Source organism: Sinohyriopsis cumingii, chromosome 2 (genome assembly GCF_028554795.1).
Source record: "Sinohyriopsis cumingii isolate HCF-2022 chromosome 2, ASM2855479v2, whole genome shotgun sequence".
In the NCBI taxonomy this organism is placed as follows: domain Eukaryota; kingdom Metazoa; phylum Mollusca; class Bivalvia; order Unionida; family Unionidae; genus Sinohyriopsis; species Sinohyriopsis cumingii.
This window is the reverse complement of record NC_142962.1, coordinates 21,165,474-21,298,655: the sequence shown is the minus strand read 5'-3', so window position 1 is coordinate 21,298,655 and position 133,182 is coordinate 21,165,474. Positions and strand designations below refer to the sequence as shown.

The following is a 133,182-nucleotide window of genomic DNA, read 5'->3' as shown; positions in this document are numbered from 1 at the left end:
AGTCGACTTGCTTCATAACTTGGAACAAAAGAATGCTCTTATATAGTACCCGTCTATTTAGTCCAGGTTGACTTCATGTTCATGAAGTGTGTAATCGACTTTTGACAAAAACCAGAAGAAAAAAAGAAGGGATGGTTAGGACATTTGGAAAAAGTAAGGAAAAAGATGGGCCGCTGAAAAGACTATATTGCCATGATTGTGCTGGTGTGCTGTCAAACTCTATGCGTACATACAAACACCTATTTTTTCCGCAAACCGAACTGTCATCGAGTTTGTTTTGCCATAGACATAGAGGGATTCAAATCCTTCCGAATTAAAATTGTATTGCAAGCACCTTGTGGGGGTGTAGTGGTTGTCTAGGGGTGGGGTTCTTCTTATAGACTTTAACGAATTATGAGAAGTTCCCCTGGTCCTTATTCAGAAGGTTAATTCTGGACACTATATTATTTATTGACTAAATATATTTATGGCTACGAGCCCCCAGTCAGCAATGCCGACAGTTAAATTAAAAGAAATACAAAGATGAAATTTAAACAATAACAATTTAATAAATGAAATTTAAAAGAATTTAAAGTAATCAATGTCTCTCTTTCACCCAATGATCCCTTTGATCATCATTTGAGTTCACAGTGTGAGGAGATTTTTCCCTTCTTGAGTGCTACTCATCTAAATCTCTTCGTTCCCTTGTCTTTCTCTCCTTTCGTGATCTCCACTTCCGCTTCCTCTTCTATAATCCTTGTTCCTTGCCGTTATCTTGACTTCCGGTTCCTCTTCTAGTATCCGGAACCCTTGACGATATTCCTTGAGGTCACCCGAAATTCACTCGGTATCTCTCACCGTCACCCGAAATTCTCTGAACTTCTCTCGTCCCCCGAAATTCTCTGAAATTCTTTCGTCCCCCGAAAGCTTCCTGATCGAAGCTATTTCATGAATTTCCTAAATTCCGCCAATTTTTACGAATGGCTAACGGAGTGTGTGTCACTGCGACTCTTAAACACCAACTGACGAATTTCAGGCTTGTACAAGTCTTATTCCAGCTTCTCGAATCAAGTCCCACCTACAACGCATCCCGATTGGATGGCGACGGACTCTGGTCATTTGATCGAACTGTCAATCATAAAAATGTCAGTCTGTGTGTCCCCATGTACTGTCCAGCCTACCATTGTCGGCTTCCGGCTCTTTGAAGTTGTCTACGTCACGTGTTCCCATGTACAAAGATTCCCGCCAGATTTCCACTCAAGAGCTCAAACAAAGACTGGGTTACGTAAGAGGATTAGCCAACTTAGGCACTTGGAAAAACAAAGCTTACCTGGCTCCACTTACAGACTTATAAATACATGTATAATACAAGGGGTTGGGGTAAAACATCACATCCCCCCACGCTTGAGAATAAAATCAGGATTTTATTCACTCAAACTAAAAAAGCAAAAGTGTTACACGATATAAGGAACAAAATCAGCAAAATGAACTAAATGCTAAACTGAGTATGAACACGAAAATATAACAAATGATCTATATCATTTCGGCGCTTCTACTCATGAAATCTGCGCCTACGTTTTCAGATCCTTTCACGTATCTGATCTGCATCTGGTACTGCTGTAAAAACAGCGACCATCGCATCAATCGACCATTGGACAACTTTGCCTGCGCCAGATAGGCGAGTGGTTGGTGGTCGGTCTCCAATATGAACTTACGTCCATATAGGTATCGCTCGAACCGTGATATGCCGAACACGATTCCAAGACATTCCCTCTCCGATACTGAGTAATTCTTCTCGGCAGCAGACAACTTCCGGCTGCCGTATGCGACAGGAAAAAGCGTCTTGTCATGCTCCTGGAGCAGTACTGCTCCCAGTCCCGTGTCGCATGCATCGGTGCGCAGAACGAATTCTTTATCCAAGTCCGGTAGACGAACAACTGCGTCGGATGTAAGTCTATCCTTTAGCGTTTGGAATGCGTGCTCACACGCATCTGTCCAAACGAACTTACTCGGGGTCCGTTTCTTGGTTAGGTCAGACAACGGGCCCGCAATCGCGCTGAAATTAGCGACATACCTCCGGTAATATCCGGCCAGTCCCAGGAATGACCTCACTTCCGTTTTCGTGGTGGGGCGTGCGGCGTTTCTCAACTGCTCCACCTTCGACTTCTCTGGAGACAGCGTGCCTTGGCTCAGGGTATGTCCTAAATAGTCTAATGTCCTGAAACCAAGGTGACATTTGGAAGGGCGGGCTGTCAAGCCCTCCTGACGTAGCCGCTCCAAAACGTCAGCTAACAGAGCGAGGTGTTCACCCCATGTCTCTGTAGCTAACAAGAGGTCATCCATGAAGTTGTGGACACCCCTATCGCGCAAGGGCTCCAACAACTTCCGCATCATTCTGGTAAAGACGCTGGGCGCGTTTTGTACCCCGAACGGCATCACCAACCATTGGTATGTCCCGTCGGGAGTAGCAAAAGCAAGCTTCGGTCGGTCTTCTTTCCTTACCGGAATTTGCCAATACCCCTTGGACAAATCCAGTTTGGAAAAATATTTCGCTTTCGAGACCGAAGCGAAGATATGTTCGGGGTCAGGTAGCATTTCAACTTGAAATTCTGTCACCTGATTCAGCTTCCGGTAGTCGACGCAGAACCGATGGGTGCCGTCCTTCTTCTGCACTAAGACTACTGGTGAGCTGTACGGAGAGTCGGCAGGTTCGATTACTCCCAGAGCAATCATCTGCTCGATTTCTTCCCTTACAACTTGTCGTTTCGCGTGGGGCAAGGGGTAGGGTTTACGCTGAACTGGTCGGTCGTCCACCATCTTTAACCCGAACTCGACAAGCGTCGTCCTCCCGGGTTTTTCGGTTAGCACGTCGGAATATCCGGCCAGCAAGGTCTCTATCTCGTTCCGCTGCCCTTCAGTTAACATGGGGTCACACTCCACGTCCGACGGAGTCTCGGCCCTCGTTAATGGACAGCTCGGGACAGTGTTAGCACCTTCCGTATCGCCTTCGATATCCTCGGTGACTATCGCTGCGACAACAAAATCGCTGGCGGTCTCCCTTTCCCGGTACCTCTTGAGCAAATTGGCATGGTACAATTTCTCTTTCGTCGGTAGCTGTATCCGGTAGGTTTGACCTCCGACCTTCTTGGTGACGACGTATGGACCCCTCCAGGAAACTTGCAACTTGTTGTGTTCCTGGGGCAACAACAACAACACTTTGTCCCCTACCTCAAACTGACGTGGTTTTGCGCGCTTATTGTAATTTTTCGCCTGTTGCGCCTTAGCTCGTTTGAGGTTTTCTTGCGCGAGAGAACAAACCTCTTCCAGTTTGTTGCGCAAGTCCGCGACGTATTGGTAGGTAGTGCGTACTTCCTCTACAGCGTGGTCGTCTGTCCACAGCTGTCTCAGTACGGCGATTGGGCCGCGTACGGTTCTCCCGTACAAGAGTTCAAAGGGAGAGAACCCCAAACTCGCTTGCGGTACTTCCCGGTATGCAAAAAGCATGGCCGGAATATACCGGTCCCAATCCCTGGGGCGGCCTTCGCACAATTTCTTGAGCGTGTTTTTCAAGGTCCCATTAAACCGTTCGACCAATCCGTTACATTGGGGGTGATACGGTGTAGTCGTGAGGTGTTTAATCGACATGAGGCGATTCACCTCCGCCATCACACGACTCATAAATTGTGTTCCTTGATCGGTCAAGATCTCGTCGGGCACTCCGACTCTTGACCAGATCGCAAACAGAGCTTCCGCGACGGTTTCCGTGTCAATGTTACGCAACGCAACGGCCTCCGGATAGCGTGTAGCATAATCGACAACCGTTAAAATATATCGATTTCCGTGCGCAGACGCGGGTTTTATCGGTCCGATTAAATCCATGGCAACACGTCTAAATGGTTCATCGATAAGGGGCGTACTCCCCAAAGGGATGGGTCGCTGATCCGTTTTCGGTGCCATTCTCTGGCATTTGTCACAGGAGAGACAGAACCGTTTTACGTCTCCCTGGACCCCTGGCCAGTAAAACTCTTTTACAAGACGGTCACGCGTCTTAGCAATTCCCATGTGTCCACCCATGAGACTCTCGTGTGCAAGTTTCAGTACTTCGCAACGCTTTTCCTTTGGCACGACGACTTGCTTGAAGTGTTCGTTGTGTTTCCTGGCGTGGCGATACAAGATTCCCTTCTTGAAGACAAACTTCACCGCGCCGTTCGGAGTTTCCCTTTCTGTTCCCGCTTCTGCGTGTTTGTGCAACTGCGCCAGAGTTGCGTCCTCCTGTTGCAGCTTCCTTAACTCCGCTGGAATAACATTACTAACCGGTGTCGATGTAACTTGGATTGGCTTTTGTTTCGGCTGTCGACTCATGGCCCTGGTTTCAACAGCACTCACTGGCATAGGTGTGCAGGTTTCGGGGTTCGGCTGGGGTAACACGTAACGGCAACCCAATATGACGTCATGTGATAGCCCCTCCAAGCAAGCAGCTTCAATTTTCCCCTTCACGTATGGTGAATCGAGGTCAATGACAGCTACTGGTAATGAGTCACGCGCGCAGTTCGCGTACTGAACTTCTATTACCTCCCCTGTATAGTCCTCCGGCTTGACATATTTCTTGTCGACAAGCGCGGGGACGCTGCACCCAGTGTCATACAAGATGGTGGCGCCTTCACCATTGACAGTTGCGGCCGCAAGGTTGGCTGGGTTGCGACTCGCTTCCGGCACACCTTCCTTCTTAGCTACGACATTCACCTGGGTCTGCCTGCCCTTGGGACAGTCCCTGGCAAAATGCCCCAGGCGCTTGCAATTAAAACATGTCGGCGGCCCTCGCCGACTTGCAAGTCCTGGTTTCGTGGGTGAGGCCTGTCCAGGTCGATAGGCGGCAGCCCTACCTGTAGGTGCCCCTCCGACCTTCCCGTCGCCCTGACGGTTACGGACAGCCGGCTCAACCTCCCCCATACGACGCGACTCAGAGGGTCGGGGTCGGTCAGTAACCCCGGAACCTCCACTCTTCGAGTGCGCCTGCTCGTATCGCTCCGCCATGTTAGCGATCTCTTCGAGCGTCCGGTGTTCTCTTTCTGCTAAGAAAACTGTCAACTCGCGACGGTAAGTACCCAGGACATGTTCCTTGAGTATTACCTCGCGTAGCCCTTCGTACGTGCGTTCGACTTCGGCCATTTTCATCCACTTCTCAAATAAACCTCGAACACGGTTGTGGAATTGAGAGTGGGTCTCTGTTACCTTTTTCACCGAGTCCCGGAAAAGTTTCCGGTAAGTCTCGGCGGTCAGCCGATAATGGCAGAGAAGCGCCTTCTTGAGGGCAGTGTAGTCATCAGCCTCTTCTGCAGTTAAGCCGTGGTAGACTTCCCGAGCTGCACCTTGCAAAAATGCTGAGACATTAATGGCCCAGTGCTGTTCAGGGACCTGATGAGCGCGTGCGAGTTTCTCAAACTGGACGAGAAAATCGTCAATAGCCTCCTCCCTATCATTGAAGCGTGACATGTTGATCTGGACTATCCGGTGGTCGATGGAAAGTCGGCCGGTTGTTCCAGAGCTTGTACTGGCGTCGTCCCGTCCGTTGGTCCTAGCTTCAACTCTGACCTTTTCCATCTCCAGAGTGTGAGCGAGTCTGGCTAGCTCCAGCTCTTTCTGGGCGTCTCGGTCCGCTGCTATCTTGGCTAACTCTTGGTCCGCTGCTATCTTGGCTAACTCTTGGTCCGCTGCTATCTTGGCTAACTCTTGGTCCGCTGCTATCTTGGCTAGTTCTCTCTGGGCTTCTCTTTCCGCTGCTTTTTCGGCCTTCCATTCCTTGATCCTTTCTTCTATAAAGGTTGCCAGGCGATCTCCCTCGTATCCAAGATCTTCCGACCCCATGGCGCGGTATTCCTTTATCATTTGTCGTTCGGTAGCCATTATACTAATGTAAAGTGATACCTTGTCTCAAAATTCAAACAATATACAGATATTTGTAATACCAGTTTAAATACTTACCTGTCGACAACAACTAGTTTCGTTCAGGTAAGATATTTGTTCGATATCTGCTTCACACGTACTGCTATGAATGGAAGATCTACAAAGCCTGCACATATGACAATAAAAATACAAGATGAGAAAATCACAAAATTTCAAATACAAAGAATGGAAAATATCTCACACTGTTCACTAATACTTCTACCAATAACTTTAAGTCCCAAAATAATATATATGTCTAATTCATATCCCGGACGAAGCGCCCACTGTGTGGGTGTGTGGTGGTTGTCTAGGGGTGGGGTTCTTCTTATAGACTTTAACGAATTATGAGAAGTTCCCCTGGTCCTTATTCAGAAGGTTAATTCTGGACACTATATTATTTATTGACTAAATATATTTATGGCTACGAGCCCCCAGTCAGCAATGCCGACAGTTAAATTAAAAGAAATACAAAGATGAAATTTAAACAATAACAATTTAATAAATGAAATTTAAAAGAATTTAAAGTAATCAATGTCTCTCTTTCACCCAATGATCCCTTTGATCATCATTTGAGTTCACAGTGTGAGGAGATTTTTCCCTTCTTGAGTGCTACTCATCTAAATCTCTTCGTTCCCTTGTCTTTCTCTCCTTTCGTGATCTCCACTTCCGCTTCCTCTTCTATAATCCTTGTTCCTTGCCGTTATCTTGACTTCCGGTTCCTCTTCTAGTATCCGGAACCCTTGACGATATTCCTTGAGGTCACCCGAAATTCACTCGGTATCTCTCACCGTCACCCGAAATTCTCTGAACTTCTCTCGTCCCCCGAAATTCTCTGAAATTCTTTCGTCCCCCGAAAGCTTCCTGATCGAAGCTATTTCATGAATTTCCTAAATTCCGCCAATTTTTACGAATGGCTAACGGAGTGTGTGTCACTGCGACTCTTAAACACCAACTGACGAATTTCAGGCTTGTACAAGTCTTATTCCAGCTTCTCGAATCAAGTCCCACCTACAACGCATCCCGATTGGATGGCGACGGACTCTGGTCATTTGATCGAACTGTCAATCATAAAAATGTCAGTCTGTGTGTCCCCATGTACTGTCCAGCCTACCATTGTCGGCTTCCGGCTCTTTGAAGTTGTCTACGTCACGTGTTCCCATGTACAAAGATTCCCGCCAGATTTCCACTCAAGAGCTCAAACAAAGACTGGGTTACGTAAGAGGATTAGCCAACTTAGGCACTTGGAAAAACAAAGCTTACCTGGCTCCACTTACAGACTTATAAATACATGTATAATACAAGGGGTTGGGGTAAAACATCACACACCTTGACATAATAAAGTTAGAATTACTGGTACACCGCGAAGCTTTGGATTAAAAATTTAAGGATATGAAAATTTATGTTCTTTTCGCTGTTTTAGGGTGTGTGGGTGGGTTGGGGTTGAGAACAAAATTTAATGATAAAATACCTATCTGCCACTACTGCGAAGCTAACCTTTTCGGAACCTACATTACCCCGTATGGGTATAATAAAAATTCCATCCTCCCATTAGATGGGAAGTTCTAAAAAGTTGCAAACAAGTAGAACACAGACCTAGTCTGTTCCCTACGTCCGAGCCCTTGCATATTAATCATTCTTTCTCTCCAACGGCTCCGGTGGCCTAGTGGTTAGAGCGTCCGCCTCAGATGCCGGAGGTCGTGGGTTCGATCCCAGGTCGAATCATACCAAAGACTTACAAAACTGGTACTAACAGCTGCCTCGCTTAGCGCTCAGATGTAAGAGGTTAGTGTTAGGACTGGTCGGCCTGGTGTCAGAATAATGTGACTGGGTGGGATATCATGCTACATGTCTTCGGCATGATGTGCCAGTGCTAGACATCACTATAAATTGTCACACTGCAGACATCGTAGAGCGTTATGACTGAATTTTTTTTAAAAGCTATGTTAAAAATCCAAATCACACACACACACACACTTTCTCTCCAACACGTTACTTGTAGGATATCGAGGCCAGGTGGGAGTAGTTATGATTCAAGCATGAAAGTAGAGAATCTAGGAGCTGTTGTGCAGAAGATAGCCCCTGTGCTGCAGTAGAATGTCTCGCCTCTGAGACAATGTCTCGGGCTGGTCTACCAGCAGGTCGAGAAGATCGTTGAATCACGATCATGGGAGATTTCAAAATGAGCTGAGCAGTGAAGGTCTCGATTTGTTTTGTTTTTTAAAAATGACGGGGGAGGGGGGAATTCTGGAATCATCCATAAAGGTGGGAAGGCATAAGCGAACAGACGATCACACTTTAGGTCGAAAGCGTCCACTGCCCAAGCCCTCCGGTCTGGGGCCGGGAAATAAGTCCACCAAGTCTTCCCCCAAATACTCTTGACGGGAATGGGGGCGAGTCAAGCGTGAAGGTGGAAAATATATGGGCTGTTGTGCAGAAAAGGACCCCCGTGTGGTGAAAGAACATCGTTCCTCTTATAGTACAAGTCACATGGGTCATGTATGCGCATTTACTCATTTTAAATTAAATATAAATTGTTCTTTTAAAATTTCACTGATTTTCATTTTTTTAAATACAAAAATCTATTCAATCCTGATTATTGAAATGATCTGCATCTAAACTGCCACCAAGAACTTTCCAGACGAAATTTATCTATCGCTATAGACTTTTACAATGGTGGCTATGTACTAAACTTGGGTCAAAATAAGAGCGCGTCGAGTGGAATCGTCACACTCGAGATTAGGACGACTTTGTTTTGTCAATATGCGTGACATCACAGCGCGCGACATTCAATTAGGATTGATTTGGATTACACCGTTAGGTTCATTTCGTCCAAAAATGTCTAAGTACTTTAACACTGATTTTACCGTATCGGGGCGTCTAAATAATGACCTTCCAGAGGAATATGGATGTCTACGAATCCAAATGAAGCGAATACTTGCCACTTAAAGGTATGAAGAATCAAATTCAAAAAAGTGACACTCATTACTGAAATAATTGGTGTTAAATGCCTACATGACCTATGTGACTTGTACTTTAGGCTATGTTCTGGGCTGGTCTACGAACAGGTCGACGAGGTCTTTGAACTATGATTGTTCGAGTCGCCTAGGGGCAATCAATGTGAGCAGAGCAGTGGAGACAACGATGTTGTGGAGCACTTGTGGAATTATTACGAATGGTGACAATGCGTAAGCGAACATACAATCCTACTTCAGGCTGCAAGTCGTCCACTTGCCAGGTCCGTAGATCTGGAGAAACTTAATAGGGGCGCTTGTTATTTAGCATTGTCGCAAACCAACTCGGAAGGCAATCCCTTCAAAGTTTGCCGAACGAAGGAGGTTCCATGTGTGTTGTCTGAGGCAAGCAATGACCGAAGTGTTGTCTGAGACCATCAAAAAGCGATTGCTTACTTGGCAATCATATCCCAATGGTTTATGTGTAGTGTAAATTTTTCCTGGACAACGAACCATGAACTTTGAAGAACAAGACATTGCGGCTCCAATTGAGTGCCCCACTCCAAATTTGACGCGTCCACGAACAGACAAGAGTGGGGTTCGGACACGTGCATGCGGACGCCGGTTAGTAACCGGTTGTGATTACTTAATGGAGGAAAAATTAGGATGTGAAGGTACGCATCCTTTTTTTTTTTTTGGGGGGGGCCCCAGGATATCTGGAAGTATAAGGCCATAGACTGGTCGTTTAACACCCTCTCTAATTTACCCTTCAGTAGAAAGTAGTACATCTTTTATGAGATCTGACTGTTGGAACAAACTGCATGGTAGTTTTTGTATGAAGAGGGCGTTCTCATAACTGAAGCTGGTATAACAGAGCATCCACCCATCGTCCGTTATGCTGGACAAGGCGTCTCAAAAAAAGGCATGTCGAGCACCTATGGGAACTGTTGAGAAAGGGATGCATCACAAGAGGGCAAGCTAGTCAAGTGGGATGTCCCCCCCCCCCACAGGATCGATAGAAGGGCCTGCAAGCTCCATACATTGACCTTTCCGCCGACCAACGGGCGAAGGGACGGTTTAGATTGGGGTTGCTGCATCTTTTAATAAACTCTATCGGCAACCTCAGAAGCACGATCATCATGAACATACTTTCTTACAGTTTTTGACGGACTAAGATATGCGAGGGGCCAGTGTTTTTGGTCCTTCTGGTCATGAGTTACCACAGAGAGAATGATCCCTCTGAAGAGGGTCTAAGCCATCAGAAAAGCAGCCCAAAAAAGGTTCTTACAGTGCACCAGTAAGACACTGTACGTATCCGGAGCAACATCCCATTGCATGTGACAGAGATTCATCATTTAAAAGACTGAAGGATGCTGCCAAGAAAAGATTGGCACGCGAGGCTATGGAGACAAGGAGCCTAGCCTGAAATTCCAATGCTTCCAGCGTCTTAACTGGGAGGCAGGAGGGGGATAAACCCTTAACTCTGCATATCAAACTCTTTGCTCTTTCAAAAGCTTCAAGAAAGCTCGTGTGCTCATTCAAGTAAGCTCCCTAACAATAGCTGAATTGGGGGAGAAAAAGGAGATCTGGATGCGATTATATCCAAATGGGAGAGAACTCACTTGTCCTCTGAGCATGAGGGCTTTGGACAAAAATCTCTGGGTACAAGACAACTTTTTCTCCACTGTCAGTGTCAACGGATGGGAATAGGAAAGCAAGGACATGCTTTCTCAGCTTGTTTTATGTCAAACATATTACAGTTCTCTAAGAGTGACAGTGTTTTCATCCTGCTCTTGCTAATGGGAGGCAGATATTTGTGACCCCATGGGAAGAAGACTGCCTCCTTCCTTCCATTTATGTCTCTACTTTACATGTAGATAATGTCAGGCTGAAACCTGCAACAACCCTGCGATGAGACCAAGACTTTGACGTGAATGGTGGCATAACTGAGAAGGACAATTCACTTCTCTGATACAGATGTCCCCACATTCCATAGTGGTTAAGAAGTATTATAGGGAAGGGGAACGTTGGTTCAGTCCTCTTCCCTAGTCTTACACATGTATACTTACTCCCAGTACTCAATGGGTTTCATCAGAAGCCTGGCAAGACAGTCGACCTCGACTCAATCCCTGTCCCATACTGAAGGGGCTCTAATGACCTGTGCCCAGTCAAGTGACTCTGATCTGCAATGCAGGAGGACCCCTCCTTAGACCTTTATTTAACTGGATCATAGCTTTCTCCTTCCAGGACATGTTGAGCCTCCCATTGCCATCGCTAAACTATGGGCTGCAAGAGGATGCTGTTCCTCCTCTTACGTGTGTGTCTTGACTTGTTCTCTTCCTTCACTTTGCTGTGGGCTTGGAGAGGGCAGTGCTCTACTTCACGGGAGGGTGCAACCTGCTACCCACCTTAGTATTTCCTCTCTTGGAAAGGACTCTGCACCAAACCTTAACAGTCATGAATTGGGCTGAAACTGCTGCCTAGTGTACGTCTCCATAAAAGACTGACCCCATATGCTCCCTGGATCAAAGTGTGACCTTCACCACTGAAGAGATGGTCTTCTGATGAGACCCAAAGGACTTGAAGGAAACAACAAATGCCAGAAGAATTGTAAGATAGAATACTGCAACCAAATATGCAAGAAACTGACAGTATAACACTCCAGGCTATATGGAAAATCATATTAAGATGCCAGATAAGTGTTCTCGGCATTTTTTTTTTTTTTTTTTGTCTAGCACTGGGACATCATGCTGCAGACATGTATCATTATGTCCCAACCAGTCACATTATTCTGACACCAGGCTGACTGGTTCAGAAACATAAACCTATTAGTGTAATGCAAGCAGATATTTGCCATGTGAGTTATAACAAGGTTTTTTAAGCAGCAAGTGAATTTGAACTTCTATACAAAAACAAACAGAAACAGGATAAGTAGTACATTGCTATTTATAGAAAATGATCACACAAACATAAAACTTGAAAAACTATAAAACTAACACTGATAAACTTATGGTTTGCCAATTCAAGGTATAAATGAATGAAAATGTATTAAGCTAGTCTTTTAACTTACGTTCAATGATGCAGGTCGCCATTACTCGATTTCAATAAATGACTAATAAATGTTAATAACAATAGCCCAATAATAATTAAAATTAATAATATGCATGCTTTAGGACTAAAGTTAGACGTCAATGTATGCTGGCTGCAGCTAATACTGAAAGCCTAGATGAGGTAGGTTGTATTTAAGCAACAGTAACATTTCTCCTTCTCGCCAAGCAACGATCCACAACAATCAAAAAAAAAAAATCTGGTCTGCGTCACTAAACAGCTGCTCGCTCAGAATGCTTGAAGCTGGTGGAGACAAATAGCATCTAGCTAATTTGGCCAAGTAGGGAACTGAAACCTGTGAGCATTCCACCAGCCGTATATGTCTTCATCTTGTGGCAACAGAGGGCTGTCCAGATACAATTCAAGAATCATGTCAACGGCGTCATTCATGTGGGTTGTTTCTTGACAGTACGGACAGGTTCATCATAGGCCACAGAAAACAAATCCCAGAGACCCGACTTTATGGTCCAGTGGAATTTGTTCCAGTTTCAGTTTCTCTTTTTTCGGTCGGGGGTTCCTCCTCCTTGTCAGCTGACGCAACTATGATGCATTTTGCTCTAAGCCATTCTTTGGATCTGATCACAAGTAATTCTTTGCTGAATAGACGATGTTTGAATCGTGGATCTAAGATGGTGGTCAAGACAAGCCTCTTGTTGCTAAGCAACGTCAGCAAAGCGTGTGTTCAATGATGTCAACATATCACGGCACATTGTCTGAATACCTCAACTCGCTTTATGCCCTCGAGCCAGCAACATTCAGAGCATTTTCAGCATAGGAAGAATGACGGATACTGATGTTTGGCTTCCTTGGTAATGTCTGCGAATGGGCCTAACGTGTCCACAATATTGTTAATCAAGACATGCTGTTGGGCTGTTAGCCTAGGCAGGTCATAGAGAGTAGTCTAAGCCCCCAAGACTTGTTTTTTGTATATATATATCGAAACCAACATATTGTATGCAGAAGACATCCTGGACGAGTTTCTTATGGGCAACGCCAAATTTTTCCTCCTGCTCCTTGAGCTGCTGTTGTGCCAGAATAGAGTGCCAGAACTTGCCGACTATGGATCAAGAGATTGCCTAAACATCTTTGACAGCTCACTGTGACAGAATGCCACCACTGACAACGAGCTTCAGCGTGTGCAAAACAGCTGATGATGTTAAGTTCATCCAGACGCATTGCTTTAACCATGTTTACACCTCCGTCACGCAGAAGAATATGGATACGAGTTTTGGAAATGTTGTATTCCTCGCATAATTTGTCCAGTTTGCTTGCTAAATATTCTCCTGTGTGTGATTCATCGAGAGGCGTTGCTGCTAAAATCACCCGTTTCTGCTGAAAGTCTTCCGTCAGCCAGTGTGCTTTAAGACTCAACAAGACTACGCCAATGGGCGGGTCTGACCACGCATCAGAGGTCAAACTAAGATTGGGCAGAAACTATAAAAAAATTCAGTCACATTGCTACGATGTCTGCAGTGTGGCAGTTTATAGTGATGTCAAGCACTGGCACATCATGCCGCAGACATGTAGCATGATGTCCCACCCAATCACATTATCCTGACACCAAGCTGACCAATCCTAACACTAACCTTTTAATGCTGAGCGCCTAGTGAGGCAGCTGTAAGTACGATTTCTGTAAGTCTTTGGCAAGACTCGGCCAGGGATCGAACCCACGACCTCCTGCATCAAGGCAGACATTCTAACCACTAGGCCACTGGAGCAGTCAAAGTGGGCTGTATCGATGTGATTGTTGAATGTTATATGACTGAAAAATGATAGGAGAGGAATTTCGCTAAACTTAAAAACAATTTGCACCGAACCATCATTATGGGACAACCCATGGCAGATAGACTTGTTAAAGTGAGTGTTATGCATAAATAATTTATCCATTTCTTTTGTTTCTATACACTTGTATTAACTACTTATCCACATGGATTTAGCCAACTTGCTACACAAATTTTAACTGCAGATCCAAGCAAGTAGCATTTTTCATAGTTTTCTTTAATTTATGGCATGTAATATATAGATTGTTCTTTTTATGCTCAGATTACACTTTCTGCCACTTATATTAGTAACAAATTATGCTTATACCTCTCTTGGGGGCTTGGCATGTGCATAGGTATCAACTTGTACATTTTTTTTTTTCCTTTTTGTCAGTGTACGGCCATACAACCGTTTTTTCGTAAAAGAAATTAAAATTTAATTCTTTTCTTCTGCTTTTTTTGTTTTGTGTGCATCCAGGACTCTTGGCATAATTTTTTTTATAGAGAATTCAGTGAGTCTATGGTGGCCCAAAACAACCAATTGAATCATACTCAAAACCACGCTTTTCCTTTCATAATGAAATGAGTTTCATTCATGGTTGAACTCCAATGTGTGAAGATCTTGTTGTTTAACACTTGGAGATTAGACGCTCACTCGGATTTCTAATAGTGACTAACTACCTGTGTAGTAGGTGTGTTTTCTTATTTTATACATTATTATTTATACTTATTACTATCAAATCCATAAAGTTTGCATCAATTTTCATACTTTAAATAGTGTGGCAATCAAGCCCATGTAACTGTAATTTGTCAGACTTTTCTGTGTGGAGATAAAGCCAAATTATTAAAGGTTTTAACAATATACTAATTTCAAAAAAATACTCTACTGATTTTAGCACCGGCATTTTATCGTGCTGTTATAGTTTTGAGTTAAGTTTGTTAGGTAATGCAAACAGGAAGATGCATTGCCATAATGACGGATGTAGTACAGATACCGAGTTACTCAAAAATATGTAAAACTGCCAATTTATATCAAGTTTGTGACCAAAATGGGCACACCATATAGCAAATTCATAACTTTTCAAACACCAGATTCGCAATTTTACAATCAACTGCTTATGAGGTATAAACTTTCTGACTGCTACTTTGTCAATTTATTTCTAGATTTCAATTTTTGGAAAGCTCCTTGCGTAATATCTTTGGGTTTATGGGGGAAAATATAAATTTGTAACATATTTGTAATCGGGAGATCTTCCTCTATCATATGTCAAATCTATAAAAAAGTATTAAAAAATGTATTTCTCTCATCTAGTTGAAATATTCCATCCATCAAATGGCTGAGCCTAACTCAAAGAAATGCAAGCTTGAAGACACTGACTAAGGTTGTGGTAATTTCCAGGCTGATTAGATTAAAGTCTTCCCTGGCATTGTAGATGTATCCAAGTTAGGATCTCAACATGCTTTTTGTAAAATATGCAGTAAAGACATTAAAGCAGTGGTGTCAAGCATATATGATCTGGAGGAACACTTCAGGACAAAACTGCATGAAACAAATTTTGAAATGAAGAAGGGAGCATCCATCAAAAGCTTCTTTGCTTAGCCAAAGCAGGAAGATGATAGTGTTATAAGTAAAAAGAATGAAATAAAGTTTCAGAAATGTTAATAATTATGTACATGTAAATATGTGTCATAATAATTTGTGTATAGCATTTGTTGTTTTAAAACTTGATCTTACATAATGTATGAATACGTTTTTTCATGTACGGTTTTTTGTTGGTCTTTGTAAGGTTTTTATTGGTCTGGCATACAGGTTTTCATCTCAAAGGGTTGACACCTATGCATGTTTGAAGCTACAACAGTTCTGGTTCACATTTAATACAATTTCCCTTGGATCAGGTACCCGGTAGAAATTTTAAAAAATTTTGACATCTAGCACTTACATAGCTAGCTGAGCCAGCCTGAATAAATTGGGAAATTGTTCTTGATGGTTATTATGTAAAATTTTCCAATGCTTACAGCTTGAATAAATTGAGAAATTGTTCTTGATGGTTATTATGTACAATTTTCCAATGCTTACAGCTTGAATAAATTGGGAAATTGTTCTTGATGGTTATTATGTACAATTTTCCAATGCTTACAGCTTGAATAAATTGAGAAATTGTTCTTGATGGTTATTATGTACAATTTTCCAATGCGTACAGGTATTTATATTTTGGATACATCTGCTCCAAAATAAGATCTTTCATTAAAGTAAACTCTATAATTAGCGTTTTACTGATAATTATGCCATATTTCTTGGCAGTTCCATCATACTGTATTAGGGTTTGAAGTCCACCAATGTCATGGTCCGCTTGTTCAGACAGAGGTAATCTGATCAAATAAACATCTTTATTTAATTTTATTCTTATTTATTCAGTTATCTTAACCCTTAGCGTAGGGCTAAATAGTTTTGTAGTACACGATCCTGCAGGGTTTAATTCTACTTTTAAATTGCTTATAATTACGCTGGTATTTGGCCAGTTTACAGTTAAATACAAAGGAAAGGAGGGTTTGGGGATAACTGGCATGCCACCTATTTTGGTCCATCCAGCATGTACATCAGATTTGTCTTCAATGTCATTTTCGAGTTCAAAATCACTGACTGATAACTCCATTAACACTCTCCCAACTCCAATAATCTGATATACTTCACAACCTTAAAAATTACTGTAATAGTCATGTATTCAAGGTCATGACTAATTATATAATGCATATAAACTTCACTGTTTTATGAAAGTTAACTACAAACAGAGGTGGTATGGGAACTGAAATTTACCTGGAACAAATGTAAATGTTTCAAAGGATGAGTATTCAAAATATATACAGTATGGGTTTTACAGATTCACCGACAGGGCAAATATAACTAGATGTATATACATGGTCCCCCTCATGAACAGCCCCCCCTACCGACCAGCGGCCACCCACTCTTTATGGCCAGAATCACTTGGCACAGATGAGTTTATGTTCAGAAGTACCCATCAAGAGAGGCCACTCCTCTAAATTGACCAGCAAACAACATATTAGTGCAAAAATGTAAAATTTACCCCTCACAAGCAGCTACATTTTATTTTAATGTGTCCAGAACCAATATTTAATTACGGTAAGATAAGTAACTCGATTATCTTTTCCCGATGTCTATTTCTGGATGTCAGGTTTTCGTTACTGAAAGAAGTGTTGGCTAAAGTACATGTACCACTTAAGATATTATATCATGAATGCCGACATTTACAGGAAATGGGGTCAGCACTGTTTTGATAGATCTTTGGTTTTTACACAGCTGATTTCTTCTTTTCTAAATTAACGATTGTGACTGGACGTAATTGTCAAGATCATAACATGCTCAGACAGAAATGAGGTCAGCAATGTTTCAACTACGACTGGTCTTAATTGTCAAGATCAGAACATGGTCAGATAGGCTAAATATACATTTTGTGGATTAACACACAGAGAAATTAATCTTGAACAAAACAGGATACCAGACTAAGACCAAAAAGTCATGTGACAGTACATGTATCACTTCCTTTAGAACAAGGCATTTCGTTTACAAAAGTTCTGTCTGCAAAATTAAACTGCAGTTCTGCACAATTGGCAACATAGGAATATGTATGTGGGTGTAAATTTGGATTTTTAAAGTAGCTTTAACAATTTTTCAGTCATATCGCTATGATGTCTGCAGTGTGGCAGTTTACAGTGATATCTAGCATTGGGGCATCATGCCGCAGACATGTAGCACGATGTCCCACCCAGTCACATTATCCTGACATCAGGCCGACCAGTCCTAACACTGACCTCCTAATGCTGAGTGCCCAGCGAGGAAGCTGTTAGTACCATTTGTGTAAATCTTTGGTATGACTCGGCTGGGGATTGAACTCATGACCTCCCGCATCCGAGGCTGACGCTCTTACCACTAGGCCACCAGAGTGGTCAACATAGGAATAAAACGATGAAAAACTTTAACATATCATCATGTAAACTAAGAAATAATACTTTAAAAGAAAAAGTATAAGTTATTTGACTTGACAATGGAGAGAGTTCACCTGTCAAAAAATTTTGTTTGGTGGCTCAGATAAACAAAATCGTGAAAGATAAGGAGAATATTCTGTAGCAGTGGGAAAAGGTATAAATGGAAAGAGAATTATTTTAAATATGAAACAACGCATGTACCAAAATTTAAATAGCATTTTTGAATGGTTTTGTAATGCAGCTGCCAACAATAACCCACTCACATTTCACACCTAAGAATATGAACTATTAATTAATGTTACCTTGAAATAAGTCTGTTTTTAAGACAACAAGAACATTTTAATAATTAATGCTACTTTTAAATGAAGATATTAACTGCTTTAAGTTACAAGTAGCTTTCCTACTATATACACAGACACATCTCACAAATACAGTCCCCCTCAGGAAAGACCACTCATCTTATAAGGCCAATTTCCCCATGTAGAAGGGGTGGTCGTATAAGAGGGGGACCAATGTACAGATAAGCAGATTTAGGTTATTATACATCATGCTTGAAAGTTTATTACATACAATTTTGAAACATCTTATAAATACATATGAAACATCTTTATACACACAATGTACACATATACCTTTGAATGAAACTATTTCAATTTTCCCTGATGAAATAATTATTTTGGAGTAAAGATACATTTATAAATGGAACAAACATATATAAATAATGTTCTATAACCTGATTCTGACAAACAAAAAATAAACACTGTACCATAAAATGAGTCTGACAAAACACAAATACACAATGTTCTATAACCTGGCTCTGACAATTCAAAGACAAATACACAATGTTCTATAACCTGGCTCTGACAAAGTAAACACAAATATACAATGTTCTATAACCTGGCTCTGACAATTCAAACACAAATATACAATGTTCTATAACCTGGATCTGACAATTCAAACACAAATATACAATGTTCTATAACCTGGATCTGACAATTAAAACACAAATATACAATGTTCTATAACCTGGATCTGACAATTCAAACACAAATATACAACGTTCTATAACCTGGCTCTGACAAAACAAACACAAATATACAATGTTCTATAACCTGGCTCTGACACAAAACACAAAATAAACGATAGTTCTAAAGACCCAACACAAATAAATGAAACTCCATAACCTGGCTCTGACAAAACAAACACAAAATAAACGATAGTTCTAAAGACCCAACACAAATAAATGAAGCTCTATAACCTGGCTCTAACAAAACAAACACAAAATAAACGATAGTTCTAAAAACCCAACACAAATGAAGCTCTATAATCTGGCTCTGACAGTGCAAACACAAATACACAATGTTCTATAACCTGGATCTGACAATGCAAACACAAATACACAATGTTCTATAACCTGGCTCTAACAATTCAAACACAATACACAATGTTCTATAACCTGGCTATGACAATGCAAACACAAATACACAGTGTTGTAAAACCTGGATCTGACAATGCAAACACAAATACACATTGTTCTATAACCTGGATCTGACAATGTAAACACAAATACACAATGTTCTATAACCTGGATCTGACAAAAGAAATACAGTGTTGTATAACCTGGTTCTGAGAAGACAAAACACAAAAAGACAATGTTCTGAAAAAGAAAAAAAAAAAAAATCATGCATATTTTAAGTATGAAATATAGAGATTTATGGTAACACAGACATGCAAAACTACCATAAATATAAATGAACTAATTATGCAATAAGGCAGATAATCTAACTTTGAGAATAAATTACACACTGCATGTAGAATTTGTATTCTTTTGCAATTGGTTAAATAATACATCTTGCTGACAATCATTCTTGATCAAGATTTATATCTATATCAAAGCTTGTAAGAGTTCTTGGATTTCTAAATGGACTAAAAGTGATTAAATATGCTACTTTGTGAGAATGATTTCTGTGCCTCCAGTTTGGTGCGCTTAACTGCTGGCTGTCTGTTGATCTGAGATGGCTTCTTCTGTGCAGGTGGGGCTGGTTTCTGAAACATAAGAGGTCTTAAAGATAGATATCAATCAGTCTACAGATTTACATCTACAATTTACATGCAAAAGCCTTCATAATGTGATGATGATGATAATACAAAAATACTTTTAAGCCAGTGATGTCTGTAAAAGTAACTTAATTATGGTGCATTAATATATACTACCTACATGCATCAACAAGAAAGTTTTAGATGAACAGGGCCATAAGGGACCATCCATTTAGTACTAATGCAAAAATCTGGCAAAGTCTGACCCCTCCCCCATCCCTGTACACATGCATACTTTTTTACACCCCACCCCCTGAATTCTATGGAATGGCCTCTATTTAATCCATGCAGAAACAATAAAGGATTAATGATATTTACATGTTTAATAAAACCAATAGTCCATCGATGTTAAATGGCTGCATCAAAGAAATGAGCTGCGTAACTTTAAAATGTTTGTCTAGTGTCTGCTAAAATTCAAACGTCGAACAGGTTACGTATTAGACAAATTATTTCACACACACCCTGTTTCCTATGCATACATACATTATCAGTAGATCCCCCTCCTACACAAACATATGCATTTGGGCTAACCCCCCCTCCATGCATACATACTAAATGGATGGCCCCTAATGCCACCATTGCATAGCATCAGATTACCTTAAAACTCATCAAGGGAGGGAATCTTCAACAAATACATTTTCCTGATTTGGTAAAACAGTATGTGTAAATTAAAAATCACTTCCCTACTAAAATGAAGTCTTACAGAATTTCCAAAATTTACTGCTTAAATCTACTATGGGCTGTCCCAGTAAAACATCCTTGGCAGCCAAGGAAGGCACTTTCATTTCATTGTGGAGTAGTCACCCATGGATGCAATTCAGAATTTTGTATTATGAACTGAGTAATCAGAGCACCCTGGCATACATTTTTTAAAAAAAACAATTGCCTTCCTTGGGTGCCATGCATGCCTAATCAAAACTGGTAAAAGTAAGATTGTTTAAAAGTACCAAACTGCATTACCTCCCTTTATTTAGGTTCTATTTTTCTGTTATATGTGACATCAATCCAAAATGAGCAAGCCATCTATTACTACAGAGGTTAAGGGTCAAAACAGCAATTTCAAATAATGACTGTTGTACTGTGTGCATCACATAGTCACTACATGTTCTTAGAAACGGAAAAAGGCCAATTTCTTTCTTTCTTTTTTTTATTTCTAAAGGCAAGGCTTGGACATGTATGTCAAACCCATGATTAAAATCTTGCTCCAAAAATCTTTGATCTTTGACCCAATGTCAAAAGGTTGAGCAAGAATGTTGCATAATGAACTGTGTTAGCTTTATCAAAATTCATCCCATGTAAAAAGAAAATCCACAGGAAATGGAAGCCAATAGTGTCTGAACAAAATCCAGAGGAAACAGGTAAATAGTGAATGAACAAAAGGTATGGGCAATAGTGTTTGAACAAAATTCATGGGAAATAGATGTAAATAGTGTTTGAACAAAATCCACAGGAACAGAGGCAAACAGAGTTTGAACAAAATCCATAGGAAATAGTGTTTGAACAAAATTCATGGGAAATAGATGTAAATAGTGTTTGAACAAAATCCATAGGAACAGAGGCAAACAGAGTTTGAACAAAATCCATGGGAAATAGCGTTTGAACAAAATCCATGGGAAATAGCGTTTGAACAAAATCCATGGGAAACAGCGTTTGAACAAAATCCATGGGAAATAGTGTGATGAAATCCATAGGAACTAGAGGCAAATGGGGTATGAACAAAATCCAGGTAAACTAGAGGCAGATAGTGTATAAATCCGTCAAGGGGTTAAGGAAATAGTTCTCCATGTACCTATCAAATTTTAGCATCCTCTGGGGGACCTACTTGAAAATTTAAATGACCGTTTCAAATTTTAGGTCACCAAGTCCCAATAACTAGGTTGCCTTAGACATTGAAACCAACAATCCATTTAGTGGGGAAGTACTGGTAGAAGATTATAAAAACTGTTTGAGTTAAAGCAAATTAAAGTGTAATTATTAAAAATGTTATTTATAATAGTATTTCTACACCTATCTCACAGAACTGTCAATAATAATATTAATAATAATAATAATAATAATAATAAATAATAATAATAATAATAATAATGAAGACTTATGACTGCTTAATCACATATACACACACACACAAAACTACAATGAGCACATGACACTGGGATTACAAAGAAAGTATTATGAAAATATATATGGGTAAAGAAACGTTGCAAGGTCTTAAGTCTGTTAGTGCAGCTTCAGCCTCAAGTGAGCCATTAAAAGACTCTGCCTGCATTTCTCTAAACCAGCTCTCCAAATATTGCACGACTTCTCTTATGTCTATTCAGTTTATATCATGTACCACGATCAGAGCACACCTCCCCACTGCTCTGTACCCTACACTGGATATCCATTCAATCCAGAATCAAACATAAAATTTGTTCTCTGTGCTAAGTTTCACTGACGGACTCCAGTCCAACATACCTATCCAACCTCACCCATGTGTACACACCAGCAAGATACTTACGCTCCTCTTCTGAAATCGTATACTCATTATTCCCACTATGAAAAGAAAGTCATATGGACAATGTTCTTTTGCATACCAGGGCCCAGCAACGTGGAATGAATTGCCCACTGAACTTAGACACAAAGACATAGTGATCCCATTCAAGAGTGCTCTTAAAACTCACTTATTCTGACTGCAAGAACAAACTTAAAGACCTAATAATGTTCCCTACCATAAATATTTACAGCATGTTTTTATGTTTTCTAATTTCATGGTGTTTGTTTTCTGTAATCATATCATTATTATGTTGCTTATGTTATAGGTGTTGTCTAATGTTGTAAAGTGCTTAGAGCTTCTAAAGATTAGGTGCCATACAAAGTCCTCATCATTATTATTATTATTATATTTGAGACTATTAGTACATCAGGACATTTGTCTGGAACACTATTCTTTAGGACTTGTGACAGGACATTTAAAATTACTGGAGATTTCATTCACATTACTGTCTTTTTAATTTTCAATTTGTATTCTAGATAAACAAACTGTTGACTTTTACTTAAATTGTTGGTTTCACTTCCTTTCTGTTATATATTTTAAGACCAACAGTCATAACACCTCAAATTCACTTATAAACTGCCATAACCTATCATTTTTCTTCTGATGAACAAAACTTTAGCCACAACTGGTTGATAGTTGGACTCACATTCTACTGATATCAATATATTTGTTATTTTTTTCTCCATGTCTACACTGTTCCAAATCTGTGCCATTAACTATGGTTGATATCAATGGTCATGTATTAGACTGGTCATTTTAAATAGGCTACAAACCAGGCAAGTCACACTATAAAGATGGCAACTTCTTGTAAAAATTGGCAGAACTCATCTGCGGAATAAAATATATATATGTCTGTAAATATAATTAAAATTAGAAAATGCTGATATAAAACTTTACTTGCCATGTTATGATTGTCTGAGGTTGACCAATTTTTACATGCCTAGATAAATTGTAAGATGCAAATGGAACCACTGTAGTCACAATTTGGAGTTTTGACAAATCAAAAAATTACAACCTAAGACAAAGTTTCTACCACTGTGAACTTGATCCCAAGGCAAAAGGAGCGAATGTGAATGACACCAAATGAAATCGCCTTAGCTTCATAATTATTCATGCCAAGAATGAAAATCCATTGAGGTGCTTATGCTTTATAACTGGATTCTCTCCAAATAGGGTCAAGTGAACATGTCAAGGAAAGAATCGTCTCAGCTTAATAATTATTCATCCCAAGAATGAAAATCCATCGAGGTGCTTGTGTTTTATAACTGGATTCTCTCCAAATAGGGGCAAGTGAACATGTCAAGGAAAGAATCGTCTCAGCTTAATAATTATTCATCCCAAGAATGAAAATCCATTTAAGGGTTTAGAAACAAACAAAATATTTTAACAAAAATCTTGACATAAATTTTATATAACTGTGATCTTGACCACAAGTTCAGTGGCAAGCAAGCACGTTGTAGAATGATTTGCCTAAGTTTTATAATGATTTAAACCACACATGATGTGAATCTATCTGGAAATAAATGCAAATCAAAATCACAATCCTGAACCTAACACCCAATAAAATGTTGCTGCCATCTCTGTTGATAGGGATATAACTGTAAGGAGGCTTGTTCCGGTATTATGATTCAAGAAATTGTTAAAGCTATGTTAAAAATCCAAATCACACACATACACTGCTACAATAGGTCAAACTAAACCTTTTGGGATGAACGGTCTCTGATGCAAGAGCTAGAGAAATCATCCAAGATAGTGCTTGAGTTATCATCCTTTCCTACTCGCTCTTCTGTTCAGTTTCTTTTGCTTCAGGTACCACAACAAAAGATTGTATAGGTATCAATACAAAGCCTGTACAGGGTATCACTACAAAGCCTACACAGGTACCACTACAGAGCCTACACAGGTACCACAACAAAAGCCTGTATAGGTGCCAATACAAAGCCTGTACAGGGTATCGCTACAATGCCTAGGGTACCACTACAAAGCCTACACAGGTACCACAACAAAAGCCTGTATAGGTACCAATACAAAGCCTGTACAGGGAGGGTATCACTACAAAGCCTACACAGGTACCATTCCAAAGCCTGTGCAGGTACCACAACAAAAGCCTGTACAGGGAGGGTATCACTACAAAGCCTACACAGGTACCACTGCAAAGCCTGTGCAGGTACCACAACAAAAGCCTGTATAGGTACCAATACAAAGCCTGTACAGGGTATCACTACAATGCCTGAACAGAGGGTATCACTACAAAGCCTACACAGGTACCACTACAAAGCCTGTGCAGGTACCACAACAAAAGCCTGTATAGGTACCAATACAAAGCCTGTACAGGTACTACTACAAAGTCTGTACAGATGCCAGTACAAAGCCTGTACAGGGTCCTGTGGAGGTTCTTTGAATGAAATCTCTTCTTGACAATGAAAGCAGGAACCATCCCTTGTGAAACTGAGCCTTTGTGACAACAGTTCAGATAATCTGGATGTTGCCTGCTGTAGTGACAATTAGAAGGTTTTGTACGAGAGGTGAGACAAGGGTCCTCTTGACAAGTAAAGAAGTTTTCAGTCAAGACAAGTCAAAGTTTGCCAAGTCTGAGAAGTTTTGATCGAAAAGCTCCCTTCCATTTAAACATGTACAAGACTGTGCAATAGTGATAGGGGTTAACTTCACTCAAAAGAAAAAGTTAGCTACTTGTGTTACAGTGGACCTTAAGATAAGGACATGTTCCTTCTTACACCACCAGGAAAAAAGTTTCCACCTCTCTTCATATGCTTTCAAAGTGGTGGGCCTTCTTGCAAAAATGATTATGTCCATCACTTGTTCTGAGGATTCTCCACTCTGGTGCACAGGGTTTGGGTGGAACATCTGAATGCAGTTGCTAGAACAGGCAGGAGAATAAAAGATTTGTCTAGGAATCTCCGCTAATCTGACTAGATTTCTGATCCATGATGTGTCCTCAGGGGCAGGACCAAACGACACTTTGAATCCCTAGTTTCCTGCAAGATTCTGAATTCATATGGGATGGAAGAAAGACGCATGCTTCAAGATCATTCCAGTTCATGGGCAGAGCATCGACTGCCCAGGCTTTCTGATTTGTGACTGGAACCTTTGTGTTCGACCTGGTTGCAAAAAGGTCCATGAGTGGTTGATCCCAGTGGGCAGAGATTCAAGTGAATATCAAGGGATGAATGAATCATTTGGTTTGAATCAGCTGATTTTATAGAGAAAGAGAGGTGCTAGAAAATGCTAAGTCTGTCGGGGGTGAGCTGGACTTGGATGTGGAATCATCAATGATGGCATGACCTGATAAAATCCCAAACCAGGAAGTACAGGTCTGGGGACTTGGTTCTTCTTTGCCCAGACAATGTCCCCAGAGGCATTCACAATGGCTTTCATCTCCATTGCCAATTTCTCATGACAGCTAGAGGTGGGAACCCCAGCCTGCTATGCTGGTATTGGTGTAGACTGAAATTTCTTACAGTTGAACATGCAAGGGTATGCACACTGTAAGCTAAATGAGGTTATTCAATTCTCTGAGATGGGATTTTGTGTATCCTGAAACTGGGATGTCATGGTCCAGCAGCCAAAAAAGCTACTATCTCCCTGACAAAAGGAGAGTCACCAGTAAAGATTTCATGAACAGACAGTCCAGGAGACCCAAGAGGTTAAATAAGATTTGTTTAAAGAACTATGGATACCATTCAGATGGTCCCCAAGTGATACTTATTTTCTCATGTTTTGTCTGCAGCCCTTGGAAAATGCTCTCTCTTTTTGGAGATGGGATTGACCTGGTTTTCCAATAAGACTTGCCCTTGGGGTGATGCTCTACAGTTTCGCATTTTGCATAGGGTTAGAATTTTAAAGAAAAAGAATTTCCCCGGCTTTCCTCACTGGTCATACTGGCTATTTAAAAAAGACCTTGTATATCTTAGGTATAATTCAAAGAACCTTTAATTCCCTTTATTTTGGTGTATGATTGATGGGTGTAATATGGGTTATAGAGTATACAGCTTGGCCTTACTCCAGATGTGCACCTTTCAAAAAAGTGCTAGCTCCACTTGGTCATTTTCACTTCCTGAACTTCAGAGGTAATTTGTATAAAAAAAAAGAGTGATTAACCTTTTGTTTACATTTTCAATATTTGATAAGTCATTCATTGCACTTTCAGAAGCTGGTATTGTCTAGTCTGGCAAAATTCATTTTCCGTATTTTAATAGCTGCTATTGAAAGTGTACTTTAGACTAATTCAGGCTGATTTTTTAGCACAAGGGAGCAGACATTTTAGTTAGCAGTGTGCTTAGATCATGTACAATTTCCAAAAGTACAATATCCAAAGAAATATCATCCACATTACATTAATGTAGCATAGAGGTATGCCAACATTCTCTCTACTGTGCATGTTTTAAATGCAAACAACTTCACCTTACATACGTCACTCTCTCAAAAGTACATAATAACCCTCAAGATCAGATCTGAAGAAATTGGTTGTGATCTGAGAGTGGCTTGATGAAAATGGGATGTAGAGATGATAGCACTCTTTCCACAGATGCAGATTTACTGATGCTGCCATAGAAATGGCAAGTCAATGCCATGCTGCTCTGTTAAGTAATGCCCCTTCCACAAAACTGACTTCAGGACTGAACAGCAAGGTTTTTTGACAGAAGAATCCAGGCTGTGCACCAACTTCTTAAAGGTAGCCATAGATACTAAGTCGAGACTGGATCATACACAATTACATTACAAAATAATTTTTTGGCATCAAGGAAGGACTTAGACATTCCCAGGCCTAACATATTTCTGCTGACAGCAGGGGCCTCAGGGAGAAAAACAGGTTATGAGACTTGTTGAAAGACCTACTAAATTTCATGGTAGTCATTTTTGAGAAAATGTTTGTGAAGGCTTTTGTCTTGAAGCTACCTCTCAAAATAATGAGTAAATCAGCAACACTCCCATACCAAGGAAGTTGTCTGAACACTGGCTGGTTTTTCATGGCTAACAGATTGATGAATAAAAAAAGTCGAAAAACCTCATCAACCAGAAATGCTCCCAGGATTTTTAAAGGAGGGATTTCCCTCATTGTCTCAAAAATCAGGGGGGAGTAGAAAAAAAATTTGAGAGGGTGGAAATAGCCATACTTCATTATTTACATAATACTTCAATATCCATCTCTCAATCACTCTCTGGCATATCCCTTAATACTTTCCCAGCTCCTATAATCTGATATACTTTAAAAATATATTGCCTTCATCACCATGATCAGCCAGCATTTGCTGAACTAAATCGAATCTATAGATAAACAATGCTGGGAATTGGCCATTTTGGGTCTTCTCGATAGCTCATATTATAAACATGCATTTGTAAAACTCCCTTAATGCAAGGTTCAAACTTTGACACAATGCTTATTACAGGGCCCGATGTCCCTATCAAATTTAGATTAACAACCATTCATGTAAACTCAAAGAAACCAGATATGTCAACAGTTACGACAAAATACACATTGTGACAAGCACTTCAATAGTTTTACCATTTCTACAAGTACTTTTATAGTGAATGGCTGAATAAAGTTGTATACTGCATAGAGTACATTTTCATTTACGAGACTTGAAATTAATTTGCAGGAGTTCATGTGCATCACCGCTTTCCAAGTGCACAAATTCATAAAAAAATTTGCATGAATCATGCGAACGTGCACCCTGGGAGCATCTCTGCATCAAATGATGCTTGGAAGGCTGAGTCTCTCTGGACTGAAGTGCACCTACAAATCAGTCTGGTTCTCTGACCAACTCCACTAAATCTATCATAAAATGGATACAGATCATTTCTGGATAACTAGATTTGACTGCAATGATCATAGTTTCATACTTTCTGCTACTGTTCTGTCAGTCTGTAATTGAAGTGTCTTCACAGCAAGATTTAAGAGTCAAATCATGAGTTGGCACTGCTAAGTTTACTGTCTCAATGTGACACAATATTTGTTACTGTGACTTATTTTTCAATTTTTATCTATTTTGTGGTTTTTACCAATGATGAAGTTAAAGACCAACCAGTATTTCTATTGTGGAACCAATTTGAACTTCCTCCAAAATCCACTAATTTAAGTACCAACAAAAATGTCATTTTTCAATGTTGTGTGATTAAAATCAATACTGTTAATTCACTTTCTTTTCATGGGTAACAATTTTCATGCATTTCATTGTTGCTACAGACTACAAATTTGATGATCTAAATAACAATTATGCTCTTATAGACAAAATAGAACCACTTCTGAAATCCAAAAATGTAAGTAATGACAAAAATGTCATTACTGCCCAACCATAAAATAAATAAACGAATAAACAGTATTATAATAATATGATCTAGTCATACCTTGGTTTTCTGTTCCTCTTTATCTGAAGAAATGACCTGGAAGACAAAGTTTCTGGAGTTTTTGGGTCCAGCCAAAGGGTTGCTTGCTGGTTTAGTCATTTCTGCTATTTTGGCAAGAGACTGCTTGCTACGGCTCAGGAAAGATCCCTTCCTCTGATTCTGAAGATAAATCAGATTGCTATGTATGTATTTCAATTGAGTATTGTGCCATTCATGAATGTAGCTATAAATGTCAAATCTGATACTGATATGGCTGGAGAGAAAACTAATTTGATTTTAATTTGAGGACAATGTCAATTATTTTTACTCATTAATAAATCTGATAATATCTTTGAAGCGCAGATACTTTCATTTAAAGGCTCTCTGTCTATTTGCATGCAATGATGCAGGATTTGCAAGTTTTTGCAAAGTGAATCTCCAATGTTAGAAAATAAAACAATTAAAACCATCCAAATATAGTGAATTGACCCCCTTCCTCTCAGCTACAATGAGCTTCCTTCTGGATATAAATTTGGCTTCTCAGCATATTTTCTTCATTTATCGAATATGAAATGAACAGCGTCCATGATAACTTTTGTATCTACCTGGGCATTTCTCATCTAAAATTAAAATGGAGTGAAATAAAAAACAATTACTACAATAATGAGGTATTTTACAATTTAAAATAATAATTATTTCAAATTGAAAATTACCCAATGATTGTAACTTTATGTTCTCAAGCAAAATCAATTTCGTTTTGCTTGAGAAACATGTTTTATTTTTTAAAATGATTAAGTCTGACTTAACAAATTCATCAATTAATCTGAAAGAATACTTCTCACAGCTGATATTGATGAAGGACAGCTGATATTGATGAAGGACTATCCTTTGGCTAGAAATCCTAAGGATTCTTGAATTTTTCAATAGAATTTCAGGATTCACAGATTTTCTTCATTCTTTTTCCTGATATATTTAGCATTTGATATTATCTTAACTTTTGATGTTCTGCAAGAAATGAGCAAGCAAGCATCCTGTCAACTGCAACAATAAAAGTTTACCATACCTGTTTTCATGTCATGCATGTATCTTTACAGTTTATTCTATCATTAAAGTAAGTGGCACCAGACAATAAAACTAGACTGGATGTTTAAATCAGCTATTTGTTTACACAAATATAAGCATAGAAACATCAATCTTTTCAGTGAAAAGAAAATGCTTGTGTATAATATATGTGGTACACATACTAGAAGAAAAATCGGGGTATTTAATTCAGTGTTTGAGCTAAGTGAAATATGCAGATATGCTGCTTATCAGGGACACTGAATGAATGAATGACATTCACATCAGACTCAATTTATATAATTGTGTTTACAAGTTTCAAGACAATGCCACTATACTGCCATTCATCAGTATTTGGATGCATTTAAGGTAAATGCCCATTCATCAGTATTTGGATGCATTTAAGGTAAATGCCCATTCATCAGTATTTGGACGCATTTAAGGCAAATGTCCATTCATCAGTGTTTGGATGCATTTAAGGTAAATGCCCATTCATCAGTATTTGGATGCATTTAAGGTAACTGCCCATAAATTCTGAGTTTTTAAATAACAGATTATAAACACTTAAGGGGGCCCCGAGTGGTCTAAAGCGCTCTCCATTATCGATCACTGCCATCTCACCTCTGTCTGCACCGGTTCGAGTCTCGGATTCAGCCAATGTGGGTATGTGAGAAAGCTTGCCAGTAGCTTCTTGTGGGTTGGTGGTTCTTTCCAGGGTTTTCCTGGGTTCTTCCTCCACCACTAATATTGTCCACCATGTATAGACAAGCGTGTGCTGAAAAATGGCGTTAAACCCCACAACAACATAAACACTTAAAACAGTATCCTATCGCTTAGTTTGCTTTTTACACATTTAATTTTACTATATTCACTAAATGAAAATGTTTATCAGATCAATGATGAACAACTTCAGACATATACTCTTAATGATTGCTGATCACCAGTTGATCTCAATTTTCTGTGAGAGGATCCTGACTCCAAAGATACTTCTGTGAATTGAGGGATAAAGAAAAATGTTTCTAAGCATGCAGAAATGTTTTCGATGAAAAATACTGAAAATATCTAAAGCTGATTAAATGGTCAGCTGAACCTTCAAATTTAAACTGATTCTCAATGCTAGCATGCATTATCTATTCTCAATGCCAGCATGCATTATCTAAGGGTAAACTGATTCTCAATACTAGCATGCATTATCTAAGGGTAAACTGATTCTCAATGCTAGCATGCATTATCTGTTCTCAATGCCAGCATGCATATCTATTCTCAATGCTAGCATGCATTATCTAAGGGTAAACTGATTCTCAATGCTAGCATGCATTATCTATTCTCAATGCTAGCATGCATTATCTAAGAGTAAACTGATTCTCAATGCCAGCATGCATTATCTAAGGGTAAACTGATTCTCAATGCCAGCATGCATTATCTAAGGGTAAACTGATTCTCAATGCAGCATGCATTATCTAAGGGTAAACTGATTCTCAATGCCAGCATGCATTATCTAAGGGTAAACTGATTCTCAATGCCAGCATGCATTATCTAAGGGTAAACTGATTCTCAATGCAGCATGCATTATCTAAGGGTAAACTGATTCTCAATGCCAGCATGCATTATCTAAGGGTAAACTGATTCTCAATGCCAGCATGCATTATCTAAGGGTAAACTGATTCTCAATGCTAGCATGCATTATCTAAGGGTAAACTGATTCTCAATGCAGCATGCATTATCTAAGGGTAAACTGATTCTCAATGCCAGCATGCATTATCTAAGGGTAAACTGATTCTCAATGCTAGCATGCATTATCTAAGGGTAAACTGATTCTCAATGCTAGCATGCATTATCTAAGGGTAAACTGATTCTCAATGCAGCATGCATTATCTAAGGGTAAACTGATTCTCAATGCCAGCATGCATTATCTAAGGGTAAACTGATTCTCAATGCCAGCATGCATTATCTAAGGGAAAACTGATTCTCAATGCTAGCATGCATTATCTAAGGGTAAACTGATTCTCAATGCAGCATGCATTATCTAAGGGTAAACTGATTCTCAATGCCAGCATGCATTATCTAAGGGTAAACTGATTCTCAATGCCAGCATGCATTATCTAAGGGTAAACTGATTCTCAATGCTAGCATGCATTATCTAAGGGTAAACTGATTCTCAATGCCAGCATGCATTATCTAAGGGTAAACTGATTCTCAATGCTAGCATGCATTATCTATTCTCAATGCTAGCATGCATTATCTATTCTCAATGCTAGCATGCATTATCTAAGAGTAAACTGATTCTCAATGCTAGCATGCATTATCTATTCTCAATGCAGCATGCATTATCTAAGGGTAAACTGATTCTCAATGCAGCATGCATATCTATTCTCAATGCTAGCATGCATTATCTAAGGGTAAACTGATTCTCAATGCCAGCATGCATTATCTAAGGGTAAACTGATTCTCAATGCTAGCATGCATTATCTAAGGGTAAACTGATTCTCAATGCAGCATGCATTATCTATTCTCAATGCTAGCATGCATTATCTAAGGGTAAACTGATTCTTAATGCCAGCATGCATTATCTAAGGGTAAACTGATTCTCAATGCCAGCATGCATTATCTAAGAGTAAACTGATTCTCAATGCTAGCATGCATTATCTAAGGGTAAACTGATTCTCAATGCAGCATGCATTATCTATTCTCAATGCTAGCATGCATTACACTGGTCAACAGTGAAATCATTACTGACTTGAAAAGGCCCTAATCTGTAGTATTTTGGTGTGCCGAACACGAATATAACCGTGAAAAATTTGTATTGGCTCTCGTTTTGAAGATATTCATATACCTCATTTTCTATGTTTCACTGTGTAAATTTCTCCAGTAGGACTGCAGCAACATCCGGAATAATGATGTAACATTGCATAATACCATCATGCTCACATCATCCACAGTTGATTGCATCATTTTCTGATGCAATGCAATACTAATGCCATGCGGCTGCTGAAGTAAGTTGACGTCAGCAGTGTACTATACATGTGTAGGCCTATTATACTAATGCCAGGCGGCTGCTGAAGCTGACGTAAGCAGTGTACTATATAAAGCCCAATCAGATAGGTTCAGCATTTAAAATATTTTAGACGTTGTGCGAGACAGTTCAAGCTACTGTTACATAAAACTTATTATTTTATCCATTTACGTACAATAAAGAACAGTAATGCCTCGAAAGTGTGTTAATACCGCGGACAATTTTTGCTATATTTGTGGGGAAGTGACATTTGCCAACCAGAAGAAAAGTATCAATTCTCAAGTGAAGAAGGCATATCATCTTTACTTCGGATGCAAGGTTGGTGACCAAGACAAGCCTTGGGCTCCGCATATATGCTGTGCTACATGTACAACACAGCTTTCACAGTGGTTGAATTGCAAAAGGTCATCAATGCCGTTTGCAGTCCCAATGGTGTGGAGAGAGCCAAGCAACCACCTAAATGACTGTTACTTCTGCTTGGTTCCTCCTCTTTCCGGGCGGAATAACGAAGCGAAAGAAGTCGAGAATAGTCTACCCAAACATTCCGTCTGCATTGAGACCAGTTCCACATGGTGAGGGACTTCCTATTCCAGAACCTCCAGCAGAATATTCTCTTGATTCATCTGACGAAGACAAAGGTGAGTCGACCTGTTCTTCTCCTGGTCCATCAGCATGCAGTGATCCAGATTTTCACTGTGGTGCATCATCAACCCCACACAGAATAACACAGGAAGAACTAAATGACCTGATTCGTGATTTGGACTTATCAAAGAACAAGGCAGAATTGCTTATATCAAGACTCCAACAATGGAATCTTCTAGAAGAAGATGTCACAATTACTGCATATCGAAAGCGCCACCAGCAATTGGAGCCTTTCTTCAGAAAGGAAAGTAATCTGATATTCTGTTCCGATATTGAGGGCCTCATGAATGCTTTAAAAATCACTCATGACCCACAAGAATGGAGACTATTTGTGGACTCTTCGAAACTGAGTCTCAAGGCTGTGCTTTTGCACAATGGAAACATTCTTCCATCTATTCCAGTAGCGTATGCTGTCCACATGAAAGAGACATACGATAACTTAAGGCAGCTACTGAATTCCATTGAGTATAACAAGTACAGCTGGCACCTCTGTGGTGATTTGAAGGTAGTTGCCCTTTTAATGGGACTGCAGCAAGGATATACAAAATACATGTGTTTCTTATGCGAGTGGGATAGCCGAGAAAGGGAAATGCACTACATGAGGAAGGAATGGACTCACAGGCAGAATGTAGCCATTGGAGAGAAGAATATCCAACACCCAGCTCTGGTTGAGGCTCAGAAAATCTTGCTACCACCCCTTCACATCAAACTAGGTTTGATGAAGAACTTCGTGAAAGCCATTGACCGGACTTTGCCAGCATTCCGATACCTGCATGAAAAATTCCCTCGACTCAGCGAAGCAAAGATTAAAGAGGGAGTTTTTGTGGGTCCTCAGATTCGAGAGCTTTTCAAAGATGACCGGTTCAACAACTTGCTGGAAGGTGACGCGAAACAAGCATGGAATGCTTTTCGCCTAGTTTCTACAAACTTCCTCGGAAATGTTAGGGCAGAAAACTATAAGGAACTAGTAGAAGACATCTTGATGAAGTATAAGAAACTTGGCTGCAATATGTCTCTAAAGATTCACTTCCTTCATTCCCATTTGGATTTCTTTCCTAGCAACTGTGGTATTGTTAGTGATGAACACGGCGAACGTTTTCATCAAGATATCGCAACAATGGAACAAAGATACCAGGGAAAATGGTCCACTACAATGCTGGCTGACTACTGCTGGACACTCCTCAGAGATGCTCCTGAACAGCTGTACAAGAGACAGGCGAAGAAATCTAAGATGTAGTCAATGACTTGATTTTTTATAGGTAGGCTATTACAGTTGACCTTTTACTATTGGAATGCATTTCGTTATGTAAACATTAATTTCTTGCAGATTACAAAAAAACTAGAGCCAATTTTGCAATTTGACTGTCATATTCGTGTTCAGCACATAAAAATTGATAAGAATTGACTAATTTTATTTCAGTAACATGACTTTTGTAAAAATTTGTTGTCCAGTGTAATGCATGCTGGCATTGAGAATCAGTTTACTCTTAGATAATGCATGCTGCATTGAGAATCAGTTTACCCTTAGATAATGCATGCTGGCATTGAGAATCAGTTTACCCTTAGATAATGCATGCTGCATTGAGAATCAGTTTACTCTTAGATAATGCATGCTAGCATTGAGAATAGATAATGCATGCTAGCATTGAGAATCAGTTTACCCTTAGATAATGCATGCTGGCATTGAGAATCAGTTTACCCTAGATAATGCATGCTGCATTGAGAATCAGTTTACTCTTAGATAATGCATGCTGGCATTGAGAATCAGTTTACCCTTAGATAATGCATGCTAGCATTGAGAATAGATAATGCATGCTGCATTGAGAATCAGTTTACCCTTAGATAATGCATGCTGGCATTGAGAATCAGTTTACCCTTAGATAACACTGGACAACAAATTTTTACAAAAGTCATGTTACTGAAATAAAATTAGTCAATTCTTATCAATTTTTATGTGCTGAACGCGAATATGACAGTCAAATTGCAAAATTGGCTCTAGTTTTTTTGTAATCTGCAAGAAATTAATGTTTACATAACGAAATGCATTCCAATAGTAAAAGGTCAACTGTAATAGCCTACCTATAAAAAATCAAGTCATTGACTACATCTTAGATTTCTTCGCCTGTCTCTTGTACAGCTGTTCGGGAGCATCTCTGAGGAGTGTCCAGCAGTAGTCAGCCAGCATTGTAGTGGACCATTTTCCCTGGTATCTTTGTTCCATTGTTGCGATATCTTGATGAAAACGTTCGCCGTGTTCATCACTAACAATACCACAGTTGCTAGGAAAGAAATCCAAATGGGAATGAAGGAAGTGAATCTTTAGAGACATATTGCAGCCAAGTTTCTTATACTTCATCAAGATGTCTTCTACTAGTTCCTTATAGTTTTCTGCCCTAACATTTCCGAGGAAGTTTGTAGAAACTAGGCGAAAAGCATTCCATGCTTGTTTCGCGTCACCTTCCAGCAAGTTGTTGAACCGGTCATCTTTGAAAAGCTCTCGAATCTGAGGACCCACAAAAACTCCCTCTTTAATCTTTGCTTCGCTGAGTCGAGGGAATTTTTCATGCAGGTATCGGAATGCTGGCAAAGTCCGGTCAATGGCTTTCACGAAGTTCTTCATCAAACCTAGTTTGATGTGAAGGGGTGGTAGCAAGATTTTCTGAGCCTCAACCAGAGCTGGGTGTTGGATATTCTTCTCTCCAATGGCTACATTCTGCCTGTGAGTCCATTCCTTCCTCATGTAGTGCATTTCCCTTGCTCGGCTATCCCACTCGCATAAGAAACACATGTATTTTGTATATCCTTGCTGCAGTCCCATTAAAAGGGCAACTACCTTCAAATCACCACAGAGGTGCCAGCTGTACTTGTTATACTCAATGGAATTCAGTAGCTGCCTTAAGTTATCGTATGTCTCTTTCATGTGGACAGCATACGCTACTGGAATAGATGGAAGAATGTTTCCATTGTGCAAAAGCACAGCCTTGAGACTCAGTTTCGAAGAGTCCACAAATAGTCTCCATTCTTGTGGGTCATGAGTGATTTTTAAAGCATTCATGAGGCCCTCAATATCGGAACAGAATATCAGATTACTTTCCTTTCTGAAGAAAGGCTCCAATTGCTGGTGGCGCTTTCGATATGCAGTAATTGTGACATCTTCTTCTAGAAGATTCCATTGTTGGAGTCTTGATATAAGCAATTCTGCCTTGTTCTTTGATAAGTCCAAATCACGAATCAGGTCATTTAGTTCTTCCTGTGTTATTCTGTGTGGGGTTGATGATGCACCACAGTGAAAATCTGGATCACTGCATGCTGATGGACCAGGAGAAGAACAGGTCGACTCACCTTTGTCTTCGTCAGATGAATCAAGAGAATATTCTGCTGGAGGTTCTGGAATAGGAAGTCCCTCACCATGTGGAACTGGTCTCAATGCAGACGGAATGTTTGGGTAGACTATTCTCGACTTCTTTCGCTTCGTTATTCCGCCGGAAAGAGGAGGAACCAAGCAGAAGTAACAGTCATTTAGGTGGTTGCTTGGCTCTCTCCACACCATTGGGACTGCAAACGGCATTGATGACCTTTTGCAATTCAACCACTGTGAAAGCTGTGTTGTACATGTAGCACAGCATATATGCGGAGCCCAAGGCTTGTCTTGGTCACCAACCTTGCATCCGAAGTAAAGATGATATGCCTTCTTCACTTGAGAATTGATACTTTTCTTCTGGTTGGCAAATGTCACTTCCCCACAAATATAGCAAAAATTGTCCGCGGTATTAACACACTTTCGAGGCATTACTGTTCTTTATTGTACGTAAATGGATAAAATAATAAGTTTTATGTAACAGTAGCTTGAACTGTCTCGCACAACGTCTAAAATATTTTAAATGCTGAACCTATCTGATTGGGCTTTTTATAGTACACTGCTTACGTCAGCTTCAGCAGCCGCCTGGCATTAGTATAATAGGCCTACACATGTATAGTACACTGCTGACGTCAACTTACTTCAGCAGCCGCATGGCATTAGTATTGCATTGCATCAGAAAATGATGCAATCAACTGTGGATGATGTGAGCATGATGGTATTATGCAATGTTACATCATTATTCCGGATGTTGCTGCAGTCCTACTGGAGAAATTTACACAGTGAAACATAGAAAATGAGGTATATGAATATCTTCAAAACGAGAGCCAATACAAATTTTTCACGGTTATATTCGTGTTCGGCACACCAAAATACTACAGATTAGGGCCTTTTCAAGTCAGTAATGATTTCACTGTTGACCAGTGTTATCTAAGGGTAAACTGATTCTCAATGCTAGCATGCATTATCTAAGGGTAAACTGATTCTCAATGCCTGCATGCATATCTATTCTCAATGCTAGCATGCATTATCTAAGGGTAAACTGATTCTCAATGCCAGCATGCATTATCTAAGGGTAAACTGATTCTCAATGCCAGCATGCATTATCTAAGGGTAAACTGATTCTCAATGCTAGCATGCATTATCTAAGGGTAAACTGATTCTCAATGCCAGCATGCATTATCTAAGGGTAAACTGATTCTCAATGCCAGCATGCATTATCTAAGGGTAAACTGATTCTCAATGCCAGCATGCATTATCTAAGGGTAAACTGATTCTCAATGCTAGCATGCATTATCGAAGGGTAAACTGATTCTCAATGCAGCATGCATTATCTAAGGGTAAACTGATTCTCAATGCCAGCATGCATTATCTAAGGGTAAACTGATTCTCAATGCTAGCATGCATTATCTAAGGGTAAACTGATTCTCAATGCTTGCATGCATTATCTGTTCTCAATGCCAGCATGCATATCTATTCTCAATGCTAGCATGCATTATCTAAGGGTAAACTGATTCTCAATGCTAGCATGCATTATCTAAGGGTAAACTGATTCTCAATGCTAGCATGCATTATCTAAGGGTAAACTGATTCTCAATGCCAGCATGCATTATCTAAGGGTAAACTGATTCTCAATGCTAGCATGCATTATCTAAGGGTAAACTGATTCTCAATGCAGCATGCATATCTATTCTCAATGCTAGCATGCATTATCTAAGGGTAAACTGATTCTCAATGCCAGCATGCATAATCTAAGGGTAAACTGATTCTCAATGCCAGCATGCATATCTATTCTCAATGCTAGCATGCATTATCTAAGGGTAAACTGATTCTCAATGCTAGCATGCATTATCTAAGGGTAAACTGATTCTCAATGCAGCATGCATTATCTAAGGGTAAACTGATTCTCAATGCCAGCATGCATTATCTAAGGGTAAACTGATTCTCAATGCCAGCATGCATTATCTAAGGGTAAACTGATTCTCAATGCTGGCATGCATTATCTAAGGGTAAACTGATTCTCAATGCAGCATGCATTATCTAAGGGTAAACTGATTCTCAATGCCAGCATGCATTATCTAAGGGTAAACTGATTCTCAATGCCAGCATGCATTATCTAAGGGTAAACTGATTCTCAATGCCAGCATGCATTATCTAAGGGTAAACTGATTCTCAATGCTAGCATGCATTATCTATTCTCAATGCTAGCATGCATTATCTATTCTCAATGCTAGCATGCATTATCTAAGAGTAAACTGATTCTCAATGCTAGCATGCATTATCTATTCTCAATGCAGCATGCATTATCTAAGGTAAACTGATTCTCAATGCAGCATGCATATCTATTCTCAATGCTAGCATGCATTATCTAAGGGTAAACTGATTCTCAATGCCAGCATGCATTATCTAAGGGTAAACTGATTCTCAATGCTAGCATGCATTATCTAAGGGTAAACTGATTCTCAATGCAGCATGCATTATCTATTCTCAATGCTAGCATGCATTATCTAAGGGTAAACTGATTCTCAATGCCAGCATGCATTATCTAAGGGTAAACTGATTCTCAATGCCAACATGCATTATCTAAGAGTAAACTGATTCTCAATGCTAGCATGCATTATCTAAGGGTAAACTGATTCTCAATGCCAGCATGCATTATCTAAGGGTAAACTGATTCTCAATGCCAGCATGCATTATCTAAGGGTAAACTGATTCTCAATGCAGCATGCATTATCTAAGGGTAAACTGATTCTCAATGCCAGCATGCATTATCTAAGGGTAAACTGATTCTCAATGCTAGCATGCATTATCTAAGGGTAAACTGATTCTCAATGCCTGCATGCATATCTATTCTCAATGTTAGCATGCATCATCTACGGGTAAACTGATTCTCAATGCCAGCATGCATTATCTAAGGGTAAACTGATTCTCAATGCCAGCATGCATTATCTAAGGGTAAACTGATTCTCAATGCTAGCATGCATTATCTAAGGGTAAACTGATTCTCAATGCCAGCATGCATTATCTAAGGGTAAACTGATTCTCAATGCCAGCATGCATTATCTAAGGGTAAACTGATTCTCAATGCCAGCATGCATTATCTAAGGGTAAACTGATTCTCAATGCCAGCATGCATTATCTAAGGGTAAGCTGATTCTCAATGCAGCATGCATTATCTAAGGGTAAACTGATTCTCAATGCCAGCATGCATTATCTAAGGGTAAACTGATTCTCAATGCTAGCATGCATTATCTAAGGGTAAACTGATTCTCAATGCTTGCATGCATTATCTGTTCTCAATGCCAGCATGCATATCTATTCTCAATGCTAGCATGCATTATCTAAGGGTAAACTGATTCTCAATGCTAGCATGCATTATCTAAGGGTAAACTGATTCTCAATGCTAGCATGCATTATCTAAGGGTAAACTGATTCTCAATGCAAGCATGCATTATCTAAGGGTAAACTGATTCTCAATGCCAGCATGCATTATCTAAGGGTAAACTGATTCTCAATGCTAGCATGCATTATCTAAGGGTAAACTGATTCTCAATGCCAGCATGCATATCTATTCTCAATGCTAGCATGCATTATCTAAGGGTAAACTGATTCTCAATGCCAGCATGCATTATCTAAGGGTAAACTGATTCTCAATGCTAGCATGCATTATCTAAGGGTAAACTGATTCTCAATGCTAGCATGCATTATCTAAGGGTAAACTGATTCTCAATGCAGCATGCATTATCTAAGGGTAAACTGATTCTCAATGCCAGCATGCATTATCTAAGGGTAAACTGATTCTCAATGCCAGCATGCATTATCTAAGGGAAAACTGATTCTCAATGCTAGCATGCATTATCTAAGGGTAAACTGATTCTCAATGCAGCATGCATTATCTAAGGGTAAACTGATTCTCAATGCCAGCATGCATTATCTAAGGGTAAACTGATTCTCAATGCCAGCATGCATTATCTAAGGGTAAACTGATTCTCAATGCTAGCATGCATTATCTAAGGGTAAACTGATTCTCAATGCAGCATGCATTATCTAAGGGTAAACTGATTCTCAATGCCAGCATGCATTATCTAAGGGTAAACTGATTCTCAATGCTAGCATGCATTATCTATTCTCAATGCTAGCATGCATTATCTATTCTCAATGCTAGCATGCATTATCTAAGAGTAAACTGATTCTCAATGCTAGCATGCATTATCTATTCTCAATGCAGCATGCATTATCTAAGGGTAAACTGATTCTCAATGCAGCATGCATATCTATTCTCAATGCTAGCATGCATTATCTAAGGGTAAACTGATTCTCAATGCCAGCATGCATTATCTAAGGGTAAACTGATTCTCAATGCTAGCATGCATTATCTAAGGGTAAACTGATTCTCAATGCAGCATGCATTATCTATTCTCAATGCTAGCATGCATTATCTAAGGGTAAACTGATTCTTAATGCCAGCATGCATTATCTAAGGGTAAACTGATTCTCAATGCCAGCATGCATTATCTAAGAGTAAACTGATTCTCAATGCTAGCATGCATTATCTAAGGGTAAACTGATTCTCAATGCAGCATGCATTATCTATTCTCAATGCTAGCATGCATTATAATATCTAAGGGTAAACTGATTCTCAATGCCAGCATGCATTATCTAAGGGTAAACTGATTCTCAATGCAGCATGCATTATCTATTCTCAATGCTAGCATGCATTATCTAAGGGTAAACTGATTCTCAATGCCAGCATGCATTATCTAAGAGTAAACTGATTCTCAATGCAGCATGCATTATCTAGGGTAAACTGATTCTCAATGCCAGCATGCATTATCTAAGGGTAAACTGATTCTCAATGCTAGCATGCATTATCTATTCTCAATGCTAGCATGCATTATCTAAGAGTAAACTGATTCTCAATGCAGCATGCATTATCTAAGGGTAAACTGATTCTCAATGCCAGCATGCATTATCTAAGGGTAAACTGATTCTCAATGCAGCATGCATTATCTAAGGGTAAACTGATTCTCAATGCCAGCATGCATTATCTAAGGGTAAACTGATTCTCAATGCTAGCATGCATTATCTAAGGGTAAACTGATTCTCAATGCCTGCATGCATATCTATTCTCAATGCTAGCATGCATTATCTAAGGGTAAACTGATTCTCAATGCCAGCATGCATTATCTAAGGGTAAACTGATTCTCAATGCCAGCATGCATTATCTAAGGGTAAACTGATTCTCAATGCTAGCATGCATTATCTAAGGGTAAACTGATTCTCAATGCCAGCATGCATTATCTAAGGGTAAACTGATTCTCAATGCCAGCATGCATTATCTAAGGGTAAACTGATTCTCAATGCCAGCATGCATTATCTAAGGGTAAACTGATTCTCAATGCCAGCATGCATTATCTAAGGGTAAACTGATTCTCAATGCTAGCATGCATTATCGAAGGGTAAACTGATTCTCAATGCAGCATGCATTATCTAAGGGTAAACTGATTCTCAATGCTAGCATGCATTATCTAAGGGTAAACTGATTCTCAATGCTTGCATGCATTATCTGTTCTCAATGCCAGCATGCATATCTATTCTCAATGCTAGCATGCATTATCTAAGGGTAAACTGATTCTCAATGCTAGCATGCATTATCTAAGGGTAAACTGATTCTCAATGCTAGCATGCATTATCTAAGGGTAAACTGATTCTCAATGCCAGCATGCATTATCTAAGGGTAAACTGATTCTCAATGCTAGCATGCATTATCTAAGGGTAAACTGATTCTCAATGCCAGCATGCATATCTATTCTCAATGCTAGCATGCATTATCTAAGGGTAAACTGATTCTCAATGCCAGCATGCATAATCTAAGGGTAAACTGATTCTCAATGCCAGCATGCATTATCTAAGGGTAAACTGATTCTCAATGCTAGCATGCATTATCTAAGGGTAAACTGATTCTCAATGCAGCATGCATTATCTAAGGGTAAACTGATTCTCAATGCCAGCATGCATTATCTAAGGGTAAACTGATTCTCAATGCCAGCATGCATTATCTAAGGGTAAACTGATTCTCAATGCTAGCATGCATTATCTAAGGGTAAACTGATTCTCAATGCAGCATGCATTATCTAAGGGTAAACTGATTCTCAATGCCAGCATGCATTATCTAAGGGTAAACTGATTCTCAATGCCAGCATGCATTATCTAAGGGTAAACTGATTCTCAATGCTAGCATGCATTATCTATTCTCAATGCTAGCATGCATTATCTATTCTCAATGCTAGCATGCATTATCTAAGAGTAAACTGATTCTCAATGCTAGCATGCATTATCTATTCTCAATGCAGCATGCATTATCTAAGGTAAACTGATTCTCAATGCAGCATGCATATCTATTCTCAATGCTAGCATGCATTATCTAAGGGTAAACTGATTCTCAATGCCAGCATGCATTATCTAAGGGTAAACTGATTCTCAATGCTAGCATGCATTATCTAAGGGTAAACTGATTCTCAATGCAGCATGCATTATCTATTCTCAATGCTAGCATGCATTATCTAAGGGTAAACTGATTCTCAATGCCAGCATGCATTATCTAAGGGTAAACTGATTCTCAATGCCAGCATGCATTATCTAAGAGTAAACTGATTCTCAATGCTAGCATGCATTATCTAAGGGTAAACTGATTCTCAATGCAGCATGCATTATCTATTCTCAATGCTAGCATGCATTATCTAAGGGTAAACTGATTCTCAATGCAGCATGCATTATCTAAGGGTAAACTGATTCTCAATGCCAGCATGCATTATCTAAGGGTAAACCGATTCTCAATGCTAGCATGCATTATCTATTCTCAATGCTAGCATGCATTATCTAAGGGTAAACTGATTCTCAATGCAGCATGCATTATCTAAGGGTAAACTGATTCTCAATGCCAGCATGCATTATCTAAGGGTAAACTAATTCTCAATGCAGCATGCATTATCTAAGGGGAAACTGATTCTCAATGCAGCATGCATTATCTAAGGGTAAACTGATTCTCAATGCCAGCATGCATTATCTAAGGGTAAACTGATTCTCAATGCTAGCATGCATTATCTATTCTCAATGCTAGCATGCATTATCTATTCTCAATGCTAGCATGCATTATCTAAGGGTAAACTGATTCTCAATGCAGCATGCATTATCTAAGGGTGAACTGATTCTCAATGCTAGCATGCATTATCTAAGGGCAAATATGGGCAACTGTTATAAAGAACCTACCTCCAGCTTAAGTAGTGATGTGGGTGTTCCTGGAGGCTTCCTGTCTGAGGAGGCAGATTGTAGCTTGGGGTCAGCCTTTCCAATTGAACCATCTACTGATCCTAGGGAAATAAAAAGTTGAGGAGAACAGTAACTGTTTACTGTAAAACTGGAAACAAATCAATGAGATAACACAGGGCATTTAGACAAATGGCCGAATTCTCCTTTTTGAATATTTGCCGACTCTGAATTTCAATGTACGATGAAAAATGTCCAGGCAAGGCAGTCAATAATTTAGAATATATATAATGTCTATTATTTGTCTACTAACAGAAACATACACAATAAATGAACTGTTTGTTTTAATGGCACTTTTGACACATTAATAGCTATATCATGCTGAGGAAATGGGAAACGAGTGCCTTTCCCAAAGACACATTAATAGCTATATCATGCTGAGGAAATGGGAAACGAGTGTCTTTCCCAAAGACACATTAATAGCTATATCATGCTGAGGAAATGGGAAACGAGTGACTTTCCCAAAGACACATTAATAGCTATATCATGCTGAGGAAATGGGAAATGAGTGCCTTTCCCAAAGACACATTAATAGCTATATCATGCTGAGGAAATGGGGAACGAGTGCCTTTCCCAAAGACACATTAATAGCTATATCATGCTGAGGAAATGGGAAACGAGTGACTTTCCCAAAGACACATTAATAGCTATATCATGCTGAAGAAACGGGAAATGAGTGCCTTTCCCAAAGACATATTAATAGCTATATCATGCTGAGGAAATGGGAAATGAGTGCCTTTCCCAAAGACACATTAATAGCTATATGATGCCGAGGATATGGGGAACGAGTGACTTTCCCAAAGACACATTAATAGCTATATCATGCTGAGGAAATGGGGAACGCGAGACTTTCCCAAAGACACATTAATAGCTATATGATGCTGAGGGAATGGGGAACGAGTGCCTTTCCCAAAGACACATTAATAGCTATATCATGCTGAGGAAATGGGAAATGAGCGCCTTTCCCAAAGACACAATAATAGCTATATCATGCTGAGGAAATGGGGAGTGAGTGCCTTTCCCAAAGACACACAGAAGCAGCCAACCTGGGCTGGGCTGGGTGGGTAGTGAACCTGAAACCCTGGGATTACAGGTTTGATGCTCAACCAATTTAGCTACCATGTCCCCCCAACATCAGTTTTTTTTAATCCATTGGGTGACTTCACAGGTATAGACAATTTTTTTAAACTCTATCAAAAACAGTACTTAAAGATAAACGATTTATACACACCTTTTTTCTTCAAAAAAACTTGCCCCAACTTCAAAAAAGGGTTATTTTCATCCTTATCTTGCTCTTTCTCCTGGAAAATATAATCATAGTAAGATCTGCTTTTCCTCTTTCCAACTTTTGTAACTTCAAATATGAAAACGTTTGTCCGATTACAAGTAACACGTTTTCTATTCTGATTTAAGGTACATCAAATAACCATTGCAAAGAAACATCCACATGTATTTAAACAGAATGCAAAAATAGAAATATATACTGTAATTCTGTGCTTCATATATTGTTGATGGAACAGAAATATGGCAGATAAAGTAACACAATTACATCCACTTCCACTGGGCAGAACTTAGGTCGAATGTATTGAAGATCAGTAGATGAGAAGAACACATTTAACTATTTATTGATTATAGTGGTTGTGCTGTTGGATACTATGAGTGTGATTGAAGAACAACAGGGCAAGCTTGGAAGACCCATGTTCACTGGGTGAGACCATAATATCCAACTATATAAACTATAAATTATTTATTACATACCTCTATTTTTTAAACAATAACTTATAAATTGTTTTGAGAAAAAAAATCAAATACAAGTAAGTTTTAAAAGAAGTTTTGTTTTATTTTTTGTTTGGTGTGACTGAATCACATATATTGATCATTTCATGTGATGTGATGTATTCATACAAGGATATACAATAAACCTGTGTTACATCATGTTACATGAAGATATACAAAACAAACTATTGTTATATCAGTTTACATGCAGGAACATAATAAACCTACTGTTATATCATGTTACATCCAGAAAAACACAATAAACCTGCTGTTATATCATGTTACATACTAGAATACACAATAAACCTGCTGTTATATCATGTTACATACTAGAATACACAATAAACCTGCTGTTATATCATGTTACATACTAGAATACACAATAAACCTGCTGTTATATCATGTTACATACTAGAATACACAATAAACCTGCTGTTATATGTTATATACTGGGATACACAAAAAGCCTACTGTAATATGTTACATATTGGGATAGACAATAAACCCACTGTTGTATCATGCTACATGCAGGGATACACATGCTGTTTTATCAAGTTACATAGCAACAAACATATTAGATCCTATGAGTGCTTAACAGTAACCAATACATGCACAACAATGTCTAATAACTTGAAAATGGACACTACATGCATTATATTCTCAGCAGTATATAACATCATACATGCATTCTATTCTCAGGGGTATATAACATTATACATGCATTATACTCTCAGGGGTATATATCAGTATACATGCATTATACTCTCAGGGGTATATAACATTATACATACATTATACTCTCAGCAGTATATAACATCATACATGCATTCTATTCTCAGGGGTATATAACATTATACATGCATTATACTCTCAGGGGTATATATCAGTATACATGCATTATACTCTCAGGGGTATATAACATTATACATACATTATATTCTCAGGGGTATATAACAGTATACATACATTATATTCTCAGGGGTATATAACATTATACATGCATTATACTCTCAGGGGTGTATAACAGTATACATACATTATATTCTCAGGGGTATATAACATTATACATGCATTATATTCTCAGGGGTATATAACAGTATACATACATTATATTCTCAGGGGTATATAACAGTATACATGCATTATACTCTCAGGGGTGTATAACATTATACATGCATTATACTCTCAGGGGTATATAACAGTATACATACATTATATTCTCAGGGGTATATAACAGTATACATACATTATACTCTCAGGGGTATATAACAGTATACATACATTATATTCTCAGGGGTATATAACAGTATACATACATTATATTCTCAGGGGTGTATAACATTATACATGCATTATACTCTCAGGGGTATATATCAGTATACATGCATTATACCCTCAGGGGTATATAACAGTATACATACATTATACTCTCAGGGGTATATAACAGTATACATGCAATATACTCTCAGGGGTGTATAACATTATACATGCATTATACTCTCAGGGGTATATATCAGTATACATGCATTATACTCTCAGGGGTATATAACAGTATACATGCATTATACTCTCAGGGGTGTATAACAGTATACATGCATTATACTCTCAGGGGTGTATAACAGTATACATGCATTATACTCTCAGGGGTATATATCAGTATACATGCATTATACTCTCAGGGGTATATAACAGTATACATACATTATACTCTCAGGGGTATATATCAGTATACATGCATTATACTCTCAGGGGTATATAACAGTATACATACATTATATTCTCAGGGGTATATAACAGTATACATGCAACATACTCTCAGGTGTGTATAACATTATACATGCATTATACTCTCAGGGGTGTATAACATTATACATGCATTATACTCTCAGGGGTATATATCAGTATACATGCATTATACTCTCAGGGGTATATAACAGTATACATACATTATATTCTCAGGGGTATATAACAGTATACATACATTATATTCTCAGGGGTATATAACAGTATACATGCAATATACTCTCAGGGGTGTATAACCATATACATGCATTATACTCTCGGGAGTATATAATATACATGCATTATACTCTCAGGGGTATACAACATCATACATGCATTCTATTCTCAGGGGTATATAGCATTATACATGCATTCTATTCTCAGGGGTATACAGCATTATACATGCATTCTGTTCAAAGGGGGTATATAGCAGTATACATGCATTCTATTCTCAGGGGTATATAGCAGTATACATTCATTCTATTCTCAAGGGTATACAGCAGTATACATGCATTCTATTCTCAGGGGTACACAGCATTATACATGCATTCTATTCTCAGGGGTATACAGCAGTATACATGCATTCTATTCAAAGGGGGTATATAGCAGTATACATGCATTCTATTCTCTGGGGTATACAGCAGTATACATGCATTCTATTCTCAGGGGTATACAGCAGTATACATGCATTCTATTCTCAGGGGTACACAGCATTATACATGCATTCTATTCTCAGGGGTATACAGCAGTATACTCTAGATAGACTCCTGTATGTCTTTAAAATGTTTTATCAAAAAATGTCAATGCTGCTGCCACTGAAAGAGTAATGCCTATACTATTGAGGCAATGACACCACACACTTCTGTATATACTATTGAGGCAATGACACCACACACTCCTGTATATACTATCGTGGTAATGACACCAGACACTCATTTACATACTGGCGAGGCAATGACACCACACACATGTATATACTGGCAAGGTAATGATACCACACACTCATGTATGTACTGGCAAGGCAATGACACCAAACACTCATTTATATACTGGCGAGGCAATAACACTACAATCTTGTAATAGAAATATTGATTGAAATATTTACTAATGTCTCGTTTAAATTAAATAAATTAAAGTGAAATGCTCTGTATGTATATAATTTATAGATATTTTATGTACTGTGCAAAATGTCAGAATGCAAGACACTGGCCTGTCTGAAAAGACAGCTGTGCACTGATGACCACCAAAATGTCATAATGCAAGACAATGGCCTGTCTGAAAAGACAGTTGTGCATTGAAAATCCACCAAAATATTAGAATGCAAGACATTGGAATGTCTGAAAAGACAGTTGTGCATTGATGACCACCAAAATATTAGAATGCAAGACATTGGAATGTCTGAAAAGAAGCCACATATTGATGACCAGAACAGAGAGAGAGAGAGAGAGAGAGAGAGAGAGAGAGAATGAGAGAAACTTTTATCCATACCTGTTGTTCAAGAAGAAATTTTTCTCTCTCAAATCTTTCCTTCCTCCACTTGAATTCATTTTCATTGTCTTCCTCAACATTTTCCCCGTCTGATTCCCCACCAAACATATCCTGTTGTGTGTCATCATCTGCAGGGATAAAGGAAGCATTTAACACTCAAAGCTGAATGTCAAGTTGTGACTTCAACTCTACAGAAACATCTGCTGTTGTGCCATTTAACCAAAATTGCTTCAACCAGCTGAGAATGGGTTACTGTCTGTACTGGTGTCAACCAGTAGTTAACTTGTGACAGCCTCAGAGATGCTCCCAGGATTTTGTCATAAGAGGGATTTTCCGCCCTGTCCCAAAAATAAGGGGGAGTATAACAAAATTGAGGGGGAGGTGGAAACGACCATACTTATTATTTACATAACATTTCAATATCCATCTGTCTTTCTTCCTGGTAAAACCCCTATTTAAATCTTAAAACGTTTTGCCTCTAATTGTATCAATATTAGTATATTCATAGTTTCTCAGCTTAACCGGTTTCATATCTGTGTATGAATATTGTTCTGTACTGAGAACACTCTTTTACAGCTAACAGGGATTTTTCACTAACATAAGCTCTGCAAAAGTCTTGAATTAGCACTCTACTGATTACTATGCTAGATTTACTATTATGTAATGCTGTGTGTGTGATATAGATTTTTAAAGTAGCTTTAACAATTTTTCAGTCATATCACTACGATGTCTGCAGTTTGACAGTTTATAGTGATGTCTAGCACTGGGGCATCATGCCGCAGACATGTAGCATAATGTCCCACCCAGTCACATTATCCTGACAGCAGGCCGATCATTCCTAAAATTAATCTCTTAATGCTGAGCGCCAAGCGAGGCAGCTGTTAGTACCAGTTTTGTAAGTCTTTGGTATGACTCGGCCGGGGTTCGAATCCTCAACCTTCCGCATCCGAGGCAGACGCTCTAACCACTAAGCTACAGAAGTGGTCTCTAATGTTAGACAAATAATTATCTTCATGATGAGATGTATGATGTTCAAAAATACAAAATTAATAATTTTAAAAATAATGCTTGTTCAAACAGATGTATTTTAATCAAATAAATATCTTTCCTTTTTAATTTTATTATTGGATTCTTGTTTAATAGATTTATTGTAACCTTTGTATTAGGTCTATACAGCTTTGTAGCACATGATCCCACTGGGTTAAATTATAACTAGAAAAGAAACAAAAAGTGCACTCTACTTTGAAATTGTTTGGATTTTAATTTGGCTTTTTTGTCTGCCTTTTCTACATTTAATCTTGAGATAAGGGGTTGACAGTCATGCTGTCTGTTTTGGTCCATCCATCATGCACATCTGATTTGAATTTAATGCCATTTTTTGGTTCAAAATTACTCCTTAAAAATCCTCTAATCTGATATACTTCCCGACTATAAAAATAAATTGAATTCATTACTATGACCAGCCAGCATTTGCCGAACTAAATCGTCATCTATAGAATGCTGGGAATTGGACATTTTGGGTCTTCTCAATAGCCCATATTATAAACACGCATTTGTAAAACTTCATTTATGCATTGTTGAAACTTCAACACAATGCTTGTTAGGGGACCCAATATGCCAATCAATTTAGATTAAGAACCATTCGTGTTAAGCCAAAGAAGCCAGATATATCAACAATGATGATAAAATACATGTTGCAACAAGCATTTCAATATTTTGTACCATTTATACAAATACTCTGAGGGTGAATGGCTGAATAAAGTTGTATACTAAGCAGAGTACATTTTCATATGCATGGCTTGATATTAATTTGCAGGAGTTCTTGCATATCACTGCTTTCCAAGTGTACAAATTCGTATAAATTTTGCATCAATCACACACCCTGGTAGCACCTCTGCAGCCTGGCATACCAGTGTGTGTGTGTGTGTGTGTGTTGACACTCAATCACAAGAGTTCATTTAGGAACCTCTACTTACCTTTGAAAGATTTTAATATTTTATACTGAAAATGTTCATCCTTTCCAAAAGAAGTCAGAAATACTTATATGTACAGAATTATAATTTCTGCAGTATTGCTAATTAATTCAGACATACCTTTCATGGTACAGTGATAGAATCTATGGCACAGTGCTAGTATTTACAAAGCATAGATTTGTGGGGTTTAATGCAGTATTTCAGCACACGAGAAGCTATACATGGTGGAGAGTATATCTGGTGGAGGAATGACCACTGACCCATGGAATGCTACTGGCCAATTTTCTCACATGCCCATGATGGTCAAGCCTAGACTCAAACTTAAGCAGACAGATGAAATGTATAAAGTAAACAGTAACGGCAAGTACCTTAAACAACTCAGTCACTTGGAATCCCTCACAGACAAAGAAAATGCTTGTCATGAAAGACTAAGTACCCTGGAAGAGGGGTGTACATGGGTATAAAACAACAATTCTTAATACAGCCCAATGGGCTATATAATACTGAATTTCCTCAAAAGTCTAAGATATTCTTGGGTGGTATATCATACAGTTTCTCCATGGTGTTCAAATCAAAATAAAAGGGTTGTGAAATAGAAGAGAGGTGATTCTTTATATGGTCATTACTTCTAATTACAGCTAGCAGTGACCATGACGCATATGACGAAAACTACACATCTACTATGAATAATAATGATTAGTTATCTATAGAAAAAACATGGTATTTAAGGGATTGCTTTTCTGATTAGCACAGATGTTATTAAAAATAAACTATTAGGCACCATATGCATACTAATGCCTATAGACACCATTACCAGTGATGCCGCAATTGATGATTCTGATCAAGATGATTCCCCATGAAGAAACCAAGTTTGTAATTTTAACTATTATAGTGACTGTTGCTCCAATGTGGGCCAAAGGCTTTTAATCTCGTCAGGTAAGTCTTGTTTGTACAGTATAAAAATTATGATAGCTTCAGAAGCAAATGTGACAGCAACAGCTTTGAAAAATTTAAAAAGGCAAGTCTCTCTCAAAGAGCCTGATGCTCCTCTTTCTGAAAAACCAAAATAAGCCAGAAATTTATGAAAGACCATAATTCCCTTTTATGTGCTGAGAACTGAAACCATCTTGCATATTCTATAGCAAAAAGATTTTAAAATCAGTCTCTGTTGTATCCATAGTGGATGCAAGATCGGAACAATTTTCATTTAGGACGAACTAAACACAGAATTTTTGTGAAAACCCCTTGTTGATATAACCATCATTTCTTAAGAATTAGTGGCAAGATCAGATTAGCAGCATTTTCATTTAGGTCCAACAACATAAGACGCCTTTCAGTGAATTCCCAATGCAGATGTGACCATTCACAGGATGTATTGAAATTATTTTCAATGGCTGCAATGGCAGCCATACTGGATGTTGGAGCAGCACCATTTTCATTTTATGACCCACTAAAGCTTTGGATGAATGTGCATGTAAAGTTTTCCTGCCATTATTCCAAGTAGTTTAGGAGGTGTAGCAATAACAAAAACTTGTGCTAACAGGCAAACAGATGAAAAACTCTTCTGGTCTATGACCAGTAGAGCTTTACAAAAAATAAAAAAAAAAAAAAAAAAAAAAAAAAAAAAAAAAAAAAAAACCACTCTAGAGTCCTTGAGAACATACTTTTTTTCAATTTTTGTTGTTTTAGGACTTAAGTCATCATAAAACGACTAACCTAAATGCAATGCAATGTAGTCTGACATTATCAAGGTGTACTTTATCATGTTACTCTCTTAAACCAATGTGTTTACTTTTGTGGAGATAAATCCCTTACGGTATAGTTTTAAAGAATGCTAGTGCAGTGATAGAAAACCTACAATATACACCAATGCAGAGGTTAAGTGGTCTCTCACAGGATATAATTCCTGTAAGTTTACACTGGGAGATTTAAGTATACTCTAGGTGTACCTTCTGTAGCATAATGGTACCTGGCATCTCTCACAGGATATAATTCCTGTAAGTTTACACTGGGAGATTTAAGTATACTCTAGGTGTACCTTCTGTAGCATAATGGTACCTGGCATCTCTCACAGGATATAATTCCTGTAAGTTTACACTGGGAGATTTAAGTATACTCTAAGTGGTCTCTCACAGGATGTAATTCCTGTAAGTTTACACTGGGAGATTTAAGTATACTCTAAGTGTACCTTCTGTAGCATAATGGTACCTGGCACCAGAAACAGTCCAATCTTTCTCTTCTTCAATTTTTATCAGGGAGGTATACCTCAGTGTACCAACATAATCTCTTCAGTTAGCTGCATGAGTAAAAGCAATTAACATTTCATGCTGATTTATCTTGGCAAGTTATGAGCCAAAACTGATGCAGTTTGTTTAGTTCATGTATACATACCCATATTACTCCATCTAAATCTCCTCAGTCTACCTCCCCCTTCAGAGTAGAGGTCTCCATCTGGGAGGTACATTTCCTGGAACTTCATTAGCTCACGCTTATCTTCATCAATTAACTGCTTCCTTAAAAATAAATGCAATATTTCTCATAAAGAACACATTCTATTATATATACACAGATAGACTGACTTCACATACAGCATTTTTCATCAAGAACACATTTGTATTATATACATACACTGGCCTTGCATACAGCATTTTTCATCATGAACACATTTGTATTATATACATACACTGGCCTTGCATACAACATTTCTCATCAATAACACATTTGTATTATATACATACACTGGCCTTGCATACAGCATTTTTCATCATGAACACATTTGTATTATATACATACACTGGCCTTGCATACAGCATTTTTCATCATGAACACATTTGTATTATATACATACACTGGCCTTGCATACAACATTTTTCATCATGAACACATTTGTATTATATACATACACTGGCCTTGCATACAACATTTCTCATCATGAACACATTTGTATTATATACATACACTGGCCTTGCATACATTTTTCATCATGAACACATTTGTATTATATACATACACTGGCCTTGCATACAGCATTTTTCATCATGAACACATCTGTATTATATACATACACTGGCCTTGCATACAACATTTCTCATCATGAACACATTTGTATTATATACATACACTGGCCTTGCATACAGCATTTTTCATCATGAACACATTTGTATTATATACATACACTGGCCTTGCATACATTTTTCATCATGAACACATTTGTATTATATACATACACTGGCCTTGCATACATTTTTCATCATGAACACATTTGTATTATATACATACACTGGCCTTGCATACAGCATTTTTCATCATGAACACATCTGTATTATATACATACACTGGCCTTGCATACAACATTTCTCATCATGAACACATTTGTATTATATACATACACTGGCCTTGCATACAGCATTTTTCATCATGAACACATTTGTATTATATACATACACTGGCCTTGCATACATTTTTCATCATGAACACATTTGTATTATATACATACACTGGCCTTGCATACATTTTTCATCATGAACACATTTGTATTATATACATACACTGGCCTTGCATACATTTTTCATCATGAACACATTTGTATTATATACATACACTGGCCTTGCATACAACATTTTTCATCATGAACACATTTGTATTATATACATACACTGGCCTTGCATACAACATTTTTCATCATGAACACATTTGTATTATATACATACACTGGCCTTGCATACAACATTTCTCATCATGAACACATTTGTATTATATACATACACTGGCCTTGCATACAACATTTTTCATCATGAACACATTTGTATTATACACATACACTGGCCTTGCATACAACATTTTTCATCATGAACACATTTGTATTATATACATACACTGGCCTTGCATACAACATTTTTCATCATGAACACATTTGTATTATATACATACACTGGCCTTGCATACAACATTTCTCATCATGAACACATTTGTATTATATACATACACTGGCCTTGCATACAACATTTCTCATCAATAACACATTTCCATTATATATATATATATATATATATATATATATATATATATATAGAGAGAGAGAGAGAGAGAGAGACCTTGCATACAACATTTCACATCAAGAGCACATTTCTATTATATATACATAGACTGGCCTTGCATACAACATTTTCCAATCAAGAACACATTTCTATCATATATACATCGATCGATTAGCCTTGCATATTTTTTCATGCATGGTTTTTCACAACAAGAAGGCCAGGCCATGTATGAACTACATTTACGGCATTGTTGCAAAATGTGACCATGACCTCAGGGTCAAAAGGTTTAGCAATCATGTCACAAAATAATCTTTCAAATTTATAATTCATCCCGAGTATGAATAAAATCCATCAAGTGGTTAAATGAGGAAAGAAAAAATCCCAACCAAAACCGTAACACAAATGTTTAATTTTTTTGTGTTGCAACTTTCACCACAAGATTCCAAGTGCATCCATGTTCAGCGAATTATGCCAGGTTCATAATGATTAATTCCAAGCAGCATGTAAAACTGCTACCAGCTCCCTGGCCCAATGCCAGCTAGTTTCATAAACTGCTGCCAGCCCCCTGGCCCAATGCCAGCTAATTTCATAAACTGACGCATAATAAATAGCCAGTCCATCTGGCCAGTTGGATATTTGGTCTAAATTTAATCTTTAAATTGTATATTTTATCATTAATTATAACTATGGAGGGACAAAAATGAATTGTTACTAATGATCACTCATGAATCTAGACTCTTTGAGCATAGAAATCTGATCTGCTGAGTGAGATAAAAGAAACAACTTGGTGATAACCTGTGTAGCAACTAGGTAAACACTCATCTGTATCCATGTAATGTAATGCCCAAAAACAGTTGAGGAAAAAAAGATCTCTTCTAGTTAAAACACTAATTAAAACAATGCTATAGAAATTGATGGATGTCTGAATCCTCTTGGATTTTCAGGGATCCCCTCAAAAATAAGATCTGTTGAAAACCATACAGATCAATATAACAATGTAACTAACTGTAGTTATGTAATACTTGCCTGTCACTATTATTACACTTTACCTAACATTCTGCATTAAAGACCTCATCCATGCAGGATGCACCAACTCCACATTCTAAAGCCTTCTAAGTGCACATGCATCGACTGAGTCTGATCTATGTCATCAGCCCTTGGTCTATAGAGCACCCTCATTCTTTTCCAGACGATCATTGAGTCTGAGTATACCTCCTGCAAACTATCTGAGGGCAGAGTAGCACCATCCCACAAGCAAACACATTAATAAACCATGTGGAGGTCACACTAAGCCCTAATATGATGAATCTTTGTGTCTCCCCTTCGGGGGAAGGACAAGATCTCCTTGAATCTGAGGTGAGACAAAGAGCAAATCACACAAACCTATTAAGTTTAGCTGCCAATCGAACTCTTCTAGCACTGAGGTTCCCTCAGTTCCTTCTCTCAAATCTCGATTGACAATGACTATAAGCAACAGGTCATTGTTGACTGGCCATTTATCACCAGATACGGGTACTGGGTATAGGTATGCAAAACATGCCGAATCTAGGTCTAGTGCTAGGGATACAAAAAATCATGGAACTTTTACAGACCAAGACTTTGTGGTTGGCTTCGTCTGTTTCTCCCTTCTGGGAACTTTGAATTCTGTGTTGGAACTGGTATCCCTAGGGAGACTTCATTTACATCCTTTTCAGTTTCTCCTGTTGAGGTTGTTTGAAACCCCGCAATGATCCCCTCTCAGTTCAAATTTCTCTAGGGTCAACGTTTCAGTACCACCTAAAGTGGTGGTACAATCAAGATATGTTTCTGTGAGGTGTTCCCCAGAATGCCCCAGAACTCCACCCCTAGTTTTACACTGATACATCAAATTCAGGTTAGGGGTTCATTTTAGAACCAGAAGGAGTACTTCTCCATGGCCACTGGTCATAAGTCTCCTCCACACAAACAATTTAGAAATGAAAGCTGTGTTTGTAGCCCTAAATGAGTGTGTGTGTGATTTGGATTTTTAACGTAGCTTTAACAATTTTTCAGTCATATCGCTACGATGTCTGCAGTGTGACAGTTTATAGTGATGTCTAGCACTGGGGCATCATGCCGCAGACATGTAGCATGATGTCCCACCCAGTCACATTATCCCAATACCAGGCCAACCAGTCCTAACACTAACCTCTTAATGCTGAACGCCAAGCGAGGCAGCTGTAAGTATCAATTTTGTAAGTCTTTGGTATGACTCAGCCGGGGATTGAACCCACGACATCCCACATCTGAGGCAGACGCTCTAACCACTAGGCCAACGGAGTGGTCGTCTCCCTAAATAAATGCATAGAACACATCAAAGGGCATTGCATCATCTCCTCAGACAACAACTCAGTGGTTGCGTACCTCAGACAAGGAGGTTGTTGTTGTTGTTGTTGTTGTGGGATTTAACGCCATTTTTCAGCACACGATAGGCTATACATGGCAGCCAGTATTAATGGTGGAGGAAGAACCCGGGAAAACCCCGGAAAGAACCACCGACCCTTGAGAAGCTACAGACAAGGAGGTACTCAGGCTGCTTCTGTCTGCATGGAAGTCTGCAACCTTCTTTGTTGGGCACCATCAGAAAGGATTACATAGTTTGTCACATTTCGGTGGGTGGGGGATGGAATTCTGGTAGACAGTCTGTCCAGACAAGGTAGCCCTAACAGACAGGCAAAACTTGATAATGGTGACAGGTAAGCTATTACAGACATTAAAATATATAATTTTCCATTTTTCTTACTATTTCCAGTTTGGAAAAAAATTGGAATAATATCTACATAAACTGAATCGGAAGTAAAAATTCTTAGTTAAATTACTGGAAACTTCAGTCCAAGAATAAAATATCTAGATTTTTTTAAAAAAACTAATATTCATCCCCAGATTTCTGAATTTAGGATAACAAAATAATAAAACACAAAAACCCAGGAAAACACATTCTACAGCTTTCAAGAATTATTGGAAAATTCTTTTTACCTTGAAATGGATAAAAGGTTTTACAACATTAAAGCAGTTCTACCATATAACTCACTTATAAGTAAAACTGCAAAGAAAGATCCTGATTTACCATAAGGTGCCTGTAGATCTCGGTCCAAGTTTTTTATTCTACTGATTACTCCTAACAAAGTGTACAGACCAAGACCTGCTGGTGCATTACGCGATGGCAGATCTGGGTCTAAGCAGTTTGCAGCTGGATTTGCCTTGTCAGTGAGCATGTATGGTACATTTTAGAAGTAATATGACCATGTGAAACTCATGCAATGTCTAAAAACAATTCTGAAAGGGCATTCATAATCCCACAGTTGAAACTCTCTCCCATCCCCACGAACTTTGAGATATAACTTGCCAACAAAATTCATACAAATAAGATAAAACTGAAACACATTACATGCCAAATTACGGGAATCAAATTGCGGTTGTATGTGACCTTCCCCAAACTTACAAGTGTACTCTTCCGACTTGGTTCCTAATGGCATCTTCATCCATGGCCTCTACATCCTTGTCCCCTTCTTCTAGTTCCAAAATGTCATCCTCCTCTGCCAAATCCAGGTTTTCATCGCTGTCGTACTCACTACCTGCAGTAACACAGATGAAACACACAGCCATTTACATATGACCATACAGGGTTGCAAACAATGACATCATTATGCGAATGTATGTTTAATGGCAGTGAGCACAATAATGGCTAAACTGTGTCAATTATAATCTGCACAACACTTTAGGAAGATAAAATGCAATTCCAAATAAGTATAAATGTGAAGCACAAAAGATAAAGATAAAAATTATTTGTACTATTGCATTAACTTCATAATACTTTTACTAAAAGATTATAAAAAGATTTGAAGAAAAACATCAAAGATCATCTGCATCATATACCTCCAGCTAAGCAGAATTTTGTAGTTTATGCATATTGACTAAAAACACAAAGAAAAGCTTAAACGCATTTGAAGTACAGTTTAATTTTAAACTTTTAGTCCAAAGTTGCACATGTAATTCCTGTCATTAGCATAATAAATATTTAATTCAGACATGATTTTGGTCTTCCATAAAAAAAAAAAATTTTTAAAGGGGGATTTGGGGGTCCTCTCCCAACGGGGTCTTGAGGGGCAGTGCCTCCAATCCATGGGTCCAGAAAAACCAAAGGCCCCGGCCAAAAACGCATTTTACGCTCATAAAAAATGCTCCTGGTGCAACTTATGATCATAAAATAAAACCAAAATAATCATTTGAAAAACTAATAAACTTACCAAAATTGTTCAACTTGACTTCAATAATTTCACAATATTTATTGTCACATGAATTTGTTCTCCAATACTACTGATGCTGAAGTTATTTCATGTGCATGTCAGTGTTCACATTGTAATTAAGTTAAAATAATTTGTCAATTTTTGCAGCAAATATTTTATACTTCTCTCTTTCCATAAATAATATGTAAAATAAACACCCAAGTACATCAACTATATACAAATAATCCCATACATTTACTTGTCTTTTTCTCCACTGGACACAACCTGTTGATATGCCAGTCAAACTCTTTTTGCAGCTTTGGCAAAGATTTAATTAGCCTTCCTTTGTGTCACCACTGACTCTTTTGGCTCAATGTGCAATTGTTTCTTTTCCTTCTCAATGAGAGCCTTTTTTTCTTTTCAAGTTGGTGCTTGTATTGGCGACATGCAGTGCGCATATTCTGACAGAGGGCTACATCTTCTGTTCTCTCAATCAAGAAATCTTTCTTCTGATAGTACTTAACTGCACTTTTTCCAGATGCCTTTTCGGCTTTAAATTTTCCGTATGCAGCTTCTTTTGTAGGTGCTGTTCCAACTCTTCCAACCGCGATTACCATAATTCAGATCTTTCTTGCAGAGGTCACAAAATGACAGACCTCTAGCGTTCAGTTTTCTTATAAACTGACCAACTAAATTACCACCAATTTTTTGCTCCAGCTATTCCCATTTCAATACGTTTTTAAAACCTTTATCTAAACTTTTCATGTCATGGTCACTCTCTACAACTTGGGACGCCATGATTTGCAAGCATGCTTCTTCTTTCCATTACATGAAGATGAATGTAAACTTGTGACCAATCAGAATACTCTTTACGAGAGTTGTGTGCTAACTAATATATGGAACAAATAATTTACAAGGGTCATTGCAGAATGGGACTGGACAGACCATTAAAAAAAAACATAAAAACAGATCCGAGATGATATTAAAAATAGACTATATCAAGAACAATTTATTCAAGTCAGGAGAAAAGCGGAACTCCACTTTAAAACGGAGAAAAATCATGTCTGTTAATAACAGTGCATTTCATACCATTTTAACTAAGCGATCTGGACAAGTTGCATGTTTACCATTAAATTAGTCCATAACTCATCAAATAGAGCCCTGTAATTGAGCACAACACGAATCAGGTGGTCACTATAATGTAAGATAATTATCTTCATGATGTTCAAAAATACAAAATTAATAATTTTAAGAATATTCTGATTAGTTACAAACCATGGAATACAAGAAATCATTTAAATCTTATCTTGATCTCTGGATTTTTATTTAACTTTTTTAAAATTTTGTCTCTGCCTGACCTCAATATGACTGGGGCTTGGAGCAACAGATTCTCATTGCATTCTGTCAGATATATTACCAGGGCCTCAGAGCAACTGATTCTTATTCCATTCTGTCAGAGACATTACCAGGGGCTTGGAGCAACCGATTCTCATTGCTTTCCGTCAGATGTTACCAGGGGCTTGGAGCAACCAATTCTCATTGCATTCCGTCAGAGACATTACCAGGGGCTTGGAGCAACTGATTCTGATTCCACTGTCAGATATGTTACCAGACGCTTGAAACTACTGTCATTCCATTCTATCAAATATATTACCAGGATCTTGGAGCAACCGAATCTCATTCCATTCTGTCAGATATGTTACCAGGGGCTTGAGCAACCAACTCTCATTCCATTACATCAGATATATTACCATAGGTTTGGAGAAATTAACTCTCATTCCATTCTGTTATTCATTACACGGGGCTTGGAACAATCGACTCTCATTACCCAGACATACAAGTTACTGGCATGGCACATTCAAATAAATAAATACAAGAAAAGTCTGTTAATACAGTTTTATCCTAGTCATAACATCGGATAAGCTATTTGGAAATTGATACTGTTTTTGTAAGTTACCTTTCCTTCAATGACTGACCACTAGTAGAAATTATTACAAGCCAAAATAAATGTAAAGTAAATTTCAACCAAATTAAATTGGAAAGGTACACCAATAAGCTTCCAATGTACTCCTCCTTACCTGATAATTCTGCTTCCATTTCAAGAAACTCTTTCCTAATTTTTCTGAAATTGGAAATTTAAATCAAGCTAAAATTCTAATAAGAATTATCAAGATTGGAAATAAAGATAGACACACTTGAAATATTCACAGCAATGATCAATAAATATGAATTTTGGGAGCAATAATTATATGAAAAAATATTTGAATCAATGGAGAGTAGCAAGTGGTGCAAAATTATGTGCAGTTTTTGCACATATGGAACATCAGTTTGATTCATGTAAACTGTTTTGCATCAAAATAATTAAGCATTAAACAATTGTTGTTTTGCGGTATTTATTGGAACAAATTTTATCTGTTACTGTGTTTTTCCACTGACTTGAAATTTTCCTTTCTCAATGCCAGCCCTTTGAAATGCCCAGTATCAAACAATGGATTTTTATGAAAATCCAAACCATAATGATGACAGTTGAGTAGGATCTGTAAAGTCAAGCTCTTTAAATCCCCAAATTGACAGACTTCTTTCTTACTCCAAGTGAAGCCATTCTGCCATTATAAAAGTTTGGTCTATGTTATGTAGAAATGAATTTATTGTATGTAAAGTAATAGGTTTCTTCTCTACCCTAACATCATTCCATCCACAAAATATAGTAACTACAGATGATAAATAACTCAAGTTATTGTGCAAAAAGCATTTTTCTTCTTTTGGTGACCTTGACTATTGAGACAGAAATCTATCATGTTCTTCCTTACCACAAGTGCAAGCTGTTGACAAAATTTGGTAACTGTCAACTTGCGCAAATCCATTCACAACAGTTATTGTCCGGAAATGAAATTGATAATGGATGGATGAATAACGTAACATGCTCTGCCTTATGGCTGGCATATATAAATGATATGTGAAAGACGAAACGTGAAATAATTATAGGAAACTACATTTTGTCCTTCCCTAAATGAAACTACAATGGATTCCTACATGAATATCCAAGTATATGTATGTTACAGTTCTGGTATACATGCAGTTACTTCAGCATGTGACTCGGAGATTGGTAACAAGTTTATTTACAAGTTATTCTTGGCATGTTTCTTTTCCTCTTCTCTTTGTCTACATGAGTTCTATTATTTCTGTGTAGAAGCTCATTTCTTTCATGGAGTACTGAAAGTAAATGGCTTTCCTTCATGTGCATTTTGATAACATATACTTCGTTCAAACTTCGTTCAAACTGTCTCCACAAAAATAACCTATCCACCAAAATACATTGGTGAATTTTCTTCAATTTGCAAAACAATGATTCTCTAGTTTTTCCTCACCAAAATAGATTGCACTTCCTCGTGATATATTGTACATACTCATGACAGATTGCATTTCCTCGTGATAGATTGTACTTACTCATGACAGACTGCATTTCCTCGTGATAGATTGTACTTACTCATGACAGATTGTACTTTCTTGTGATAGATTTTACTTGTGACAGATTGTACTAACTCATGAGATTTACTTACTCATGACAGATTGTACTTCCTTGTGATAGACTGTACTTACTCATGATAGATTGTACTTCCTCATGACAGATTGTTCCTACTCATGATAGATTGTACTTACTCATGACAGATTGTTCCTAATCATGACAGATTGTTCCTACTCATGATAGATTGTACTTACTCATGACAGACTGTTCCTAATCATGACAGATTGTACTTACTCATGACACGGGTCATGTGAAAAACATAGGTTTAACCAAGAAATAGAAGATAATCCATGGAACAGAAGATAATCCAGTTTGTTCAACCTAAATAAGGAATAGTGTAGTTAAATTTATCTGATTAAGCCACATGTAGGCAACTCATTCCACCCATGATCATTGAGAATAATTGTCAATACAGGTACACTACCACTGAATAGAAACGTTTTACAGTGCTCAGGAGGAGCTATCACAATGCATCTGGCACGGTTTAAATCTATTGGACAAAGTTGTTTTGGTATGAATCAGGGGTGTTTCTTATTCAAATCTTTAAAAGAGAACAATTCCTATTTCCAGCTAAAAATTTTGGTATTATTTTAATTTTCTGCAATATCATTAAAAGTGTCTGCCATGCATTGAAAAGGTTTACATTTTGGAAGTTAATAATACAGAGGAATATAAAGTTTACAAACAACAATTATGGTAAATAAACATCTGCATAGTCAAATGAAGTTTAGTCTTAGTATGTTTAAAATAGCATTAATTATCCTTTACCCATGCTGTTTGCCGTATGTGAAGCCATGGAACTTTTGTTTCTTCGCTTGCTTAACATTATCATCTTTCCTCTCAATCTCTCCATCGACTTCATCCCTGCCACCATCCACCTCCTCCCCATCACTCTCTTCTTGAGCCTCCTTATTTTCATCACTGAATCCTTCCTCCTGCCAAGTTAGATACATGTAAGGAGACCAAAACAAAGTTAATATTTCATCAAACTGTGAAAAGGAATACTACTGCATTGTAAAATATGAAAATGTTTGCCCAAAAAGTCTTACATTTTAACAAAAATATTTTCAATCATTGCTCATTTCAAAAGTGAACAAAGCATGAATAATTTAGGTCTTTAAAATAGGGCCTAACTGGAAATTGCCTCGGCCAAATATCCTTTTTTTCAGTACTATTTGAAGTATTCGCCTCAGCAAATAATAAGCACACAAATGGTTACAAGTAAAATAATTCAATAAATATCGAACTTTTAAAAAAAGTTTTTTAATACATAATTTAGTTAAAAATAAATTATAATTACACAAACAGTTAACATTCCATTGGACTTCATGAATCATGACTGATGATAATTTATTTAACTCAATTTCCTTTAGTAATTTCACTAGCGTTCCCCAGATGGCATAACTTTTCTGCTTCCGGTAAATATTTGAGTGTAGAGACGCCATTTGTAAAAAAAATCTTAACAAAATTTAATTATTATGTATTCAAAATAAAATTAATAAATAATAAATATATATATTAAAATACTCATTGAAAAATGTCTACTCCGAAATTAAGTAGCAAGATTTGGAACTTTTTCACAATAAATGCTGTGGACAAATCAAAGGCAAATTGTGATGCCTGCAATGAAAGGCTAACACAAGGTGGCAAAAATGCTCGTTCGTATGGAACTTCAACTCTAATAAATCACCTTCGATCCTTCCATCACTCTGAGTATGACGAATACACCAGATCCACAGAGATGATGAAGAAGATTTAAAGAGGAAACACTCAAAGCAAGGTAACCTCGATTACTTTATAGAGAAAATGACACCATTCGGACAAAATGATCCAAGCAAGCATGCAATAACTAAATCAATAGGAGAAATGATAGCAGTTGACATGCAACCGTTTTGTTTGGTTGAAGATATTGGCTTCACTCGACTCGTGAAGGTGCTGGAACCACGATATAAGCTCCCTTCGGCAATGCACTTTTCTCGTACTATAATACCCGACATGTACATGTCAGTGTAAGCCATCATTCAAGAAAGGGTTGACAACTACTACTCAGTTTGTGCCTGGATCTTGCAAATAGTACATCCAAATACTCGGATTCGGTACTTGGTGAAAATTATCTACTCGGTTAGGCCCTACTCCAATACAAAGAAATTAAAACAAGATGACCTGAGCCTGAATCAAAAGTCACAGCAGGCATGTTACAGAATGAATTGTCTTAGCGCCATAATGATTCATCCAAAGTATGAAGAGGAAAAAAATAAAATCTATCCAGGGGTTTAGGAAATATTAGCAAAGTCTTAACATAAATTTTCCTTGACTGTGACCTTGACACTAAGGTCAAAGCTGCTAGGAAGCCTGCCACTGAATGAACTGTCTTAAGGTCATATTGATTCATCCTACACATGAAGAAAATCCATCAGGGAATTTAAGAATTATAAGCAAATGAAGAAACTTAACCAAAATCCTTAATATTTAATTTTTATGACAGTTACTGAGACATTTAAGCTAGTCATAAATTGAACTATCTCATTTGCATAATGATTCATGACAAGTATGATAAGAATCTATCATGGGGTGAAAAAACTAACCAAAACCATGTGACCGTGACCCAAGGAAAAAGTGGCATGCAACCATGTCACAAAATGAACTGTTTTAGCTTCATAATAATTCTTCACGTGTATGAAGCAAATCCAAAGAGGTTTAGGAAATATAAACAAATGAAACAAATTCAACCAAAACATTAAGATACTGTTGATACCACTTGAATAAGTAACTGCTAATGTGGGCTCAATGATAAAATCACACACACAATCCAAGTAATAGTTGTAAAAAGTTACTTATTTTGACAAAACTGCAGTTATATGCCCTGGTGTGAAATAGACACACTCGCATGACAACCTAGTAATTAATTTTCATCTATCTACACAGTCCTTTATGATTCCTATGAAAGAAATCAAGTTATATAGGATTAATTGTAGAAAATTATAAATATACACCAGACAGAATGGAAAGTGCTATCCCTGGTTTCTATAGGAGATTATATATGAAATTTGTAGAAGGGGGGAATTAGAATGGCCATTGTGACTAGGAGACCCCTGAACTTGGATGACTATTAGGGTAGGCTTCACTACTGTCAAAAAAGTTAATGCCGTTGTCATATAATGTCTCTTTGTGTGATGTAGTGTCACGGAAAATTATATCCGGCTAATGTTTGTTGACCAAAACAAATTCAAACTGTGTTAGCATGAGGATATGCTTTGTGTGTGAGGATCTGAAGACTGACTGATTTACTACTACAGCAATTTTATACAATTCCTCCAATACAAGACTATTATTCCAAATTAAATAAAATAATCATGCTTAATATGGCTTTTCTTACCTCATTATCAGAAGCCCGTTCATTATCAGAGATGAGAGCAAAAGAATTGTTACTCTCCATGTCTTCCTCTTCCCCTCTGGCAGCTTTCCTCTTGACACCTTTCTTCTGGGTGGATTCCACTTGGCTGTTACTGAAAAGGGGCATAGACATTGACTTTGTAACTTATTTATACCTACTTGATCACAACAAAGTTCTGAAGCACTGTGGAAGCAAGTTCTCTTTTGTAATACATTTTACATGACTAACCATTGCAGTCAAATATCAAGTGCATGGCAGATTAAGTAAATAATTAAGTGCATTTTCAGACATCATGGATGTTAATTTTGTTTTTATATAATTTGAAATGAACATCTGACATCCCACTTCAAATTCTATATTTTTAAAAATGCAGACATTAATGATGAAATAAACTGCAGATCTGCTGAGACGGAAACAGATCCCAGCCATATAACTGTAGATTTTCAACTCAAAACTTTTATTACAAACATCAGCTAAGCTTACTCTACATGTGTACAAGTCACAATCTAAAAAGTATGATTTGCAAGTAATGAATACTATGCTTCAACTCATTAATCACATTAGTGACAACTACATTTAAAGATGCTCACAAAAAGGGGTGGAATCTAAATCTTCATCTCATAAATGTGGGCAACATATGCTAATGTTACTCTTCAAAATATTTCTTTCATCCATGAAATCTCGGGGGTCCCGAGTGGGCTAAAGCACTCTCCATTATGGATCACTGCCATCTCACCTGTCTGCGTGGGTTTGAGCCTCAGATTCGGCCAATGTGGGTATGTGAGAAAGCTTGCTAGTAGCTTCTCGTGGGTCCAGTGGTTCTTTCCGGGGTTTTTCCCAGGTTCTTCCTCCACCATTAATATTGGGGACAATGTATAGCCTATCATGTGCTGAAAAATGGCGTAAAACCCCACAACAACAACAATACAATCTTGGATGCAATTTCCTTATAGTAACTGATCAAGTTCCAGATAAAAAAGATAAAACAAATTTTTGTTTAAGAACTGGGATTTAATGAACAGTATACCATCTTGCTAATCACATCAGACTACATCAATAAAACAACATATACCATCTTGCTAATCACATCAGGCCATATCAGTGAAACAACATATACCATCTTGCAAAACACATCAGACTATATCAATGAAACAGTGTATACCATCTTGCTACTCACATAAGGACATATAAAAAAAACAATGTATACCATCTTGCTAATCACATCAGGTCATATCAATAAAACACAATGGTGTGTGCCATCTTGCTAATCACATGAGGCCACACCAATGAAATACAACGATGTATACAATCTCGCTAAAACATCAATGAAACAATGGACTATAATATTCTGGATCTCATCTAGATGATCATACCATATCAATAAAACAATGTATACCATCTTGCTAATCACATCAGACAGTATCAATAAAACAATGTATACCATCCTGCTAATCACATCATACCGTATCAATAAAACAATGTATACCATCCTGCTAATCACATCAGACCGTATCAATAAAACAATGTATACCATCCTGCTAATCACATCAGACCGTATCAATAAAACAATGTATACCATCCTGCTAATCACATCATACCATATCAATAAAAGAATGTATACCATCTTGCTAATCACATCATACCGTATCAATAAACCAATGTATACCATCTTGCTAAACACATCAGACAGTATCAATAAAACAATGTATACCATCCTGCTAATCACATCATACCGTATCAATAAAACAATGTATACCATCATGCTAATCAGGCCTTATCTATAAAAACTATATATACAATCTCACTAATCACATCAGGCCGTATCAATAAAATAAAATGTATACTATCTTGCTAAGGTGGTGCTCTACAGTTTCGCATTTTGCATTGGGTTAGAATTTAAAAGAAAAAGAACTTCCCCGGCTTTCCTCACTGGTTATACTGGAATTTTAAAAAAGACCTTGTATATCTTAGGTATAATTCAAAGAATCTTTAATTCCCTTTATTTTAGAGTATGATTGATGGGTGTAATATGGGTTATAAAGTATACAGCTTGGCCTTACTCCAGATGTGCACCTTTCAAAAAAGTGCTAGCTCCACTTGGTCATTTTCACTTCCTGAACTTCAGAGGTAAATTGTATAAAAAAAGAGCTAATAACTTTCTTAACATTTTATATATTTGGTAATTCATTCATTGCACTTTCAGAAGCTGGTATTGTCTAGTCTGGCAAAATTCATTTTCCCTATTTTATTTCCCTGCTATGGATAGTGTACTTTAGACTAATTTAGGCTGATTTTTTAGCACAAGGGAGCAGTCATTATAGTTAGCAGCATGCTTAGATCATGCACTATTTCCAAAAGTACAATATCCAAAGAAATATCATCCACATTATATAAATGTAGCATAGAGGTATGCCAACATTCTCTCCACTGTGCTTGTTTTAAATGCAAACAACTTCACCTTACATACATCACTCTCTCAAAAGTACATAATAACTAGTGAGCACCCAATAAACACATCAGGCTGTATCAATAAAACAATGCATACCATCCTGCTAATCACACCAATCACAATTCTCTTTACAACAATCATTTTAAACAATATATAGAATCAGAGATCATATAAAAAAACAGACTGCATAGAGAATTTGATTTTTCTCATCAAAAGAAAAGCAGAAATCCACTTTAAAACTAAGAAAACTCATGCCTGCATATTGCTATTCACACCAGGCCATATAAATAAAACACAATTTTTTGAATAAATCAGATCAATCACTATGTTAGTAGTTTCTTCAAATTCTCATGTGGAGAATTACACTAAAGTCTGTGCTAAAACCACCAGAATCATACATGATACCAGAAGTACTAACACTGGTTCAAGTTAGTTATGGGGAAATCATGAAAATCCAGGATTCTTACTTTACCCTTGAAAGTATTTTAGTTCTTATAAAATTAAAGTTTTTCAGAATCGACAGACTTTGTGCCATGAAAAGCTCCACCCATGAAACTATTTTTCTTCATCATCCTAAGAAATGAAGCAATTTTATTGTCTCCTTGATGACAACACTTGGTTAATATAAACAATTTCCAATTTGGAAGCCCAACAACTGGAGATGCAACAGATCATCTTGATATTCCTACATGATCTAGGCAGATCCACAATTTTACACGTGTAATTTAGTAATATCAGTTTCGTAGATTTATTGTACATAATTACTAAGCTCATATAAAAACAAAAAATAATGATCATTCATGGCTGGCTTAGTTCAACCTTCGGCTTGAGAGACCTGGAAAAGTCTTTGATCCATCAGGCTTTGCCAGTGGTTTCAAAGTCTTCCCTTGTCTTCCACCTCCTCAAAGATATATGATCCTAACCTTACCTGTTAGTGAAAACTCCAGAGCAGAGACCCAAAAGCTCATCCATGTTTCCATCCAAGGCTTTCTCGGAACTTTCCTCAAACAAGCTTTTCCTGGAACGTTTCTCATTTTCTTCAGACTGGGTGACTATGACAAGTAGACAAAAAGGTTTGCATGTGTGCTATCTCTTTAATATAAATATATAACAATGTCTGACATAAGTAAATTTATGTGTATAAAGTCTGTCTGCTGTGAGTAACTTTATGTGTATTTGATTATTCTTTTTGAAAAAGATTCAAAATATTCACAACATTGGTGGGGAGAAAAAATATACTGTGGCATCATTTATTTTTGTTAGTCTCAGTTTTCACACTTTTGACTATTTTGTGGGTACAAAGATTCATAGATTTGCCTGTCAAAGTTTGTACACTTGTATATAGTTAATTTCATGGATTAACCTCTACAAAAATCCCAAATAGAGAATACCCCCCTCCCCAAAATTATGCCAACAATAGACAGTAATTGCGTCAGTGGTTAATAAACAGTACCACCTGCATAAGCTGAAGTCAAACAATTGTCAAGATCAATTATTTACACTCAACATTAAATAGAGCCAAAGCTCAACGACACTGATCGGCTATTAAAGTACAACACTAATTTGATGACAAAGTACAGACATATGATTTCTTCCTTATAACACTGTCCATCTGTTGCACCATCAAATTACTTTCTGACTAACATGACATTATCAGAGTGGCTTAAGACTCGTCAAATTAAACTTAGATCCCCATCGGTTCAGATGTATCCGTGACTTTGAGAATGCTGGACTTGCTTAATTCAACAATTTCAGGATTATTTACCTGACAAACATTTGTATGCATCAGCAGACTTAAATGATGTGATTTTGATTTAGTAGTTTTGTCCAAAATCACTTAAGTGTGAGCTTCAGTACTCTGATGCAATCAGTGGACATGCCGTGTTTCATTAGTAATTGTGCCTCAAGTAAAATTATTGTACAGTCGTGTTGTTCTGTGGGATTAAGCATGCATGATGTTTCAATGGATCTAAATCTAAGTTTCGTTTCATTGAAGAATCAATTTGAATTTTATCTAATTTTTATATACATGGATCATTTATTATTCTTTCATGCTAGTATTTGAATTCCTTATACTTTTTTCCAATTCTTAGTTATGACAGAACATATCAATTTAAGGCAGTGGGTTGGAAATAACAGCTAATGGAAACTGAACAGATAATGTGTACTGAAACAATAAAAAATGCATTATGTTTATTTTAAAGGGTTGAAATAAAACTTGCACGTGTCAAGCCAATATTTTACTACCAGATGACTGAAATTACATTAATTTATCAAATACCTTTGTTGATCTCTGGGAATCAAGCACAGCAAGAAAATGGGGTGGGGTGGCTTCTTTATCTTATGTGGCTAATGTTTTTGTTGGTTCTATGTGATCAGGAACAGATTTAAAGAAACACAATTCTATGCATGGGAACAATCTGGCCATGCACAAATGAAAGCCACCTAGTAATACAAAAAGCTGTGGATATAAGAATATCAAGGTGGGAGGGTGATAAATTTCATTCTTTGACACAAAGAACTTGCCTACAAACTGCCCAGAACACAATCCTAGCAGCTGCTCCATGTTATCTTGAGTGTTGCTGAAATCCTCTATAAGAGATTTGACAGGCTTCTTCACAGTGGACCTGTTCTTCAAGAAACTTTTGGGGGAAAAAAAATCAATTGAAAAATAAAATTAGAAATGAGTCAACACATAATGAATGTCCACTTTCAATATCGTACAAATGAAGTAAGTTTGGTATAATATATAAACAGGCAATTTCTGGTCAAATTACGGCCATAACATTAACAAATGTTATCAGAAAATGTTCAAATTCACCTAGGTCTTCACAATAAAAACTGCAGGATAGATTTATTTTCATTTCTTGCTGTTAAAAACACATGTCAAAAGCAGTTGAGAAGACACCAAATCTGTTATGAACAAGCAAATTTAAAGTTCATTTTACTGAGTTATTATTTTTTAAATATATGCAAGTAACTAAATTCTGAATCTAAAATAGTGACATATTATCACTACATTAATTTTTAACTTTTAGTCCTTCAGATAAGTACAATGAATTTGGGGCAAAATTTGCTGAGTATTTTGGGTATTCAATCCATGAAAACATGAGCAGAAATGGAGTTTGCAATGGATGTGGCATGACAGAAGAACATTTATCACTTCAACAAAATTCTGTGAATATGTCTGCCCAATTATCCAGACATAAAATACAATATTTCTATAAAATAATACTCTTTCTGGGTGCAAGAACTCCAAAAAAGGTTACTACTAGATCATGTGACTTATAAGAGGGGCTTGAGGAAGTCAGGAAGTCATGACAATTGGCAATACACAAATGTAAAATAAAATGGACAGCTCTGTTTCAAAAGCTAAAATGCAAGTATCTAATTTATGATCTAAATTATCGTAATATATTTTAACATCAGTGGAAATTATCCCTGAAAAAGGCCTAGATTTTAATTACACTAATTCATCAGCTGTTTGGCAGGAAATTTTTTGGACCAAAGGGAAGTTAACTACTACAATAAGCCATTGGTTTGTAAAGAACCACCTGAAGAGCCAATATTAGCTACAATTCACACGGTGAAATTTTGACCAGAAGATTTCATTAATTATACGACTGCCTTAAGCCCCATGCATCCTGCTGCACCTCCGACTTAGGATATGTGGGCTTGAAGATGGTCATCATCCCAGATACCCCAGTAAACCAAAATGTGACTAAAAATGTATCTTCATATGATAGGGTAGAGGGCTGGAGAGAAAAAAATTACATTCAGTGTTCATCTTGTATGAATATGATTCAATGTAGAAGTATCCCACATAGGCCCTGCTTTGACCTGCTTAAAATTCTGTTAAATGATTCACTTTTTTCCCCAGAGCTGGATTTTTACCCAGAGTAGGGATAGAAGTCAACCAGCATAATTCTTTCTCAAGTATTTCAAAATGTCGAGTTCACATTTTGCTTCTAGGCCAAAAAGAGTTATATGAGGAAGAGCTATGTCCTGTGCTTAAGGTCTTTCAGTAATTTCTTTGAACATTAAATTAGTTCTAAAACATTGCCTTGTTACGTTGAAGTAAAAATTTCCAGTGATTTGTAATATTCCTTAATTATTTGCAGAAGTGTAGACAAGTTTCTTGGAACTGATGCAATATCAATAATTAAATATTTTATTTATGACAGATGATGCCCTGTGCATCTGATGGTGAAAAACACTTTCAAACATGTGTGCTGTATTTAGTTTATAAAATATGGAGATGCAACTTACCCCTCAGAGTCCAGCTGAGACTGACTATCATCCAGGATAAACTTAAAGCCCTGGTCAGTGTCCTGTGTCTTTTGAGTCTGTGTGGGCTCCAGAAGTTGTGGGCTACCCCCATACAGGTCCTGGGAGTCCTCTATTGGCATGCTCAATCTAAATGACCGCTGGCCACTCTGTACAAGGTAAAGTCATAAGTTAAAAATCAACTCTTGTCTAAAATTAATACCTTTCATGTTAGTTAAGTGGGGGCTTACTGAATCTTAGTGTTATGTATATTTGATTTAATTTAATTGTTTGTAAGTTTTAATTTTTTTTAGTCCACTACATGTTATTGTAATGTAATTTTATTTACTGGATTTGACATTGTCAAGAAATTTAATTCAGTAGTAAACAACTAATAATAGAAACTTTGTATCTAATGCTGACCTAGTTCCTGACCTTGATTCAGAACCAGTTAGAGTTGTGGTAAACAACTTTTTCTTAATTTTTGTCAAGTTCTTTCTCAGAGTAAGAATCATAAAGTGAAATCGAGGCCATACTTGAAGTACATGTCAAATAACATGCATCAATTTGGTTTTTCCAGAGGACTGACCCACATCCGAGCATCTGTTTTGCACTGCAGCTAGATTTATTATTGATGTTTTGAGAAAGAATAGTCATTAGTGCCTTAACACTTGAGAAGTTAGAGCGTTTTATGTTGTTACCAGTTTTTGGACTAACTAATTCATTTTTCTTCAAATTATTTGGATTCCAAGAGATTATTTTCCCCTGGAAATACTATTGCTCTAAATTTCTTATACAAGGGCAGTTATCGAAATTTACACAGAATTCAAACACTGGAATATTATTTTCTGTGATTCAACAAAGAAATGTAGACACATCAGTATGACACTGACCAAAGCATATTTCATCACCTTCCATTTTGGATTTCATCAGGATTTGAACTCAGCTTCATTAGGGCTTTTTATTCTAGGACTTCTATTTTTAATTCTTTGATTATTTTTTGATTTGATTCATAAAACCTAAGTTATTGTTCTCATTTTTACTAGGGACATAAATTATTTGTTAAATTTTACAAAGCTTGTTGTCTTCACTCTTTTCTAGTTGTTTTGTAAGTGCCTAAACACGTAAACACATAGTAAGAAATGTACCAATGTTCATCTCAGTATATTTCCCCGCATATTAAACTTACATAAACAAGAAAACATTACATGCACCAATATTATGAGATAAGCATATGATATGATTTTAACCTCAAGAATAAAACTCCATTTATAAACATAATTGTACAAATTAGTCAAGTTTCATAATTACATTTTAAATTAATTATTTTTCTCCTCTCCATGATAAATACAGCTATCATGTTTAATGACTATAAATGCAAGTCTCAAAGAAGCCGAACTAAATACAATTTGACCTATATCAACAATGCCTGCAGAAAAATGCTACCTACACCTCACCTATGATTCTTGATGAGACAGAAATCCTGAAATTGCAGAATGCAGAGATGATACTCTTGCCAACATGAATCAAAACCAAGGAGACCAAAAAGGTGTACACAGAACACTAATGCCCCACCATGGTGCCAAAAGACAGATCTAATGCAAAAACTAACCAAGGTGCAAGAGAAGAACGGATGGATGGACATGCCCTTACCACCGTCATAGTGGGACATAAAATATAATCCTTTATTCTGATCATGAGGCTTTGACATCATTTCCATGAAGACTACACTGTACTCCTCTTCTGAGATGACAATTCCCTCACAATGAAAAAATTCCTTTGTACAATCCTATTTATCCTTACCTGTAGCTGGGTGCTGTTGTCAGCTGACCCACTGATGGCGTGGTTACCTCCAACTGGGAAATGTCTGTCTTCATGCTTGTCTGTTGGAGCTGAAATTTCATTAAAAATGTTCTATGTGAATCAAGAGAAGTGTCAGAGAAAGTAAATATGAATCAATGAATTTTGTTATGATTACAGTGACTGACAAAATGCAGGAATTCCTTACCTTGTATATTAAGTGATTACAATACCTGATGTTATCCTTGGCTCCAAACAAAATGTAGGAATTCCTTACCTTGTATATTAAGTGATTACAATACCTGATGTCATCCCTGGCTCCAAACAAAATGCAGGAATTCCTTACCTTGTATATTAAGTGATTACAATACCTGATGTTATCCTTGGCTCCAAACAAAAAAACACTTAAAAGTTTAGTTATGTCATACATTACAATAATCACTTGACAATGTTCATCTCCATCATGTCATATAAACTTATGTAACTTGACATTTATACATTTCACGACTGAGTTTGATTTTAGTACAATTCTTTACAATAGGCAGATAACAGCTACCCTAAGTTTATTTTCAATACATTTCATAGCATTACAAAAGGAAGATAACTGCTTCATTAAGTTTACTTTCAAGCAAATGTTTATCAAGATTAATATCAAAGATGTATACAGGTTATACAGTATTTTATTGTTATGACTATCACTTTTTATGGGTTTTTTTAAAAAACACCAAAAAACCCACATGGTATGTAAATCTTCAGCTTTCAGAGGAAGCTGTATAGTTTCAATAGTTAAGTAGGTCTGTTTAAAATGTGGTTTGTAGGAACCACAAAATCCAAGAAAAGTGACACCCAATTAAAAAACAGTGAACTTGCAAATGACATTTATTTAAAACTTCACAGAACTTAAAGCGATTTGTAAATTTCCCAAGATTTAGAACAGGTGGAACATTATAAATAAAATATGAAAATAGACATATTCATACAGGATAACATTAACTGATATATGTGATGACAGCAATACTTACCCTTGAAGACATCCTCAGTTAATATATCCTTAGCGTCTTCTTCATCACTAATGCAAAGTGCTATGGACTTTTTCTTGCCTGTGGAACATCTCTTGATAGGACCCTCATCTGTAAGTAATCCAGTAAACTTTGATGACATCTAAAAATGAGAACTATAAATTTCCTGTCCTAATTATTCTTAATGACTAAATCATATTAATAATTACTGAAATGATTTATGGTATCAAGACCTATGGATTATTCTAGGAAATCTGTGAGATCTGCAGGAACTTTGCTAGTGAGCATCAAATGAACTAGATTTTTGTCTTCTTTTCTATTCTAATATTAACAAAATAATGTTCTCACCATCAGAATTCTTCAATTCTTCATCTGAAGCTTCGGGTCTGTCTTTGTCATCATCTTCATCATCAACATCTAGTTTTAACTCCATGTCATCTTCATCGTCAATATCATCAGCTTCATCATCTTCCTCTGCCTCATCATCAGCAAAAGGATTCTTCTAAGAAAACAATCAGCAAGCTTTGTTTACTTCATTTATATTGATTTGTTTCTATGTTTCAAGAGTATGTAAAACAATAAGACTTCAAGTGAGTGATTTTAATGCTTTAATCAAATATATAAATAAAGCTGTTTGTTAGGAAGGTATCATTACATTCTGAGTCAAAAGAATATATTCTAAAAGACAATTTAACTGTCTCGTACCTGCATTACACAGTGCTGGAGAATTAATCTGTAAGCATTCTAACAGAAACAAACTAGGACATTTTAAGAGATTGACACTATCATACCCAAAAAGAATCGACAGGAACTCACGAGAGCATTCCTTTTCTTCCCACTTGAATTTATCTTGGTTATTCATGAGATATTCATAGTTAAAATCTTTTCTACATGTTTGAGGTAAGATGTTCATAAAACTAGTGTGCAGTAAAACATCTTTATCATGTCCTTTGACCTTGAATAAAAAGATCACTGAACTTGATATACACACTTGCCAAGTTTGGTTTAATCCACAATTAATATTTTACTGAAAGGTATTCTTCCAATATATCACAAATCAGGTCTGATAACCATCTGTTTGTCATTATCATGCTCATAAGTAAGGTCCGAGTTGAGACGTTGACCTTATAATATATGTCTGAGTGTAATCAGTGTCTTTACTGAACACAATGAAATACAGAATCTGGTAAAGTTAATAACTATATGTAGAAGTCAATGTGTTCAAAAGTTTAGTACAGTACAAAAATAAAAAAGCATGAAAGCAGTGACCTCTAACTTGACCCCCAGGCCATTTAGCTCTGGATTTCAAATTTTTTAACAACAGCACAGTTAGAGCTACATCATATTCAGAAATGACCAATTACATATATTGCAAGAATTGTTTTAGCAAAAACATCATGACAATCCCATAATTCTTTCAGAAGCCAAGCAAGCCGCAGTTGCTTAGTGGAGGGTTGGGCTCAAAACCTAATGGTCATGGGTCCAATACTAAATAAGACCAAGATAAGCCCATGTTGTCTGCCTTGATGTCCTCGGCACAATGTAATATGATAAAAGTACCATTAAAAACCATCAAAATAAAACAAATGTTTCAAATGGAGCATTGACAACAACCTTTATTTGAGATGGCCATTATTGTTGCCAAGTTAGAGGTCAGATCAGGACCAGCTGCCTGCATCCAGAACCAACTACATAATGTTGAAGCGTTTTCATAAAATATCATGTTCAAGATGGACATAAAATATGACCAACTGTTATGTGTATTTAACTTGTATTTATTTTGTTGGCTTTTCTTAATGATTAGATGTTATGTATATCTGCATCTTGTAACTGACCTTTGTCCAAAATCAAGTTCATGGTGTATCTGACAAGGGACAATAATATAACAGCAATTTTTTCTCTCTATGATTATAGATTAAATATTCAGGTTGTTTTCAATGGAAATAAACATGTTTACTTCTGTCTGAATGTAGGATATTAGTTTTTCACTTGAAAATTCCTAAACTTGTTGACAACTTTGAGTGTTTTAGAAAGGATAAAGGAGACTTACCTACATCCTGGCTTTATTAATGTTTCTTAGCTTTTTATAGCAATGTTATTTACTTGAAATATCACCCATTCTTGCCTTAACATCTGAAATCAGTCTTACTACTGTGTTCAGTTTTTAATTTGGGTGGATTTGTTTATTTAAATTATTATTCACTGGAAGTACAAAGTGATCAATAATATTCTTCAACTAAAACATTAATTTGGAATTAAGTGAATTATAGTAAACTCAGTCAAGGCCATTTGGGATTTTATAATTGTGATACACCATTACAGGCAATTAGCATATTAGCAAATTCGAGACAACAGGAACATCAACACATTCAATATTGGAATTGAAATGCCGCTGGAATTCAATTGCAATTTAACATATCTGGACTTGTGATAGAACTATTAGGACAATTTGGGATTTAATTCACAATACTTTAAGCTCTTTAAAAATTTTCACTTTGTATTCAAGGGAACTGTTTGCTGCATTTTACAAAATTTGTTGGTTTTTCGATCTTTTATGTCATTTAGTTTAAGACTACATAGTTGAAACGCCTAAATATTGCAATAAGAGTTTAGTGAAAACCATGCATCAATATGACTAGGAGTAGCCATAGAAAGAGTTTACGATGGCTTGTATGGTTTCACGTCTGATAAGCACCATTTGTTTTATAGTAGGACTTTTAGTGAAAGCCGATGTAGCCTATTCATTCAGTAGAAAGCAAATTTTTCTAGTAAATTATCTTTCTTCATTAATACTTACCTAATCATATTAACATCCTAAATCCAGTACTACAAAAATACAAACATTTGTCTATCCTATTTATGGGGAGCTCACCAGTTATTATGTACATTTGAGAGAGTGACAGATGTAAAAAAAATCAGCCTGAATTAGTCTAAAGTACACTATCCATAGCAGCTATTAAAATAGGAAAATGAATTTTGCCAGACTAGACAATACCAGCTTCTGGAAGTGCAATGAAAATTACCAAATACATAAAATGTAAAAAAAGTTATCGGATCTTTTTTATACAATTTACCTCTGAAGTTCAGGAAGTGAAAATGACCAAGCAGAGCTAGCACTTTTTTGAAAGGTGCACATCTGGAGTAAGGCCAAGCTGTATACTCTATAACCCATAGTACACCCATCAATCATACATGAAAATAAAGGGAATTAAAGGTTCTTTGAATTATACCCAAGATATACAAGGTATTTTTTAAATAGCCAGTATAACCAGTGAGGAAAGCCAGGGAAATTATTTTTCTTTAAAATTCTAACCCATGCAAAATATGAAACTGTAGAGTGCCACCTTATATCATACAAAGGGCAATAACTGCCCATTACCTTTACTTGCCACCACTAGGTGTCTCATGTTTTTAAGCTGAGCAAAATATCAACAAGGATGTTCGCATAGTAAGGAGGTTAGGAGGGTTTTTAAGTAATGTTATCTCTTATGTGTTCTCAGAGAAACACAATTTACTAAAAAAATTTGCTTTCTCTAGCTGAATACATTCCCTGATCACTTTAACATCTGGAGAATATGTAATAGTTGGGAATAACTAGCATCCTACCATTACCTTGGGTATCTTTCGTGGAAGAATGATTAAGTTTCCCAATGTGAATAATAACTTGCTGTCCTACTTAAAGCAATACATCCTAAGCTCACACAATCCATAACTGCTACATCAGGTTAGGAGGAATCGTCTTTCACTGGTAATTCCAGCAAAGCTAAGAGGCTGCGTTGGCTTCAATTAAATCTGGTGGTCATCTAGGCCACAGCCACTGGACAAACCAGAATTAAGATTTTCGTCTCTGCAAAGCCATATCCCCTGATCACAAATTCATTTTGCAGATATAGGTTGCCCCAGCAAGATTGGAAAAGCAAGAGTCGAGTGGGTACTGGTAGATTGTTTGCGGGTGGTGGGGGCGGTAATTCAGCAGCAGGAGACTGGAGGCTTAATATGTAAGAGTTCCTCCTAGACTGGTTCAAATGTTGTCTCATGGTATAAGGTTTAGATCTGAATGGCATTTAGGATATAAAATTTCTTGGCTTGCCTATCCTCCCTCAGTTGCTGGTGGAGCAGCATGTTGGAGGGGTAGTTCTTGAGCTTCGGTTTTGCATCCAAACTTCAACTGTGAGCCAATCTGATTCATCCTCATAAGGAGACATCTTTAAAACCAGAGAATGATGTGGAATTAGTGATGTCCTGCATAAAAATGCATCAGGTCAAGATTGGCAGTGGCAGTCAATGCACTCACCACTGAATGGTAAGCAGCCTTGTTAATTACCTGAGCTATTCACACCATCGAGTCCAATGCCTGTTGGAAAATCACCAAGGCCAAATCCAACAATAAAGAATGGCAATAACATCCTTAACCAGCTCTTTTGCAGTGTGAAACACATTTATACCACATTATAAAAAGTGAGACATACATGTTAACGGCTGCTAAATTTGTATCCAGTGCCTGGAGATCAGTAAAGTACACAGTCAAATGTGTCTGTACCAGTACAACAAATAAGTTATTTGTACTCGAGTCTCAGAAAAAGCCTTTGCATTTCCCTGGTCACAAATACATCCATACAGACTACCATTAATCTCTTTGATTTTGGTTGACTAGGGAAGCATCCGGAAGGATGGAGACTATTCATCATCTCTGAAATTGACCATTGCTTTGACTTTAAAGTCATGAATGGTGCAAGGCAATGGATGACTGGCAACTGGAAACACGGAATATATATTCTCGACATTAGACTCTGTCCTCTCTATGATCAGAAAAGAACAAGGCAGCTGCTCAGGAGTATCTTCATGCTCATTGTGTCAAGTCTCCTCTTTGTGGTTTACTTCCATTTTGTCAGAACCTATTCCCTGTGGCAATGATGATGCAATGTTATTGTCTCTTTATAATTCACTGCCAATACTTTGCAGGTAAGCAGTGAACACAGGAAAAGCTAGCTCTGCCAAATAATTTTGTCATACAGGGACAAACAGCTGATTAGCCTGGAGAATGGTCATCATGGTTGCTGGTGGTGTGGAAGCTGGTCTGGTCATCTTCTGTACTGGATGGACAGATTTTTCCACTAAAATGACCATCACTATATGCATGTATAGCAGTCAGTATTAGAGATGTATGTCACTAAAATTCCCATAATAATAAATAGAAGTCATGTGAATGGATGGTTCTGTCCTTAAGATCCCTGTAGTCGAGGCCGGGCTGGCTGGCTGGCCAGGAAGGCCCTGGATAATGATACTGTACTGAATGCTGGATCCACTTGATCCAAAAAACAACCCATGCAGTCAGACTTGCAGGCCTGAAGACCATGCCCAGATATGCGGGTGGATTAACACCCACTGGGACAATACCACACCATATCAGACTTGCCATCAAGAAAGGAAGTAGTTGCAAAATTTGGCTGGATTTAAGAAATTGTATTGATGCATCCTGCATCAGTCGACACATGTTGTTGGAAGGCCAGCATAGACCAGCCAACCCTGACGAGTCTGTCTCAGTAAGGCAGTTGATTTTTTCCATAAGACTGACCAGTTTTCAGTAAGGTGTAACAAAATATCAATAACTGCTATTGTAAAGCTGGAAAACATAATTAATAGTTCGACGCATTGACAATAAACATTATGTTCAACTGAAAAGTTTGTAAAGTACACGTAGACTTTATTTACCACTAGTACAGTTGCACAAACTCTAGTTCCAAACCCTATGCAGCTCAATGGCTTGTTGCTATCTCTCAACTTGACATAATTCTTGAAAATTCTTTTCCATTTCACATAACGACAGCAATCACTCAAACTGGGACATGATATCCAATAAACATAATTGTGTCCTTTCCGGCTTTTATTCACAATAATCTGAATAATCCTTTTTATTCTTCTGTGTTGATTATTAACACTTTTCTAAAAGCTTGTTTTCCCTTTTGTCTTAAACAAGCATCGCCTTCTGGACACCATTTTAAAAAATTCTATAATCAACAGTTTGATCATGCATACTCTTCGCATGAACAAACTAGGTGCAGTTTAAAGCGTCTGGGGTGCTGCTGTAAAGTTAGTCTGGTTCCCTGACTAATTTCACTAATTCTAAGTCGAAACCCGGATCCAAATAAAACACGAATGAACCAATTATCTGGATTTTTTGGCAACGATCATTTTTCCGTAGTTTTTGCTAGTATGCCTTAAGTTTGTATTTTAAGGGTAATTTTCGTAAGAGTTTGTGCAAAACCGTAAGAGTTGGCAGGTCTGCCAGCATATCACTGTGATGGAAATTTATCCATATTGATCACCATTGTCTATGATATCGATTGAAAAGACGAATTTTCTTTGTTTTGGAAGGCCAGTAGCAGACGTATTTTCCTAATGTTAATGTGATCAGGGAAAGTATTTGAAGGAGAAAAGCAATAGCAAGATTTTCAAGATGGTCACCATGGTGGCCAAGCATTATACTGAATAAGAACCCGATATATGTAGGAACAACATATCAAGGTTTTCTTTAAATTTCAAACAACCATTCATCGAAGTGGAGAAAAAAGATGGTTGCCACACCGTTTTCCATTAGGGCTTATTTCATATTGTAATAAGTCTTTTATTGAATTCACGTCAATATGAACATCCATTCAGACACAGGCATAGTAAGACTTTCAAGATGGCTACCATGGCAGCCACATTGTAGGCAACCTTGGAAATATTTCCATTTTGGATGTCGTAAGTTAGCAATATCCCATGCTGATATGATCCATTATACAGGAGTAGCATTAACCATTAACAAGATCTTCATATTAGATTTGAGGGTGGGAGCATGCCATTTCCACCAAGGACCAACTGGATCTCAATATGTCAAGAAAATCCAATAGTTTAGGAGAAGCAGTATAACAATGGATGGACATGCCATGGCAAAAGCTCTCCATGTCTTTGACCAACAGAGTTAAAAATGGCAGCTTCTGGGTACTAAATAGGATGCAAGGATGATAACAGAATAACTTGAATCCACTGGACTTGTTGGCCTGGATTCTTTATATAGCTGTTGACTATCAAACAGGAAACAATCTATCAACTGGTTCTTAACTCGATCCAAGCAATAAAATGGGGAGATTCAATACTTTTCTACATATATACAACTTGCAAACCTCTTTCGCTTCATCCTCTTGCATTTCCTCCTCCTCCTCACCAAACTCTTCATCATATTCATCATCATCCACATCTGTATCAGATTCATCTGTCATTTCTGCCTCTTCCTCCTTTTCCTCCTCATAACCCTCCTCATTATCAATGTCATACAATTCCTGTCGCTTCTGTCGTGCTTCTTCCCGCCTTTGCTTCATCTTGACTTGCAGCTGCTCTTTAAGCACCATTAATTTGGCACCTGTATCATAAAGCTAAATCTCTTAATGTATGTTGCTTAACAAATACACACACACAAACACACATACACAGCAAAATAAAAGGATTGCTGAGCAAACAGACTGATTAGGATCAGTGTATAAAAAGATGAATGAAAGGACATTACAAGTCCAATTCACCAGCATTTGAACAATTTATAAATTACTTACAATTAAGTAAATGATATTTACCACTTCTGACAAACAAGGTATTTTTATTTCAGTTAACTTATCATAAATTTTCATGTAACTTATTTCAGTGTTCTCATTTATAGACAAAACAAATTGAAGCTGAACTAATATGAGATACATCAGATATACTGAAAAAAGAAAGATGGATATAAAGAAAAGAAAAAGATGTACATAACTCTGTGGTACAGATTTACCTGGAGTATCCAGCTTTATTAGTGGGTTTTCCTCCACCTCATCCACATGGTAAGTAAATGTGTTGAGTGTCAACTCCTCTTTTTGATCTGCTGACTTCTCTTTTTGGATGATACTAGAAAAAGGACAAATGAACACACTTTTAACTCTGTATGGGTTGAACATTGCATTTGAGTGAAGTCTTTAACACTGTTCGCACATACAACCAGTTGCTTTTATTTCTAGAGCAGGACAGCAATATCAATACCTGTAGCAAAGATGAGAGAATGCGTGAACTGCAAAATTCCTTTTTTTGATTAATACATTCCCAACTAAAGCTACGGTACTGCAAAGAACACATGATCTTTTCTCTATCAATATCCTTATTTTATGAGCTAGGGACTTAACTATAGTATTAAAAAGTATGGACTTGGGTAGGGACTTAAATATAGTATTAAAAAGTATGTACCTAGGCAAAGTTTCATCAAAATATCTGTAGGGGTTCAACAACACTCTGGATAAGGAAACACGCCAATCATTTACATTATCCCTTGTTACAACTTTGACCTTGACCTTTAGGTAGGGGTTAGGTCAAGATATTTAACAGTGAGCAGAGTGTAATCTTTTAAAAGCAATGAAAGTACAACATGATTGCAGCCTACTGAATATTTGGTAGCAATCAGAGTTTAAGGAGATTGCCGAAGCCCTCCTTTCTCGGACACACTTCATGAAAACACATAGGCTGACCTTGTATATAGCGATTTGCATAAAATTTATGAGGACTTGAAGTTGTCCATAGCAGACAATATCGATTTCTGGCACAACTTTGACACATGATATGATGCATTCACAGCGCATATTAAAATCGGTTGCATCTTGTCACCACATCTAATTTTTTTATATCTGCTGTCCTATGATTGCTCATCGAAATTGTACAGGTATATTTACACACAGATATAAGTAAACTGTAGAAAGCAGCCTTGCTGTTAACAGGCATAGACCCTTAATTTACGCTCAAAGCTTGAACATAAATTAAGAACAAATTGTAATCATTTTTGTGTATATTTTTCATTATCTTTTGTTTTGAGAGTTTTAACAGCTGATTCACCATGATTTGAAGTACAAAGATGTACTGCTGCCAAAGAAAAAAAAAAACCTGAAGAATGATTATTGGAAAAGATCCGCACATCTTTTAATGCTCTCTATAGTCAGGTCAATGCAAAAGTATAAATATCTGATTGGTCACATGTTGTAAACCACCCAATAGCAAACAGTTTTATTTTGAATTACATGACATAATGGTATGAAAATAAACTTTTGTACATTCATTTGTCAATTAATTTTATATTTTTCAGGACCCAAGGCTTATTTTCAAGTATGTTTCAAGGTAAAAATGATTTTCAGGTACTTTTCAAGGTACTGTGCAAACCCGTTATTTTCATTTTGTATCATTTGTTGGATGCCATTTTTTTTAAAACTTCTATAAGTAGCAGCTTAATCATGCAGACATTTTGCATGAAGAAATATGTGCAGTTTAAAGCATCTGAGGTACTCCTAAAAGTTATTTTGGTTCCTTGACTACTCTACTGATTCTGATATGAAACCAGGATCAGAAACAAACACGGACAAGTCTGGATTCACTGTAACAATCATATTTCTATCATTTTTGGGATTATTCTAAGGCTGTATTTAAGGGTCATTTCCGTAAAAATAAATGTCAAATTGAAAGGGTTGGCAAGTCATGGTGTACTGAGCAGAGATAGATGATGATCACATCTGGTACCAGTCTGTATTGTGGAAGACCTGATCACTAAATCCAGCGCTGGTTGTGTTGTGAATCCTCAAATTGGAAGTGGCATGACCATGTGCTGGATGCTGTCTACATCTCAAGTTCAGGAAAGGGTATGCTGATTACCATTCTCAGGCTCTGTAACACTTGGTGTAGGTCAATACATGCTTGCTGATGTTTGGTGATGTGGTCCAATAATGTCCAATGAGGGATGATTGGTAGACCAGGACTGGTCCATCTAGGCCACTGGGCCTTGTTATTAGGCAAAAAAAAGTGTTTCCAGTCAGCCAACCCTAGCACTTTCCCAAACCCAGGGTAAAAAAAAATATATTTTAAAAAACCTCTGAAATTAATTTTTGCAGCTAACTGTGCTAGTTTTGCCCCATACTTGAAGCACTTCATACATTATATATCCTAATCATTATAATATAAATGATGTTAAAAAAAGACAACCTATCTACCCTAATTTTTTTAAACCAGTGCAATATGTAAATGCTTGGGGTTTTTTTTTGCATTACTGGCCTCTCAGTCTTATAAGCGCTGCATGAAAAATTGGTGGCACACTAGTGCTGATGGTTCTGTGACTGAGAATTTCTGTGGCAAATTGGCTGATGATGGTGCTGTGTGTATGGAGTTTTGCTGTGACAAATTGGGTGATGATGGTGATTAACTATGGAGTTTTGCTGTGGCAAATTGGGTGATGATGGTGCTGTGACTATGGGGTTTTGCTGTGGTAAACTGGGTGATGATGGTACTGTGTTTGGAGTTTTGCTGTGGCAAATTGGGTGATGATGGTGCTGTGACGTGTTTTGCTATGGCAATTTGCATGATGATGGTGCTGTCACTATGGGGTTTTGCTGTGGCAAAGTATACTGAGCCTTTGCTGTCACTAGCAACTTGCATGTCTCAAATAACTATGATATGAAAAAGATGGAGACTAAAGCAGTATTGGTAAAACTAATGGTACCCACACTATTTGAAGAGCAATTTCTGGCACTCTCAATAACCTGGGACTGTTTGCCCATGTCTTCACTTCTACTGAGTATGGTCTGGGTGCCAATCCACACAAGCCATGCAGTTGGGATGAGTATATTCATTCAGCATAAATCAATTTCATACAGCATATGTTACCAATAATTGAAGAGAATGGCATATAAAAGCAAAACACTCAACTGCTGAGCTGGGATTCAAGTTGTGGGGAAACAATACTCATCTGCCATGTCTCAATATGATACACAGCCTACAATACGATACACTGTCGATACACATATCAACTTCATATTATCTTAATCTTTATACATTTCATTACTATTTTCAGGCCTTCATTTCATTTGGAAGGCATTACAATCTTGTCTTCAAAACAGAAAAACACCAATGCAATTTCATTGTGCAAGAAAAAATTTGAAAACAAATCCGAGAGAATGATTCCGGTACTTTACTGATGATTCAATAACCATTGTTATGCAAAGTTTGCTGTAGCTGCACATCTTGTCTACTTGTATGAATATCAAGGTTACACCTCCTGAGTGTCAAGCTCTGAAATATGATGCATTCAGTTCTGACTGAGGGTTATTGTTTGTTCAATTCCAGAGTAAAACAAACACTAGCTTAATGACAGCATGACACACCAAAAGTACAAGTAGATACAAAACAACACAGAAACTTTGTGCAAAAGTGGTTATTAAATAATCAGTAAAGTACTTAATTAATACATGGGGAACAACTCTGTAATATCTTCATTATGATGATATGTGTTATTAGTGACTGAGCATACAGATGGGATAATTGTTGTTGTTGTTATAGGGTTTAATGCCATTTTTCAGCACACAATAGGCTATGCATGGCAGCCAGTATTAATGGTGGAGGAAGAATCTGAGAAAAAAACCCCGGGAAGATCAACCGACCCACGAGAAGCTACTGGCAAGCTTTCTCACATACTCACATTGGCTGAATCCTAGACTCGAACCCACGCAGACAGAGGTGAGATGGCAGTGATCCATAACAAAGAATGCTTTAGACCACTCGGCCACTCTGGGCCCCGAGATGGGATAAAACAATCTGCATAGACTTGGATGAGGGGGTGATTTCAAACCACAAGAATCAATCACAGTGTGTTTGCTAACTTTAGAAGGTGAGTGGGTGTTTTCAATAGTTTATCTTTGTTACTGATATAAATAAATGCATGTGCCTCTTACCACTTTCTCAGATGAATTCTCAATGTAAAGAAGAAAGAAGCAAATGACTAATAATTATGGACTGCTGAATATTAAAATAACTTGTAATGGGTAAGTGTCGTTTTGTATCAATTCTTTACTGTTTGTAATGATATGAGTATTGATATGGAAAATATATTGATATATCAATTGTTTCACCCCTTCATTCAAATGAAGTTAATATTAAGAAATGAAACAGAGAAAATTACAAAAATGATCTAATTACTGATAATTAATCATTTATTGGAAATGAAATGCAATGCAGATCAAGCTTCAAAATGTAAGTAGTACCGACCACTAGAGTAGGTAACATGTCATCAACAATGTGATGGCAAAATTCAGTATGAAAAAAGAGAGCACAGTGATAAGAGAACTGATAAAGGAATGCTCAAACTGGTGACAAGCAATTCCAAGACATATCCATCACTTTTAAGTGGACTCGGCAATATCAAACTGCCCAAAAAATCTCACTAAAATCTAATAGGTCTGACAATCAGGGGATACAACTCCACTTGACTAAAACTAAGGCACCACTAGCAAGTCTACATCTCAATGTTCATACAAAATTATCAAAATATGCTGAATCATTTGTGAACTAAGCTGGTTATTAGAAACCAGCTGTAGTGGAAATTTAAAATTAATAAAGAATGGGCAACAACTCCATCAAAATTGGACCTTAAATGAAGAAACCTTTAAAATTTACATCTGCACGTAATAGGCATTCAATAATGTGTAAAAGATTGCAAAGAGACAGAATATTTACAAAAAAATTAACGTCCAGACAGAAAAGGTGAGTACTTCATGGCTCCTTCCCCATGATGTAGGGCCCTAAAAATGTGAACAATTTATTGAGATACATTTGAAATCTTTCTATCAATCTGTCTATCCAGCAATCAAATTATTATGTTTATTGAAAATAAGCACAAAATAAAATTGTTCTTTGGAAAAAGGTGTTCTGGCATATAATGCTTCTAGGCAACCAGGAAACTAAAATTCTATATTTGTGTTAATTTACAAACATGAGGAATACTATTTTATATGATCATTACAAGGCTGAAACTGTATTAGTTTGTTTCTATATTCTTGAGATGTCTAGTAATACCTCTAAGGTGTTTCCTGTATTGAGGATCTACATCTTATACGTTCCTTTTAAAATGGTCTCATGGACTAAATGAGAGCAGAAATAAACCAGTTATAAACAGTTGCCTGTATATAACTGCCACACATTCTAAGGCCGTGTTAGACATGTTTGATTGCACAAATTTGCATTTTTTTAGTCCCCAACTAATACATTATATGGCATAACAGTTATAGAGTGGTAATGCGATGGACAGACCAACAAAAAAAAATTTAAAAAAATGGAAAATAGGAAAGAAAATACCCACCTCCCCCTTCACAAACTACAATTACCTAATATCTACATCCTTCTGATGCTTCTTTTCTTTCTTGGTTGAGTGCTGGAACAGTCTGCTCATGAGTTTTGCAACACCTGGATTGACTGGTGTTGACTTCTCTTTCTTACCATCCAGGTTGATGAAAGAATCAGAAAGCCCACTGAGCTGTGGTGTCACTTTTAAGTCTAATGAAACAAGTGCTGCTACCTTTGGTGTGAGAAATGTGCTCTGATTGACAGCATTTTTTTCGGATAAATTTAACTGACTAGAGTGTGAATTTAACAGAGACAAGCTGCAGTTAGATACTTCATGAGGAATTACCGGACCTTCTTTAGTTTTAACATGAATTTGATTTTTACTATCTGTTCTAACTCCATCATTACCTTGTTCTTGTTCAATATTTGAATTGGCTGCAGTGGAAATACTACATGATATAGGTTCCAATGCTTCTACACAATCCTTGTTACTATCTAATATCCTTTTATCTGTGAAAGTTTCATGTCCTGAGTATATTGAATCATTTTGTAATTCAAAATCATCTGTAGTTAATAAACTATCCATAGCTTTAGTTCCCACGTCAAATCTCCTAGAATATGAAACAGAACAGGCCACATGAATATCTGGAAGAGTGTCGTTCTGCAGTTGATTGCCAGTGACAATACCATCCATGTTGTCACTACCAGAACCAGCATTATTACTACCACCACCCCCTGTGTTGTCACTACTAATGTTGTTATCACATACTGACTGAGCTTTGGAGTTATCTGATGAAAGATCTACTTCCTGTATTTCAGTGTTATCTGATGATATGTGGTCTGTTTGGAGGGAGTGTTTATTCAAAACGGGAGTTGGTTTTGAAGATAATCTGTTCTTGGCAAGGACATCTTCTAATACCTTGGCCTTCCTGTTTTAGGAATATGAAAATGAAAAAAAAAAATATTAAGCATCTACAGAAAACATTATCTTACAATGCAATAATGAATGGGTAGAAAGAAGGAAACAGTTTATATTTTTGTTGTCAATCTCTTTAGGGATTTTGGCTCATGGTTAATTCAACTGGATTTTTATTCTTACTTTTATCAAAATTCCTTTGCAGGTTACAATGAAAGTGACCCAGTAACCATCTAAATACACATCTGAAATTTCAATATTAGAACACAAGTCCATAACAGAAAACCACAATTTACTGTTGGCCGACATATTTTTTTCATACATTTCTTCAATCTTCAATGTCGTTTTTACTCTCCAAGATGCTTAATCACCCCAACCCCACCCTGCAACCACCTTCAATATCTCATGCAATAATGGAGAAATTAAAATCTTAAAAATATGTTTAACAATATAGACATATTTATTTTACAAGAAAATAAACTTTTATTTTACAGCAAAAGCAAAGTTGACGAAAATGCATGGTTGTTTCATTGATGGTGATTTATCAATTGGATTTATCACTATGGAAAGAAAATGTCCTTTGCTCAGCAGCCTGGACAAATTTTAAATTTTGTTTGGCAAGTGCAATTTTTTATCACTAGTCCAGAAGCTTATTGTTATTTCCATAATTTTAACTAATAAGCCATGTGAAAACATTTTGTTTCGTTGGGTTTCATCATTCATTTCACTTCAAGATTCTCCAATTCAGTTCTCACAGAATTTCTGAAAATTAATCTAGGAAAATCTTGAAAGTAAATAAAACAACATTCTGTACTATTATTATTATTTAGTCCAAAAACAAAACATGTTAATGCAGAATTTTTTAATTTATCATCAAAGAAAAGATGTTAAAGATGGCACAAGATAACTCACTGACTGGTACCCATATGTAACAGCTGTTGACCCAAAAATATGGGGCAGTAGGATGCTTTGTTTAAATTTCTACCAATGTTGTAGATTGCATATGCTACAAAAACCAATGTTTCAAGGTTGTTTTGTTTTTTTAAGTATCATCTGAGGAACATGGCTTTTGTCCAATATTGAAAGGCCTTTATGCCATGATGTATTCTGTCAAAGGTAGTCAAATTCTGTCTATGTTTTACCTTCAGGTAAAGTTATTTAAATGTTTATTTTTTTCCTTCTTTTGTTAGTAGCAGAAGCCATATATGATGACTGACTGCATCATCTGTTCAAAGTTTAACACTAACAGTAATAGGCTACTGTCAAGCAGTTTCTGAGAAGTCTTTTAAGGTTTTCCTAGGCTTAGTTATGGCAGTCATATATTATGGCAGACATGTATTACGGCATTCATGTATTATGAACAGATCAGCATCATTCACATCTGGTCAAATTCTGTTCAGCAGTTTCAAGAAGAAACAATTGAAAGATTGTTCTACTTTCAGCAACAGTGGGCATACTTAATTACACATTGACTGTATTTTTAAAATTCTATTCATGTCAGAATGCTTTGTGTCAAATTTGGTCCAATTACTGATGTAGCTTTTGAGTTGCTGAAAGGTTTTCTATTTTCAGTAATGGCAGCTCTTCATGCCAGGATGCTTTCTGTCAAAAGTTTGTCAAATTCTGCTGAGCAACTTTAGAGACAAAGCTTTCAAAGTTTAATCAACTTTGAATAATGGTGGACATATCTGATGGTTGATCATCATTATTTTAAAATGTCAGAAATCCCTCTATGCCAAGATGATTTGTGTCATATCTGGTAAAATTTTTGTTCAGCAGTTATTTTAAAAAACTAATTTTAAAACGTTTTTCCACCTTTAGTAACAATGGTTATATTTCTTGACAGATCACCATCTTGTACAAAAATTATAGCTTTTCATTATATAATGCTAATTGCCCGAGTCATTGAAAACTACTGTTATTTTAAAAAAGAAGTTTCAAACAGCAATGTTAACAAATAATACAATGTCATACCATACACTCGGTTGACTTATGGCCAGGCAAGCTAATAATGTTCCATAAATCACCTCTTCAAATAAGTCAACAGCAGTCCCTGATTGGTTAAATGATGATATAAAAAAACTTAGGAGGGAAAATTTCAAGATTTTGGGGTTAAACCATTCAGGACCAGAACACTGTCATGAATTTTCCAGCACAGTGCCAGTCATTATTTGTTCACTTTTAACTTACACAAAGTCTCTAGCTCCTCGCAAAACCCTGTATTCCTGTTGTTTTCTATTGGCTCTATCCAGAAAATCTTGCAAAGATCTTGGTGCTGGCTGATGATATGGCAAAGCCACCTGTGACTCTGTCAAAATTCACATCATTTAAATTTACATCTAGACATTATATTGATCATTCGAGTTCAAATACTAAATGTGGGTCACACAAATCACTGCAAGACACACCAGACAGTCTTATCTTCCGTTTCATTCGGATTCCGTTTTGAAGGTAATATAAGGAAATCCAGCATTTTGGTATGCAACAGAAATACATAAAACAATTCCAAGAAGAAACTGCATTACCTTGATTTTCCAAGAAACTGTATTTAGTCCAATGAACAGTTTCGAATTCTTCACTGCCTTATGTTAGTGTCAAGAACAAATGGCAATGACCTCTACCATGACAATTAAAACAAACTTTGTAATTATTAATAATGTTAGCACAAACAACATATAATACACCCATATTGTGACCTTTTCCCACTAATGCCCATGACCTCTGAGCTAGAGATTTGACTACTGTGAGAATGGTGATGGTCTCAGTAAAGCTTTATCAAATTATCTGTAAGGGTACATGAGTGACAGCCTGGATAAGGAAACTAGCCAATGATTTAAATTACCCTTCACTGTGACCTTGACCCTGAGACTGGGGGTATGATTGGAAATATGGGAGACAATGTCAAGTCAAGTTATATAACAGGCTAAATTTTTCACAAAAATATCTCCACTGGTTTGAAAGTTATACCAGTACATGGACAGAGGTCAGTGATATACATTTTTTGCTTGCCATGACCTTGAGGCAGGAGGTCAACTATGCATACAACACACTGGCCATATGTGACATATTACATGGCAAAAGTTTAAATATTGTTAGATCAAAAGTTATACTCTAGATAAGAATGCAAGAAACAGGATTACATTTTCACTTCCCTTATCTTGACTTTAACATTGACACATGTGTTTATGGCTTTAGCATGAAACAGCCCTTCTAATTTTAATATATATTCTGCAAAGGACCCAGTAAAATAATTAAAACAACTCAAAAACTATATTCCAGACAATGACACATCACATTATCCCTTGCAGTGACCCAGACTGGTCAACCCTAGCAAGATGCCAATAAGGCGGTCAATCTTTTTCCATGAGTTTGCAGTTTTCAGTAAGGTGTAATACAATATCATGTGCTGCTATTGTAAAGTTGGAAAACGTATTTGAAATGTGTTGAAGTTATGTTTGAGAATGTTGCAATGACATTAAACATAACGTTCAACCAAAAATTTAGTAAAGTACATTTCAACATAAATTACCCCCATCAGTTTCACAAGCTGCAGCTCCAAACCCTCTGGAGCTCAATGGCTTCTGGCCATCCCTGAACTTGAAATAATTCTAACACTTTTTTGATCATCTTCAACATGTATCGCTTGTTGGACACCATTTTTTTATAAGCAATAATTTAGCATGAAAAAATATGTATAGTTTAAAGCATCTGAGGCACTCTTGTAAAGTTAGTCTGGTTCCCTGATGAACTGCACTAAATCAAATATAAAAACTCCACTAAATTGAATATAAAAGCTGGAACCAATCAAACATGGACAAGCCAGTATCAGGATTTTACCACTTTCTGCTTAATGCTGCAAGTCTGTATTTTTAGGGTAACTTTTTTAAGACTGAGTCAAATCATGTTTTTTAGGTCTGGTGACCTTGACACTGAGACAGGGGGCATGACTGTTAAATGACACATAGTATAGTCATTATATACTATAGGGCAAAATTCATTAAAATCTCTCCACTGTTACAATCTTATGGGCTGGACCAGCAATTATTAATAGAGAAATGCAACAACATGATATTCCCATCCTAAGATCAGTGTATATAAATTGATGTAAAAAGTATATATATACATGACTAAACTTCTTATGTCAGACTGTAGTGAATTGATGTCAGTAGCAATCAGCACTGAGTAAGACTGACAATGAGTCTATAACACAAAACCAACTCATATTTCTTTTTTTGACAAATAAACAAATAAACACTTACCAAGTAATTTCTGTTAATATCACTATGTGATGAAAATTATTTGATGGATATTTTTACATTATACAGATTTATCTGTATGTTTACCTTTTATAGAAAGACATACTTATCTGATTTAGTTACCCTTTATACATACCGATTTAGTTACCCTTTATATATACTGATTTAGTTACCTTTTATACATACTGATTTAGTTACCTTTTATACATACTGATTTAGTTACCTTTTATACATATTGATTTAGTTACCTTTCATACATATTGATTTAGTTACCTTTCATACATACTGATTTAGTTACCTTTTATACATCAGTGTTTCCCTTTACACACATTTGTGTGTCAGGGACGCACGCTGGAGAAAACTGAGGCACACATTTTGTTGCCGTGTGTTTTTTTGACACAAAGGATTTTCATAATGTGATCAGGATTTATTTAATACCCAATGAATTGGACAATGGATGGCATCGTATATACTTCAAGCATAGGCATCGACTGGTTCCCCGCTTTGTTTGTTCCTTGCCTTGTGCGCCTCTGTTCGTATAGCAGAGTGCAATGCAGAGAACATTCGAAACAATGAACCAGACTAGCATTGGCAATGTTATGACAGAGAAGCATCCCCTAATCTCGCGAGCTCTCACGCGATTTCCATCGAGCTCAGCAAGCCGCCATCTAGATGTTTAATCTCAATGCTTGTTGCACTAGAAAGTGATCTCCAGATTAAAATGCCGTGCACTAAAAATCGTTAGCGAAAAATGTGAAAGAAGCAGAACACACAAGAGTAACTGTGGATCTAACTTTAATGAAAAATGGAGAAAATAATGCCAGATTACTGGTGTGACTTATGATCGCGTGATTGTGAAGACTGCAAAAGTGAATAATCCTTTCTTGACAGGGTTTTAGAATTTTAAAAAATCTGCCCTCGTTCGCCGCAAGATATCTGGAGAACACATTATAACCCAAGACATTTTTTCACAACAACGAAATCAGTAAACTTGCAGAGACAAATGCGTTATTTGGAGTACAAAATCAGCGGGTCATTGCAGATTTTGTTGGTTTTTAACTTTGATGCAATAAAAGATAGATCTTAAAGTTCAAGTGTAACTTTTTAGAAAGAAGATGAATCATTATCCTCCTAGATATTTGGATAAAGTTCTAGGACGAAGTACAATGAAACTGATGATAGTACACATTTTATGAAAGGCAGTAAATTAACTGCCATTTGGTTAAAAAGATTTATTTGGCTTTTTGTTTTGGCTTGTATGTACTGTGTTGGGCTATAATATTGCTTCATATTGATTATAAGGAGACTGTTAAAACTATGACATTAAAAGAAAAATGAACTAATAAAATTATTCTTTAAATGGACAATGCATTTGTTTGTTAATTGTGCATGTTGATTTATTTGTATGTTTAGAGAGAAAGAGTATGTTGCGCAATTTGCAGTATCCTATTTCAAGCTGAAAAAGTATGTCATATGTAAATTTGTCAGTACATTTTTGACCCCCACATTTTTTATTTGACCCCCAGTTCTGACACCAAGGTTTTTTTTTTACCCTCAATTTTACACCCCTAGGGGATACACTGATACACAGTGATTTAGTTACCTTTCATACATATTGATTTAGTTACCTTTCATACATACTGATTTAGTTACCTTTCATACATACTGATTTAGTTACCTTTTATATATACTGATTTAGCTACCTTTTATACACAGTGATTTAGTTACCTTTCATACATATCGATTTAGTTACCTTTTATACATACTGATTTAGTTACCTTTTATATATACTGATTTAGCTACCTTTTATACACAGTGATTTAGTTACCTTTCATACATATCGATTTAGTTACCTTTTATACATACTGATTTAGTTACCTTTTATATATACTGATTTAGCTACCTTTTATACACAGTGATTTAGTTACCTTTCATACATATCGATTTAGTTACCTTTTACACATACTGATTTAGTTACCTTTCATACATATTGATTTAGTTACCTTTCATACATATTGATTTAGTTACCTTTCATACATACTGATTTAGTTACCTTTTATACATACTGATTTAGTTACCTTTTATACATAGTAATTTAGTTACCTTTTATACATAGTGATTTAGTTACCTTTCATACATATTTAGTTACCTTTTATATATACTGATTTAGTTACCTTTTATACATACTGATTTAGTTACTTTTCATACATATTGATTTAGTTACCTTTTAAACATACTGATTTAGTTACCTTTAATACATACTGATTTAGTTACCCTTTATACATACTAATTTACTTACATTTTATAAATACTGATTTAGTTACCTTTCATACATACTGATTTAGTTACCTTTTATACAGACTGATTTAGTTACCTTTTATACATACTGATTAAATTACCTTTCATACATACTGATTTAGTTACCTTTATATATACTGATTTAGTTACCTTTATACATAGTGATTTAGTTACCTTTTATACGTACTGATTTAGTTACCTAATCCAGATAGTAAAATAATCACATAGACAAAAGAACCGTATAAGCAATCTAAATAATAAAATAAACACATATACAAACTGGACAAGCAATCAGAATAGTAAAATAAGCCCACAGACAAAACTGCAAACTATCTAATAACAAAATACGCACCACACACAAAAGAACACTCAAGCTATCTTAATAGTAAAATAAGCCCACAGACAAAAATGCAATCTATCTTGATATTACAATACGCCACATGGGTAACTGTGCAAGTTATCTAAATAGTACAATATGCACAGAGACAAATCACAAAAACCTTTAAGTCAAAACCACTCACCTCTGATAAGCCGCTGCGTCTCACTGTGAATATTCATAGCTTCAGCTCTTTGAGCACTTTTTCTCTTAGGTCGAGCCTTGTCTTTTTTGGCTGCTCCCTGGAAAAACAGAGATTTACAATCTTCAGATATTAGATAAAACTCTTTTAGGCCGAAGACTGTCAAAGGTCTTATGTTTCTAAGCAAGTATTCTTGAGACTGCACAAGGTCTTACGATTCTAAGCAAGTATTCTCAAGACTGCACAAGGTCTTACGATTCTAAGCAAGTATTCTCAACAGCTCAGATACTAGCGTAAGATTTATTTGTTAAAATGTGGAAGATACCTTAGACACCATCATATGGTCTCGATGCCACAATATTGTCAAAACTCTTTTGAATGGAGTTTGAAATGATGATCAATGTTAACTGATTGTTCAATTTTTAGTAACAATGGTACATCTGAAGCTAAACTGACATTACCTGTACAAAACTGAAAGTACTTAATTTGTGGATACTTTCTGACAAATTTTTTCACAAAGAGCTGTAGTTTTTTAACACAGGTTAAAAGTAATAATGGTTGCAAATTTTAATGGACAATGTATAATAATGCTAGGATCTTAATGGACAATATACAGTAATGCTAGGATCTTAACAGACAATGTAAAATAATGCTAGGATCTTAATTGACAATGTATAACAATGCTAGGATCTTAATGGACAATGTACAACAATGTTAGGATCTTAATGTACAACAATGCTAGGGACTTAATGGACAATGTACAACAATGCTAGGATCTTAATGGACAATGTACAACAATGTTAGGATCTTAATGGATAATGTACAGGAATGCTAGGATCTTAATGGACAATGTACAGTAATGCTAGGATCTTAATGGACAATGTACAATAATGTTAGGATCTTAATGGACAATGTACAACAATGTTAGGATCTTAATGTACAACAATGCTAGGGACTTAATGGACAATGTACAACAATGCTAGGATCTTAATGGACAATGTACAACGATGTTAGGATCTTAATGTACAAAGTACAATAATGCTAGGATCTTAATGGACAATGTATAGTAATGCTAGGCTATATCATAAACTCGTTTGTCCTAATAAGCACATCTCTGAATTATGATAGCCAAAAATTGTGCTTGACCTAACAGAATTAATGGAGTATGCTCACAGTATTCCCTCAGTCTAGAAATGTTTAGCTGATTTTGTTGTTACCATATATGAGTCTTACCTGTTTTAATTTGGCCAAAATATGAGGACTGATAGCAGATTCATCAAACCCTTCATCATCATCATCATCATCATCATTATTATTATTTAACATTCCTAGGCCACAACTGCTGGCTGTAACGAAGAAGAATTAAATAAATGACCTGAAAAGTATATTCCTGGTAATTTTAGCAAAGATGTCATGGAATTGTATAAATCCTTTCATTTATTAAATACATGTACATGGTTTTCGCTTTTTGTGTACAACGATACCCGAGGGTGATTTATGTATATTGTACAATATTTCAAAATAGTGACTTTGGTTCATTCTATGCTGCACGTGCACCAAATGCTTCCAACGCAAAGACAATGTATGGCAACTTTGTCTGTTTATAAATGCCTCACTGTAAGATTAAACCTTCACATTACAGAACGTCTTGTCAGTGAGTGGGTCTACTTTAAGGACTTGCACATCTTCGGCTGAAGAGGTATGTGAATTATTAATTTCTTGTGTATACGTTATAACTATTGTACTACCAAATTTATTTTTGTATGTTTGCTATGTAGCATCAGTTTACGTAGTGTACTTCAAATATTTTCTATTCTGGTTTGTGACTTAGCAAGGGATTTATATTAGCAATATAAAGCTGCATTTTTTAGAAACGTTTAGTACCGTAGGATTCTTGTCGGGCACAGTTAGGTTTACTTCTGAACCTGTTTGTTGTTTTGTATTTATTGTCCTGATAATGTAATCTGTATAACTTACCATAAATAATATCATTACATTTTATCGTATATGCCAGTGTTATGCACAGTACACAGTGTTAGATGTATTTTCAGTAGACCAGAGTGACCTGAGTGATCCAAGCTGTCAGAGTGATCAGAGTCGAGTAGCAGGTGATCAGGCGTTGCTGACCGAGATTGGTGGGTGCTGACTGCTTGACTGACCAACCTAGAATACTAACGGCTCAATTTTCCAGTGTGATTGGTAGCCAAGTGTGCTGGTGAAGGAGTGTGTAACTCCATGCATGTAATCTTTTAGCCATGGGCTAATTTTTGGGATTTGTAAAACCCAGTGTATTTTTGGGACTGTAAAGATAATTTGTATATCTGTCCTTTTGTTTATATGGTTTCACTATTTGAGTGAATACATTTTACTATATGAGTAAAATATTACATTTGTTTTGCTATTTGAGTAAAACACATCAATCTTTTCAATGTGAAATCACTGTGAATCATTCACCCCTTGTCTTTGTACTGTGTAAGTTAATTTATTTGTATTTTCATTATTAGGTCCACGCATTTTATGTTAATTGATCCAATATTTGGATCATATACACAAACATATTAATCTTAACTAATTGCTCATTCAAGTTGTTCATTATTAAACATTGGATCTGTATCACCATCAAAAGTGTTCTGTTGTAAATCCAAAATCCCACCCGGTTATCTAATTACACAATGGGCTGTGAAACATTTCAGCCAGTGTCCATGCTAGAGTTTCCACTAAGATCCTCCAGTGCTAAAAATTGGATACTGATAAGCCAGTATCTGGCATCCGAACTAAGCAGACTTCAAGACAATTAGCACAGCACCTTGCTTCCTAACCTAAGTAGGCTTCAAGACAATCAGCATAATACCTGGAATCCTAACCTAGGTAGACATGAAGACAATTAGCACAGTACCTGGCTTCCTAACCAAAGTAGATTTCAAGACAATCAGCACAGTACCTGGAATCCTAACCAAAGAGTACTTCAAGACAATTTGCACAGCACCTGTAATCTTAACCTAGGTGGACTTCAAGACAATTAGCACAGTACCTGGAATCCTAACCTAGGTGGACTTCAAGACAGTTAGCACAGCACCTGGCTTCCTAACCTAAGTAGATTTCAAGACAATCAGCACAGTACCTAGAATCCTAACCAAAGAGTACTTCAAGACAATTTGCACAGCACCTGTAATCTTCACCTAGGTGGACTTCAAGACAATTAGCACAGTACCTGGCTTCCCAAACTAAGTGGACTTAGGACAATTAGCATTACTTGGACATGCTTAATTATATTCAGATACTATTTGTTCTAACTACTGTGAACATTACTTCAAGCTTTGTAAAATGGCAGGTTTAAAATACATTCTAAATTGAAATAATTTCCTTCAGCACAAAAAGACTTTGATGTGAAGAAATTTTTACTATCAAGGTTAAAATAGTACTGCTGTATTTTTAAATCACGGATTTTAATAATGTTCTGAAGAAGCACACCTCTTGTCTTCTGCTGCTATTGAAATTGCAATGATCTAATCCATGGGCAATGACCTAACAAGTGCAATACGTATGATCATGTCTGAAAATTCTATTTCTTAATTCTAGTCTTCAGCAATCACATTTGTGACTCTCCACCCTCCCATCCATATCAATTTGACTATTTTTAGTATTTCTTGTCTGATCTTGTCCAAAAAAAACCACACTACCAACCTGAACTTCTAGAATCTTCATCTGAACTGCTGTCAGCATCAAAAAGATCCCCTTTCAAAGACAGAGGTTTATCCTGGAAAAATGAAGAGACGTGTTAAGGTCTAGGATTGTAGTACATTATGGTCTGCTCAGCAGATATTTCACCACAAGAAAATGATCTATCATGAAACACCATTCGTTTCCTTAAAAGTAAATTTGCTAAAATAAATAAATTTAACCCCAAATGAAATTTAATGACCCACTTCAAAATTTTATCATGCTCAAACCTAATTGGCTTATAAAATTATCATGTTTCAATATCTTAACTACAACAGACTAAGTTTCAATTACTTTGGCCAGTTACAATGTGTTTGCAAATGTCAAATAAATAAAATTACTTTTTCCCCACAGTGATACATAAAAAGACAACTAATTTAGGTTTATTTATTTTATGCCTGTTATGTAAAAAATATGCATTATAAGCAAACATAAACATACTGGCATGAAAATGGATTATATCTGACAATTAATAATGTACAAGATCAATATGTGTATTTTCTCAAATTTTAAAATTTTTTGGAATTAAGAACACATTTATCTTTGTTTTTGTAACTGATTAATTATGAAAATCTAGACTTTCAATTATAAATACAATTACCTTTACAGTATATCAGTGATATTCAATTATAGTTACAAATACAGTTTAGTTGTAATTAATGATTCAGTTACATTGTTACTGAACCCAAGCCCGACTTACAATATTATCTTGTTACTGTTATGTATATTAAATGAGTTGTGTGGTTGACCTTTGTCCATAATGAGAGATGGAGTTCTGGGACAACATAGTATTGTCTTTCTTCTATAACAACATATTACTGAGCTAGTTTCTGTCTATGATTGTAGATTATATTATTACGACTATTATTTTTTGTAAGTAAACATGCTTACTTGGATTTGTCTTCGGGACATAAGTATTCCCTCAGAAAAATTGTTACCTGATCGTTGCCAGTTAGCTTACTAAAACTGAAGTAAAAGACCTGGTCTTGTTGAAAACATAGAATGTCCTTGAAATGAACTTTTGACCCTCATCCTGTTCTTCCCATTGTCTTGGGTATTTATACTAAGGTTGTTTATATTAGAATTACTCATTCCTATCTTAACATATGAAGTGAAATCAGTCTTTAAGCTATGTTCAGTTTTAATTTGAGAGGATTTATTTATTTAAATTATTCACTGGAAGTAAAAAGTGCTAGATAATATTTTTGGACTAAATCACTATTTTGGGATTATTGTGAATTCATTTCGAGATATTATGGATCATATCATTGTAATACATTAGAAGCATCAACACTAATCTAGGCTATTGGTACATCAGCACTTTCAAGATTGGGATTCATTCTGAACACCACTGGAATTCATTCGGAGTACTGTACTCTATTTTTGTACTTGTGATGCAACTTTCAGGACTATTTGGAATTTAATTCATATATCTTTAAGTTGTAAAATTTTACTTCATATTCTAGGGAATAAAATTGTTTGTTGAATGTTACTAAACTTGTTGGTTTTTGCTTTCTATTACTTTGGTCAAGACCAAAGAGTCACAACAGTTACAGCCTAATAACTAGCTTACAATAAATAGTCTAGTGTACTTTTCAAATGCAATCAATTAATATAAATTTTTGGTATGTTTATGGCTGTGCAAAAAATGCCAAGGTGGGCTCGACACCGAGAAAGAAATCTGATAAATGAATATGTATGGGTTTTTTTGTAAGACATTACAATGTGCCCATAAATCTCCCAATTGGGGCAAATTAATCTAAATCCCGTCTTCTACCCCATGTTTGAGGATTCTTCCTTTTGTTGTACAATTGGGCTGGGGAGGGGTTGGGTAAGGGGGTAAACAAACTAAGCTCTTGTCTACTGTATTTAAAAAATGGTATGAACAATGCAAGTATGATAAGTTACCTCTCTTTCAAAAGAGTTCTCTTCATTGTCATCAATGTCTTGCTGCACAGCATCTTTACCTGAAACAAAGAGAGAAAAAACTTATTCATATGAACAAATGAAAAGCAACTGACTAACTGGATCTGTACACCAAAAGCCAATGGACTAACTGGATCTGTACACCAAAAGCAACTAGACTAACTGGATCTGTATACCAAAGACTAACTGGATCTGTATACCAAAAGCCACTGGACTAACTGGATCTGTATTCCAATAAACCATCATAGATCAATATTTCACCCTGATGCAATAACTGAGAATCATTCTTAAATGTACTTGATCAAGAAGAAATTCTAAAATTCCAACCAAAGCTTGTATTGTAATAAAAAAGTGATCTTCAGTAAACAGAATAAATCAAAAACAATTGTTTCCTGTATGGATCAGTCATCACAAATGACAGGAAAGAAACAATGTAGAACTACATGTCCTAGTCACAGTTCAATCACTAATGAGCAAAAAATAAAGGCAAAATGCAATCATGGGTCATATCAGTCACCATATAATTCTAGGTCTACTTCACAGTAACACAAACTGCCATTTTATGTTTCTTTAAACAAAATCAACGTTCAAATGTTGACTGTTAATGTATAGGAGATCGTATGTATTCTCTTTCATTTCTGGATATATTTTGAGATTTTCTTTAGCGCAAATCATAATTGGGATGAGAGCAGGTAAATAGAGAAGAGGCGCATTTAAGGATGATGTTCAAAGCAATAAAAAAAGCACAGCCGATAATGGTATTAGAGATTAATATGATCTGTTAAAAGAGAATGATGGTAAGAAATAAAATCACTGCATATGTTTTCATTAACTTGATAGTATTAAGTTCCATTTAATATTTAAGGTCTTCTATGATTTTAAAATATATTGGCATACAGAATTATAATATAAATAATAATGTGCATCATACCCATACAAATAAAATTAAGAAATCGGCAATGAATCCAGTAAAAATGCTATATTCTGTATCATTGTTCCAATTTCATGAAATATTTTAGTACACAGCTATAAATTAACATCCGTAGACTAGATTTAAAACTACTCAATGGGCTACAGGCACCTAATAATGACCACAGCAGTATAATATTTGACTAAGAACATCTGTGAGAGAGGGAAAGAGAGAAGTATGTGAATGACCATAGCTAAAAGAAATGTTCTGGTCATTATGGAACCTATATTTATTACTCTGCCAGAGCTCATTTACTGTATTTTGACTTTCTTACGTTTTCTTTTTATTGTTTTTCCAACTTGTTTGTAGATGTGTGGGGCATATGTATACGACTTTGTGTACACATAAAGTGAAATCTTTTCAGTACCAGGCAACAATGTCAACCACTACTTGAAATTAAATGAAAATAGACTGACCGCCAATCCTAAATGAAAATAGACTAGATTGCCAACACTCTATCTTGTTTAAATTATATTTATCTCCGAATATGCTGCTACTTGAAAAAAAAAACAACAGACAGATGTTCAACAACTCAATTTCATTTCTAAGGGTGCTGTTGTTGTTTTGGGTTTAACACAAATTCTCAGCACATGACATACAGCAGCCAGTATATCTGGTGGAGGAAGAAATTGGAAAAATCCCCAGAAGAACCACTCACCCATGGAAAGCTAGTGGCAAGCTTTCACATCTATATATATAAGTTGGACAAGCCCGAGACTTGAAGCCATGCAAACATAGGTGAGATGTCAGTGATCTGTAAAGGTCAGCGACTTAGACACTCAGCCACCTGGGGCCTTGTTTGAGAGGTGTGTTTACAAATTCTTATAAATGGACTCCCAATCAGTGCACAGTAAAAGCATTTTGGACATTTATCACACCTAAAACTTTCCTTATTTCATAATTAAAATGAACATTATACAATTGTTGTATTGTTTTCAAGGCTTGGGTTTCATTGCATGAATAGTTTTTCAAGGTATCTGACAGCCAGAATTTATTTTTTGTCTTCTAAATGCAGTGTTTTCCTTTACCCTCATTTGCGCTTCAGAGACCCCCAAATTTTTAATTTTATCCCCAGTTTTGATACCAAAGTTTGTTTTTAACTCAGTCTGACCCCCAGTTTTGACACCAAGGTGATTTTTGACTCTCAGTCTTGCACCCCAAGGGATACACTGTAAATGGTTAAGTGACACTAAAGACATTGATGAAATAATGGTGGGGTGGGAGAGGGATTTTGTACACTGGAACAATTTTAATAATCTGTCTACCACTTTATTTTCCTTCCTTTCATTCTTTAGGCCTATGTCAAATAAAATAAGAAATTGGTGTCTGTACACTCATTTTCTTCACAATCAATGTATCATAATCGATATCCTTGATCCATTTAGTAAGTGTGACAAAATGTAACATGAAAGAATGGATTTAATAGTGAACATCAATTCAACTATCAAGCACTTAGAACTCTTTGACTATCTTAAGATTTCATCCATTTGAGAGACCGATTATGAAAACAAAAAATGCTAGGATCCTACCTTATGTCACTGGGAATGTTGTTCCATAAAATGGACCAGTATACTAAAAACTTTTTAAACAATTCCTTGTTTGGATTTGGCATACTGTATTTTTTATTTCTAACATACATTAAATTGACAGTACCAACAGCATCTAGTGCAAGATATTTCTTGAGTCGAGAAAAATGATTTTTCTGTGCACTTTAAATATTAACATAGCTTTTCTAAGGAATATTCTTTCATGTGCTGGTGACATTTTTATATAATTCACTGCATCCTGAAAATCGTCTAGACTCTAGAATTAAATGATGTGCCTTCTCCTAGGGTCTGAAAAATTTTCTATGTTGGAATCAAAGTACTATCTCATTTACATTACAAACAGCCCAAATAGCTAATTTATTATATATATATTATAAATATGGCTGAATATAACGGTTATAAAAGAGGACCCAATGTAGAAAGGGAATAACTGAGTTTCTTCAGTAGCCAAAGAATAAGCATCAACTAGTTTTGAAAAGTCAAACTGTTAAGGTCTGAAGATTTATCCTTATTTATAATGAGATATTTACTGACATTAAAAAAGGAAAACAGTTTATATGGGCCATGAGATTTATGAAACCAGTAACATTTTTACTTTTTTTTTCTGACAAATTTTTCAACTTTTATTCTGGTATGGTCTCAAATGACACTAAATATCTGACTTGGTATTTTCCACAGTGAACCATAATCTTTCCTCCCAAATGCTAAGATATCTTCATGGAGAGTATACCTGCGATGCTGACAATATCAGGGATTCCTCTGCAAATCTGCATTTCTACAAAGGTTTATTCAAACCATGGAACATAATGTTTGTACAAACAAATGTAAACAAATCAACATACCTTCATCGTTATCGCTTTCTTCAGCATCAAAGAGGTCATTCAGTTTATTTCCTTTCTGTAACAAGATGCAAGGTATACTGGTCAATATCAAGTCCTAAATGAAAAGTAGATTCATCTGTATCATCTATTATTATTTAAATACATCAGTGTATCTTTGGGCAAAGTACTTCCCTTGCATCAGCCTAACCTTCAGGACAGCTGTGCCATACACACCAAAACCCAGTAAGAGTCGCTGCTACCTGGACCTTTACTTTTTGGTCCTGGACTAGTTTTTAAACTGTGACATACAATGTTTTACTGACTTGCACTTTGAGGATCTTAGCCCATGACACTCAGGATCTTTGATTGCTGTCATTTTTAAATGTCAATTATGGAGAAAATATTCATAATATTAACTATAGTCTAACTATACATCCCCGTTTGTTTATACCCCCCACCAATTTCAATAATGAAAACCTTAAATGTGATAAAAAGTGCAAGGAACTGAGTCAATTCATTCATTGATTTACAATTTCTAACCTGAATGTGAGTAGAGTGTCCCTAACACCATCATCGTCTGCATGTTTCACGCTTAAGGGAAGTTTTCAATATAATTGACAGACATGCTCGAGATCCATTTCCAGTTCCTGTACAAGTCCATTTCCAGCAAAGGGGTGTGTGCACGACTACAGATGTACATACATATGTCATCTGCTTCCAATATTTACAATGTCGAATCAAGCAAAGGAAAAGAATAACAAATTTGTTTTTCACGTGGATTTAACAACTGGCCTAATTTATATGTTCATGTGTGCAAAGGTATATAATTCCAAACTCTCAACGTAATGGCAATTTACGGAATTATCCGGCAGTTACTGAATAGGATGAACTGCATCATGTTGTCTGATGGAAATAAACTAGCCCATAGTGTTCGCAATATGGCGCCGTGTTAGTATGGAAAGTCCGTTCAGCATGAAAGGTACAGGGGATGCCAGTATTAGTGCAATTCTGGTCTCAGTTAGGTTAGACATTATAAATCAATTATTTAATTGACTTAGTTCTGTGCACTTTTTTTCATATTAAATGTTTTCGTTATTGAAATCGGTAGTGGGGTACAAAGAAATGGGGATGGACAGTCAGACTATAATCATGCCTTTTGTACAACATTATGTATAGAATACAAATTCATTTTCTCTGATAAAACGTATTCCAACTGAAAGCCTGAAGTGTACTGTTAAAATTGATCAAGAGTTTAACTGTCCAAAATTACCAATTGCATTACTTTCCTTGTTTTATTGTTATGTTTGACACAGTATTAGAACATACCAAATAGTAATAATACATATTGACTGCAAAGTCAGATCTAGATTGAAGGGACCAATGCTCTACTAGGCAAAAAGAATTTCCAGGAATTCAAAATATGACAATCTCTTCCTTTTAACTATGGAGTGCTGAAACCATATTTGCTATTCATCAATGATAATAAGATTTTCAAATCAGCTGCTGTGAAGGACATACTGGATGTCAACTTAGCGGTATTTTCATTAAGGATCGACAAGGCATTATAAGAAGTCTTTTCACAAAAAAACAAACATGCCGACATGATAATCCATTCAGGCAATAACAAGATTTTTATTATGGCTGCTGTGGTGCTCATCCTGGATGTCCAAGCACAACTATTTTTATTTAGGCCCAACTAGACATCATAAGAAGTCTTCTAGTGAAAACCCAATATCAATGTAACTTACCATTCAGGAAGAGTAGCAGTAACAACTTTAGGTGGAAATTTGAAAATGTTGAAATATACAAACATTAGTATGGGTGTAACCTTTTTAAAAAATGAAGAAAAGAAAACTTGGTATCACTCACATTCTCCCTGAGGCTGGACAGATTAATCTTTTCATCATCGTCAGAACTGTCTTCTAATACAGGCTTAATCTGAAATAACAGTATAACTGAAGCATGGCATACTATGAAATAAGAGAATAACCATAGCAAGGCCTAATCTGAAATAACAGTATAACTGAAGCAAGGCATACTTTGAAATAACAGTATATTTGAAGTAAGGCATAATACAAAATAAAATTGTCTGATTAAAGCAATGCATGATATGGAATAATATAGCATGATTGAAGTCATAATATTATGAAACACAAGCAGAGGCACTTGCTCAAAATCGTGTGCTCAACAAAAAATATGTTCACTTGACACAGATGCCCCACCAGTCTCTGAAACTGACCTTAATGAAATTTTCACAAATATGTGATGGATGGATGAATAGACAAGGTTAACAGCTCTACCACTGTTGAGGTACAAAAGTTTGTGAACGCATTCAAATAATTCTCATGGTTCCAGCATTAAGAAATCAAGAGATACTTGTATCTTCATAAAATACACTGCATCAATCACCGAAAACATTTACAAACATGCAATTTATTCTCTAAATATTCCATTATACAATCGTTTGTGTAGTTTTAAAACAGGAAAGTTGAAAATGAAATCCTGACCTTTGATCTTCTTCTTGCATTAGTCTGTGGCAATAACTGAGCCACATCATCTGACTTTGCATCCAGTATTGCATCTAGCACTTCTTCGGCAGTCTAAAGGCCATGCAAAACATAAATTTGCTAACTTAATTATGCTGAACTATTAATTTTATTTAAAAAATCTTGGTGTAGATAGGATATTAAATCTGTAACAAAAGGAGTATTAAATAGTTTGAAGAAAAAATAACTGAAACTTGCTAAATGACTTTTATAGTTTCAATGTACACACACATACACAGCCGAAATAAAAATCACAAACAATATTTAAAAATTGAATGTGGCCATTGAACTTTGTATTGTGAAGACTTACAATGAACAATTACTTTAGTAGCCAAGAGAACTATTGGGATTTATTATCTACAAGTCCTCCACTACCGTGAAATTCAAATTGCTTTATATCAAAGAATAAGAAGCTTCTTACCACAAACAAAAATTACATGGTTGATTGAAAATCCTGCAACAAATGCAAATTCTAAAAATATAAAGGAACCCAACATTATACAAAACTGGACAGACTATTATTGAAAATGTTCCAAATTAGGATGTGACATAATTTTAAAGTTCATGATATCACAGGCTTAGTGATGCCAACTTTCTCTAGGTAATATAAGCAGACACAGGGACAAAATGGCAAATGAGTCTATCACTGAAGAGTGATTTAAAGACTGTATGCAAAAAGAGGAAAATCCTTTAAAAACAAAAAGTTGACTTGGATGATGCCTATGGGCCTAAAGCTGACTTGGATGATGTTTATGGGCCTGAAGTTGACTTGGATGATGTCTATGGGCCTAAAGCAGATTTGGATGATGTCTATGGGCCTAAAGCATACTTGGATGATGTTTATGTGCATACAGCCGACTTGGATGATGTTTATGGGCCTAAAGCTGACTTAGATGCTATTTATGGGCCTAAAGCTGACTTGGATGCTATTTATGTGCCTAAAGCTGGCTTGGATGCTATCTATGTGCCTAAGCTGACTTGGATGATGTTTATGTGCATACAGCCGACTTGGATGATGTGTATGTGCTTAAAGCCAACTTGGATGATGTTTATGGGCCTAAAGCTAACTTGGATGATGTTTTTGGGCCTAACACTGACTTGGAAGGATAAAATAATCTAGTGATGGCATAGAAACTGTTAATTATGATATGGAAAAGGTATCCCAAGGACATTTCTTCCAAAAAAATATGTCAATTCAGTGGAAGTATGCATGAAGGATGACAGATGTGTTATTGTCTGAGAGGCAGCATACAATTTTTATATTTTATACTTGTCCAGAGGAAATTCTGAACAAGGAATTAGGAATGCCAAGGGTTTCGTGCCAGTTGTGGTGCCCAAACTGCTTGAAAAAGAACAGCTGGATGTAAGGATAAATATCTGCAAGGAATTATTATACAGGTACAACGTGAAAAGGAAATAATTTATTAAATAAGCTCATTACATATAATCAAACTTTGATACACTTCTCTGTACCCTAAAGTAAGCAATAAAGCAATGCAAGAAAGTAGTTATGCCATTGCCTATAAAAGCATATCCCTGCCAAATCTGCTTGAAAGTTTATGTGCATTATGTTTTAGCTACCGACAGAAACATGTTATGTCTATAAAAGGACTGAATTCTAGAGGTGGCAGAAATTTGTTCTTAATGATAATGTGAGCTTGTAATGTGCTGGAGAAAATAAACAAATTGTCATTTATTCAATGATTTATTTTTTGCAAATACAGTGCAACCCCGCTATAATGCGAATTTGGATATAACGCAGTCATGGCGTGGCTACCGAAATTTGGTATATTCATTCGCATATGAAAATTATTTTTTGTTCAAAGTACATGAAATAGTGAATAACAAATGTATTATCATTATCGCATATGAATTCGAATTTAATATGATCGCAGCGTGTTTCGTGAAATTTTAAACACATGTATGTATTTCTCATACCGGGAAAAAATATTTTTTTATAAGTACAAGAAATAGTGTGTGAAACATTTACAATCATTTTGGGGAAGAGTTTCCGCATGAATTTTAATATAATACGATCGTGGCGTAGCTTCTAAAATTTAACAATATCACCAGGTTCTTAAAGTGTTATGCCAAAATAAACATTATTGGACATGTTACCACTAAATAATGTCCGCTTTATTAGCTGGAAATGGAAATGGTATGAAATTGTACATGCATTCAGATTTTTAATTTTTCTTTTTATAAAAGTGACCTGTGACCATTGCAGGCCTACTGCACGTTGTTCTCGGGTTTTACATGTGTATGGGATTTACTTATGAACTTGTTTTATAAAAATAAGTTACCGTTATCGTAACGCAAGTTCATAAACGCAATTCGTTCTCTGCACTTTGCGCCAAAAAATATTATCATTTCGGGGAAGAGATCGTGTATGAATCAGAGTATAATACGATATATAATACGATCGTGGCAAGCTTCCTGAAATTTTAAATACACGTATGTGTATTTCTCTTGTACCCAGAAAAATACTTTTTAAAACTATGAGAAATAGTATGTAAAACGTTTATTATCATTTTGGGGAAGAGTTCGAGTATAAATTCGAAGATAATATGATCGTGGCTTGGCTTCTGAAATTTAACAATTTCACCAGGTTCTTGAAGTGTTATGCCAAAATAAACATTATTGGAAATGTTACTTGTTACTGATCCATGAGTAAAGCCAGTAAGTCATCTTTGTGATTGTCTTCAATTAATTCTGTATACCATCGTTGCTCAAACAATAGCTGACGTGTTTCTTTAACTGCATACACAAACAACCAGCAGACAATGCGGTGGTTGATAAAATATTCTCACAAATTAATAAGCATTTAAAAAACGAAAGCGGCCAACATGTTTGCTGGGCTTGGCGGTGTTATTAGACACAATCAGTTGACCAGTAAGTAATGTCCGCTTTATTAGCTGGAAATTGAAAGGGTATGAAATTATACATGCGTTCAGCTTCACATTTTTTTTTAAAAAGTGACCCGTGACCATTGCAGTATTGCACTTAGTTCTCGGATTTTACATGGGTATGGTGTTTGTTTATAAACTCGTTATTAATTTCCTATTTTTTTATAAAACTATTTTACTGTTATGGAAAAACAAGTTCACAAACGCAAATCATTCACTGCACTTTGTGCCATGATTAGTATAGTAGCTTTCACATGTTTCTTTCGAAGTAAAAGTTATATGCACAATGAAAGCACATGTTGATGGTAACTATTCTTGTTGGAGTCGTTCAAACAAATAGGCATACAAGCGTTAATTATTGAAAATTTGCAATGGATAAATGTACACGGAAATGCATATGAGAAAATTTTAGCAGTATGAAATTTGTACAGACACCATTCATAGATCCTGGAACGTAATGAACTGTACATGTGCTTCGTCTTTCTTAACCTAATTTTGTTGTTAATTTTTCCCATGGAATTCAGACACATAATAATGTGCGAGAAAATTATTGAATAGTTTAAATATGTATGCAATTTTTGCAATGGAATTACATATTTTATGGATTAATTTCAAGCCCCAACGGTACGATATCAGATGGCAAGTAAACGGCGTTGATACCCTGTTCATCACATACATTAGACATGAAAACATGTATATGTGCCAATGAGTTGTTCTCTCAAAAAAATAAAATACTGTAAAACCCCGCATTAACGCAATCCAATTTTGTGGAGCCCAATTGTTGCGTTATAGCGGGGTTCCACTGTATAAGAAAAATAGTCCTGTAAACATTGGATTATAATAAATGCTAGGTGATGATATATGATCATTAAAATGATCAAGATCCTGAGTGGAGCATTTCATAATGCATTTCTTTTGTGGCTATTGAACTTCATAAATGTTCTTCTGGGCTTCTGGAGCACCTGATTAAATGTTTATAACAATAATACGTGTCTAAGAATAAAATAGTGCAGTGCAGAGGACAGAAAGTTGTGATGACAAAACTGTCAGATCAAACACAAGTATTGCTTTGTTTTTTAAACACTCATAATGCATTAATTACCATCTGGTATTTTTCTTTATCTCTGAAAATGTGTGTGTCTCCCAAATATTATATGGAGGACAGGTGGTCACAATGTCCCCTGACCTTGGAATCCTGTGTGCAGCAATGAAGAACACAGCAAGGTTCATGTTACAAATAGTATGGCGCAACAAAGCTGGGAAAGAAAATATAAAAGAAACTACTAGATACAACTTACAAATTTAGTCTTTGCCTTGCTTGTATTTTCAGCTTGTTTCTCTGAAAGGAAGACTCGATTTAAATTTCAAGCATACTTGACATGTCCAAAATGTTGGTAAAAAAATCTATGCCTTAAGTAAAAAAACAAAATTACTTTAAACAAATTGACTGTGGTCTGCATGTCAAGCATACCCCTGAGCTTTTGATAATGAGGCATGGCATGACACTGCTCCTGTTCTTTGACAATTAGTAATTACCTGACACTGCCCCTGTGCGTTAATGAGGAATGGCCTGACACTGCCTTGAGCTTTGACAACAAGGCATGACCTGACACTCATTCTGCTTTGATAATGAGGAATGGACAGACACTCCCCCAGTGCTTTGATAATTAGGAATGGCCTGAAACTGCCCGTAGCTTTGACAATGAGGCATGGCCAGCCACTCCCCCAGAGCTCTAATAATGAAGCATGACCTAACTATGCCCCGGTGCTTCAACAATGAAGAATAGCCTGACACTGCCCCTGAGCTTTGACAATAAAGAATGGCCTGACACTGCCCCAGAGCTTTAATATTGAGGCATGACCTGACACTGGCCCTGAGCTTTAACAATAACGACGGCCTTACACTGCCCTTTAGCTCTAAAGAGCCATGGCTTGACATTATTGTCTAGATCACATGCCATGCCAGGCAAGTTCTCAAAGGATATACTTGCCCTGAATAATTCATTACTTGCTTAGATCTACACTAGTGTCCCAATGAAAAAGGCAAGAAATATAAGAAAAATTGACTGATACATTGCTATGTTAGTAAAAATCAAGTTTTTGTTTTTAAAAACAATAAAAAGAGTTCAGAAAAACTTGAATATAGTGATCTTGGAGATCTATCTGGAAAATAACATTACCTTGATCAACATAAATTTCAATGCATGGACAGACATCATAGCATAATACGTTCTACCTCATAGTGGGTGTTTAAAAATATTGTGAATCAGTTTAGATTTGAATGTATAAAATTTCACGATTCTGTTCCAACACAGATATCTGTGGGTACTTAATTTTATGGATCTATTATATAAAAGTTTTTTAAAAAATCAAAATAAAATAATGAGCAAGTTTGTTCTACTTAATAGATTGTAATTAATTCCTGAGCATTTCAAAGCGAACTGGCTTAATCAATTCTGCAGTAAATTGGATTGATTAGTTAAGTTTTTCACTGCTATCACTTGGCATAAATCTGAATAAAAAATATGTTTTGCTTGTATTTAACCGATTTTGCCAACAAAAAAAAAAAAAATGGGTTTCCTATTGCACTGGTTTTAACATTAGGGTAGGAAGGCGTTTTTAAAAAACAAACAATGATTAGTGTATATAATGTATTAAGTGCTACAAGTACTTTTGGCTCATTTAGATGCACAAATCAATTTACAGAATCTTTTTAAATAATTTTGTTGGGGGGTGGGGTATAGGGTCAGTAATGAAAAACAGACGGTTGGTTGACCAGAAACAATCTTTTTGGGCCTTTGATCTTATATACCAATTTCAATATGAAAATAGGGCATATTCTATTTTTTTTAATGCAGATATCAAAATGTGATTTTTCCATTTTCAACGATTATACTTAATATTTGTTTACTGAACAATTAACTTCTTACTCTTATAATTTATTTCATTTTTTTAAAAGTTCTTGAGCAACAATTAACTTCGTTTACTCTTATAATTTAGCTTTTTTAAAAATTCCTCTGAGCAACAATAACATCCATGATCCATCAAATGGAGACATTTTTAAAGCAAGACCAATATACTGCTAATTCTTTGTTTGTAAACTGAGGTCATCTTGGACCGCCTTGCTCCATGGTGCCACCTATCAAATTAAGGGATTCTACTGAGTATGATCCTTCATTGCTTTGGCATCAATCTATCTTTTCAGAAAGGAACTAACTGTAAATGATAGCGTGTTCATCATGGACCTGTTCATAAATAAATTACTACCACGGTATTCAAGGATAGGTGTGCTAAAAAAAGGTGCAGACTTTGATCAACATTTTGCTGTCTTGAACTTAAATGGTTTAACATTTTTATACAACTGCAAATTTCACTGGATTAGATAATGTTTTATTGAGCATTCAGCCATTAGAAATGAACATGTGCATTATCAAGTCAAGGATACAAACAGCTGTGTTTATTACTATGACGTAATTAAATCAGTACTATAAATACCACTGGTATTAAAATGAATGATTCCTTATCATTTTACTATGGCTTACTGTGAGGTAGGTGGGCCTGGAGAAGCACACTTCAAATATTAACATGGTTTATAATTTAAATTTGACTTTAAATTCTTGGTTTAACTTACCCACAAAAACTGCAAAAATTGGTACCCTATTCATTACAAGTGATTCACAGTAGCTTACGGTCCAGCAGATGTATATACTGCTGCCATCTTTTATTTATCTGCACTTGCTAGTTTTGTTTCATTTTTGCAAGCAAGCATCCAGGGATGGGTAGATGGACAGGACCTAAATCTACATGTCCTTCAAGTAGTGGGTGTACAAAACTTGTTATTCAACCAAACTGTAGGCACGAATATCCAAAAGAAGTAATCATATTGAGAGAGAATTAAGTATGAAGTATGACTGTAAAAGAACCTTTGCTCTACTTGATCAAATTGGAGTGAAAAGAGTATCTTTTGAAACAAAACTTTCTGAGATTCAAAAAGAATGAATTTTCTTTAGTCACCAACAAATGATGACTTTCTAAAGAAAAACACCAGGACAAGTTAATTACCATAGTGCACTCACATCTTACAGCTATGGTTAGGAAACTATTAAAAACTAATACTGCTCTCCCCATTATAACGCACTTCCAGATTTTACATTTTTTTCGATACACCAGAGTTCTGTACATAAAACGTGGTTCTCTCTATAACAAAGTTTGAAGAATAACACAGTTCTTAGTATAATGTGGTTCAGTACATGACTTTCACCATGACGTAATTTAATACATAACACGGTCCTCACTATAACAGTGTTCGGTACATAACATGGTTCTCACAGTAACATATTTTGGTATATAGCACAGTACCCACTATAACACGGGAGAGCTTTGTGGAAAAGATGTTATAAATAATTTCAAATGTTATTTTACTACAGGAAAACCTATGGTACAATTTTTTTGATGAGGAATTGTATCAAGCATTGAATCTAAAAAAAAATGACTGCATTAGAAATTCCTGAACCTATACAATCTTGCACTAGTCTCTTGGAGATTCAGGATCATTATTATACAAAAGTAACATATCTATAGACTGCTGTCATGTCTTCACTCTCATATAAAAACTAAACCTACCAGTAGAGGTGGCATCCCTTGAACCCTCACTATCATCATCATCAAGAATATGACATACCTGTAAAATGTAATTTTTTAAATATTATAGACTCATCCACAATTCTGGATTAACCATAAAAGCTAAATAGAAAATTTTGTTTTAAATCTTAACTTGCAATAAAGATATTCAATCCAAACCATTAAATGGATTAGCATAAACCTATATACTCTGGACGTTGAACAAACAATAACCACAGCTGAGAACCGAATATAACATATTTCACTGCATGACACACCAGAGGTGTAGCCCTCATATTTAGTACAAATAGACAAAATGTGAGGCAAATATTGAAACTTCACATAAAAATGGTCATTGAATGATCATACATGGTGATCACTGCATGATCAGTGAATAACTTAAATCATACATGGTGAAAAAATCTGGAATATCTTCTTGACATTATGGTCCCAGCAGCTAAGGGTGCCGACGGGAAAAATTACTCAGCATTGAAGGGGGCGGGGGGGCAGATTGTGAACCACTAGAGTTAGTCATCTTGTGCTTGCTAATTTCTCGAAAGCAATTGGAGTTGTGAAAAGATTTTTTTGTTACTGACATAAATGCATGTCCCTGTATCAGCTGTCTCAGTTGAATTCTCAAATGAATGAATAAAAAGGCAAACAACTAGTAATTACCGTTAGTCATGACAGTTGAAGATTCTTGTATTGGGTAAGTATCCTTTTGGACACAGTACTAATGGTATGGTAAAATGGGAACCAGCCTGGAAATGGGTGAACATAAAATAAAGTATATATGGGTTAGGCTGACCAGGATTGGTTAATAAGGTAAGTTATTTGTAGGAAAAAGAATCTTTTGAGAGTTTTTCCTAGTTGTAAGTGAAAAAAAATAGAGACATTGTTTTGCTGATGGAATTTCAGTCCCTTAACAGTCTTGAGTTTGGAACACTCATTACTAAAATTAGCACCTGACTCTTTGGTGCAGAATTGAAAACACGTTTTAAACACATGCAGCACATGTTTTAAACACATGTAGGTCCATTCCCACTAAACAGAAGCTGACATTCATGTTTCATCTATACTGATAAATATAGGTTTGATTAGGAGCACTCAAAAATTTTAAGTTATTGAATTTTTAATATCATGGTGTTTGCATAGGTTTACTATGTGAACTGAATTAGTACTGAGTCCTTTTGTATAAATGCTTCATCTCTTGCATCGATATCAGCATCAATATAGAATAAATACTGATACATCAATTTATTAATGGTTTCACCCCTATTTGTAAGTACAAGTTTTTAATTCCTGAAATTTAAATTTTGACTCTTCAAATTAAACTCCCCAGATTTACACTTCAGGGTCCTGACTCAATAACCTGAATTTCTACTGAAAGCATTGGATAAACCTAAAACATTTTCTGTTACATCCCTATTTGTCCAAAGTCTGTAGTAATAATATTAATAATAAGTTCTTAGTTTCAGAGAGCCTCCAGGTTAAAGTGTGATACATGTCATAAGCAGATTGTATATCATTTACATTAACATGTATGTAAGACTGATATTTTTTTTGTTTCAATTATTGCAGACCTATGAATTCATAACACCTATTCCTGTCCCCTTCTTGTAAACAATGGTTCCAATATGGTTCTGTTAGCAATCATGGCTCATACAACTGAGGAAAGTGGAGCACAACTGCCCACGAGTCTGATATTATGATAAACATGGCCAAAGGTGAAATTAACAGTACTGCATTGATGGTATTCCACTGAGATGCACGTCTCCACAAGAAACTTGTTCAATAGTGAATGACAAGTCAAAACTTTATCCTTTCTTCTGAAATCAGAAAGATCCAGTAATAATATCCCAGACTTTGATTTTCACTGTCCCCTCTACTGTGCTCTTCCTTAGAAGGGTGTACACCTCATGTTGTAGATATACCAGCTGGGACTGGTGGAACAAAATAGAGGTCCTTGAAAGAGTTGACAGGCCCAGTAAGTGAAACAGGAAACTACTGTTTATTAAGCAAATGATGCACCAAGGCTGCCACCTTGATTGGAATGAAAATCATGATGCCAAAAGGAAAATAAAAAAAACATGATCCGAGTTTACAACCATATATTTACAAAAACTTGAAGTTTTAGTGCATTCCTTGTAGAATTTCTGCTTTACTTTTGCTCTCTTCAAAGAAGGCAAAACCATTACGAATCAAAAGGTATATAAAACCAGCAATGTTTGCTCTCTTATATCGTTACAAATGATATACAACAAAGCGGAAATAGTTATGTGAAATTCATTCAGTTCTGACTCCAAATACACAATATTTCTGCTTCTGATTCACTTGAATCTCTTTGCTGAATATAGAATATTTCTGTTTCCGATTTGCTTGTCACTCTCTTTACCAATTCCATTTTATTTATTTCACTATAAAATTTAGCTTGATTTTTTTCAGAACTTCTTTTTGCATTTTAAAATCGGGGTTTGGAGTTAAAAAAATATGAATTTTAGAATTCTGAACAAAAACAAAATCAGGATGATCCCAAGAAAATTGGGATAAGTGGCAGCCCTGGATTCATGCGTCTGCTGCAAAAACAGGTTCAATGAGGCACCCTACTATAATAGAGATAAGGGGGTCTTGGCAACTGAGGGTGAAGGGTCTGTACAAATCCTGTCCCAGCATCCTCACCGCAAAGGAGGGTGGAGTTTTACAATGGTGCCCAGGAATGTCTATGAAAACTGGAGAGGATCCTAGTGTCCAAGATGATATGGAATTTGGATACCAATCAGGTGGAATTAGGCTTTAAACCTCTTTAATGCCTTATCAAAAGTCCTCTTGTCCACCTCAAGACCCACAGAGTGGGATGAGGACTGAGACACCAACAGATGACAAGATCAAGCTGAGAGAGGTTCATCTTGGAACTTGCCAGAGTTCACAAACACTTCCTCCTTTTGATCTTCGGTGTGCCCAGATTACTGATTTATAAAGCCACCCCAAAGTAATCCATGGATGGGGGAAGAGGACATGGCCAATATACCACAGAATAGTGGGAATCCCCATGTTCTCTAGAGGTTAAACAGTAACATGAAAGAGGTGAATGTAGACCCAATCCCTTCCCTCTGATGGGTCATCAAAACTCTAAGCATGTTTCCAGTTAAAGAGTCTAAATGAAGAGAAAGAAAAAAAGAAGAAAAATGTGGTAGGGATGGGTGGGAAATTTATCAACTCCCTCCACCCCATCCCTTCTCCATGACAGGTGGTCAAAACCCAGTACCTGGCCTGAAGACTTGTGACCAGGTTTGGTACCAGCCACTCAATGTCCAAGCCACTGAATTTTAACACCAACCAACATACCAGTGATCTGCACCCAGTTAGAGACTTTCTATGACTGTAACTCCAAGACCAGTCAGATAATGACCTTTTTGGGAAGATTCCCTTTTGGAGAAGTTGACTCTAACAAAATGTATCACATTGACTTAAATTCACACATCCTTTAGTGATATGATTGCAATTCCTTTGTGCTGGATAGGTGGGACTTGCTACTTGCTGATGGCAACTCCCTACACCAAGGATCCCTCCCATACAGGAGCCCACATCTTCCTACCATGTGTCAGTGATCATCCTCAGGAAGAAATGGGTTACTTCCATACCTGGAACCTCCTGTACAGGAGCTGGCAACTTCATGAAAGATGTCCCCTCTAGGTGTATAAATACATTAACCTGACGTTTCAGAACTCGATCAGTTCCATATCTGAGTATGAATAATATTCCATGCTGAGATACCCCCCCAAACACACACAATCTGCTTGCTATCTGAAGAGGCATATGAGCAGTCAGCTGGAACAAGATGGGAAACCATTCTTTATTGTTGTCATGTACAATTATCCACAGCTCTAAGGTACTGTCTCTTGGATATTTCTGAGATTTCTCACAACCATGAACGGTGCCAAGGATTTACTTTCCTGTGTTTTGCACATGCACAATAATCCTTTTTAATTTTCCTCTATGAAATTTGTATACATTCAACTTCACTTACATAGTTTTGTAGCATAACATTTCTCAGTCCTGAATTGTTTAAGAAAAGATATGAAACCTGTACTCCACTTTCAAAATGGCTGTATCTTAATTAAGCTTGATATTCTCCATTTCTTTATTTAATTTTGAAACACCACATAAGAACAGAAGGTAGACTGGCATGCCATCTGGTAATGCCCATCAGACCAATATCCAGTCATTTTTTGGCTCAAAATTGCTCACTGGTTTTTCCAGTAACACCTTCCAGCTCCAATAATCTGATATACTTTTAAACTTTCAAAATCGTTGTCATCACCAGCCAGTATTTGCCAAATGAACTGTCATCAGAAGATGAACCATGTTTGTACTCAGCCATTTTGCGTTTTCTACCAGTGTTTGAAAAACTTCCTTAATGAATGCAAGGAGTTAAAACCATGACAATGCTTGTTCTAGGGACAAATGTACCAATCAAATTTATATTAACAACCATTCATGTCAAGCCAAAGTTCCCAGATGTGCAAACAATTGCCTACCCAAAAACATGTCTTGAAGATTAAACACTCAAAAGTTTTACACTGCACAGAGCATTTTCACATGCGTGACTTTGAACTAATTTGCAGGAGTTCTTTCACACTGCTTTCCATATGTGCCAATTTTAACAAATTTGCAAGATTTTTGCACTTGCTTGTTCAGGCAGCAATTTTGTATAAAACAATATTTGCTGCAAGTACTAATTTTTGATGCAAACAAAACATCATGCTTCATGGAAAGGAATTTACAGAAGGTTAAAGGCATATGATAAGTCAGTTAATCAAAAAAGATTTTAGCGGCATGAAAAATATCTGAAACAATTGGAATATCACATTCTTAAAATCATATACAGTGTGACCCTGCTATAGCATGCTCCATTATGACATGAATACGGATATAACATACTTGTGGCCTGGCTCCCGAAATTTCATAGTGTGACCCTGCTATAGCACGCTCCATTGTAACACAGTTGTGACGTGGTTCCAGAACTTTCATATACATGTGTCCATTTTTCATACATTAATTTTTTTCTTAAAAGTATGAAAAGTAATGTGCAAAAGTGTATTATCATTTTTGGGGAAGATAGAATTCTAATATAAGACGATCGTGTCATGGCTCCTGCAATTTCATATACACGTATTTATCTCGTATACGAAAACGTGTAAAAAGTGTCTTCAGGGACCATGCTCGGCTTCACTGTTATATCATAATCCACTTATTCTGACATCTTGGCCTGAATACTGTAAGATCTCTGCATTTTTTATATATATTTTTTTAACATTTCTGGAAACGGAGATCAATTAGATGAGGCACTATCTCATAATAGATCTTTCAGAGGAAATAGTATCAGATAATCATCTGCTCGCTAGTAATTAATATATTTATTTTGACTGACCTCTGTGAGTGGATTGTAGGTAAAATTCCTCTTCTTTACACTCACTAAATTAAATACTTTATTTTTCTCTGTAGTAATCCATGTCAGAACAGAACACCTGTGTATTCATTGTCTGTTGGCCTTTTTTTTTGTTTAATTTCTGATGCAAGCATGGGATGCAGCATCACTCAGACAACAGAAATGTCACCCCCCAAACCACAAAAAACCCCGCAAAAAACACCAAAACCAAAAAAAATGAGATCTACTTGTTGGTGTATATATGCTACCAGGACTAACCACAATCGACCAACTTTTCAAAGCAGGAAAAGTAACTGCTACAATCTACAAATTGACTGCTAATTCATTTTGTTTTTAAGATGAACCCAGAAAAAAAGTTTTGCTAAACTTCAAAGAAAACAGATCACCTTTGAAGCACTGATCCTTCTGTATAATTACTAAGCAAATGAGAAAAAAAAATCAGTCTCATGTTACCGCCGCAAAAAGAAACATACATGTTTGGTGTTCCAAAGCTGTCCTTTACTGGTAACTTCAATAACGTGCACAAATCATCAAAGAAAGCAGACTATAATCTTCAATAAAAACATTAAACCTTTCATCAAAGGAAGGCAGCAAGTTAAATAAAAACAATGGAATCTGGTAGATTGTTGCATTTTCCAAAGTGACTGGAACATATTGTACCATGAAAGTTTCACTTTTGTAGCAAGAAAATGCTTATGGTAGCTACCAATGGCGGCATAAATGCAAATTAAATTTCCAATCTCTTGAAACCACAGATATATGGCCATTAAGTTAATTGAGGATGGAGTATCTTGCAATAATGTTTAATAAACTTTTTAATTTGTTAAAGTTTTCATTTCTTTATCATACCCTGGGTAGCTGCAGCAAGAGGTTTCTGTCTCCAGCTGACCACAATCTAAGCTAATTAAAGTACATGTACCATATAAACAGCTACTGCCTTGTGCTACTTGCAACAATTGTAGTGAATTGTTAAGTGACAATCGAATATAGATCAAATTGAGTTCAAACATTTGTTTTATAAATATGTTATTGGTGTTTTCTAATGGGATGCGAGTCATACATGAAGTCTATATACTTGAATTCATGGATTTATTATATACAAGTACAATACTTAATGGATTATGGATTGTAATACACAAATGTATGTTGTCAATACACATGTGTTCAGACTAGTTTGTCTTCATTTAATCAAAAGAACATATTTCTATGATTGTTTTTATTACCCACCCACCCCACATATGTTAGGTAAACACATCATTTTCTTCAGTTAATTGACTTGGTTGGTTATAACATGGTTCAGTCTATAACATGGTCAGGTTCTATGGACCCGAATTACTGTGTTATAGCAAGGTCACAATGTACTTTTGAGAAAGTTTCATGGGGGGGGGGGGCACAGAAATCAAGAAATAAATAAGATTCCAAAACTCTTGAGCAAATGGGGTGATCCTGTAATTTCTCATCTTGTTTATCGCAATCTGTGACAATTGAAGACACTTTTTGCAGGAGTAGTCTAAAGCTTTTATGAGTCTGTCAGTGTTCACATTTCTGAGAGCACTGTCAACAGAAGATAAAAGAGTTAGAATTCAGGAGAGGAAATGTAAGGAACTACAATTTCTTAGCAAAATAGTACACTGATATTTTATGGTTAAAGAAAGATATAACTGGACTGTTGAAAACTACCAGTCAAGAGTAAATTTTAACAATGAATTTATTTTGGGCAAAGGTTAAACATTCATGTTTGGAAAAAAAGAAGCATGTTTAGATCATTACAGAGCACACTTGGCATGAAGAATATTTTGATGATGTTTTATAGATGCATTACCTGCAACAGTAAAGGACATCTGACCCTAATAGACCATGGACCTCAATATTATTATCAATATGGCAAACAATTAAATTCAGGCTTGAAAAAAAAAAAGACTACACGAAACAAATCTAAGTCAGATCACATTCGTGTTGTTCTTGACATTTGGGACTTTTCAAATTTACCCAGAAGACAAAACGTCTCCGACTCTAAGCGATTACAACCTATATTAAGAACTAGGGGGCAGTTACCAACTAGTAGAGGTGCAATTTTCTTTCATATTTTTGTGAGGAAATTATTTAGATATAGCAATGATGTTGCAGGCCTTGTGTTTTGTAAAATGCAGAAAGAGTCACAAACAGATCTCCAGGAAGTATTGAGGAAAGTTATTCACTCTCCTCAAATATTTACGTCATCCTTTACAGTACATGACATCATATATCAAAATGGCAGAACGTGTAAACACATCTGTACTTGTGAAAGGCAAATGACATAAAATTTGGGACAAAAATTGAGAAATTTGCTCAAAATACATCTGGGTATCTTTGTTTTCAATAATATGAGTTGAGAGAGCAATTGATCACTCTCCTGAAATCAACTTAAGGACTGTGATGGCATGCAAGAGCAACTGCACTCCTCAAGACGCAAGCCCCGATATTAGTTTACTTCCTATGACATCAATATTAATGGCTACTCAATTCTACCCCATTACTGAATTTGTAAATTGGGAGGTACTTCCCAACCCATACCATGTCTTCCTGCAAGTTCAAACTTCCCATCTTGGAAATCATAGAAGAAGAAAAACTTCAACCTAAATTTCTGACCTAGCCTGAGCCTTGATCTGTACTCCAGATATGTTATTATATTTATATTTATTTGTAATTATAATAACTTGATTAACGCCGTCATGAAAATCAATTATAGTATATGTGAACAGCCTTCACTCGGGAAATCAATGCAGTATGCAATTAATTTTCAAACTTCTTTGCTTTAGCATCAAGTTTAAAAAAAACAAAAAACAGACTAAATGAAACAATTTCCTGAAGAAATAAAAAATGAAGAAAAGTGATGTCTGACCTTCTTCTTTGGTCTTCTCTGAATCACATCTTCATCACTGTCAACATTTTCTCCTGGATAAAAAGAAAAGCAAATTGATAACCTAAGGAGTGTGTGGAATATTCAACAAGGTGACTAAATGAAAAAATGAATCATGTAAAGTTTTCAAAAAGATTAAAATAAAGTTTGCATCAAATCCAAAATTTCAAAACCAAGCATCATTTCTTCATGACTAGAAATCTTAACCAAAGTGGTCTGTTCCACATATTGTTACAATCCCTCACCACTAAAATTAAAACAATTCATAAAAACCATAGAAAACATACCTGTATCTGGACTCCTGATGGACTGAACATCTTCATCCATCCCAGAGTCAGCCTTTTCATTATTCTCCACACCCTTGAATACTTCTTGGTGAATCTATTTGAAATTTGATGAAAGATTAAACAATACAAAAGGTAAGCAATATACTCAAATCAATAAACCCAGCATCCCTCGCATCTGACACCTACCATTATAATAGAAATGAAACAATATTAATCAATATAAAAAAATGGTGTACAAATATTTCACAACTAGTCAGTACAATGATTGGTCATGCATATATTGGTTGATCTTCAAAAATTCTGTAATATCATGCATCCAGCTGAAAGTCAAAAAGGGCATGAACTCTTATGAAAATTGAGTCAAAAGGTGTCAATATGTGCATCACTGCACAATAACCGTAATACCAAGTTTCACAGCAATCTAAAAACAGCAGACCTGAGACCACACATATGGCTGACATCTGCTTAATATCCAAAGGCAAAACGTTGGCTAACAAGTCTGTGTCAGTTGGATGCTTTCTGTTCTAATTTCTACAAAAGTCAATTATTTTACGAAAACAACTGTTTTCGGGGCTTCTGACTTTTTCTTATCTTTCTTTGACCTCACTTCATAATTTGTCTAATACTAAAAGGCCCATATGTTAAATAATTTTGATTCAAAGTTGCTCAAATTTTGTTCTTACATGTTTGTCTTGCATATAGCTGTGTAAATCTCACTCTGCTTTAGTATGGAAAGATACCTTTAATGGCAGTTTGGCATTATTTGTAAAAATAAAAAAAGGGGAAAAAAATAAAATAAAAAAGAGAACATCAAAACAAAACAGACATCATTTTAATTAACAAATATGGCCAAGTGGTCTAAAGTAATCACCGTTCCAGATCACTACCATCTCACCTCTGCGTGGGTTAGAGTCTCAGGCTCGGCAAACGTGGGTATGTGAGAAAGTCTGCCAGTTGCTTCTTTTGGGTCAGTGGTTCTTCCCAGACCAGTTATACTGGCTGCCATGTATAGCCTATCTTGTGCTGAAAAATGGCGTTAAACTCTATATCAACAAATATGTGCTGAGAATCGTTATATACCCATATGTTATATGAAGACCAATTACATGAACAACTTCTTTTTCAGAATGATATAAAACTGGCTTTAGTGATGTGAATTTATTAATAAAGACCATACTTGCTATATTGACTTTTATTTGTATGATTGATACACGTTCCTGGTTATGCTGATGTAAATCTTCAAACAGCAGTTAGTCAGTTATGGTGAAAAGATCTCCTGAACAAGAGATGGTTAAGAATGAAACAATGAAACAAGCATCTGTTACTTCAATGAAAACCACTAAAAACACTTCATTTTTGTTGGCACCTGACTGGACTTATGTAACTCAATTCTGTCTAGTTCATCTCAATATCTGCTCCAGAAACTTCAAAAACTTCAAAGCACAGCTGCTCAGATCATACTTATGAGTACCATGATCACAGCACATCTCCCCGCTGCTCTGTACCCTACACTGGCTATACATGCGATCCAGAATCAAACACAAAATTTGTTCTCTGTGCTACGTTTCACTGTAGGACTCTAGTCCAACATACCTATCCGACCTCACTCATGTGTACACACCAGCAAGATACTTCCGCTCCTCTTCTGACAATCGTATATTTATTATTCCCACTATGAAAACAAAGTCATATAGACAGCGTTCTTTTGCATACCAAGGCCCAGCAACGTGGAACGAATTGCCCACTGAACTTAGACACAAAGACACAGTGATCACATTCAAGAGGGCTCTCAAAACTCACTTATTTCGACTGCAAGAACAAACTTAAAGACCTAATAATGTTTCCTACCTTAAATATTCTCTGCATGTTCTTTTTTCAATGTTTTGTAATTTCATGACGTTTGTTTTTGTAATCATATCATTATGTTTTTTATCTTACAGGTGTTGTCTAATGTTGTAAAGTGCTTAGAGCTTCTAAAGATTAGGCACTATACAAAGTCCTCATTATTATTATTATTTTTAGCTTAATATCTCTTGGCATTGTTACTTTGAATTTTCTAAAACTAGCTATATACCTGACATAATAACTTGACTGAACAGCCGAAAGAAACAGTCCAAAGTAATATATTTCATTACATCTTTTCAAAGCTATGTGCAGAATAGGCTGACACATATCGTGAGTCATGAAAACACGTGGATGTTATCCGGTATGTCCAAAATTAATTTATTTTGAACAGAATATTCTGGTGACAATAGCCTCTTTTCAAATGATAAGCACTGCATTATTTATTTTCATCAATCAGCCAAATTCGGTGTGCATTTTGCTTCAATATTGGATACAGAAACCTTAAGTGTGCAAAAATGCCCAACTGCATTGTGTGTATATCTATATATATATATGTCAAATTTGTGAATGTTTCTCAAATCTGGAACATTGGAAGCTGCACTGAGTAACTGCTCCAGAGTCTTTTTATATAGACATTGGTTGGTAAAACTCTTGCACAAGGAAGGAAGAGATCATGCATACTGTATTTAGTGATAAATACTCAAGTGCCTAACTAAATCGACCTTCTTCCACAAGAGATGTGATGCATCTCATTTTTGCCTATATAACTCCCAAAGCATCACATCCAACTCTGCCATACTTCTTTATTTCAGACGTCATTTCTCCCATGTACGATTTGTTTTTGGGACTCTTTCCCTAAAAGATATCCGAAATTTCCTAATCTTTGTAACTTCGAAAAACATTTATCTAATTCAACAATCGTTTCAAATTTCTTCTCATTTTTTTCTATACCTATCCTATTGTACAACCTAATTAAATTGAGAATGAAAAATTGTTCTCAAACCAATGCACACGTATACCCGTAGGAACAAAATATTGTACATCACTGATATTCGTTCTCACTTTGAAAAACAAAATAAACACTTTTAAGGAAAAGGTGACCTCCTTTATTTCACATTTTACACGCATTATATCCCAAAAGATCAAGTAATAATTATACATGGTTATGTTACCTAAAGCAAGAATTTAAAAAACAAAAAACAAACTATATACAAATTGTCCATAAATATGATGCGAATGACGATTTTCAAGAAGTCAAGACCAACCCTTTAAGTCGTTTATCTTATATTATTTCATTATCTATATATAAAAAATTACATTATTTTCTTCTTCACCAACACTGGGTTGCATGTTTCAGACAGTCTCTAATAAACAACAAATATTGTCATCAAGAACCGTTTTGTAGGAATACTTCTTGTACGAACCCAAACACAAGGCGCAAATATTGATGTTGATATTTCCCGCGTTGCCCAAAAGCACTTCCGGCAAATAACCAGCGAGCAATTTTGAAACTGGAAGCGGACGGATCTCATTTATGTTGTGTTCGAATTCTCGAACCAAATGATCTCATCTTCTTATTATTATTTGTCTATATTTTTTTAAAATTCATAATAAATATATTAAATAGTTTAGGGGCAAGATTTAGCATAAAATACATTAGTAGTGCCTGCTATTTGCATTTATATATTATTTTTTTAAACAGTAGCGTTTGCTCAGTAAGTGAAAATAAATCCGTTCACACCTTTGAATATGCTATGGGCTTACGTATTAAATAAGAAATTCTGCAACATATTTTAAGTGAGAATATTGTGTAATTTCATTTTGTTCATCTTAAATTTATCACTTAGATTGAAATTCTGAATATGAAATTTCTTCCAATGGCCACAATTAAGATAAGCAACATGTAAATAATTAAATATAGTCCAAGGGCTGTATTCAGTGTATATCTTCGTGGTTTTATACTAATTAAAAAAATAAAAAAAACACAAATCAGTGCGCATTTCTACAAAGTTAAGATCACTGAAACAGATTAACTTCCCACCTCGGGGCGTCTGTTTGCTTAAATACATTAAGCTTTCTTATAATGTTATTTTATTTCAAATTAAAAAATTCGTTCGACTGAGATTTAAAAAATCGACACATTTAACACAAATGAGATACATTTCATGTTTTTACTCGAATGAAACTATTCTTAACTGAAACTATTATTTAATTAATGTTTTTATACTAGTAAATATTTAAAATGCAAAATGCAATAGGAAAAGTATTTGTACTTTTATTATTCTAAGCTCTTAAAAAAGTAACAGAAAATAGAGAAAGACAACAAGCTTTGTAAAATTTAACAAATAATTTATTTCCCTTGAATACAAATTGAAAATGAGAAAAAAAAATAACTCACGGTATTGTGAATTAATACACAAAATAATCCAAGAATTACAGACACCAGACACAAGTCCTAATAATTTAAAGTCCTGAACAAAACTCAGTACATGTCCAGAATAAATAAAAAAGACTGACAGCGATGATGGGTTGTGTGGTAGCTTATAAAGTGTTATGTGTTAACAGTCATTTGTTTAATCACACAGTATTATAATTCCAAGTTTTAATTCACTACAAATTCTAGCGAATGTCTATGTTCAAAAATTTTATCAGAACACTTCTGTACTTCAAGAAAAAATAATCACTTGAATTCAATAATTTAATGAAAATAGAATCCAACCCAAAATTACTGGCTAAAAAAAAATAATACAACTACATTGTGCTAAGACTTAAAGCACGAATACAATAATCCTCTCAGCTACAAGATTATATAGTTCTCTACTTGACCTCAGGTCACAATTAAATTTTGCTAAAAATAAACACTATTACCTAATGGAAAATAACATTCTCGAATGATCCTAATGTTTACAAAATAAAAACCATAACCTGGATTCCACTCAGGAAATTCCAAAATCTAGACCCAAATAAACATATTTATTTCTTCAGTTAACAAAAATATTGATTTTAAACCCAGTCACATAGAAAATAATTTAGCTATGTTTTATTGTTTACACAGAATAAGATTTTAAAAAATCAATTTGAGTCAAGCAGAAATGAACTCAGTTTTTGACAAGGTCAAATCCAACATACAATGTTACATTACAATAACATGTAATGAAATTTTAAAATAAATTTAAAAAAACTAACTAACAAACTATGTAAATTGTATATACATAACAGTACAAAGTCGATACGATCGACAAAATTACATAAAGAACATTCTGTGCCGCTTACGTTAAAGAAATGAAAAAAACGAAGACCTTTTTGCTTTGGTAATAAAATTTGAAATAAAGTAGTTCGATATATATGTAAAGAAACTGACTTCAAGAAAACATGTATGTATGTATGTATGTATGTATGTATGTATGTATGTATGTATGTATGTACGTACGTACGTACGTACGTATGTATGTATGTATGTATGTATGTATGTATGATTTTCTGAAAACCGCATTGTATACCAAAAGAACATATAATAGAAAAAGAATCAGGTCACATGTACTTTGCGAAATTGTCCATCTGAGAATACCGAGGTTTTTATTGTTCTTTGAAAACCAGTAATGATCAACAACAAAAAAGACAAAAATAGTCCACCTTAAAGTTATTCCCACATGTAATCAAAACAGAAAGAATATTTCTGCTTTACATCGTACTTTTTTTTGCCCTTGCCGCTAAGATGTTTCTCGAAATATCTTTCTTTCTAACCCCAAAAATGGAATCAATAAAGCGAGGCCTTCATGCTGCCAATCTTATATGTTGTAATCTGATGGAAGCCAAAATTTGGCTTTTAAAAAAGAGTGTGAGAGATATCTGAGTTTTAAGTCGACGCTGAAGCGCTGAGATTTGATAGTCTTCAAAACAATGGTCTTAGCTTGAGCAAATTTAAACTGAGGTTCTATACCTGATTCTTTTGTCTCATATGCGTCAGGAACTAGTAATGCTGCCAAATGAAATATCTAGGTCATTTTAATTATCCATGTCATGGGATTCGGGAAAAAGCTCTTAAAAATAAATACTAGGTATGTTTATGTTGTTTCCCATGTATTATCATCGTTAATTGTTAACAAAGTTTCGATGAACAATAAAGAGGCGTATCTAGAAATGTCGTTTAGGAGAAGTGCGAACAAGTATTACAGTGGGCTGTGGGAAAGACTACTCAGTGATCATTCAGGGATGAAGTCCCACTAAAGCTCCTGCATTCTAAGCAGTTCCAGGGCACAATTTTAACAATATAACTGTAAAGGAAACGTAAAACAGGAAACAAACAGATTGTTTGCGCTCATGCCATGGACATGTGAAACAACGATACATCTTAAATCTTTAGAAATGGCTCCTCTATGCCTACGGGTTGATTTACTCCCAGCTAGAGAAGAATTAAGTAGAATGAATAATCAAAATCTAAACATAATTTAGGAAAAAAATCAGGGGAAATGTGAGTGTTTCGCTCTGTGAAAGTTTAATTTGACTTAAAGGTGAGACTTGTGAAACGATCAACCGAGAAAAGTGAAGAAGCTGAAAATATTCTTTGAAACCACAAAAACATAAACAAACTTGAACAGAAAATTAAGCGGAAAATCAAGACGGATGTTTATGCAAGATTGCAGGACTAGTAGATAAAGAATGAAGATGCAAAAATGTTAAACCTGTGATGTTTACAGTCGAAGATAAACAGCAAAATTAATTAAATTAAAATAAATTAGCAAGTATGTGCCATATCCGTGGGGAAAATAAATAAGGACAAACCTCTCTATCAAAATCACTTACCAGACAAGTGTAACAGTCTAGAATATATCCAATGCAATTTGAACGTAAAAGACCAGCCATGCATAGCATTCCTAATTCATAAATTCTTTAGTAATCAAATTCATTTGTTTTAATTAATAGAGTGGTTACAAAACTCCAAAAGAATGTGTGTCTTTCAAATAACAATTAATGCAGTCAGGTTTGGTAACATACTTAGATTCGTCAGACGGACAACAGAACAGCAGTCTAAAAATGAAGTGTCGAAATAGTTAAGGAAGCACTGGAACAGTTTACAAATTAGAAATATAAATACTTGAAGAAAGGTATTTACCTATATGAATTGATGCATGGCTTGAAAGTTTTAATGAAACATATATAACACAAAAAGAAACGTCTATTCATCAAATAAATATTAAAATATTTAAAATCATGATGTCCTTGAACATTTATTTAGACATAAAAACTCTGACATTTGCATTTTACTTTTACGGAGAGAAAGATTCATTAATGTTACTAAAACCGGAACCTACTCAAAATTACAGCGCTCTTTACTTAGCATATGACACAAGTTTAAAGAGATTACTTGTAGAATTAAAACATTTAATAAATTTGATTGAGAGTGGAGTGGAATACGACTGCCCATTAAATCCAAATAAATTAATTCCGGATGAAAATGATTAATCAGTGTTACAGAAGAATGACTACAAAACCAACTGTACAAAAAATGCATTGTACTGCAATACAAATAGCAATATGACATTCACTACAGAAATATGCAATTCAAGAATACTAAAACCTGAAGAAGCTACATACAACTGTCTTGTTGATTAATAAACAATGTTAAAAATGATATATAAAAAAGAATGGACAGAAAATCATAGGGAAAGAAACAATAAAATAAACAGATAAGCATGTATGGGGGAAATTTTTTTTCAATGTCAGAAAGATCTCTCATCTTCAAGGAGAATCCTTATTGATGATGACTTAATGTTGATCAGTTCGTAAATCAAACCCAAAATTAAAGGAACAAAAACAAATTTACATTGAATTTAAGATTGTGGTTGATGTATTACTATTCTTACGGTGATATAATGATACTGCTTCTCTTAATGCCTGGTACATGCTTTTCAGTAACAACAATAATAATAATAATAATAACACGGAAAAGAAGACTGAACGCCATGATCAGGTCGGTTCGTCTTGTCTGAATGGCTATTTTTAGAAACTGATACCACTGCCTGTGACATTTCACAGAGGTAAAAAGTACAAACGCCATTGATGCACACGACTATGTTACTTTGTAGGACCCACGGTACTAATTAAGTTTCCATAGTAAACCTATGCAAACACCATGATATTAAAAATTCAATAACTTAACATTTTTTGAGAGCTCATGATCAAGCCTATATTTATCAATGACTCCTTGACAGCTTTTATATGTTCAGCCATGTCTCTCATGGTGGTACATTCAATATTTTGACAAACAATGTTGGAACTTTTCTGCATCCCTTTTGTTGAGGGAGCAAGAACATTCGCACTTAAAAGAATAGTTCTCAACCTTTCATTTCCAATAGAAGTCTGCGAAAGTCCTATCTGTATTGCATTATTTACACAGGCAGTTTTTCTTCCACAACCTCTCTTCGGCATCTCTTCATACAGTTGAAACATTCTTGATGTATAACTGCATGTTGAACATATTGCTCTCTCCTGCCACACCAGACCTCTTTTCTCTTCATGTACCATGTCCCATGATATAAAACTTTTATAGTCAGGGTGTTTGAACTGGTGCTCTCGAAACACAGTATACCACATCTTGACATTTTTTCCTGTGTGCACTAAGCGATATGTGTTTTG

General features: G+C 36.2%; 1 protein-coding gene across 1 annotated transcript; it reads right to left on the bottom strand.

Annotated features, from left to right (window-relative positions):
- Nucleotides 1-18,295: 18,295 nt before the first annotated feature.
- LOC149804441 (claspin-like) lies at nt 18,296-128,002 on the bottom strand. The gene is made up of 32 exons (XM_089940436.1): nt 127,864-128,002; nt 124,702-124,795; nt 124,397-124,449; nt 116,070-116,127; nt 112,745-112,785; nt 108,502-108,594; nt 107,864-107,932; nt 106,016-106,070; nt 102,639-102,697; nt 100,695-100,767; nt 98,244-98,356; nt 97,014-97,110; nt 92,129-92,246; nt 89,064-89,951; nt 83,675-83,787; nt 83,037-83,272; nt 76,219-76,372; nt 75,874-75,981; nt 74,855-74,943; nt 73,055-73,221; nt 71,312-71,427; nt 69,714-69,837; nt 66,319-66,448; nt 63,711-63,877; nt 61,495-61,538; nt 58,633-58,765; nt 53,527-53,648; nt 49,163-49,290; nt 45,348-45,417; nt 44,060-44,160; nt 28,740-28,898; nt 18,296-19,789 (listed from the first exon to the last, which is right to left on the bottom strand). Exons 1-32 carry the CDS (start codon nt 127,894-127,896, stop codon nt 19,670-19,672), a joined length of 4,125 nt encoding a protein of 1,374 aa, XP_089796562.1. The 5' UTR covers nt 127,897-128,002; the 3' UTR covers nt 18,296-19,669.
- Between the last annotated feature and the right edge of the window lie 5,180 nt (nt 128,003-133,182).

What these genes read in the sequence shown, in the direction of transcription:
- LOC149804441 (XM_089940436.1), bottom strand. Translation starts at nt 127,896, where the DNA reads ATGCAACCCAGTGTTGGTGAAGAAGAAAATAAT. An exon ending in AGAATTGAAGAATTCTGATG is followed by an intron (nt 75,982 to 76,218) that starts GTGAGAACATTA and finishes GATTACTTACAG; the next exon opens with ATGAGGGTCCTATCAAGAGA. An exon ending in ATTTAGATGGAGTAATATGG is followed by an intron (nt 49,291 to 53,526) that starts GTATGTATACAT and finishes TTATCCCTGCAG; the next exon opens with ATGATGACACACAACAGGAT.